The sequence below is a fragment of the Mustela erminea genome, chromosome 9 (assembly GCF_009829155.1).
Source record: "Mustela erminea isolate mMusErm1 chromosome 9, mMusErm1.Pri, whole genome shotgun sequence".
Lineage (NCBI taxonomy): Eukaryota > Metazoa > Chordata > Mammalia > Carnivora > Mustelidae > Mustela > Mustela erminea.
The window spans coordinates 113,978,159-114,096,343 of NC_045622.1; the positions used below are offsets into that span (position 1 = coordinate 113,978,159).

Here is a 118,185-nt window from a genome sequence, read left to right on the forward strand (position 1 = left end):
TGAAGTATAAATTAGGCACCGGGGTGGCTCAATTGGTTAAGTGTCTGACTCTTGATTTCTGCTCACGTCATGATCTCAGGGTTGTGAGATCAAGCCCTGTGTGCGGGTCCACCCTGGGCCTGGAGCCTGCTTGGGATTCCCCTCTCCCTCTGTGCCTTCCTCCCCACTTATGCTCGCGCTTTCAAAGAAAGTGTACTTGATATGCTAAGGGAAGAGAGAAAACAGAAAAATATCCTCAAAACCAGAGAAAAGGCAGAAAAAGAGTGGAAGGAAAAAAGAACAAGAAAGTGAGACAAGGAAACCAAATAACAAATGGTTACAAATAGGATAAACACTCATTCAGCTACATCAACAGTCACGTTAATGGTCGATGACCAATTGAGAGAGAGACTATCAGAGTGGGTTAAGAACGTGGCCCCGCTGTGTGCTGTTCATAAGAAACCCACGTTAAATGTGAAGACACAGATAGGGTACAAGTAGAGGGATGGCTAACACCAATCACAAGAAAACTGGGCGGATGCAGGTGGTCGAACAGTAGAAACTTCCAGTGAGCAGATACATGAGCACTAGGGGTGTGACAGACACCGCGGTGGCTGTGGCTGACGTTGCTGGACGGCACGCGTGGATGAAAATGTTAAGAGAGTAAATTCCTGAGAGTTCTTATCACAGAGAAAAAGAAGGACCCTTTTCTTTCCTTTTTCTTTTGGTATCTATTTGAGATGATGGCTATTAACTAAACTTATCTGGGCCTTATTTCACAGTATATGTAAGTCAAATCATCATTTTAAGGAGAAATAGATGAATCCATTTTTATATTTGGAAACGTCAATACCCCCTCTTAGAAATGAACAGATCCAGCAGGCAGGAGGAGCTCATTAAGGACACCGCTAAACTCAACACCATCAACCAACTGAACATAATGGATAGTCATCCACTACTTCAACCCCACAGAACACACGTTCTTTTCAAGCTCATAAAACATTCACCAAGAGAGACCACATTCTGGGCCATAAAACACACCCTAACAAATGGAAAAGAATAGAAGTCATACAATGTCTGTTGAGGTCACAGTGCAATTAAACCAGCATTCAACAACAGAAAAATATCTAGAAAATCCCCAAATATTTGGAGATTAGACAAAACATTTCCAAATAACACATGATATAATATAAATGTAAATTATAAAATAAAAATGAAAAAATAACTTATCAAAATTTGCAAGATTCATCTAAATCACTGCTTAGAGGAAAATTATAGCATCCCATGCATTTCTATTACAAAAGAAAAGTGCTCTAAAATCAGTAATATAAGCCACTACCCTAAGAAAATAGGCGGAAAAAGGAAAATTAGATCCAAAATAAGCATAAAAAAGGGAATAATAAAAATTATGTCAGAAATCAATGAAACTGAAAGCAGGAAGTTAATAGAAAAAAAATCAAAGAATGAAAAGCTAATTCTTTGAAAAGATCAATAAAATTCATAAGCCTCTAGCAAGACTCGCCAGGAAATAAAGAGATAAGGGGCACCTGGGTGGCACAGTTGGTTAAATGTGCAACTCTTGGTTTCACCTCTGGTCATGATCTCAGGGTCATGGGATCAAGCCCCACATTGGGCTCTGCCCTCAGTGGGGATTCTGCTTAAGATTCTCTCTCCCTCTCCCTCTCCACCTCCTGCCGGTGCTCTTTCTCCCTCTCTCTCTCAAATGAATAAATAACCCTTAAAAAAAACCAGACAAGTTAGAAATTTACAAATTATTAATATCAGAATGAAAAAGGGGCCATCACCATAGATCCCATGTATAAAAGGATAATAAAGGAAGAACTTTATGCTCACAAATCTGACATTTTAGATAAAGTAGATCAATTCCTTGAAAGACACACTATATCAAAACTTGCATAAGGAGAAGTAGATATTATGAGTATGTCTGTATTTACTAAAAAAATCAGGGGCGCCTGGGTGGCTCAGTGAGTTAAGCCTCTGCCTTCGGCTCAGGTCATGATCCCAGGATCCTGGGATCGAGCCTGGCATCAGGCTCTCTGCTCAGCGAGAAGCCTGCTTCCCTTCCTCTCTCTCTGTCTGCCTCTCTGCCTACTTGTGATCTCTGTCTGTCAAATAAATAAATAAAAATCTTTAAAAAAATCAAATCGCAAATTAATAATGTTCCAGAATAGAAAGTACTAGGCACAGATGTATTCACTGGTGAATTCTAAAAAAGAAATAACAGCTCTACTCTCTCTTCCAGAAGAGAGAAGCAGAGGAAACACGTCCTAACTCATATTATAAAGCCAGCATTATCTTAACACCAAGACTTTACCAAAAATAAATTGGACAATATCTCTCATGGACATAGATGCAGAAATATTCAACTGAACATTAGCAAATTGAACCCAACGTGCATAAAATTAATTATATACTGCAACAAGGTGAGATTTATCTCAGGTATGCAAGGCTGGTCTAATTTTCAAAATCCAATTAATGTAATCTATCACATCAACAGGCTAAGGAAGAAAAATCAATCATTGCATCCATAGACGCAGAAGAGATCTGACAACACCCAACACCCATTTGTGAGAAAAACTCTCTGCCAACTAGGAATAGAGGGGAGCTTCCTCAGTTAATAAAAGAGATTGGCTAGAAACCCTCCAGTAACATCATACTTAATGGTGAGAAACTTGAAGCTTTCCTTCTAGGACGGAAACGAGACAAGGAAACTCCCTCTCACCACTTCTAATCAACAACGGGAGTCTTAGCCTATGCAACAAGACCAGAAAACGCAGTAAGGGTCTACAGATTGGGAAGGAAGAAATTTACTTTCCCCCCCATACATGACATGATTGTCTGTGTAGAAAATTCCAAAGAATAAAAAACTCCTGGAACTAGTAAGCAGTTATTGTGAGGTTGCAGGATGCAAGGTCCGTGTACAAGATTGCTGGCTTTCCTGTGTACGAGCAATGAGCAGCTGGAATTTCAGATCAAACAGAGCTTCATTTACATTAGCACCAAAACTGGTAAAATACTCGGGTATAAGTTTAACAAAATATGTACAAGACCTGTACGAAGGAAACTACAAAGCTCTGGTGAAAGATTTAAAAAATATGAATCAATGGAAAAACATTCCATGTTTATGGATGGGAAGAGTCAATATTATTAAGCTGTCAATGTTCTCCAGATTGATCTATAGATTCAGTATAATCCTAATTAAAATCCCAGCGAGTTATTTTGTGACATTGGCAAACTTACTGTGAAGTTTATACAGAGAAGGCAAAGACCCGGAAAAGCTCACACAACAGGGCATTAGAGCAAGTGCTTCAAGACGCACCATAAAGCTGCACTGGTCAGGGCCGTGTGCTGTTGGCCACAGGCTAGAGAAACAGATCAGTGAGTAGAAGAGAGAGCCTGCATATAGACCCACAAAATAGTCAATTTATCACTGACAAAGAAGGAGAAACAACTCAATGGAGAAAGGGTAGTCTTTTTTTTTTCTGGTTAAAAAGTTTATATTTACTTAATTTTATTGGTGTGTAATCGACATGCAATATTATGTTAGTTTCAGATCTACAACAGTGACTCAGCATTTACACACAAATGCTCACTCCGGTAAGTCTGGTTACCATCTGTCGCCACGCAAAGCTGCGCGGCACTACTGTGCTGTGCTTTACATCCTTGGGTGCGGTGTATTTTCTGACTACCTCTTAATCCCCTTCATGTATTTTGCCTAGAAAGGGTTGTTTTGTTCAACAAATGGTACAGGAACAACTGGGTGTCTACGAGAAAGAAAAAAATCTCGGCACAGACTTTAACCTTTCACAGAAACTAACTAAAAATGGAACATAGATGCAAATATTAAATGGAAAACAGTAATGTTTTTAGAAGAGAATATAGGAAGAAATCTAGGTGATCTTGGGTTTGGCAATGGCGTTTTAGATACATCTCCACAGGCATGGTCCATGAAAGAGAAAATGGACACATTTGACCTCATTAAGGTTAAAAATTTCTGTTCTGCAAAAGACATTGTAAAGGGAATGAAAAGACAAGCCACAGGCTGGGAGAAAATATTTGCAAAAGTCTTATCTGATAAAGGAATGTTATTCAGACCATACAAAGAACTGTCAAGACTCCCAAGTAAGACGACCACCTGCTTAAAAAGTGGTCAAAAGATTTGGATGCTTCACCAGAGACAGTATTCAGATGGCTGCTGAGCGGAAGCAAAGATGCCGGGCATCCCACGTCTTCAGGGAGACGCAGCTTTTAGCAACGGTGCAGCACCGCCCGCCCAGTGCAGTGACTACGACCCAGAGCCCCGGCAGCAAATGCCAGCAACAGGAGCTCTCACCCGCCGCAAAGCCACGCAGCCTCTTGGGGAGATAGCTGAGTGGTTTCTTACAAACTCCTACTGTACAACCAGCAATCATGCTTCTCGATATTTAAATTTTAATTTAAAGGATTTTAAACGAGTTGAAAGCTTTTTTTTTTTTTAAAGATTTTTTTATTTATTCACTTGACAGAGATCACAAGTAGGCAGAGAGGCAGGCAGAGAGAGAGGAGGAAGCAGGCTCCCCGAGGAGCAGAGAGCCCGACGCGGGGCTCGATCCCAGGACCCTGAGATCATGACCTGAGCCGAAGGCAGAGGCTTAACCCACTGAGCCACCCAGGCGCCCCTAAATGAGATGAAAGCTTATGTGCGCACAACACCTGCACACAGATGTCTATGGCAGCTTTACTCACGATCGCCGCACTTGGAAGGAGACCTTCTTCCATGTGTTAATGGGTGCGCAAACCTTGAGACTCCACACAATGGAGCATTAACCAGTGATAAAAAGAAACGCGCTAGGAAGCCATGAAAAGACGTGGAGGAACCCTCAGTGCATACTGTTAGGGAAGAAGTCAGTCTGAAAATGCTCTGCATCGTGTGACTCCAACTCTGTGACATTCTGGAAAAGGCAAAACTCTGGAGACAGTAAGATTATCAGTGGTTGCCGGGCTGGGGGAAGGGCGGGCGGATGGTGGAGCTCAGGGAATGTTCATGGCAGTGACACTACTCTATGTGACACTACTGTGGTAGACCCAGGGTGTCATGTATTTGTCCAAACCCCGAGAACGTACAGCCAAGAAAGAGCCCTGATGTAAACCGTGGGCTTTAGTTAATAATAATGTATCAGTCATCAGTTGTAACAAATGTGCCACACCGTTACGTAGTGTTACTGATAAGGGGACACTTATCACGTGTATATTGTAGATATATATATGAATATATATGTGTATAAAAATTATCTATACTTTCTGCCAAGTTTTTCTATAACCCTAAAGTACTCTAACAAATAAAGTCTGTTTAGAAAAACCATAATGTGATACCACTTCGCATGTGATGGGGGTTATAAGCAGAAGCGTGGACGGTAACAAGCGTTGGGAGAACGTTGCTGGCGGGGTTGGAAATTGGTGCAGCCATTTTGGAAAAATCTCGTCAGCTCCGCAAAATGTTAAACATGGTGTTACCACAGAACCTGGCCAAATACCTCCGAGGTATCTTCCCAAGGGAATTGCAAACAACATCCACACAAAACTTCCACACAAACGTGCATAAGCTTTACGGTAGCCAAGAGATGCGAGCGACACAACGTCGGCTGGAGAGTGGATGCACCAAGTGCGGCCCATCGCGGCATGGACGGCCCGGCCCCGAACAGGGGTGGAGTCCCGACACAGGGTACACCGTGGAGGAGCCTGGAGCACACTGTGCTCAGTGAAGGAAGTCAGACCCAGAATGGCAAGTACTGTCTGATTCTACTCATACGAAACGTCCAGAACGGGCAAAGCCACAGAGAAAAAGGGAGATGAGAGGTGGCCAGGGGCTGGGGGAGAATGGGCGCGACTGCTGATGGGCAAGGGGCTCTTTTTGGAGTGATGGAACATTCTGGAACTGACTGTGGTGACAGTTGTACATGTCTATGAATGAGAGTTCTTGGGGCCCATGGATCACGCCCTTTAAGTGGGTGAATTTTATGGTATATAAATTATATCTCACTAAAGATGGTTTTTTAAAAATATTTTGTTTATTTTTTTATTTGAGAGAGAGTGGGTGAGAGAGAGAGAGAGACTGTGAGTAGGGGGAGGGGCAGAGGGAGAAGAGGCTCCCTATTGAGCAGAGAGCCCCATGGGGGAGTCGATCCCAGGACCCTGAGATCATGACCCGAGCCGAAAGCAGATGCTTAAAATGACTGAGCTGCCCAGAAGCGCCTCATTAAAGATATTTCGGAAATATTAATTCCAGTTTTTGACCTCCTGACGGATCTTCTAAGCAGCCTTGGTTTGGGAAGCATACCTGGTGCGGGTGGGCTTGGCTCTGTCTGGGCTCCGGGGGCTGGACCCCGACAGTGCCCTAAACGAGACAGGAAGAATGGGGCCTGAGCAGCGGGTGGCCATGCAGGGTTTCTGGGGCTGCCCCTCCACAGTGGCCCAGAGTGACCATGTCACCACTCGCCTGTGGGAAAAGGGAGGCAGTGGGCACGTTCCCTCCTACCAAGGGCAAGACCAGGACGTGCGCATGTGGCTTCCGCTCACTCCCTTGGCCACGCTGAGCTCTGGGGAGTTTGGGCAGCGCGCCAGGCATAAATCCCACGTCAAAAGACACTCTGTCCTAAGTCCGTTCTCCCAAAAAATTATGATTCCAACCCGCTAGTCCCCTCGACCTGGAGTGCGCTCCGGGGCCTCCGTGGCTGGTGACGCGCATCTGGATCCAGCAGCTGGTTAGGGCTACTTTTCCGAGAACCCCCTAAGAGCCGTGACGTTAATCTCAGCAGCCTCATGACTCAGGACTCACACACACTCCAGAAACAAGCCCCCCCTTCAGCCCTGGAGGCCTCGGAAAACACTGCTCTGTGCTTCAGCTTCCCAGAGGGGCAGCACAGGAGTCATCCCCTCACAGAGCAATGTTTCCCTAGAAGAAGCTCCTTGGGGAGCCCTCCCTGTGCCCAAAGTTCCATGCTCAGGGCAGGGGCTAAAAATCCCCTCTTGCCCTCTTTCCTTTCCTCCCCTGCTCTCCTGGTCCGCAGCCCGGAACAGCTCCCTTGCCAGCCCACTTCCTCACCCTCCCCTCCCTCCAGCGCCCAGCACGCTTCCCTGAGGGCCGGCCGCTCTCCCCTCTCCAGAGGCGAACCCCCACATCACCACACCTTCAACCACGGCTCTCAGCTCTCCTTCCAACACAACCCCCCGCCCCCGGGCCTGCAGGGGTCCCGAATGGAGCAGGATGTGGGGGCCCTGCCAGCTGCTGACTCAAGACCCATTCTGCCCTTCCTTCTTCCTGACGGAGCCCCACTTGCTGCGGGGTCGCTAAGTGCCTTCCTATAAGGCTTGATTTCCCAGAAGGTGACCATGGGGCGCGGTCTTGGTCAATGACAGAGAAGAGGAACCCTGCCGGCTGAGCTCAGGAGAGCCCACCGTGCTCCTGCTGAAGAGGACGGACGGGGTGAGCACAGCCTTCTGCTCTTGGCCTCTCTGTCCTGCACAGATGTGGCCACAAGGCCTGCAGGTCCAGCAACAGTGAACACGTGTGGACGGAGACTACTCACCAAGGGGGAGAAGGAGCTGGCCCCCAGGGTGGCACCACGACCCCAGGCCAGCTCCGAGCCCCGCTCCGCTGCCTCGCTGGGTGGTGAAGACTAACCCTAACCCAAGATAGTCCTAACTGAGGCTGGTGGACTGGGGGCAGAGGCGACTTCTGCCCCATCTCTCAGCCCCATTTCCGATGCCTCCTTGCCCAGCACGGCCCTTCCGTGGCTCCGTCTCCCATAAAAACCAGACCAAGCCCTCCATGCCTTCACCTTTGGGGTTCCTGGGGAAAGCCTTCCCCTTGCCCTCAGGGATCCCGAGAGGAGGCTCCTTCCCCAGGAAGCCTGTGACTCAGACCTTCCTGGTGGGCATCTGGCCTATCAAGAGGTCTGGCAACATAGCCAGAGACAGAAAGGGTTGCACTGTCTTTAAAATAAGACACAGAAATATTACTCAGCCTTAGCAAAGCAGGAGATTCTTGGTACAACATGGATGGACCTGGGGGCCGTGACGCGGAGTGGAACAGGCCGGACACAGGGACAAACACTGCGGGATCCCACCCAGATGGGGTCCCTGGAGTCTCCAGATTCGCAGGGACAGAGAGTGGACGGTGGGCGCCGGGGGCCAGGGGAGGGAGGGGGTCGGTGTCTCAGGGGGACAGAGAGTGGGTGGTGAGCCCCGGGGCGGGGGAGGGACGGGGTCAGTGTCTCAAGGGGATGGAGAGTGGACGGTGGGTGTCAGGGGAGGGAGGGGGTCGGTGTCTCACAGGGACAGAGTCTCCGTTTGGGAAGATGGAAAGTTCTGGAGACGGATGGTGGGGACGGCCGCACAACAGTGTGAATGTGCTTCGTGCCCCTGAGCTGTGGGCTTAGAGACAGGGAAGACGGTATGTTTTATGTCCTGTGTATTTTACCACAATTCTCGTAAAACAATGCAAGTCAATGTTACTATAATCTGATTAATTATTAGCTCAAGTGTTCTCCCCCATAGGCCAGGAACCATGGCCTCTGTTTGCTTAGCGAAGGGCTGTTGGCAAGGCCTTGAGAACAGCAATGCTATCTCCCTCCTTGGGAGAACAGGGCCCATAAAATTTTATCAGGTTTTTCATGCTCCAACCCTTACTACCTCCCAAGGGTGGGAGTCCACGGGGCGCCTGCCCTGGGCCTGCCTTCCTCTCAGAGCCTGGGCTGGCCAGAACCCTGAAGTCCTGTCGGGCTGAATTAATCATCGCCTTGCTGGCAGCTGGTGGGGCTCCAGACCCATGTCCCAGCACCACCCGAAGGGAAGGCAGGGCAGCTTCCCCCTCTGCCTGGCTCCACAGTTCCCATCCTTGCCCTGGGGACGTTGTGGGCAGAGTTTGGTGGAGGATGGAGTGTGACGGCTGCAGTTCTCTTACGAAAGGTGGCCTGGCCCCTCAGCTTCAGGGGACAGAGCCTGCCTTACTGCCCCGTCAGATGGATGAGGGGGGTGTCCGCCTTTGCGGGAGGCCCAGGACCAAGAGGACGGAAGGCCTGGCAGGAGCAAAGAGCCCCTGAAACACAGCTGCGTGAAGCCCTTCCTCGGCGGGTGGGTGCGCCGAGGGTCCCTCTTGTCCTGCAGGTTGGGGGCTTTTCTGCCTGTCGAGGCCATGAAGGGGACCAGACGCAGGAAGTACCTGGGCCCTGGCTGCTGCGCACGGGGAGCCCCTCCCACGGCCCTCTCCTATCTCAGGTCTGTGAAGGGCTCTTGCCTGTCTACCTGAGCCCAGCAGCCCTGCTCCCACCAAGGGCCAGGTCCGCTGGCCTCCTGCCTGCCGGGGCGGGGTGGGGGCTGGCTCAGCCCTCCTCTCCCAAGACAGGACCCACCACAGGTGCACAGAGAGCCAAAGCAGCGACAACACTTCCTACCTCCCCTGCTCAGTCCCCAGAGGGCTCTGATGACCTGCCGAGGCGGAGCAGTCCTCTCCCCCAGCGGCCACCCCAGGCCAGGACCGTCTGGCCCTCTAATGTCGTGGTCCGAACGCTGGGGAGAGAGGACACGAGTAGTTTGAAGAAACGAATTTAACATGTTACTCCGCTCTGCGTAATAGGGTGTGGCTCAGCCTCACGCTTGTGCTTGTGGCGGCGAAAGGATAAGTGCTCTCCTGGGCGTCGTCAGGCTCCCCAGGTGACCCCTGCCATGACAGTGGCGGGGGTTCTTCTCCCCGGACAGGTCTCCCCAACACCCTCAGCACCCACCTCGAGCAAAGCCGGGCCGGTCCGCTGCTCCACACCCGGGGATCTCCCTGCATCTTGAGCATCTCCCACACGGCCCAGCGCTGCACGGGGCCTCAGAGTGGGGCTCCGGCCGCCCGTTTCCAGGGCCCACCAACCCTAGCCCCTCCCCTTCGTTTCTTGGACCTTTTAGCTCCTGGTCCCTGTCTTTGCAAATGCACTTCTGTGTAACTTTGTGATTTCCAAGTCCCCGCAGACCATCTCTCCAACAACTTTTCCTCCAGCAATTCCACCTCTTTCAACGGCCCCATCTTTGGTCCTCAGCCTTCAGGTCCCTGGTAACCCTCAGACCAAACCCACAGCCGCTCCCATGGCCCCTCAGTCCCTCACAGTGCTCCCCCAAGTCCCCACAGCCCTCAGCGTGCCCCCTAGCTCCCACGGCCTCACAGTGGCCCCCCCAACCCCACGGCCCCACAGTGGCCCCCCCACCAGTCCCCATGGCCTCACCATGGCCTGTGCTCCCTGTGCTCCAGCCACAGTGGTCTTCAGTGGTCTTGTGAAAGCCCAGGTGAGGTCACACCCCTTCTTTGTGGTCCCCTGCTTTGCGCAGAATGGAACCCAGGAGCCCACAGGTCCCTCTGCCCGCTCTCCCCTCTCCCCCGGCCACACGCCCCCCCAGCCCCCACCTTGCCCTGCTCCCTTCCTGTCTCTGCTCAGACGCCACCTTCTTGGTGACCAGACCCTGCCTGCTGTCCTGACCAGGTCGCTGGCCACCCCCTGATGTACTCAGCACCTCTGTGCTCCTGGGTTTGGCCATTGATCTGCCCGGCCAGATGCGCGAACTTCGCAAGCGTGGGGACTGTCTCCTCCCCGCGAGTCCTGGGCAGCCGGAGCGCACAGTGCTGGACGCACAGGGGCACAGTCGGTGCCCGTAGGCTGAGTGAGCACGGCAGTGACTTTCGGCCAAGGACGGGGACTGAGGAGACGCAGCCTTTTCGGGTCGGCTTCTCTCCCTTATCCATTTCAGGTTCCTCCAGACCCTTTCATAACCGACAGCCCATTTCTTTGTAGCACTGAGCCGTGTCCCCTTGCGTGGGTTCGCGTTAACGCCACCTTAACCCACAGCCGTCCAGTCACCTGCTGAAGGCGTCTTGGCAGCTTCCAAGCCATGGCGATGACTCACGGGCGGCTGGAAACATCCACGTGCAGGTTCTTGCGCAGGCGCCGGCTGCCATGTCATTTGGGTCCCCAGGAGCCGCGGGGCTGCTGGGTCCCGTGTGTGGGGTCGTTTGCGCTCTCGAGGGTCTGCCTTCCCACCGGCAGGGAACAACAGCTCTGCTGTGCCCAGCGCTCCGCATTCTGTCTGGCCCAGGAGGCGCGCGACTGTCTCTCCGCGCTGCTTCGGAGCTGTGACTCTGTGATGACAGAAGAACATCTCATTCGCTCGTTTGCCTCCCGTACCTCTCCAGTGAGATGCCAGTAGCATCTTGGACCCAGTGTTTTCCTGCCTTGTCGTGGTCTCTTGATAGCTGGGCGTGAGGACTGGGAACTGGGCTGTGGGTGACCTGGTGGGGGGCTGTGTGGCGGGGGGCTGAGGGGCTGCTCGTTCCCCTTCCCTCCGCCAGTGAGGCTCCGAGGAAACCCCCGCGGCCGAGGCTCTCCCTAACCGGTCTGGCTCCCAACCACCCAGAGCTGCTCCTTCTCCCCCCCGCTGCCTGGGACAGGAAGGACGTGTTCTCGAGAGTCACTGTGAAGACGGTCCCTGGGTCCTCTGGAGTTCCTGACCGGCCCTTGTCCCCACGGAGCCTCCGGGGTCTCACCGACTCCGGTTCAGGACCTCGTACCCTGGCACTGCCCCGGCCCCTGGGTTTCTGCTTATGGTTCTCTGCCTGTACCTCCCTGTCTTTCCAGGCCGGGACTTTGGGGTCATAATTTGTCCCGTCATCCCACTTGCTTTATGGCTCTAAGAAGAATTGTTGGTTTTTCAGGTTTTTCCTTGTGAGGGTGCAATGGTGATGTTCAAGATTCTTATGCCGGGCTAAGAACCAAAGTCCATTTGTTATTTTTACAATTTTTTTATGCTATGTGAAATATCTTTGTTTCGCTTTCTAATTGTTTAATGATAGTATGAAAGTGCAATAGACTTTTGACCTCGCATCCAGGGGCCTTGGTAAATGCATCTACTAATTAGAATAGCTTTTTTCCAGATTCTTTCGGGTTTTTGACATCCACAACCATATTGTCTTAAATAATTAGAGTTTCATTTTTCTTCTTCCCTATATTTATAACTTTTACTTCGTTTTCTTGTCTCGTGACTTGTGTAGGGCCCACAGTGTAACGTTGGCTTAAATGGTGATGTGGACATTCTTTTTTAAAAATTTTTTTCATTTTTTAAATTAACATATAATATATTCTTAGCCCCAGGCGTACAGGTCTGTGAATCGCCAGGTTTACACACTACACAGCACTCACCACAGCACACACCCTCCCCAATGTCCAGAACCCAACCACCCTCTCCCTCCCCCCTTCCCCCAGAGATTCAGACATTCTTGACTCATTCAACACCTCACCCTTCACCAATGATGTTAAGTTGTAGAGGCCTCCTTCAGACAGCAGGCTTGAGCAGGGAGGTAAGGGCGCCCTGTGGCCCCGTGCGGAAGCAAACAGGCTCACAGGCCATCGGCCCCTCACTGACCCGTGGCTGCTTACAACCAGGACTGGTCCCTGAGATGACCAGAAAGGAACATCCCACGCATCGCGTCACTACTGCCTCTCACTGCTGCCTCCTGGCAGAGTCTCCCCTCTGCTGTCCTGCCTGTGCCCCCTGCAGTCCATTCTGGAAACTTCCACCTGCTGTGTTCTGTCCTGGGTGAGCCCTCTCACAGCCATGCTGCCAGGCCCCCGCCCAACTGAACACCCCACATTGGAGCCAGTCTTTTTCTTTTCTTTTCTTTTTCATTTAAATTTTATTTAGTTAACACTCTCTCTCTCTCTCTTTTTTTTTTTAACACACTCTCTTTTTAAAAGACAGAGAACACTGGGGCGCCTGGGTGGCTCAGTGGGTAAAGCCTTTGCCTTCAGCTCAGGTCATGATCTCAGGGTCCTGGGATTGAGCCCTGCATTGGGCTCTCTGCTTGGCAGGGAATCTGCTTCCCCCTCTCTCTGCCTACTTGTGATCTCTGTCTTTGTCAAATAAATAAATAAAATCTTAAAAAAAAAAAAAAAGAAAGAAAGATAACAGTAAGGAAATTCTTTCAATGCCTAGGTTGCTACTTAACCAAGTGGTGAATGGATATTGATTTTTACCACATGCTTTATCAGTTTAGGTAACTATGTTTGCTCCTTTTTCTGTTAATGTAAAGAATTGCGTTGCTTAATTTTAAAAAAAAGTAAACAAACCTCTAAACCCAATTTAGTCATAAGGTCATATTCTTTTTATATATTGATGGATTTGAGCATATTTTCTTGAGAATTTTCCTATGTTCATAAGAGAGATTTGCCTGTACTTTTTCTTTTAAATCAATGCCCTTATCAGGTTTTATTAACTAGGATCTGTTTCCCAGGACCCCGGGATCATGACCTGAGCTGAAGGCAGAGGTTTGAACCCACTGAGCCCCCCAGGCGCCCCTGATTGCTTCATTTAAGAAAAAACAACCACAGATGAGACACATTTCCTCCTTCGCCTTTTCTGTTCTCTGGAAGAAACTATTATTTTGTTCCCTGAATTTTGGTGAAATTCACCAGTGGATCTATCTGGGGCTTGAGTTCTCTTTGCGTGGAGGATTAGGTAGAATTCACTGGTGAAATCATCTGAACTTCAAATTTTTCATGGTGGGGAGGCTTTAAATTATAGGTTCAATTCCTTTAGTAGATGTCCAGATATAAAACTATCTAGATTTTCTATTATTTCTCACAACAAAATAATTTTTTAAAGATTTTATTTATTTCTTTGACAGAGAGAGATCACAAGTAGGCAGAGAGGCAGGCAGAGGGCGGGGGAAAAGGCTCCCCGCTGAGCAGAGCCTGATGTGGGGCTCGATCCCAGGACCCTGAGACCATGACCTGAGTCAAAGGCAGAGGCTTTAACCCACTGAGACACCCAGGCGCCCCACAACAAAATAATTTTTTAAACTTGTATTTACTTCTGGGAGTTTGTTGAATTTCATCTATATTTTCATTTTATTACCATAAAGTCCATCATATTCTCTTATTAATTTCTTATTATCTATAAGATCTGTAGTAATACCTCCTTTTCATTCTTTTTATTAAAATTGGGGACTGGGGCACCTGCATGTCAGTCAAGTGTCCAGCTCTTGGTTTCAGCTGAGGTCCTGGTCTCAGGACCCTTAGATCAGGCTCTGTATGGACTCTGTGCTCAGTGGGGAGTCCGCTTGGAGAGTCTCTCCATCTGCCCCTCCCCCCCAATACAAATAAAATCTTAAAAAAAACCTGGGGACTGTCATGGGGAATGAAGGGTTATAGGAGATGCAAGGGAGAAGCTCAACGTCTCTGGAATAACCCTCTTCTCCCCTCACCCCTCCCCCTCCAGGTGGGGACCGAGGCTGACCCTCTTGTCCCCACCTCTTCCCTTGCAGGTGGGGACTGAGGTCCCAAGAGCAAGGGTCCATTTCCTCCTGGGTCCCATTTTTTCATAAAACCAAGCAAGAGGACCAGAAGTAGAGGAGAAAGAGCCACAGATGTGGGAGACGCCGTCCCTCCCCCTTATCCTGTGGATGGGGCAGGATTTCAGTAGTGGATATGTTTGTTAGTGATTTGTTGTAATTGTTGTGGCTTGTTTGTTTGATTGGTTTTTAATGCCCAAATCCAGGCGACAGGGGCGCCTGGGGGGCTCAGTGGGTTAAAGCCTCTGCTTTCATCTCGGGTCATGGTCTCAGGGTCCTGGGATCGAGCCCCGCCTCGGTCTCTCTGCTCAGCGGGAGCCTGTTTCCTCTCTCTCCGCCTGCCTCTCTGCCTACTTGAGATCTCTGTCAAATTAAAAAAAAATCTTTAAAAAGAAAGAATGATACAGTTAAGTGGATTGTAGGGATGGGTTGGGGCTAGGGAAACACTGAGTCATTTTTTAAAAGTTATAATTGACTTAAAACATTACAGTAGTTTCCAGTGTACAACATAATGATTTGTTATTTGTAAATATTGCAGAATGATCATCTCCATAAATCTACCTAATGTCCATCAGCACACATACTTACAGTTTTGTCTTGTGTGAAGAATTTCAGGATCTACTCTCTTAGAAACTTCCAAATACACAGCACTTAACTATAGTCACAAAAATAACTGTCACTATAATGCTGCACATTAAGTCCTCATGACGTCCTTCTTTTATCACTGGGGGTTTGTGCCCTTCGACCTCCTTCAGCCATTTGTCCACCCGCACCCCATCGGTGGCCACCGCCACCTGTTCTCTGCGAGCCTGGTTTGGTCTGCCCGTTTAGATCCCACGTGGGAGTGAGACTGTGGCATTTTTCTTCCTCCGTCTGATTTCTTTTCCTCAGCATAGTGCTCTCAAGGTCCGTCGGTGTTGTTGCAAATGGTAAGGTTTTCTTCTTTTTTGTCCCTTGTGTGTACTTGCCTCTTCCTCTGTATCCGGTCATCCTCATGGGTCGATGAACACTTGCCTTGTTTCCAGGTCTTAGCCTTGTGAGCAGCAGCTGCGAGGAGCGGGGGTGGGGGGCTGGGGGGTTGCAGGGATCTTTCCAAGTTCGTGTTTTCGTTTCCTCTGGGTCAGTACCCAGCAGCAGAATTACTGGATCAGCAGGTAGTTCTGTCTTTAAGTTTTCGAGGAAGCTTTGTACCATTTTCACAGTGGCTGCGTCAGTTTACACTCCCACCAACGGTGCACAAGGTTTTCTTTTCTCTACGTCTCCCCAGCGGTTATGTCTTGTCTTTCCGGCAGCAGCCGTTCTGGCAGGTGAGGGTCATGTCTCGTTGCGGTTTGGATCGGGATTTCCCTGACGAGGAGTCGCGTTGAGCATCTTTTCGTGTACCGATGGCCGTCTGGATGTCTTTTGGGAATAATGTCTGTTCAGATCCTCTGGACTTCTTTTGACCAGACTGTTCGGTTTTTTGCTTTTGAGTTGTGTGAGTTATTTATTTATTTTAGAGAGAGAGAGGGAGGGGCGCCTGGAGGGCTCAGTGAGTTAAAGCCTCTGCCTTCGACTCAGGTCATGATCTTGGGGTCCTGGGATCGAGCCCCGCATCGGGCTCTCTGCTCAACAGGGAGCCTGCGTCCCTCTCTCTCTCTCTGCCTGCCTCTCTGCCTGCTTGTGATCTCTGTCGGTCAAGTGAATAAGTAAAAAATCTTAAAAAAAATAGAGAGAGAGGGAGCACACAAGGTGGGTGGGGAGGGGCAGAGGGAGAGGGAGAGAGGAAACCGACTCCACGCACTGCGGGGAGCCCAACGTGGGGCTCCGAGTCCGAGGCTGGAGATCATCAGCTGAGCTGAAACCAAGAGCTCTGCTGACTGAGTCACCCAGGTAACCCTGGTTATTTATAGATTTTAAATATTAACTCCTTATAATGTGTATGATGTGCAAATATTTGCTCCCGTTCAGTAGGTTTCCTTTTCATTGTCTTGGTGGCTTCCTTGGCTGTGCAGGAGTGTCCTCGGTCCGTGCAGTCCCACATGTTCAGCTTCTGTCGTCTTGGCTTTTGGTACCAAATCCAGCATTGACTGCCACAGCCCGGGCCAAGAGCTTACCACCTGTTTTCTCCCAGGACTTCTATGGTTTTGGGTCCCGTATTCATGACTGTAGTCCGTTTTAAGTTGGTTTTCGTGTGTGGTGGAAGAAAGTGGCCCAGCGCCACCCTCTGTGTCAGCTGCGCCTTGTTCCCAGCACCATCTGTCGGAGAGACTGTCCTGTCCCCTTCTGTGCTGCTGGCTCTTCTGTCGTTAAGTAATTGGCCACATGTGTGTGGGTTTATTATCTGTTCCGTTCCATTGAGCTCTGTTTTATGTCAAACACCATCCTGTTTGGATTATTACAGCTTTGTGATATGGTTTAGAATTAGGGAGCATGGTGCCTCCAGCTTTGTTTTCCTTTGTCAAGATTGCTTTGACTATTCAAGGTCTTTTGTGGTTCCGTACAAATTTTAGGATTGTTTGTTCTATTTGTGTGAAAAGTGCCATCAGAATTTTAAAAGAGATTGCACTGAACCTGTAGACCGCTCTGGGTAGTGTGGACGATTTAGGAAGCCAGGACATGAACACGGATGCCTTTCCATTTAGTTGTGTCATCTTTACTTGCTTTCATCCATGTCTTAGCGTTATCAGGGTACAAGTCTGTCTCTTCCTTGCTTAATTTTATTCTTAGTATTTTCTTTTTGTGCAATTGCAAATGGAATTGTTTCTTTAGTTTGTCTTTCTGATAGTTTGTTATTGGTGTGTATAAGCACGACAGATTTTTTTGAACGTTGATTTTGTATCTTGCATCTTCACTGAATTCACTCATCAGTTCTAACAGCGGTGTGGTGGAGTCTTGGGGGTTTTCTATTATAATATCATGTCATTTGCAAATCGTGACAGTTTTGCTTCTTCCTTTTGATTTGGATGCTTTTTATCTCTTTTTCTTGGCTGATTGCAGTGGCTAGGACTTCCAATACTGCGTTGGATAAAAGTAACTAGAGCGGGCATCCTTGTCTTGTTCCTGATCTTTGAGGAAAAGCCCTCACTGTCGAGTGTGATGTTAGCTGGGGGCTTGTCATATATGGCTTTTCTTATGTAAGGGTGTGTTTCCTACTCACTGTGTGGAGCATTGTTATCACAAATGGGCGTTAACTTTTGTTGAGCGCTTTTTCTGCATCTGTCGAGAGGGTCCTATACTTTTTACCCTTCATTTTGTTAGTGTGCTGCATCCCACTGATGGACTTGTGGTTGTCGAACCACCATGGCATCCCTCACCTAAATCCCGCCTGATTGTGGTATACGACTCTGTTAATGTACTGTTGTTGGATTTGGTTGGTGATGTTTTGTTGAGGATGTTTGCATCTATGTTCGTCTGTTCTCATTGTCGAAATTGGCTATTTGTGTCTTATCTCTGTTTTCTTGGATAGTTGTACCTAGAGTATCTCAATTAATTGATTTTTCACTTTTTGGCTTTGTTAATCCTCTTATGCATTTATTTTCTACTTTTATTTATTTCCTTATCCTTTTTACTTTCTTGGAGTTTAGTTTATTGTTTTTCTACCTAAATTCTCGAGAGGAATTTTGAGATCGTTGGTTTTCAGTTTTTCTTCTTTTGTATACATTTAAATCCATAGGTCTGGGATGCCTGGGTGGCTCAGTTGGTTAAGCGGCTGCCTTCAACTCAGGTCATGATCCCGTTGTTCCGGGATCGAGTCCCACATCAGGCTCCAAGCTCAGCGGGGAGCCTGCTTCTCCCTCTGCCTCTGCCTCTGCCTGCCACTCTGTCTGTCTGTGCTCTCTCTCTCTCTCTCTCTGACAAATAAATAAAAATAAATTAAAAATAAATAAATAAATCCATAGGTTTCCCTTAAGGCATGAATTTAGCTGCATCTCATAAGTTCTCATATGCTGTATTTTCATTATTCTTCATTTTTAAGTGTGTTTTTTCACACAACCATTTAAAAAATGTAAAAAAATGAAAAAGAAAAAGAAAAAACAAAACAAAACAAACCCATTCTTTACTCAGAAGAGATACCAAAACAAGATGTGAGCTGAATTTTCTCATAGGGAATGCCTTGCCAACTCTTGAGACAGCACGCGGTTTACTGAGGCTGCTCTCTTACTCACATACGGCGTGTGACATTCATCCTTGTGGCAACGTGTCTCGGTGGTCTGTGCCTTTCCCTTGCTGAGTAGCATCCCCTTGTGGGGGCATTATATGCTGCTTTGTTCACTTAGAGACAGTATGTTTTGGACGTCTGTCCATGTTGGGTATACAAATGTGTCTCATTCTTATCATTGCAGAGATGAACCAACAGTCATTTAACCAGGGCCCTACCGAGGCAAATTGGATCATTCCTGTTTTCCTGCTCCTATAAAGATTGCTCTAGGAAACAACCTGATGCGTGAGAACGTTTATGGTCACATCAGGGATCACTCATGTCACTGCCACTCAGAATCGTGCGGTCAACCCTCGTAGCAGGAAAGGGTGGGAAATGTGGTCCAGCCATGCGTCCGGGAAGGCATTCGGCTGCATTAACCCCTCGTGTTCTCTGCCTTATGAGCTAGAGTGCCGCACTGTTCAGTTTCTTGGCCTTTGTCTGTACAGACTCCACTCATGTCCCCACTGACCGGGTCAGCAACTTCCCCACTCCCTCCGGCGAGACTGCTCCCTGTGTGTACAAGTGGAGGATTCCCACCCTGGAAGTCCTGGCCCCCGCGATGTGCTGAAGGTTGCACACATTAATGTTCACTCTGTGCAGTGAGGTTCTCCGTGACAAGAGTATGAAGTCATGCCTCCTCCTACTCCCCAGATCTCGGTTTCTAGTGCTTTCGTCAATAAAAGGGACCAGCATCCTTCGCTGATTTTCGGATTGGGGCAGAAGATATGCTAGGTGAGCCTGGGGCATTTTATCCTGCCAGCAAGTAAGACTGTTCAAAACAAACAAATTAAAGAAACAAAGAAAGCCCACGATCATGAAGCTATGTATGCCGATGGGACACAGGAGCCAAAAGAAAGAGCTCTCGAGGCCAAACCGGGGAAAACTTGAGCAACAAAGTAAAGTAGTGTTGAATATAACCCAACATATAAAGCAAATTCCACAAGCTCATGCTGATATAAGTAATTGAATAAATAACAAGTGGATAAAAATAGTAATTAATGATAACTGGGAGACACATACCCTACACAAAAGAATCCCTAGTAATTGGTGCAGAGAAGCTGCCCTCGAGGAGGTGGTGCACAACCACACACTCTAAGTGTGGGCTGTGCAGGGGACCTCCACCCGGAGAGCGCGGGGCGAAAGGGGGGACCTCCGTCCAGAGAGCGCAGGACAGAATGGGGGCACATCCTTCCAAAGAGCTCAGGACGGAAGGGGGGACCGTGAGCAACGGCACAGCAGAGACACCGGACAAGCCCACTGCAGCCGGCAGTCCAGGCAGCATCACGGTGGCAAGTCCTGTCGGTCTCGTGTACCTGACATGACGTGATGACAGTGGCTCTTGGCCTCTGCGCCCATCCCCTCAAAGCCACGACCCCAGCGTAGTGGGGAGAAAAACAGCAGATTCCCAGACGGTGACACCCTACAATATACCCGACTGCTCCTCCTTCAGACTGTGAGGATCATCACAAACAGGAAGTCTGAGAAGCTGTCACAGCCCAGAGGGGCCCCGGGACACATGAGGACCGAATGTCATGTGGGGTCCTGGGTGAGGTCCTGGAGCAGGAAAAGGACATTAGAGGAAACGGAGGAAATCTGAGTAAAGTGTGCGCTCAATCAATAATGATGCATCAGTATTGGCTGATTAGTTGTGGCAAATGTACCGTACTAATCATATTAGTCAGGGTTCTCCAGGAAAACAGAATTAACAGGTTATAGGTGGTTATCGATGTAGATATAGATTTATTATAAGAAATTGGCTCACGGGTGCCTGGGTGGCTCAGTTGGTTAGGCAACTGCCTTTGGCTCAGGTCATGATCCCAGAGTCCCGGGATCGAGTCCCGCATCGGGCTCCCAGCTCCACAGGGAGTCTGCTTCTCCCTCTGACTCTCTCCCCTCTCATGCTCGCTCTCACTGTCTCCCTCTCAAATAAATAAATGGAATGGAAAAAAAAAAAAAAAAGAAAGAAATGGGCTCACATGACTGTGGAGACTGAGAAGTCCTAACATCTGCAGTTGGCAGCTGGAGCCCGGGGAGACCTGATGTGAAGTTCCAGTTTGAGAGTGGTAGGCTTCAAACCCTAAAAGAGCTGAAGTTTCAGTATGTGTCTGAAGGCAGGAAAAGACCCATGTCCCACATGAAACAGGCAGGAGGAGTTCCCTCTTGCTTAGGGAAGGGACAACTTTAAAAACAAAACAAAAAAACCCCAACAAAACCATCCCTTCAACTGATTGGACGAGGCCCACCCACCCTGAGGAGGGTCATCTCTTTCATTCAGTTGGCTGATAGACATGTCAGTCTCACCCAGAAATACCCTCACATACACCCCGGGAAAACTGTTTGAGTTAAAGTCTGGGCAATGTATTGCCCATTCAAGCTGACATACAGATTAACCATCATGTAAGATGTTAATAATAGGGGACTTTGATGTGGGTTGTAGGGGAACTCTGTGCTATCTTCAGAATTTTTCTGTAAATCTAAAACTGTTATAAAAAACATTTTTTAAAATGCCAGAAAGATTTGAAACAAGAAAGATTCTCTTGCTGGCCTTGAAGTAAAAACAGCATGTTGTGAACTCCTTCCTGAGGGAGCCCTATGGTAAGGGTCTGAGGGTGGCCTCCAGGAGCAGAGGACAGTCCCCCGGCGACAGCCAGCCCGAGGTCACGACTTCAGCCCTACCCTCTCAAGGCTCTGAATTCTGCCAACAAGCAGTGCCCTTGGAGGAGGAACCTGAGCCTCAGGTGGGCCCTGTAGTCCTGTGACCCGCGATGTCGGTGAGTGAGACCTGGGCAAAGGAGCAGCAACGCACACCTGGATTGCTGACCCTGGAAACACTGACGTTATGAGCACACTGTTCTGAGCTGCTGGGTCTGTGACAGCTGGTTACACAGCGAGAGGAACGGATGTATCAGGTGACAACGGTGTGATGTGTTTCTGCTGTTAGGAGCAATGACAGGTCTGGGTCACATTAGGCATCATTTAATATGGTATATATTTAAGAAAAGAAAGTGTAATAAAGTTTTGTTTTCATTGCCAAAGGCGAAAGGTCAAAGCAGACAAAGGGCTTCTCTTCTGGACTTTGGTGATTGTATTTGTCAGGGTTCTACCAGAGAATCAGGACCAGCAGGATGTGTGTGTGGGGCTAGATGGGGAGGGGGTTGGGGGTTCCTCTAAGGAATTGGCTCATGTGGTTGTGGAGACCTGGTTGGTCCGAAATGTGCAGGGTGGGCCGGCAGGCTGCGGGCCCAGACAGGAGCCTGTGGGGCTTGAGTCCAAGGGCCATCTGCTGGCAGAATTCCTTCTTGCTTGGGGAAGTCCGAGTTTGTTCTGTTAAGGCCGTGAACTGATTGAATGAGGCCCACCCGTACAGTGGAGGGTAATCTGCTTTACTCCAAGTCCACCCATTTAAATATTAATCTTGTCCAAAAATCACCTTCACAGGAACGTCCAGAATGTTTGACCCAGTATCTGGGCATCATGGCCCAGCTGAGCGGACACAAGAATTAGCCGCCACACCAGAGAATGGGCGGGCTTGTGAATCGCCGACAGTCCAGTGGAACCAGCGTGTCTTGGGCATGTCGCCCACGGGGAGGGCCTGTCTGGGAGCGGGGCTTCAGCGCAGTGGAGTACAGAGGTGGGCTGAGGAAGGGGCAGCTGGCCTCTCCACGTGGTCTTTACCCAGGAGCTCGGAGTTTCCAGTAAATGCTGCCACATAAGAAACACTTAGTGAAAGTCTGTCTTTGTGGATAAAAGGAAGAGGCTGAGTTTTGCAGTCTGGGTGAGAGTTGGATCTTTCTGGAAGTGGGCATTTAGTTTTGAATGATATTGCAGGACGCACCCATTTTTATATGACTTGAAATGGTTCTTAAACTTGTCCGTGTATCATGGTTCCTTTGGATGGCTATTGGGACAGTCGACGGGGACCGCCGCAGCGTTTCTACCTGATTTCTAACGAATTTCCAGGTGATGCTGCTGCTGCTGGTCCAATGTTTCATGTGATGAAATAGATCTGCAATAAAATGGGAATGTTTGGGGCGCCTGGGGGGCTCAGTCAGTGGAGCACTGACTCTGGATTTCAGCTAAGTTCCTGATCTCTGGGAGGTGGGATCCGGCCCCCGTCGGGCTCTGCGCTCGGCAGGGAGTCTGCTTGTCCCTCTCCCACTGCCTTTGTCTCTAAAATAAATACACAAATAAACACAATCTAAAATAAGTGATATCCAAGTGTTTGCATGACTGTGCATTTTTTCAGGGTCCCTGTGCCTTGCGTCAGAGCCTGCTTCATCCAGCAGCTTCTGTGATTCCAAGTATGGACACAGGGTGGTGCCATGCGCCCACGGAGTCACCCTGGACCTTCCGGGTGCCCTGGCAGCTTTGAGTGGGAGGTTGTGTGCAGGTGGCTGGTCTCTCCTACCCCAACCCCCCTGGAGCAGTAAGGTCAGGTCAAGGGCAGAGATAAGAATGAGCTGGGTGTGGGTGAATGGAGATGATGGTGAAGATTCAGGTGACAGGGCTACTTGTGTCTTCCCGAGCCCTTGGGAGCTCTTCCTGGAGCTACTCCTGACCAGGACAGGCTGGAACAGGCCTGGCTTGCCTTGATCCCTGGGCCCTGCTCCCTCTCCTGGTTTCTCCTGCTGTTACAGGGCACTCATCTGACCCTGCACCCTCAGAGCCTGTCACTTTCTTGTTCATTGTGGACCGCCCCGCCACTTGGTCACCACTCTTCTCCGTGGGTCGTCTCATTTTCCTTACAGCTGGAGGAGGAGAGTCATTCAGGGCACAGAGCAGTGCTCTGCGGAGGCTCAGTGTGGCCTCAGAGCAACGAAGGAAGAGGCCAGACCAGGGTCCCCACCCCAGCAGCGTCTGTGTGCTCGAGGCAGCAGGGTCTGTGTAGGGTTTGGTTTGCACAACTGGTTCCGGGGAGCGAAAACCCAGCCAGGTTGAGGTCTGCATCTGCGGGTGAGGGAGCCCCAGGAGCTATGTGAGCACGGAAACAGGTCTGTACTCGGAGAGGCTGGACAGCTGAGGCTGGTGGGAGTGGATGCAAAGGCCTGAAGGTGACGCGGGGGTGGACGGAGCTTGACGGGGAGGCCTGGGACTTTCCTCTCCTTTGGATCACAGTCCCCCGCCCTCCGGTCCTGGCCTTCGCCAGGGCTTCTCCATGGAGTAGCCCCCCAACTCCTTCCACTCCCGCCCCCCCCCCCCCCCCGCAAGGCTGGAGAGCTCGGGCGGAGAAGGCCTTCCTTAGAGCCAGTCCTGGGTGGTTGGGGACAGCAGGATTTCTCTGTGAAAAAAGAAACGCCGTAGGCTGCCTGATTGATGGTCTGACCCACGGTCTTATTCTTGACCGGACCCCAAAGGTATAATTAAAGGTTTAGGCGGAAGGGATTATTCCAGAGGAGGGGCCGAGCCCCCCCGCAGCCTGAGGCTGGCATCTGCGCGTGGGACTCAGCGTTGCCGGAGATAACATTCAGGACACACTCCCTCCTCCAGCTTCCCAGGGCTCACCTCCTCTCTGGAAAACTGAGATAAAGGAAGACGGTGGAAAGCCCAGAAATGAGCCCCACATTTAGACCAAGTGTGGTTTCCAGGGAAGAACACATGCTAAATTACGTTTCCCATGCTGCGTGCTCAGACCAGCAGCTCGCCGTTTCTAACGATCATATCCGTGTTGGGGGTGACCACGGCTGAGTCTGGGCTCAGGTGGCCTCTGCCCCCCAGCTACTGGCCTGTGCCCACGCTGATCAGGTCTGGAGACAGCTGAGGAGTTCGCTCTGGGCTGTGGACTTTATCCCCGTGCATAGTAACCTAGGTCGTTCTGACAGCAGAATGAAACCCTGCCCTATTCCTTCTCATCTGACTCAGCTGTGTGCTCCTCAAGACAGGCCAGTGCTGGCCGTGGAATGGAAACCACATGTGTCCCTCCGACTCCAGCCTGTCCACCGCCCCGACCCAACTCTCCTCGTTTCCCTACCCTAACCAGCCTTCCAACAGTGAAAACCTGCCAGGCGCCCACGGTTCTGTGATGACCATAGCAAAGTCCTTGCCCGCCTGGGGCTTGTATCCCAGCTCTGAAAGCAGACCATCAAGAAGGCACGTCTGAGGAGAGGTCAACAGAACAGGACCTGAAGTGTTTAAAAACACGTGGCGAACGCTCCAGTGTGGGGTGGGAGTGAGGTGTGTCTGGAAGAAGGCAGGAGGCGGGCATTAAGGTATAGGGAGCAGGCGAGGCACGGTCAGACCACTCCGGCCTTGAAGGCCATGGAAGGGAGGCAAGGGGCGCCGGGGTCGGGGAGAGGCTGAACATGGCAGTGGTAGGAGCTGGTTGCTCCCCAGGGGCCGTCCGGGCTATTGGGTGGGGCAGTGTCAGAGGACGCTTTTGGGGCTGGACTGGTGAGGGTGGAGGGTCAGCTTGGTGGGGTGTGGCGTCGTGGGTGACCCGGTGTGCAGTGTGAGCACCGGAGGAAAACGAGGGTGAAGCTCGGACATTCGACCTGAGCACCCGGGAAGGGAAAGGGCAGGGGACAAACCGCAGGGCCTCGGGAGCTCCACCAAAGCTGGGGACAAGAGTCAGCCTCAGTACACCCTAAGTATCATGACTGATGAGCAGCGGGGGTGTCACGGCCGTAGGAGGTCTGGAGAAGGTGGATGGAGAGATTGCACAAATCCTGGGGCTGTCAGCGATCAGGCCGGCTCTGCATGAGTCGGGAGGAAGGCCAGGGGCTCGGCATCCGGCAGCCAAGGGCAGAAGGGCTGGAGAAGCTGCTGGGGACTTGAGCATCAGACTCACCCCAGGGGCTCAGGGCCCCTGTTCTCCTGGAGGACAGTAACTGGGGTTCATAGTGAGCCACATCTGGTCCTTCCACTATCTCAGGGAAATCAGCAGCAGGGTCTCTGATAAGGGTGTATATGTGTGTGTGTGCGTCTGTGTGTGGGGGGTGTTGCTTCAGAGAGAAGGTGTGAAATCGTCTCGCAGAGCAGGAAAACACACTGTGGGTGTTTGCTGTGGGAAGAAGCGAGTAAGTCATTTTCCGCGTAAATCAGGGAGGAGAGGCGGGGAGGCTCCGAGCTCACGCAGGGCAGGCGGGCAGCTCACACACCACTTCCCCCCGGGGCCCGTGGGCACCGGGACCCAGTACATTCGGCCCTGGGAGCCTGTCCCCACAGGTGGGCCCAGAGGCAGGGTCCTAAGTGCCCCCTGACCCCTGAACTCGCACTCGCCAAATGTCTGCTGACCTTCCCACCTCTGTTTGTCCACCGGGCAACTGTGAGGGTCTCCTCCAGGACCAAAGGCTGTCATGTCAGTGAACACAGCATAGAGGCCGCTCAGACCTACCACGTGCTGGGCCTGGGAGGAGCAGGGCTCTGGGAACAGCCAGCGTCCATCAGTTAAGAGTCAGAAGGCTGGGTAGCCCAGCCAGGAATCCCTGAGCTGGAGAATTTTAAAATAGCTCTGCATGGGGAGGTCATCTGACCCTCCAGATACTTAAGGTGCCCTCTTGACTTATGTCACTTTCCCCCTCTTGCATTCTCAAGCTCTTTGACTTCCCTACTCCTGCTTCTATGTTGAGGGTCGTGGTCACCGAGAAATGAAGGCCCTTTGCCGAGTGGGCCAAGCCTGCCTGTGCTGAGAAGAGCTCGAAGACCCTCGGGCGCCCCAGCAGGGGCGGGGCCTGGAGGCTGCCGGACTGAGGCTGGCTCTCACCACTTCCCAGCAGGAGTCCTCTCAGCCAGGCAGCGTGACAGGAGGGGACAGCTGCAGCTCCCCCCTTGAGCTATAAAAAGCCCCAACAGCCAAGTGAGCAGAGGGCACGCCAAGCAGATACACGGAACTTAGCTGGACTCCTGGGGAGCTCGGCTCCACTATGATGCTGAGGTTACCCTGTGCCCCCAGGCTCCTGCGGGCCTCTCTGAGGGCCTGGGTGGTTCCCAAGGCACATGTCTCCACCAAGCCGGCCCGAACACCCACGTCTCCCACGGTAAGTCTTCCGCCGCGGAGGGGTGCTGACCTGAGCGGTGGAGTGGGACGTCCTGCACTGTCTTGGGAGACGAGGTGGGTTTGGGGGCAGGACACAGAAGGCCAGGCTGGTAAAGGGGAGGAGGGATGTGTTCTCAGGCCTGTGGCTTCTAGAGGTGATCCTCGAGCTAGAACACAGTCCTGAGGCTGGGACACCGTTCCGACTCCAGGAAAGAGGTGCTTATCCCTCACCTGGAGGCTAGGCTCCCAAAGCAGCTGGCAGAGTCAGTGAGGGGACGGTGGTCTCTGTTTGCAGGCCCCCACTTGCCTTCTGGCCAATGAGGGTGCTAAGAGCTGAGCTGAAAGGGCACCGGTGTGGACGCCAGCTTCACTGTCCATTGAAGGGGACAGTGGGCTGCTCTGAGGGTCTGTGAGAGCACAGGCGAGAACACAGAGCTCGGTCATCCTTGGGCTCCAGGACAGCAGACAACTACCTCTGGGTTAAGCCTCAATAAAACAAGGTCTAGAAGGTCAACTGTTCAAGGTCATATCACTGGTGAAGCAAAGATCTGAACCCAGCTGAAGGCCCAGTTCTGGGCCAACGTTGTTCTGAATCTGCTGGAAGGTGAAGTCAAGAGGAAGAACTGGTTTCCAACCCAGCATCCGACTCTGTTTGAGGGACCAGGGAGGGATGACAGGGCCCAGGCTCCGTTTCAGGAGGAATCCGAGGGGAAGGGAGGTAGCCAGGTGGGAAGGCCGGTGTGTGTGTGTGTGTGTGAGCGCACACGTGCACACGCGGTGCGGGGAGTCCATCTCCTCCACCCAGCTTCTGAGCGGGACCACCAGCCAGGGAAAAGGCCCTGCCCTTTTCCTGTATGACCGGCACCTCTGCCGTCCCTTCCGCTCCGCACTGCGCCTGACACGCACACGCTGTGCCCAGGCAGGAGTTCAAGGTCGAGGCACAAGTGGCCTGGCCAGGCAGGCTCTCAGGGGCAGGGGTGATGGGAAGAGGTCCCGCGGAGAGACTGGAGCCCAGGGCGGTCAGTCTAGGTCTTTGCAGAGGCCGTGCGCACGGACGACTGCAGTAGTCCCTGCTCGTGTGGACTCTGGGCTGAGCTGAGGGGTCCCCCAGGAGCAGAGGGGGTGGGGCAGGTCTCTCTGGACCACTGCTCTGGTGAGAGAAATCCCACCCTGCAGGGCCAGGGGACCCAGGGGCAGGTGGACAGCCATCCTCAGTGACCCAGGAATGACCTCACGTGTCACACGGACTCACACGTGCTTTCCTTGACCCAGGAGCAAGCCATTGGACTCTCTGTGATGTTCCTCAGCTTCCTGATTCCTGCAGGCTGGGTCTTATCCCACCTGGACAGCTACAAGAAAGGCTCCGCGGCGTGACGGCTCCGCAGCGTGACGGCTCCACAGCTCGGGCTCCAGGCGCACGACGGAGAATTGCATTAAACCCCTCCCCCACCTAGTGCTCCCTTGGTGATCGTGTGATTTGTGTACGAGCGTCCCCGTCTCTGGACACTCAGCACTGGGTGGAGGGCTGCTTGGGACACCTGGGCCCCAGAAGCCCCGGGCTGGGAGGGAGTGGGTCCGACACCTCTGTCCCCTCGTCTGAGCCCCATGAGACAGGACTTGCTTCCTTGGCCCCAGTGCCCTGTATGTGTTGAGCCGCCCTTTTCCCAGGGCAGGAGAGGAGGACGGAGGCCAAACCCCCACCGCGTCCTATCTCCCGTCTCCTGCTCTCTGATCTCCGAGGCCCAGGCTTGACCTGGGAGCTAAGGCTGAGGAAACAGAACCACGAAGAGGACAAAACAAAGGCGTTTATTACATTCTCACATGACACAAGAGGTGTTCCCACAGATGGAGGTAATGGAGATGAGCCTCCAAGTGGTGTCCCCACGCGCTTTCAGGCTACTCCTTCTCATTCCGCGGGGCACACGTACACTCTTGTCTGCCTTGTCACCGGAGACCCGTGACCCCTCCCCACCGTGGGCTATGGGAGACACCCACAAAGGAGGCTTCTCTCTGTGGCCAGGCACCCTGTCAGCGACAGTCCTGCGTTCACAGCAGGGAGAACAGTCCCCACCCCCACCGAGTGCAGATGTTCCTGGTGGCCACAGACGGGGAGGCGGGGGACTAAGTGAGGATGTCGTGGGCCTGGTGCTCCACCAGCATCTCCATGCTCCTCACGTCCGTGCACCAGAACTCCAGGCGGTCCTTCATCCCCTTGATCTGAGGCAGACCAGGACCACACGGGTGTTAGGACACGTGGCAACCCCAGGCATCCATCTCCAGCTAAGTCTTTAGGGCAGGACTAATCAAAAGGACCCCAGAGCTGGGGGAGTGGGCTGTGTGAGAGGGGGAGACCCCCGTCAATTCTTATCACAAGGACATTTTAAAAAACGTGCATGAAAGAAAACAGGCAAGAATAGAGGAAATCCACAGGATTAAATTTCCAGCCAATATGGACAAGACGGATCTGAGCTCAAACCACAGAACTAGGAACGTATTCGATCAGAGTACCAATTTTAAGATTAAAAGGCATCGTCAGCACAACAGCACTGTAATTACGGTAAGCTTTTAAATGCAGGGTTCAAACCCAAGACTTGTATTAAATTAGGTTCCCTGAAAAACCCTCCCTCCCCACAGCAGTAATATATTCCCGAAACCCCGTCAATACTGAGTTCTTCCTCCCGGGCTTCCATCCAAGCGAAACTAAGACAGCAGATACCGTCCCAACCCCCCGCCCTGGGGGTGAACGATGTGTTACCTGCTGCAGATCCAACACGCGGGGCTGCACCCAGGTCATGTGAACCCGCTTATCCACCTCGTCAATGCTGCCTTTCACCAGGCCCACGGAGAGCGCCTTCATCACCAGCAACTCCACCTGTGCAGAGAGCGGCCGACGTGAGTCACCCCAAGCAGTGCTCGTCGGAGCTCCGACCCCCCCTGGGTCCAACAACTGTACCTCGTTCACAGTGATTTTAGCACTTTTGGCAATTTCTTCAAAAGTGAGTTGTCTGTGATTGGCAGGTCGTGTGAAAGTCATCTGAAAAAAAATTTGTTAACTATGTTTCCAAATGAAAACTGTCTGAGAACTGACCGATAAGGATGTTTTTGTCAATACTTGCTCCGAAAGTATTCCTATTCCTATCCCACAAACTGAACTTTTCCTTAACACCAGCCCTGTACGTTTATTGGGAACCGGCTTCACGCAGCTGTCCGCAACGGTTGGTATTCGTGCGCAGAGCAAGCGCTTGGGGCCGCGAGTCAGGGCTGTACGTGAGCTGGAGACCGTGTGGCGGCCCAGAAACGTACGGGCCGTTCCCTCAAGGAGCTCAGATTCTGACAGGAAAGCAGAGGAGCGTGCGGAGAGGTGCGTGCGCTGTGACGTACAACGGGGGGGGGGCTACCTCAGCCCAGACGGTCAGGGAACACCTCCCTGAGGAGGGTCATCTGAGAGGAGACAAGAATGGTCGCAAAAGACAAAAGGAAGGTGGTGGAAAGGGGTGCGGCCGGAGTGCCGCTGCGAGAGGCCTGGAGCCTGCGGGGCCCGGTGGGCTCGGCTGCAGGGTCTGGAATCTCGGTGGTTCCCGCGCGCTCACCTCCATGAGGCACAGCAACTGGATCTTCCTCAGAAGCTGAGCCTCGTTGGCTGCTAAATCAGGCTGAGAAGGAGAAAGACACCAGTTACATAACCTGCACCTTGATTCTTCCTACAGACGGAAGGAAGAGAAACCCCGCACCTCCAAACACGGTATACCGCGGGGTCGCGGAGGCTCACTTTTCTCAGGGCGCCATCAACGGCTGCATCCCCGAAAGCCCGTGCTCCCGCCTAAGGCACGCGCGAGGCGGTGGGTACTAACGCCTCAGACGCCGGGGGCAGGACCTAGGCACAGGCACCACAAGGAGACTTTTGGCACAACAAGGCAAGGACGGACCCGCCCTGAGCAGGTCCCAGGGCACCGCCTGCGCGGTCCGCTCCGTGGAAATGGGGCCTCCCAGGAACACAGCCCCTAAGCTGCAGGGAGGCGCTCCGAGCACAAAGACGGCAGAACTTCGGAAAACGGCACTGCCGCGAGGTCCGGCACAGGCCCGTCCACACGACCCGCACCGCTGCCCCAGGTAGCTCACGGGTTACTGCCGAGCAGAGACCAGAGACAACGGGTTCCCTGCCTCAAGCACGGAGGAACCCCTACGCCGACGCTTCTGCCACAGGGACAGCCGGGTCACTCTTCCGAGGGCCCACTGCCCCCGGACACGGCTCCCGCCACTCAGAGGCTGCTGGCAGCGCACCTCTGAAGCTCCGGCCGGCCGCCCTTCTTCCCAAGGGGCACACGTTCTTCCAGGGACCAACGCACAGACTAGAAGACCGCAGAGAGCGGGGCTTGCTTCCTGCCTCTTCACAGCCCACTCACATCTACTCAGCTCCACTGTGTGTGAATTCTACAAGTTTATTTTCAACTTTGAGAAAACCGAAGTTTCAGAAAAGTACAAAAACAATAATCCCCATCACTACGAACAGCTTCGTAATATTGCCTTCTAATAATTAAAAAAATAAACTCACTACAAAAGCTCAGGTCCTCGTTAACACCTCTTCTCCCTAGTCCGCACCTCCCAGCGGCTCCTCTCCTCGCCCAGTGCCCTCGCCCCTGCTGACCCCTTTCCCTCTACACGGCCCGACCCCACCACCCCCTGCATGGCCCACTCCCGCTCCACACAGATGGCCTTGCCTTCCCAAACCCTGGGCTCTCCCCGGCTCTCCTCACTCACTCACTGTGGCCACAAACCCTTGTCTGTTCAACAAATGCTAAAAGCTGCCACATCCTCTTCACTTGGCTACACTCGGCTTGCCCCTAAGACCAGACACAGAGCATTACTTCTTCTGGGCCCTCTGTGACACCTGTCCGCCAGATGGCACTCCCCTATCACATTCTGTTGGCAGGGCCGTGCACCACCACAGCAACGAGTGACTACCGCGACTGGCCACTTAACCCCCCGCTCGACAGCAAGACTGGCCTGTCTTCGTCTCCTGTCTCCCCAGTGCCTGGGCTGTAGAGGGAGGGCGAATCCCCGGGCAGGTGCGGGCTGAAGGACAGCCAGCGACGCTGCAGGAGTGCTCAGCCGTCCTTCCCACGACTGACCTGCTGGCCCCAGGCGGTCTTCAGCGTCTGGAACCTCTCTACGTTGCCGCTGTTAAAGGCATAAAGGGTGTCGATCAGCCACTGCCGGTCGGTGGTCCTCAGGGACTCCAGCACGGGGTGCATGAGCTGTGAGGAGGACAGGGTTAGCCGGCCGAGAACCGCCAGTCGCCCCCTCGCTAAGAAATCTGTGCCCAGGGTCCACTTACAAGTTCTCCAAAGTTAAAAACTCCCTCGCCAAGAAGTCCTGCTAGTCCCAGCGTGAAAGCTCTCTCCTGCTGCTCAGACACTACGGCAACAGCACACCTCCAGTGACACCCCCGTTAGGAGATCAGTCCTGTTTGGCTTTAAAAATCTCATAAAAAAGTAAAGAAACCATTCCCTGTAATGGTTCTATCACAAAGCCTTAACGTGTTCTTGTAAAAACTTTTATCTCTTTTATTGATTTTATTTTTTAGAGAAGGAAAGTGGGGAGGGGCAGAGGGAAAGCCAATCTCAAGCAGGCTGCATGCCCAGCACGGAGCCTGAAACGGGGCTCGATCCCAGGGCCCCGAGATCATGACCTGAGCCCAAACCAAGAGTCGGACGTTTTCAAAGTTCTGAGCCACCCAGGTGCCCCATTAGTCAACTCTTTTATAGCACTGGCCTAACTCAAGTTATACCTAGGACCACGTACACAGGTTTTGTGGGGACGACATTCATTCGTTTACTTATTTCTACCTCAGTATGTGACTCTACGTGTATTTGCAACTAACCTACTTCCTGGAAGCATCACCTCACGTTTCTCGTTCCGTCACCTCATTAGCCTCTTCGGAACAGCGCGAACGTACTTCCTGTTCCCATACAATTCCCCACTCTCCTGACTGCACTCCTGGCTTTTTCCAGGATGCTTTTCTTGAGATGCAGGAACTAACACTGCAGTACTGTGTTTAAGGAGCTGCTGGTGTCCACAGCAGCTTCCACAGGGAACCGTGAGAAACATCTCAAATGGGCTGCCACAGTCCTTGTACTTTCCCCAAACTTATCATTCAGTTTCTTTCCATTCCTCAGACCCTTGAAGGACTTTTCTAAGGTACGCGCCTGGGTCTGGTTCAGTTTTCGCCACCAGAGCCTCAGGTGCAGGGTCTCACCGCGCCCCTCAGGCTGCAGAGGCCAAGGGAGACTCGAGGAGGACCAGTGAAGGGCGACAGGGCACAGCCTCGTTTTCACCTGCGCTGAACGCCCACGGCAGACCCGGGGAGGAACCGACACTGGCGCGGCTCTCTCCGCCCTCTCCCACCTGGGCCTTCCTCAGCAAGGGACGCACACGCCAGAGCAACTTCTGACAGCTGCTGGCACGCCGCCAGAGCCTGCTCCTTCGACAGCGACTTCCACGGCTCCACGTTACCTGGCAGATCCTTGATGTCGACACAGCCCAGAAACCGCAGGGCATCTTTGTAGTAGGCGGCGTGGTTTCCGACTGTTTGGTAGTATTTACTGGAGAGGTCGTAGAAACGGCTGTGAACGGACGTCACACCAGGGAGGCTGTTGAGCATCTCTTCCACATCCTCAATTGTTTCCTAGGCGCAGAAGCAAGATCGCCCTCCTTTTTAACCGAAAGCACTTTTAAGGCAACATATGACACAAAGACTGACGGGACTATGTTAAAATGGAAAATTCAGTTCATCCAAGACACACACGAAAGAACGAAAACGAGTGACAGACTGGGCAAAGGCATCTACGGCACACGTGACACCGCAGGGGTACGGCCCATGCTCTAGGAGAACTCTTAACAAACCAACAGGAGGAAAGCGACACAGGGAAAAATGGGCCAAAAACAAGACATTAACAGACAATTAACAGAAGTGGAGACCCGAATGGAGTGGTCACGAGAGCCCCAGTGAGACGGCCCTTCACCTCCACCAGACTGGCAGGAATTTAACAGTCTGAAAACACCACGTGTGGCCTTTGGAAGTGCCAGTGCGGCGCCGCCGGGCAGTGCAATGCCGGGGAGTGTGCGCCGTCTTGCGGAAACGCTTGACCACACTTGGTAAAGGCGCACGGCACACACTTCATTACACCTGTGCCCTCACCCGTAGGCACATGTGTTGGTGTGATTCTGCCCGTGTATACACAAGGCACCGGGCACAGAAATGCTGGGAACTAACAGTGCTGTTCGTGACAGGAGGAAACCCTGAATCCCTTCCACAGGAGACTGATGCCCAGGCTGCGAAACAGTCACCACAGTAAAACACCCAACAGCGGCAACAGTGAACGGCCACGCACCAGCACACAGACTCTCCAACCTCACACCGAGCCAGTAACTTAAGACAATGCCACATGTCACCTGACTCACACCCGATCCACAGAGCGTCAGGAGCCCCACAAGCATGAGGACCACCAGACCTGCACACCAGAGCGCTGCTGGGGCAGGAACGTGCTCAGAGGGCCCCACGGCTCCAACCCGGCAGTGCTGCCTTGACAAAATTCTTTCCGTAATATTTTATGGCTTTTAATAGGTCTTAAATATTTCAGAACAAAACGTAGTAAGTATGAACGCAGGACAGGACTGGGAAGCAGTTAAGAAATTCGAAGTGTTCTTTTAGGACAATGAGAATACCAACACCTACCCAGTATTTTCTCAAATACTGTGGATACCAAAAACCCAAACCCAAACTCAAACTCCAAACAAATGCAGGTAGTCCGGTTCAACAAGATGGACTGACCACATATAAGTTGGCCTTACAGCCACCCATTTGGTCCCCCAAATTACACTAAAATGGAAATAAGAAACAGACAGGGATTAGGAGGCAGACAGGGTCGGGAGCAGCCCGTGACCTGTCGTGGTGAGTGGGCTGACCCTGGTCCACGAGGGCCCACACGGACAGTCTGAGGCTGCCTGGACCCTCCTGCTGACAGACGTGCCCAGGGCAGTCCTCTTATGTTAAAGGGGAACAGGTCTCATAGCAGCAACTGATTCTCAGTGGTTGGGGGAAACAAAACCAAAACCAGCATGCACGCCTGCACGCACAGAATGACGGGGCAAAGAACTGTCAGCACTGGGAGTCTCAGAGAGAGGATGTGTGTGAGAGTTCTTGGTGCTGTGTTTGCAACTTTTCTATGCTTTAAAACCACTTGAAAAGGTAGAATGGACAAATAGGATTTTCCCCCTAAAACTCTAAACCATTTTGTAAACCAAAGACAAACCTCTATTATGGCAACCTTACCTTCGTGACCTGTAGGTCCCCGATGTTTAATTTTAGAGCCCCAATCGCAGTTTTACACAGGATCACTGCCTCATCGCTGCTCTTTACCTACAGACGTCAGACACAAGAGGACCTGAGAAGTGTGGGCAGGAGGCGAACAGAACATCTGCACACTGGCTCCACTTGTGTGACCAGAGACACGCTGGTCTCTGTAAGGTACGTGTGCCAAGTGTGGACACAAAACTGTAAGTCACACATGTTCTCAAGATTTGACTCAGACTTCCTATTTACCTTTTCTCGAGTCTTTTCCAGAAAAGTAAGAGCCACATTGGGATCTAGAGAAGGCAGAACAACAATGTCAGAAGAACCACCAATAGAGTATTCTTAGAGATTAGTTCCTACCAACCACAACACAGGCGGGATAATCTTGAGGTTTACATCATAAAATAGAACATAAAACGTATTTTAGAACCCGGTATTTTCTATCAAAATGTAAAAGTTCAATTATCTTGTATTTCAAAATCATTTTAATTGCCATTTGGATCTGCTCCTTTATGACACAAAATGAGACTCACCAGTCATCTGTCTGACTACGTGAAGAATGATTTCTACCAGGGACAAAGGATTCACCCTGAAATAAAAAACACCAGTCTATGATTGTCGTTAAGCTTCCGAGTTTCATGTTTAAAGTCAAAAACTGACAAAGGTGTTTTACCTGTGTTCAAACTCACTGATGAAGTTTTCATAGAGCTGTGGAACCAGAACATGCAGTGTAAGTACAGGATGTCTTTCATTCTGCAAAATCAAACATGACCAGCAGGCCCGCCACATGGCAGGCGCTGCAGAAACGGTGGTGGAATGACTGGAGACCCACACATGGGTTTATTAATCACCAACGCATTACTGAAGAAAGCTATGACTCTTTTCCCTGGTAATTAGACCCCTGACCTTTAAGAATCTCCTAAAACAGATTATCAGTTTGAAAGACTCAGTAACCTTCCGATTTTAGAGGGCTGCAGCCGATATGACCAAATTTATTAGCCATTCAGCAAATACTCGAGTACTTACTCAGACTCTTTGCTAGATACGACAGACACAGGATACGGAAGATGAAAGTCTGGCGTTCAAGGATTCCTGACCTAACAGAGCAGACTTATAAACAAATAAATGACAGGACCATGAGTTTACAATCGAAGGAAAAAACCCCTCGTGGGTGGATCTACCAAAAGGACAGTTTCCAAAGATTATTCCAGAAATGGTGATAACTGAGTTTTAAGAAGGAAGAACATTGGAGAGCTGGACAAATCTGGAGAGGAGGCATGGAGTTGGGAGAACATTCCGGACAGGAACAAACACGTGAAAAGCACTGAAGAAACCCTGGGCTGTGTTTCAGGAGCACTTCTCAAGGGCACAAACAGTGGGAGGTACTGGGGCTTTTCCTTGTCCTGAAGGTAAGCCAGAGTCCGTGGAAACACATGATCACACGTCCACTTTACAAGCATGATGGCAGGCAGGGAGGGTAGGGTAAGGAGGGAACAGACGGAGGGACAGAGACCAGCCGAGGCTACTCATCAAGACAGGAGAGTGAGTGAGTAACAGCAGTGAGGGCAGAGGAAGGGTCCGAGAGGTTCGCTGGTCACAGGGAGGGGAACGGACAACAACCTCTGAGGTGACTGCTGGGTAACTGGGCAAAATGGGAGGAGGAGCATCCAGATAGGGTGAGCTTGGATGAGGAGAGTCTGCGATTCCTCAGCCACGTGTGACGTCCCAGTGAAAGAAAATGTGGTGTCTGTGCACACGGAGCGTGGGATGTTATTTAGCCATAAAAAGACAACATGGATGACATCGAAGAGCGTTCTGCCTAGTGAAGTCAGTCAGACAAAGGAGGACAAATACTGTGTGACTTACTTCCACGTGAAATCTAAAAAAACTGAACTCACAGATACAGAGAACAGACTGGTGGTTGCCAGAGGCAGGGGATGGGGGGGTGCAAGAAATGGCCGCAGGTGGTGAAAAGACACAGATGTCCTGTCATGAGATAATTAAGTCCTAAAGACACGCTACAGCAGTGACTCTAGTGAACCACACCGTGCTGTGCATTTGGAAGTTACCAAGAGAGCAGATCATAAAAGTTGTCATCACAGGAAGGAAGAAAGTCTAACTGGGAGACGGATGTTAGCTAGACTTACTGTGACCATTTTGCACCCCCCGCCCCAATCATCACACTGTACATGTTAGACTAATACAGCATGACACGTCAATTACTTCTCAAAAAAACTTGGGGGGCGGTTAGAAATGCCCCTAAAGCATCAGTTAGTTATTTAAATCTGGCAACCAGCAAGGGACGCTGGGGTGCCTCAGTCGGTTAAGCGTTTGTCTTTGACTCAGGTCACGATCCCAAGGTCCCGGACTGAACCCTGCATCAGGCTCCCTGCAGAATGCAGACCCTGTTTCTCCCTCAACCTCTGCCTGCCACTCCCCCTGCTTGTGCTCTCTCTGTCAAATACATAATCTGGTACCCAGCAGAGAGCCATCTAAATCAAATGGCTTTTTCATTACAAAGGACTATTTCAAATATATCTTTTTCAGTAAGAAAGCATTCTCAACTTTTCTTATTTTTTTTAAAGATTTTATTTATTTATTTGATAGAGATCACAAGCAGGCAGAGAGAGGAGGAAGCAGGCTCCCTGCTGAGCAGACAGCCTAATGTGGGGCTCGATCCCAGGACCCTGAGATCATGACCTGAGCTGAAGGCAAGAGGCTTAATCCACTGAGCCACCCAGGCGCCCCTCTCAACTTTTCTGATACCCGTTATAATTTATGCAAAAACCCCTCCAAAGGTAAAAGAAACTCAAAATTACTACTGGTCACTCCAGATTCATGAACACTATGTACTGGAAGTTCTGTGGGCCGAGTCTCACCAATTTTTCAAGGTTTGCTTGCCCACTGAAACAGTAAACACCAGTCTGCTGACCTGCGTAAATTTTATGTTACATGGGGTTGAGGGGATATTTTCTGGGTAGAAAGTGATTTAAAGACAAAAAAGCAAAGGATAGAGATGAAGAATCACTAATTATTCATTGTTATGACACAGAACCTTAGGGAACAAATATTAAGAAAGCTCTAATTCGTCATTTTCCCACATAATCCAGAAGACAGAATGCCCGGCAAAATCTTTAGGTTTACCGATGAATACAAGTTCCTTTGAAGTACTAAAATGTCAAACTGGCGGGTATAAAACACAAGAAACCCTCAGGACCCCAGGTGTAAGCTTCGCTGCGGGCACGTATAAAGTGGTGTATCCAGGGCGAGTACCTCAAGCCAACAAGAACTAGTGCTGGGCTCCAATGCAGGTGTAAATCTGATTTACTCAGAATCTGAGAGAAAGGCATCAAAGAGTAAGATGTTAAGAAAGACCTTAAAGACGAAGCTACCAGTGATCAAACCTGGGGGGCGGGTCTGTCAGGGACTACGGGGAAGGCTTGGGCAGAGAATTTTGTTTTTCTTCCCTGTTGACAAAATGCTAAAAGTGCTCACTACAGAGGACTCCCCCCTCCAAGCCTCCCCACCGCCAAGGGAAGCACAACAGAAGATCTACCTTCCACACCCCCCAAGACAAAGCATTTGGGCGGGCAAGCAGAAATCAGTGAGTGGAGGAGGGTGATGACGGTCACCTGTAAGACTCCTCCACTATTTCCCACACCCCCCCCACCGACCTGAAGAGCAGTTTCCAAAATGCAGTACTGAAAAAGAAGGTCTACGAGCAGTAAGATACGGGGCATCCTGGGCTAGAAGACCGCGTCTCAGGCAGCGACTTCAGAAGAAGCCACGCTGTATTTGAAGCTACGTGTGCCACCGACTAGCTGTGACCTGCGGCAAGTCACTCCCTCTCCTGGTGTGGGCCTCCACATCACAGGAACAGGGAAACAGCAGGGCCACCTGCCCATGCTGTCGTAAGGGCACAGCACGGACACTGACTGTGAGGAGCTGCAGTGTATTAATGGAACGCTCACCTACTATTTTTAAAACTCCTTTACACTGGTACCACCGGACCTGGTGCGGCACATCATTTACCTTAATGAGGCCATCTCCTTGGGCAAAGCATGGGTCCTGCACAAAGTCAAGCACCTGGAGCGTCAGCTGATGCCACAACCTGAAAGAGATAAGGCTCTCAGACGGGGAAGCTGGTATCCGGGGGCAGACGCCCCGGCCCTGACAGTCCCACGAGCACCCAGCGGTGCGGCCTGGGTAACAGGAAGCCAGCCGGAGCGGGTGCTAACGGGCCTAGCTCTTCTCCCGGAGAACCCTTTCCAGACGACCTCAAGAGCTCCTGTGAGGTGGGCCTGAAAACACGGATTTGGGGTCACACACGTGACGCAGAAATCCTGGCCCTTCTACTCTATCTCGGGGAAGCAGCTTCAAGTGAGCTTGTTGCCTCCACTACACGGGGTGCACGAAGCACGAACCGGGCAGACGCCTGCACCCTCTCGGGAAGCGGCCGTCCGCGGGAAGCCCGAGTCCGCGTTCCAAGCACGGAATGAAGCGCCGACAGCAGGAGGCTGCGGAGCGGCCCCCGACACGCGTCCATCTTGCCGGGCGCCAGGCCGCCGGCAACGCCCGCGCGTTACTCCGCGCGCGTGAAGAGCGGCTGGGGGCCGCAACGCCCCGCTGCCGAACCCCCCTGCGTCTACGGAGGCCCGGCCTCGGCGGCCTCGGGCGCACAAAGCCCGGCATGGGGCGCAGTGGAAGCAGGGACCACGCGAGGGCCGGCGCGGCTGAAACCCAGGGCGCGACCAGCCGCAGAAGCAACAGGGAAACCCAGCGGCTCGGGGCTCCGGCCTCTCCGCGGCTCGGCCGCTGACCCAGACGGCGCAGACCCAGCCGCGCGGCGGCGAGGCCGAGACCGGAACCGGCTGCTCACGACGCGCGGCGGCGCGACCTCGGAAAGCGTGTTTGCTCGTCCGACCGCGGTCGGGAGCCCGCCGCAGCCCCTCGGCCAGGAAGCCAGGGAGGCCTGGCCCCCCGCGCTCCGCCTACGGCTCCGCTCCGCAGTCCCCGCGGGCCGTCGGCCCTCTCCGCCCTCAGGCACCTCCGGCCGGGCCCGCGCCCACTCTCCGCCCTCAGGGCCGAGCACCCTGAGGCCCTCAAGCCCCCCCGCCCCCGGGCCCCGGCGCCCTCTCTGCCCCGCTCTCCCGGCACTGGGCCCCGGGCCCTCGGCGGCGCGCTCACTTCTTCGTGTAGAGCTCCTCCAGACGGTGCCACACGGCAGCCTGGCCGGGGCCGGAGCTCTGGCTCTGCTGCAAGAAACCAGGAACGTCCTTCATGACGGCAGGAAGGCCGGGGCCGCTCGCACCACGGAGACGGTACCCGCGGGGACGGCCGCCGGAAATGCTCACTCACTTCCGGCGCCGCGGCGCGCGAGGCAGGCCGGGAGCGCGCGAGGCAGGCCGGGAGCGCCCGGGCGGCCGCGGCGCGCGCCGGTCGTCAGGGTAACGGCGCCTGCGCCGCGAGAGAAGATCGCTCCGGGGTTTGTGCCCGGCTTCCCGCGCAGACCGCCGAGCCGTTCCGCGGTACGAGGGCCTGGGGCCGGCCCGGCCTCCGACCGGCTTTGCGGCCTCGGCCCTGGTGACGCGCAGGCTCTCATCTCGATGGGGACCGCGGTGACAGCAGCGTCTGAACCGTGGCTCGCGAGGACGGACTGAGAATGCCGTGAGCGGCCGGAGCAAGTGCTCGCAGAGTTCGCCTCCCCGTCCCGGCTGAACCGGGTGGGGAAGTGGGAGAGGCCAGGGCCGGCGCCTGGGCCCGTCTCCGGGGCGAGAGGCGGGACCCCAAGGGGCTGGGACGCCGCCCCCGCCTGGCGTCCCTCCACCTGGGCTGGACTCGCGGCCCTTGAGGACAAGGTCGCGAGCGCGCGGCGGCGGAGCGTGGACATGGCCTGGTGGGCTCGGCCTGCGCTTTCCGCCTCCAGAGCCTGGGGCCCGGCAGGTGAGGGGCCTCTCGGCGCGGCAGGGCGGCCGCAGGGGTGCGTCGGCGCGGGCGGGGCCGGGGGAGGCGAGCGCTCAGGCGCCCGCGCTGCTGGGGCTGAGCAGCGGGCGGGGTTCGGTCGAGGCGGGCGCCGGGGTCCGGTGTTCTCCTTGCGTGGTCGCGGGACTCTGCAGAACCGGGAAACGCGGGCCCCCGTTCACGCAGCTCAGAGGACAGTCCAGAGGTCAGCGGCGCCGCGGGTTCTCGGCTCTCCTCTGCACGTTTCGGGCGGGTGCGGGCGGCACTCGTGGGTCCTGTGGACAGTCGCTGCTGCCACGCAAGTGTCAGAACGTACGTGCCTCCGCGGTCGTCCATGCGGACCTGCAGCATTCCCCTGTTTTCATGCGAACCCCCATCCACCCCAGCAAGCGCCCCCCCGACCCTGCCTCGCCGTCCCGGAAACGGCTCGAGTCGGGGGGAGGGACCTGTCGCCCCGGTCCGGGAGGGGCAGGTCTAGATGCCCCCGGGGCTTCGCGGTGGTTGGCCGTTCGGGCCCGTGCCGCCGCCTGTTTCCGCGGGGCACTGAGGGTCCCCCCGCCGACTTCCAGGTTGGGCGCGAGCTCCAGGATTCCGTTCTACCGATGCTTCCTAAGGTGCGTAATCGATTGCTCTGTCCTGGAGACCCTTTGTGATCCGGTCATGGCCGGTCACGCTGAGGGACGCTGTCCGGACTCACTTGGGGCCAACGCCTGGGTCGAAAGGTGTGTGGGTTTCCATCGCCCTCGACAAAGACGGTGCAGTTCGCACTTCGCTAGCGTGTGTTCCTACCCTTCTCGGCAGTAATTGTACATTTGGGGATCTTTGCTGTTAACTTTAAAAATAAACTTAATTTGCCAAGAAAATGGGTGTGTTCAGGAATAGCAGAAAATGCAACCCAAGACAAGAAAGCTCTGGCAAAACCACAGACCGGTTCCGTAAACAGAAGTGCCCTTAGGAGGAAGGGGAGGGGGGCTTGGAGGGCGGTGGGAAGCGCAACGTCCTTCGGGACGAACTGGGACCTGGAAGTGTGCTGGCTTCTCGTTGGCTGTGCCGCGCTCCCCTCGGCGGGGCTCTGCTCTCATTGGCAGAGCTGTGACTGGCTCTCATTGGCTGGGCTATGGCTGACTCTCCTTGCCTGGACTCGGCTCTCATTGGCTGAGGTGTGCTGTCACTGGCTGGGCTCTGCCCTCATTGGCTGGGCCGTCCGGAGGGACGCCGCGGCTTCTTCCCGCGGGGAAGGCGGAGGGCTGCGAGGAGGACGTGGCGGGCGGGAGAGCGCCCCCTGCCGGCCTCCGCTGCGCGTCGGCGAGGTCGCCCCCACTCCGTCTCCCTGCCCAGGCGTTGGACACGGGACTGTCTCAGGGCCCGCCGTTGTTAAGAAATGAAGTGTCCCTGAGGGATTATAATAACCGACTTGATGCCGCCTCGCACAGGTACTGAGGTGGGGACGGCCCAGGCCCCTGAGACGACCCCGCTGAGACCGCAGTCCGGCTGTGTCCCGCGCTGCTGCCGACCCGCTGACAATCGGGGGTCCCCACAACCCCCTCCTCCGGGTCCATTCATTTGCGCGAGCGGCTCACAGCACGGGGAGACCCGCTGACCGAGTCGATGCCGGGCTTCGTCCGCAGGATGCTCGAGGAACGGAGTGAACCGCCAGACCCAGAGATGCAGGGGGAGGTCGGCAAGGGTCCCTGGTCCCTTGTGCCTCACGGAGCTTGGGGCGCAGGGGCCCGGCGTGTGGTTCACCGACCGGGAGGCCCTCTGAGCACCCCTCCTCTCGAGTTCTCCGGAGACTCCGACCCTCTAATCACAGTCGGTCTGCCCGGCAGCCAGCCCCCACCCTTAGGGCCTTCCCGAGGTCCCCTCATGGACATGACCCAGATGTGGTGGGGAGGGGCTGGTTTCGCGGAACAGGACACCCACTTCACCTTCGTGGCTGTGAGGGGAGTTCGGGAACTGAGGACAGAGACCGACCATGCTAACAAAAGACGTGCCCTTTGCTCTTAGGAATTCCGAGGGTTTGAGGATGAAGAGCAAAAACATAAATCACAGTATCACAACTTCCCTTTAATTCCTTTTGTGTTTCTCATAATGACTTGCACGTAGGAGGAGCTCAGTGAACGTTGGGCGGAGATCGCAGGGGAGGAGTTGCTCTAGGTGCTGAGGGACACCCGGCCGTTCCCCGCTGTGGGGACAGCCCGAGCTTCGCTTCTCTTCCTGACCGTCTGGCCAGTTTTCACTGGAAAACTTCCTTTGGAGACTTACCCCGTCACACTCAGAAGAACTGCTTGACGGGTGCCTTTACACAAGTGTCTGATGCAGCAGAACCCCCTTCAGGGTTGTGGGCATCTCCGCAGGAGTGTGGGGATGAGGGGGAAGCACTGTGCTCCCTGCTGTGTGGGTTTCCTGTGCTTTCTGCTGGGAAGGGTCGTCTTGAGCAAGGCTGTAAGAATCACTTCTTGGTCTGGCGTCAGCTGCTGCGGCTCAGGATGGCAGAGTGACTTGATGAGAGCGACAGTGACCTAGGGCTCTGAGTCTCCTTTGGGGCCGTCGGCCCTGCACATACACCTTCCTTTGTCTTGTTCCTCTTTCTTTTGTACATACCTTTCAGAAATCTCTTCTTTTGAAAAGCCAAGGCGATGCCCATGTGGTGGGAGAGGCAACCACACAAGCAAGTAGGCGGTGAGCAGCAGGCAGGGGCCTGACCCCCGGGTGCGGTGTGCGAGGTGGCGTGCAGGGTCGCTGCAGGGAGGGAGGGGCGGTCAGCCTGCCTAAAAGGAGCAGGGAATCAAACGAGCGCAAAGTGATTGTTCACTGGGGTTCGCCAGTGGCTTCACGAAGGAGGTGGCATCACGAAGTCCTGGCCTTGACTGTGGGAGAGCTGGACATGCCGAGGTGGAGAAAGGTCTTTAAGGCAGAGGAAGCCGGGGTCGGACATACACAAGAGCCAGGCAGTCCTTTTGCTTGGCTGAAAGCAGGGGTATATAAGAGGGCAGGGTGGGGCTTGAAATTGTCACTGGGGTGGGACACGCTGTGCTGGGATGGGGAGCAGAGAGCTTCTGGGGACTCTCACTGCCCGTGTGTCCCGTGGGGGGGTCGGTGCAGAGAGTGGGCAGTGTTGGTTTGGAAGGAGCGAAAGAACGCAGAAGACAGAGTCATCCCTCTAGAAGATTCGTGCTCCCGAGTTGTTCGAATATGTATGACGACGTGCTTTTGGGATGATGCTCATTTCTTGCCTAAACCACAAATGAGTAGAGGAAATGCTCCCCTTCTCCTGTTTTTATGTCTGTATTCATTTTAGATTCATCACTCATGTGAGGAAGGTTCTGACTTCTTTTGTTGAATCTCTTTTCCCGTCAGGGTGGAGGAGTTTCTATACTGAAGTCAGAGACGTCCTGGGGGAGGGTCATCAAGGGCCTTCTCCTGGAAGAACGGACATGGTGGCCACCAGTCTCTGGGGTGTGAGAATGGTGCCCGGCGCAGTGGGGTTGGCGGTTCTGAACCCTGGGTGAGTTGCCAGCATGATGCCAGGAGATGAGGGAGTTGTGCAGCCTGGTTAGATGTTGCACAGGGGCCCTAGCAGCAGATCAGTGAACCTAGGAAGCATTCCCAGGCCCACAGGAGGTGAGGCTCTGTTGCCCTGCCTCCCACGGCTGCGGACTCACTTTCAGGGGATGCTGTGGGCTTCGTGTTACTCGCGCTGCTTTTGTTTCTTCCTGTTGCTTTCCTGGGTGTTGGGTCATTTTCTAAGTCCTGAGGCTCTGCTGAAGCTCGTGACTTGTACGTTGTGTCTCACTTTTTTCCCGATGGAAGATCATCCTGCAACCCTAGCACTCAGCCGTGGGAGTGTCTCGGCTCCTGGCTTCTGGGGGTGACTCGAGAAGCCTTCCAGTGTTTCTCAGAGAGCCTGAGCTGAGTCTACCCACTGCCTTGTCTTTTTTTTTTCTTTTTTAAATTATCTATTTATTTGAGAGAGAGTGAGAAAAAGAGCACAAGCAGGGAGAAGGGCAGAGAGAGAGAAGCAGACTCCTGGCTGAGCAGGGAGTCCCATGTGGCGCCCAATCCCAGGACCCAGAGATAGTGGCATGAACCTCAGGCAGACACCCACTGACTGAGCGCCGCCGAAGGCCCCAGCCCCCAACCCACTACCTTGTCTTGGTTGTGGGATTCCTTCGGCTGCTTCATAGTACCAGCGGTGGCGAACATTGAAGATCAAGTTTCTACAGCAGTGTGGAGCCTTAGCGGTCAGGGCGCGAGTGTTTCTGGAATGGTCTCCAGAACCCGCTTTTTCTCCTGATCGTTTTTGGTGTAAAGTCTGAGACATTTGGCTTTCTTTAAGTGTCACTGCCCGTCTGTCACACCCAGGTGTGCGAAGTGTATGCCTCTGCAGAGAGCACACCCAGAACCCCACACAGCTCCCACACCTCTGGTGCGGACCCTGTTCTCTTCACACTCGCCCTGGACAGCAGAATTAAGAGACCATACATTCCTTGTTTGCCCAGTTCCAACTGACTTCAATTTTTTGCTCCCAAATAAGTTGTGATTTCTGAGTTGAGACTCCTTTCTCTTGTAGCCCAGTAGTCCTCCGTGATGAGAAGGGTGGTCATCTGCGGGGAGGAGAGGGAAGTGTATCATCGGTCTCAGTGGTGGGGGTGGCGGGAGGGCTAGCACGAGCTTACCTGTCCCTAGTCACCCGGCCACTCTCTTCTGTTAGCATTGCAGGTGGAAGAAGACCCATATCTTTTTCCGCTGGTGCCTCGAGCGTCTTTGGAAGAGGAGGCAGCAGTAGGAAGGAGAAGCTTTCTCTGCAGGACATAGCGGAGCTGATCCAAGCCAGAGCCTGCCAGAGGGTGGTGGTCATGGTGGGCGCCGGCATCAGTACGCCCAGCGGCATTCCGGACTTCAGGTGCCCTGCCGCGCCGGCTCTTCCCTGGGCACCTGGGCTGCCTCCTGGCCCCACCCTCCTGCTCTGGGCTCAGAGCTTCTTGCTCCTTTTTGCAGGTCTCCCAGGAGTGGCCTCTACAGTAACCTGCAGCAGTACGACCTCCCATACCCCGAGGCCATTTTCGAGCTCGCTTTCTTCTCTCACAACCCCAAGCCCTTTTTCACTTTGGCCAAGGAGCTGTACCTCAGGAACTACAGGCCCAACATCATACACTACTTCCTCCGACTGCTGCACGACAAGGGCCTCCTTCTGCGGCTCTACACACAGAACATCGATGGGCTGGAGAGAGGTGAGCCCTCCGCCTGTCTCCACGTGGTCACATGCTTCCAGGCAGTGCTTACCCCGTCCTCTGATTTCAAGCCCACTAGTTACGCCTTTGTCCCTGACAAAAAGTCCCCCGTGTGTTTAAGAGTCACTGTGGAGGGACGCCTGGGTGGCTCAGTTCGTTAGGCTGCTGCCTTCGGCTCAGGTCATGATCCTAGCGTCCTGGGATCGAGTCCCACATCGGGCTCCTTGTTCTGTAGGGAGCCTGCTTCTCCCCCTGCCACTCTGTCTGCCTGTGCGCTCGCGCGCGCACTCTCTCTCTCTGACAAAAAAATAAATAAAATCTTTTAAAAAAAAAAAAAAAAAAAATTAAGTCACTGTGGAGATCTCACTAGTGGACCCGATGTCCTGGCCTACTGGCTGGGCTGTGAGTTTTGGAAAGAGTTAAAGTTGACATTGGGAGCTCCTAGTTCAGCTAATCTGATATAATGATTTCTTTTTCAAGAAATTAATTATGAAGTTTTTCGAGCACATACAAGTGGAGGACTGTGGTGAGCCCTCATGCCCTCGACACAGCCGGTCCTTCCTTTGTCTGTGTCTTGCCACCCCCCCACCTCTCTCAGCCCCAGTTATGTTGAAGTGCGTCTGTCCATGATGTCATAAACTTAACCTGTAAACAACCTGTAAGTACTTCACTGGGTATCTGGAGAAGGTAAAGACCTTTAAAACATAACTATGATGTCACGGTCACAAAGAGATGACCACTACTGCCTTAGTGTTATCAGACTGTTTGTATAGCGATGTCCTGCCTGCCCCGGTAGCGGCCCTGACCAGTGACTCACGGATGGTCCTGACGCTGACTGTGCGTCGCGAGAGGCACTGGCTGAGCCTTTCTCTCATGGCAGCGGCGCTGACGGGTGCTGCGAGCCAGCAGCGGCTCGGCTGGGCTGCAGACACCCGGTGGTTTGAAAATCGGAGTGGCCTGGACTGCACTTAGCAGCCACGAACACCCATGGGGATGACCTCTCCTTCTGGAGCTGCGGCAGGACAGGCCTTGTGGGAAGGTGGGAGCGTGTGGCTGTGGGCTTTCGCATGTGGAGATTTAGGACAGTAATGGGGACAGTAGGAAGCCACCGCAGCTGGGGCTGTCTGCCCGTCACAGCTCCAAAGCTGACCGTGGGAACAGGTAACTGTCATAATAAGGTACCTCTGTTTTTCTACAGCTTTTCCCCCTTGTTAGTACAGTATTTATTTGTCTTCCCTCTGTCAAACCCTGAGCCAACCACTTTCCCCAGGCTGCCTGGGGAGGGTTAGGAAAAGGAACATACAGGGCAGACAGGATGTGGGACAAAAACCTATGGGAGGTGGAGGCGGCTCCTTCACACGGCGAAGAGGATGAGAAAGGCCGCTGTCCCTCTGAGAGGGCAAAGCCCAGAACGGTGCGGGAGAAGAGCTGTTGCTTCAGAGGAGGCTTCCTAGCCCAGTCAGGGATGAGGCTTCTGAGAGCCGGAGGCGCCTACCGCGCGGGAGCCTCAGCCAGTGTGCGGAGGTCCCGTGAGACCGTGTGGTTCAGAAGCTGCGGGGGGTCGAAGGGAGGTCAGGGCTGTGGCGCTGCCTCTGAGGCTCTTCTCTGTCAGCGTCCCCGGGGCGTTAGTGCCGACGCAGTCAGCAGTGGGCTCCACAGCTGGCAGGCGCTCCTGGCCAGGAAGAGGCTGGGGACGACCTCGGCATAGGATGAGTGGCTGCGGCAGGAGAGCTGCTCCCGGTGCAGACAGGCCGGGTGGGGTGGGGTGGGTGGTGCTCTACAGGTTTTATATTTTTTTGAAACATACTGTCTTCATTTCGTTCTTTTGTTTTGTTTTGTTTTTAATTTTAAGATTTATTTATTGGAGAGAGAGTGAGAGCCTGCGCACATGTGCCCGTGGGGGGAGGAGCAGAGGGAGAGGGAGAGAGAGCATCTCCAGCAGACCCTCCTCTGAGCGTGGGGCCTGCCTGCCTCGGGGCTCGATCCTAGGACCCTGAGACCAAGACCTGAGCCGAAATCAAGAGTCAGATGCTCAGTGACTGAGCCATCCAGACACCCCTATATAGCTTTTTCACTTTTCCTTAGTGTCTGGAGAGTAGAAAGTGTTTTCCTAGGTATCAGATGTAATCTTATCTGCACTTAGATCAAACCTGTCGACAGGCTTTGTTTAACCATGGTTTGGCTCCACCTGGGAGCCCTCCTCCGTGCGCTTACTCCGCTCAGGGGGACGTTATCTTCAGGCGGTGGAGGCGGCGATCCCAGGCTTGCACTGAGAGCTGGGACTCCGGCAAGGGCCTCCTGGAGCTGGCGGCTCTTAGCTGTGGTTTGAATTTCAGTGTCTGGCATCCCTGCCTCGAAGCTGGTTGAAGCTCATGGATCCTTTGCCTCTGCCACGTGCACCGTCTGCCGAAGGCCCTCTCCGGGGAAGGACATTTGGGTGAGTTATCCTGCAGCCCCTTCTCTCTCTCCTGCACTTCGTGGTGGGAGTGACGGGAAAAGTGGCATTTTATAAGCATCATCTTGGAGGAACAACAGTAATGGTGTGAAACGTTTTTCTTTATTTTTAAATTTTAAATTTACACTTGTAAAACATTAAGAAACGTGGAGGGGAGGGGCGCCTGGGTGGCTCAGTCGGTTAAAGCCTCTGCTTTCGGCTCAGGTCATGATCCCAGGGTCCTGGGATCGAGCCCCGCATTGGCCTCTCTGCTCGGCAGCGAGCCTGCTTCCTCCTCTCTCTCTCTGCTGCCTCTCTGCCTACTTGTGATCTCTGTCTGTCAAATAAATAAATAAAATCTTAAAAAAAAAAAAAGAAAGAAACGTGGAGGGGAAAACGTATCTCTCTTCAACCTCTTCCTATAGCCCACTTGTAACGGTTTGATGTATAAGGCTCCAAGCCTTAAAAAAAAAAAAATGCCAAACATACTTGGCCGTATCAGTGTACCTACACCATAGAGTGACTATACTGTTTTTAGTAATAGGATTACTAAGAATTTTAAAAATTTATTTATTTGAGAGAGAGAAGGAGAGAGCACGAGTGGGTCGGGGTGGCAGAGGGAGAGAGAATCCTAAGCAGACCCGCCCTGAGGGCAGAGCCCAATGTGGGGCTGGATCCCATAACCCTGAGATGATGACCCGAGCTGAAACCTAGAGTCAGAGACTTAACTGACTGAGGCACGCAGGCCCCCCAGTAATAGGATTGTTAAGTTTAATATTCTACAAACTGCTTTTTTTTTTTTTTTTTTAAAGATTTTATTTATTTATTTGACAGAGAGAGATCACAAGTAGACAGAGGCAGGCAGAGAGAGAGAGAGAAGCAGGCTCCCTGCTGAGCAGAGAGCCCGATGCGGGACTCGATCCCAGGACCCTGAGATCATGACCTGAGCCGAAGGCAGCGGCTTAACCCACTGAGCCACCCAGGCGCCCCTACAAACTGCTTTGTTACAGAACAAAATTGTATGGATGTCTTGTGTCAGTAAGTATAGGTCTGCTTGCTGTTTTTAGTGACATATTAAATTTAGCCCTTTACCTACTGTGGAGTATTTTCTGATGTTTGTGATTTTTGCTATTAGGAACAATGCATCCATGACACTTGTGCTTGGATCCTGTGTCTGTCTGGGGGTAGTTCTGTAGGATGGGTTTCTTCAGGCAGAACAGGATAGACTGGAAAATCTTAAATAAAGATGAAACTCTGAAATATTGCTGAGGTATAGGACCCTGTCTCTTATTTTTTAATGAGGTCAGATTCACAGAACTGTCAGATTAGCATCTGACAGTGCAGAGTTTGTTGGCACTTGATACGTTCCCAGCGTTGGGCCACCACTGCCTCTCTCTGATTCCAGAACGTTTTCATCACCGCAGAGGAAAGCTCTGTACTTCCAACCAGTCAACCCTCCCAACAACCCCTGGCGAACACTGGCCCTTCTCCAGAAGTTCCGACCTGGAGTCATATGCGTGCAGCCTTTTCAGGCCCATTTTCTTCGCTGGGTCAGACGCCTTTAAGATGCCTCCATGTCTTTTCGTGGCTTCGCAGACCACTTCTTCTGAGTGCTGAATAATATTCCCTTGTCTGGATGGACGACAGTTATCTGTTCATTTACCGGAGGGCATCTTGGCTGCTTCTGTGTTTTGGCAGTTATGAACAAAGCTGCTGTAAACTTCCCCATGCAGGCTTTTGTGTGGACATGAGTTTTCGGCTCTATTGGGAAATACCAAGTGAGAGCGTGTTTAGTGCCTTCTGACGTGGCTCCCCCACTTTGCATTTCTGCCGGCAGCGAGTGGGAGCAGCGTTTGGTGTTGTCCGTGTTTTAGACTTTGGCCGTGGTGGTAGGTGGATGGGGGTCCTGTTTGCTCTCGTGTACAGTTCCATGAGGACATGCTATGTGGAGAAGCTTTTTAGATGCTTGTTTGCTGTCTGTACATCTTCACTGGTGAGCTGTCTATTCGGGTCTTTGGCCGATTTTTTAATTCAGTTGCTCATTTTCTTATTGTGGAGTTTTAAGAAATTTTTGTATTATGGATAACTGTCCTTTATCAGATGTCTTTCGTAAATATTGTCTTCCCACTTTCTTGCAGTGTCTTTCACAAAGCAGGGTTTTTAATTTTAATGAGGTCTAACATACTGTTCTTCCATGAATTGTGCCTTTGTTGTTACCTCTGAAGAGTCATTGCCACCTCCTGCCTTGGCCCTTTGTAATAGCATCAAGGGCTGGGGGTCGGGGGCTGGTTGTTTAGGGACCGAATTTGCTGGAGGTGAAAATTGAGAGTGGTCGTGGTCTTTCTTTTAGGTGAGTCATCTAGGATGCCCGCGAGCTGGTTTTCCAAGTTAACTAAGTTCGGAGTGGACAAGGTTTCCCATGAGATGATGGTTCGGCTCATTAGTAATTGAGTTAAAGGCTACCTGGGTGGATTTAGCATCAAGAGGAAGAATTTTCTTTGAGGACAATGTGGAGTCGCTCGTGATGGTCATGAACAGGTTCATTGGGCTTCTCTGAGCAAGCCTGAGTCTGTTCCAGTCAGCAGGCTCAGAAAAGGGTCCTGTAATTGCTCGATGTTGCTTGCAGCCCTCTCGGGAGCTCCCCGGTACGATCCCAAATCTGCCCCCCATTGGCGGAGGGCAGGGACAGACTGAGGAGGCGGCCACTCCAGGTTCGTAGGTGTCCGTTCTAGTCATCAAGGGAACTGACATACAGGGCTTGTCCCGGGCAGCAGTGGGACGGATCCCCACATCTGACTCCAAATCTTGAAAAGTTCATGAAGAGGCCGTAAGTGGGCTCAGCCCTGTCTACTCTGCACGTGTTCTCAACACCACACCATATCACCTTCTCAAGGCTGCGTCCTTGGAGCACCCTCTGCGGGGGGTGGGGCGGGGACACACAAAGGGAACCCAGGGTCAGAGGATGCAGGAACGGAGTGAGGAGCTTCCAAGTGCTGGGGTCCAGGTCACAGGTCATACCTCTTTGATGACCTTCCCCAACATCTGGAGATTTCCAGTGAGTGTTCTGGTACTTTGCCCAAACTCAGGCATCTGTTTCTCTAAATCCCTTTCAGGGTGCTCCCATTGGGCTGGTTTTATCCAGCGTTTGGCCTGACCCTCTCCGGCAAGCATATGGACCCATCGACATAAATCTGAGAAATCAGATCAGTAAGTTTGAACGACCGTGTTACGTTCTTCAGCAAATTCCGGGGGTCCTCAGTCACTTTAGGACACTCTTGTAATATGGCTCAAAATTCAGCCTTGGTCCAGGCAACACGAGCAACTTGGTGTTCACCTGGGCCCCAGCAGAGTGAACTTCAGAAGCGGCAGGTGTGAACAGGTTCAGGAGACGGAGGCGGCGGGTGGGGAGAGGTCTGGAGGTAAAGGGAGGCTCAGCAGAGGGTTAGAATGAGCGGTGGGTAGCACGGAGGTGGGGACTGTGCCGAGGGAAGAGGAAAACGGCTCCAGAGGCGGGACCTGAGCGCACGACCTGCCGGAGACAAAGGAGGTGGGGAGGCCGGGCTCAGAGGCGGCGTTGACTTCTTTCAGTTGTTTGCCTCTTTGGAAAATGCTGTTTCTAAGTTAACGAACCAAAGAGGGGAGCAAACTTTGAACCCTGAAGTGTTTGGAAGCCTCAAGGTACCAACTAAAATAACACGGCTGTCTGATTCAGCTGTGAGAAGAGTGAATTTGGGGAGATGGCGCGTTCCCCATCATGGCCATCGAAGTTGTAAATTACTTTTGGTGGAGTCCGTCCATTGAGTTAAGAATGCACGTGAGGAGGGACCACAGTTTTGAAACCTAGAGCAAGCTGGGGCCCCAGAAGTGTGGGAGTGTGGGGGCAGTGGTGCCCTCGAAGCATTTGATCCCCGGGACCCCCTCTCCGAGAGGCTTTTCCCTAGAGGGAAGAGAAAACTTTCCAAACAGTACAGTTCGGGTAGGAGCAGCCTGGCTCTAGGAAGGCGTCAGACCCAAGGTCAAGCGAGGACTCCGAGAAAGGACAATGCCGTCCAAAGGTCTCGGATAACGCCTAGAGAGCTCAAAACACAGCCCAGGAGAGAGCTCACCCTCGACCCCAGGCTCGGTGGGAGAGCTGCGAGCCTGACTGGGTCTGTGGGGCCTGGCACCTGTTCACTCGCGGCCTCGGAACCGCCGGGGCAGCGCCTGCATCCCACTTCTGACACCAAGTCATGTTTTCCTTAAAAGCAAAACTGCCTTCAGCAAAATGGACTATTCGGGAACAGTAGAAAAATGCAGTTTGGGACAAGCAAGCTACAGCAAAACTAGGCAAGTCCAAAAGAAACAAAGGAGAAGAACATTTGATGGAAAGGAGGGAGGGAGTTGGGAGGGGCTGGAGAAGCAGTTCAGGGGAAAGATGGTGTCTTGCTAGCTGTCACTGGGATGGTTGATTTGTTGTAGACGGTGGTACACATCTTCCCCTGTTGGGACCTGCCTTGATGGTTCTTTGCTGTTGAGGGTTCTTCTGTTGGGTCTGTAATTCACAATTCTTCATGTGATTGGTGGTGAGTAGTAGGGTTCCTTCCAGCCTCCTGAATCCAGATTAGCAAGGTCTCCTTTTATTAATTTTCATAACGTCCAGCACCATTTGTTGAAGAGATGAGATTTGTTCCTTTGTCAAAGATCAGTTGACTGTGCAGGTCTACTTTTAGGCTCTCTGTTGTGTCCCACTGGTATTTTCACCTGTTCTTAGAGTCATGCCACAGTCCTGAGTCCTGTAGCTTTTTATACTAAGTCTTTTTTTTTTTTTTTCCAAAGATTGTCAGACAGAGATCCCAAGTAGGCAGAGAAGCAGGCAGAGAGAGAGAGAGGAAAGGAAGCAGGCTCCCTGCTGAGCAGATAGCCTGATGCGGGGCTTGATCCCAGGACCCTGGGATCATGACCTGAGCTCTTCGCAGAGGCTTTAACTCACTGAGTCGCCCAGGTGCCCCTTTATACTAAGTCTTGACGTCTTCTCCGTCATTCTGTGTGTTGGGTATTCTGGTCTTTCCTTATAAACTTAGGATCAGTCTGTCACTGTCTGTTCTTTGCACCTTTGTAACCTCTCCTCTCTGTCTTTGGAGTTTTGCACTTTTACTGTGGTCTATCTCCTTATGGATTTCCTTTTGTTTACTTATTCTGCTGTAAATTTGTAGGGCTTTCTGAATCTGTGGTTTGAGACCTTGCATCATTGCTGGAAAGACCCATTGGCCATTGCCTCTCCCACTCCCTCTCCTTCCTTGTGGAACTTAAACTCCCACGAGACCTTCTCAGGCTCCCACCCGTGACTTTTATGTGTGTTCTGGCTTTCTTCTCTATGCTGTATTGTGAATAATGTCTTTTGATCTGTTTTCCAGTTTATCAACCTTCTATTCTGTTGTTCAGAGTAAAGCTCTTCCATTGAGTGCTAATTCTTATTTCTTTTTGTTTGTTTGTTTGGAAAAGATTTAATGAGATGCAAAACCTCAGTCAGCAGTAATCTCATTTCCAGGTCTGAATTACTGGCCCCATTTTTTTCTTCTAAATTTTTATTTAAAAACTAGTTAGTTAATGTAGTGTAGTAGTGGTTTTAGGGGTACAATTTAGTGATTCATCATCTACCTACAGTACCCAGTGATGATCACAAGTGCCTTCCTAATTTTTGGTACTTTTTATTACTGGAAGTTCTCTTTGGTTCTTTTTCAAATCCACTACATTATTTTTTATAGTTTTCTATCCCCATCAGATGCTTCAAAGCTGTCTTATTTTGTTTTAAAGCACTGAACACAATTTCTCCTTAATCTGTATCTGATAGTATCTGAAGTCTTTGAGTAGACTCTCTTTGGTTGGCTGTCTCTGCTGGTTCTGGCTGGGCTCAGCTTGCTAAGCTGAGGCCAGGAAGTTTTGTCTTAGGAAACTGGAGTCCTCTTTCTTGGGCTGTCTCCTCTGAAACCCAGCCCAGCACATCAACGCAGTCGTCTTAGGGTGTAGTGATGGTTTGTGTCCACCTTCCCATGGCCTGCAGGGAAGTGGTCTGTCGTAATGGTCCTTAGAGCTTCAGCCTGAATGTCTGCCAGGCCTAGGACGATGTCATGATCGCTTTAGCTAAAGCTGGGGACAAATTTTATATCACCTTTCACATTGAATTATGCCTAGTGGCGGTTACATGCCTGTAGAGTACCTCCTGAGGGCTGTGTCATCTACTCAGTATTTCATTGGCATCTGAACGGCTCTAATAACTGCCCCAGGTGCACAGCTTCGTGTGACACTTGCGGCATGTCCTGTGCCTTCAGGACCTGCTCTCAAGTACTCCACCCGGCCCCCAGTTTTAGGGTGCTCTGTGAATCAAAATGGGCAAAATGTCAGTAAATGCCAAAGCTGGGCTCATTATTCAGTTGTTGTGAATGTTTGAAAATTTCTTAGTAAAGGCAATCTTTTTTTTTTTTTTTTTCAGTCTTTACTTAAGTCCTAGTTATGTAACATACACTGTTGTGTTCGTTTCAGGTGTACAGTTGAGTGACTCACACATCCATATGTCCCCCGGTGCTCGTCACCACAGTGCCCTCCTCTGTCCCCATCCCCCAATCAGCCCGTCCTGTGCCCCCTCCCCTCTAGTCGCCAAGAGTTTGTTCTCATATTGTTAGTTAAGAGTGTTTCTTGAGGGGCGCCTGGGTGGCTCAGTGGGTTAAGCCGCTGCCTTCGGCTCAGGTCATGATCTCAGGGTCCTGGGATCGAGTCCCGCATCGGGATCTCTGCTCAGCAGGGAGCCTGCTTCCTCCTCTCTCTCTGCCTGCTTCTCTGCCTACCTGTGATCTCTGTCTGTCAAATAAATAAAATCTTTTAAAAAAGATTTTATTTATTTATTTGACAGAGAGAGAGATCACAGGTAGGCAGAGAGGTAAAGGGGCGGTGGGGGGGAAGCAGGCTCCCTGCTGAGCAGAGAGCCCAGTGCAGGACTCGATCCCAGGACCCTGGGATCATGACCTGAGCCAAAGGCAGACGCTTAACCCACTGAGCCACCCAGGCAACCCGAGAGAGCCAGCTTTTAAAGTGTGTTGTGACATCGTCTTCAGCCCATTTTCTGTGTCTGTCACACAGGCTGACGTGTCCGTGGACAGGATTCCCCGCTGCCCGGTCTGCACTGGCGTTGTGAAACCCGACATCGTGTTCTTTGGGGAGGCACTTCCCCAGAGGTTCCTGCTGCATGTGGTTGATTTCCCTATGGCGGATCTGCTGCTCATCCTTGGGACCTCCTTGGAGGTTTGTCAGCAGGTCCAGAGGTGGACTGAAGTGTGTGTGCGTGTGCGTGCGTGTGTGCGAGGTGGGGGGAGGCTGGAAGGATAGGGCCCGGGGGGTGGGGCAGCTGGGGGTGGCCCCAGGTGCTCTCGGAGCCTTCTGGCACCCTGACTTGGGAAGGTGAGGAAGCAGAGGTGTTCCTGGCCTAGGGAGCGGCAGTCTGGGCGGAATGGGGCGGAGGGAGGACACTCGGCTTTGGGGTTGCTGTCCGCGTGGGTGGGGCACTGTGTGTGAGCAGAAGGGAGGGACGGGGCAGGACAGACTTCCCAGGCCATATCGCAGAGGCCGATTTTGTGCTAGAAGCATTGATGGGCTTGAAGGGGTTGAACTGGGGACATGGCTGGTGCCCTGCAGTGTCCCAGAGACTGTTGGGGGTGGGGCTTGAAGCAAGATGTCCAGGAGGCTGGTGCTCACGAAGTCAGAGCTATGGGCACATTCAGACCACGTGACTATGAGAGAGGGCAAGCAGAAGGACTTGGGGACAGGAGAGGGAGTGGTTTGGCTCTGTCTGTGGGTGCTCAGGCCATTGGTTGGTAAGGAGGTATGTGAGGGGGGTGCCGAACTCAGTTCTGCACGTGTGTGTGAGATGCCTGGGACACACCGTGGACACATTCCAGAAGCTGCTCTCCATCTGGACCTGAAGCTCAGGACTTTGTGAAGGACGTTACAAGAGCAATAAATGAGCCTCTTCACTGAGCTCTGCCTGACTGGATGTTGGCACCACAGGGCACCAGGGCCAGGAAGGCCTGTGCTCAGAGCTCCCGCCAGCCCAGAGGCCTCGAGCCCAGTGCATTTCTTCAGCAGATGTGCCTGCTGTGGGCCAGCCCCGTGCTAGGGCTTTGGACGGACACAGTAGGACGTCGCAAGCAAGGGACGGTGTTAGGTGGCAGTGTGACAGGAGAAATGACAAGTGGGACGGAAGGGTGGGGAGGGTTGTGAACTGCGTGTAATACCAGTGTGGTTGGTTCATGTGGCCGTGTCGGGAAGGTGAGCCTGGAGCTGAGGCCAGAAGGAGACGTGGCCACATGGAGTGAGTGATCGGAAGGCAGTAGGGACAAGGTCCGACCTCCTGACCCCGCGGGTGCTGTGGTGGGCAGAGTTGGCAGAGACCCCACAGGTGGCAGTCCGGGCGGTGATGGCGGCTGGCCAGGGACACTACGGAAGGCGTCAGAGCCCAGGTGTGTGAAGGAATGTGAGTGGGGGAGCGTGGACACCCGCAGGGCTCCAGGGTTGTGACCTGAGTGAGACCGCAAGAACAGAGCTGGTTTCCTGAGAGTGAGAAGCCACATGGGCAGGTTGGGGGAACTTGGCCCCAGACACACTGACTCGAGTGCTGTGTCAGACCTGTGATGCCCATACTGGGCCTGGATGGAAGGGGGGAGCTTTGTGGGGGCAGAGGGCCGGGGGCAGTAGTAGTTAGTGGCGGGTGGTGCGGAGTCTGGCAGCCGCCCTGTGCTGGCCACCAGCAGCGGACACTGGGACCGCCAGTCCTCTGTTTTTTAAGTGAAATGAAAATAGCCTTTTTCTCTGGTTATAAAAGTACCGTATGCTCCCACATTATACAGACATAGGGGTGAAGTAGAGGGTCGCTCCAGGCGGTTTGCTTCTCCTCACAGGCTTCTCTGCTGCCCAGATGTGGGCTCTCAGCAGAGGCAGCGACACTGTGCGCAGAGACCTCCTTGGTCAGGTGCGGGTATGCCGTCCCTGCTGGGACCCCCGAGCAGAGTTCTTGTCTGTGGGCACCAAGGAGTCTGCGGTGTTGCTCAGACTTTATCTCCTGTGCCGTGTGAAAGAAACAGTAACACACTTGATTACAGACCAGCCCTCTGGGTCCCACTGAGGGGGACGCGTGTCAACCATAAGGTGATTTCTGAAATCTGAAATAGTCTGAACTCTGGAACACATCTAGCCCCAAGAGTTTTAAGATGAGGGATGATGGCTGTATAATGATTTATTTAAGGAACGTTCTATCGATGGACAGCAGGAACGAATAGCGTAAGGATTTTATATTCAGAATAAGAGTGTAGTGAGTGGTTGTGTGGACACGTGTTTGCACATGCATGTGAGCGCCTCCGTTAATATTGAGAAGTTACTTTCCAAAAAGATACACTGAGACCAGCCCTGTAGGAGTGGCCATTTCCCACATCCTCAGCAACACCAAACATTAGCTGTCTTGAAGTGTTTTTTTTAAATCTATCTTTAAGTTTTTATCCATCGGATTGGTTAGAAATAAATGTGTGTGTGAGAGAGGAGGAAACAGAGAGAAGGGAGGGCGGGCGGGCTAACCTTTCTGTCGTGAAGAGTGACGTTGGTCTTTTCGTGCCAACCACTGTGTTTTCTTTGGGTTACATATTTATACCTCTTGCTCATTTTTCATTGGGCTGTTTTCTTAGTCTGTTTATAAATTAGCATTTAAAGCCATAAATTATATAAGGTGTTTATAAATTAGTTTAGCAATTAGAAATATAAACTGTCACATGTTGTTAGTATGTTTGCAGTTTATGGTAATGAGGTTTAAAAATTATTTTTCTACATCATATTTTTTTTAAAGATTTTATTTATTTATTTGACACAGACAAGAGATCACAAGTAGGCAGAGCAGCAGGCAGAGAGAGAGGAGGAAGCAGGCTCCCCGCCGAGCAGAGAGCCCGATGCGGGGCTCGATCCCAGGACCCTGAGATCATGACCTGAGCCGAAGGCAGAGGCTTTAACCCACTGAGCCAACCAGGCGCCCCTCTACATCATATTTTTATGTAGATAATAATGTGATACTTGGCATTATCTGACTTATCAGGCCTAAAAAGTTCTCTCCCTTTACTTATGAAACCTAAATTCCCGTGAAGAACTGTTCTGTGTACATTTAAATCACTCATTTGAAATGTTTTCCGCAAAAGCAGGAGTTGAGTATGTCCCCACCAGGTAATGGGCTAGTGTCCACGCCGTCTATCCCATCTGTTTCTTGTGTTATCACTCGTGAGTGGGAATCTCACTTGGGAGCTGGGTGAAGAAGCGCAGAGGTACTGAGTTAGGAGTCCCTGGAGGTCTGGGTGGTGGAGACTGTGGAGAGGTGGGGCGCCCACCCCTGTGGGCCGCCCAGGAGCCCCCTGAGGGCCCAGGCCTTTGCTCCCAGGGAGCGGGAGCGGACGGGTGAGATGCTGCTGGGAAGAGATGGTGTGTGATGGGGCAGGACAGGTAAGAGTGGGTACAGGTGCTGGAGCCCAGATGCACCTGGGCAGGGGGACCTGTGGAGGCCAGAACGTGCGGGAAGCAGAAAGACATGGACCAGGGAGGCACAAGAAGGGAGGAACCCAGGCACTGAGACCGAGCAGACCGCATGACTGGAAGAAGTGGAACAGTGGTGTGTTTTCACTGTGTCCAAGGCCTCACGTCAGTCTGAGCTGCCCTTTCAAAGGCTCAGGCTGTGGCATGCGGCTTGGAGGGTGGGCGCTGTGCTCCTCACATTTGGGCAATTTTTCAGGTAGAACCTTTTGCCAGCTTGTCTGAGGCCGTGCGGAGCTCGGTGCCCCGGCTGCTCATCAACCGGGACTTGGTGGGGCCCTTCGCCTGGCGTCCTCGCGGCACGGATGTGGTCCAGCTGGGGGATGTGGTTCAAGGCGTGGAAAGGCTGGTGGAGCTCCTGGGCTGGACGGAAGAGTTGCAGGAGCTTGTCCAGCAGGAGACGGACAAGGTACAGACTGTCAAGCAGGGTCCTCTGAAGAAGGGCTGTCTTCCTCACTGCCCAGGGGTCTGGGTCCACCTGATTTGGAGTTCTGGCTGGCTGAAAAGGGACAGAAAGAGCGGATATTGGCTATTACTCCTGTCCCGGCCACTGTCTGGGGCCTTCTGTATGCTTATGGATTGGGTGTTGTGACTCAGCATCACTCGGTGGAGTTGAAGACAGTCGCGGAGCTGCGACTTGGTCCAGGCAGCCTAGGTGGCTCTCACTGCAGCCTTTTGTTCCCTGAATAAAGCAGCACCAGGCTCAGGTGCGGTTCTGAGATGAGCTTTGAGGAGCGGAACTTGTGTGCTGGTATGGGACAAAGCCCCACCTCGGGATGCTTTCAGGAGGTGGTCAGCCCGAGGGCTGCTGGCCTGGGACGACCTCCTGAGGGTAGAAAGCCAAAGACCCCTGATGCTCTCGAGGTGTCAAACCTGTTCAAAGTGAAGTTTCCTTTGAGAATCAGTTAAGCATGTGTGGCCCTAGCGTGAGTGCCTGTTTCTAAAGGAGGCAGCATTGAGTACCTCAAGTCCAGTTGTCTCCAAAAGAATCATGTGACGCGGCCCTGGGGCTGAGGTCTTGGCAAAGCCTCGCCCTTCAGCTGCGAGTGCCTCAGGACTCACGGCTGTTGGGTGGGGACTGACCAAAGCCCCCAGCCTCTGGCTGCAGCCTGGTTTCTTACCACGTTGAACCAAAGAAAGAATTTGAGGCTTACTGAGGCCAGGAGGCTTTGTGCTATTTCCACACATCTTAGACATTGTGACCACTGGTTTTTCTGGCCCTCCCTTCCAGAATTTGGCTCTAATGGCTAAGATGTAGGCTGATATCACTCCTTATCTCATTGTAAATGTCAAAGTTCCACGGCTGGGTGGTATTGTGGAAGTAGACAAGGCAGGTAGCACAGAAGCCTGTACTTGGCACATCAAAAGAAGAGGCGGTAAGTGGCTTGGTCAGATCGCCTGGCAGCTTCTTGGATCTGACATCCTTTTTCCATACAAGACGGAGTCATGTGACACCCCCCCCCCCCCCCCCAGGGATTTTTGGAAGCAGTCCTACAGGATTTGACCTGTGTGATTTTACAGTCTTAAGGAAATTTATTTAAGGTGGGTTCTGGTGTTAGGGGTTTACGTATATAATGAAAGAGCTGCTACCCAGAAGTAAATGTTGAGGGAGGAGCTGCAGTTTGTCCTGGGTCACCTTCCCCAATAGTGCCCGTTTCTGAGCATTGAGCTTCAGCACATCTCACCTGGCTGGCCACCTGGATTCACCCTGCTGGCATCGTGTTACTTGGGCTCAACAGCACCATCGGCAGAGGCAGAAATAGTTTGTTTTATGAGATGGTTTGAACCCAGGTCCTGAGGTCTGTGGGTCTGATTCCCTTCCTCCTCTGTTCCAGCTTCATGGACAGGACAGATAGAGTGATGGCGGGTCCCCCTCCCCTTCTGGGACCGGAAATGGTTCCAAGGAGTCCCTGCCCACCTCTGAGCAAAGAGTCTTGGCTGAACCAGAACCTGCTGCCTAAGGAAGAGGGTGAGGCCGACCGGGTCCTGAGCTCCGTGCCAGTGGGTCATGTCGTGCTCCGGCTGTGGGCCACCCCAGTTGCGGGCGCCAAGCTGTCCAGCGCTTTTCTGTGGTTTGACTCTTCAGTCTCCTGAAGCTCTTGATGCTGAAAAAAAGCTTTCTCCTGACAGTGACCCTCTGGAACCCCAGCGGACCAACAGGACGCCCAGACCGGACCTGCTCTGTGTCTGGGTCTCCGTCTGAAAGGCAGGCTCAGCATCTCTCCCCTTAGACTGTCTGGGGCGGAGGGGCCACAGCCATTCCTAAGGTGTGGTCCTGGGTCCCACGTAATAGAATCGAGTCCTGAAGCACGCTGGCCTCCTTAGTAGGGTTATTGTTAGCTGGAGAAACTTTGTGCATTTCTGGCATGAAATAAACTCTTTGGTCTCCTCAAAGGAATGCAGGTGTTAATGATGTGAAGCATGGACATTCCCCACAATGGAATAGCCCAAGGATGGAGAACACGCCCCTGGCTCCACCCTGGAGCGGGGCCGAGTGCTGTTTCCCATGGAGCCCCAGCACCCCTCACCACCACACCCCCTCCACTCTACCCTGATGCCGTTTGCCTCAGCCTCCCCCCCAAGAAACTTTTCTGCTCTGGCAGCTAACCAGCACCCCAGTCCCCAGTCTGCCCCGCCAGACCTTCCCAGTAATGCCCCCAAATTAACCTCTGTGCTGCGGGAAGGCGTTACTCACTCAGAAACCTTGGCTTGCCTCTGGCCTGCCCATACTTCCCGCACAGGCTCCTTCTGCGGGGGTTGCCCCCAGACCCAGCTTGCTGATCCCCGGCTCCTACCTTGTGTGTGGTCCCTTCTAGGCATGGTTTCCCTACCCATGGCACATGTAACAGACACAGAGGGGATCTGGGGGCTCCTCAAGAACAGAGAACAGGACTAATGATCTAGGAAAAGGGCCAAATTCTGAAAAGAATGAAATGAACCCAGTACACACGCTCTTGCTTGAAACTCTTTATTCCAAGATGATGTTTTCTGTGACATCTGTGACATTTTGTGGCAGGTGACAGAAATCCAGACTTAGGGCTTTACAAGGTACACTTCCCTTCATCTATTTATGGTCTACACCAGTGGGAAGGTCAGGAGTCCACTGTCACAACCAGTGAGAGCTTGGGCGCCGTGGACACTACAGTAGACAGCTGAGCAAGGACCACGGATGCGTAAGAGGCTACCAATCCTGAGCTCAGTGGGGACAGGAAGAGCAGAGCGTACCTTGGAAATTTGTTTCTGACATTAGTACACATAGCTCTAGCCAGTTCTTTTCCTGTGAACCGCAGCACTGGCTTGGCTTGGAAGCTCTGGGAAAGCCCGCCAGAGGTGGACATGCTTGCGTGTGCTCACGCCCAGCTCTGTCCCCAGGCAGCAGCCCCTGCACACACAAGACTACTTCAGCTGCAGAAATCAAGGCTGAGTTCCCAGAGTTGCAGCAGGACAAGGCCCTCACAGTCCTACAGATAAGAAATTGGACCAGAAACAAATCATTAACAGAACTTTGGAAGTAAAGAGCAAGGGATCTCCAAGCTAGACAGGGACGTGGCTTCCCCGGGTCACAGTCCCAAGACATCTCTGGAAGCAGCACCAGTTCTGTAGGGAGAACAGACGACTGCTGTCCTCAGTCGGGGTCAGAGTCAGGTTCCGAGGAGAGCTGCCCCTCCATGGTCTCACAGATGGCATCCTGCAGGGATGTCAGCTGACCCCGGGGACTCATCCCCATGGGCTGGATGACTCTGTGCCTGTGAGAAAAGCACAGTGAGGTGGGGAAGGGGCCTGGCAGAGGGCGGTGGAAGTCGTGCTCACCCCGACTACTTCCTAGTGCTCCACTGGGCTGTTCCCATTTACTGGGGAATCCCAACTAGTACCCAGTGGCTTTGGAACCTTAGTCTTAATTTCTCGAGATCTCAATCTTCATCACCTACGAACCACCACCACCCGTCTCAAGTCTAAGCCTTTCCTGGGGCATTTCCTTTGTTTGAAACCTCAGGAACGCAGCCTTGCCGAAGCCCACCTCTGACCCCACCTCTTGGAGCTCACAAGACTGGACACAGGCCTAGGGTTCTGTTCTCCCTTCTCCCAGCCGTGGGCCCCTCCTTGCCTCACCACGTACCTGGAGAGCTTGTCAAACATGTTCACCAGCTTCATGGCCTCATGCTCCTTCTGCTCCTCCGTCATGCCCTCCATGGGGTTGGGCGGCTTTTCCTCCACCCTCCCGGTCACTGGGTTTATGCTGCTTCCCAGGGGAGGGGGTGCAGGGAATGCATTAGTGACTCTCTAGGACAGGAGGCCGCTGCACAGTGGGTGGAGTCCCACACGTTCTGCTTGGGCCCGGACTGGCAAGGAACCCACGCTCCTGGGGGTGGCAGGAAGCCTCCCTCCAGGAGCAGCAGTGGACCAGCTCCTGCCAGCTGGATCTCCTGGTCCCCCAACGGCCCAGCCGCCTTCAGTCCATGTTCTCAACAAAACGTCCTGACATCAGGGCATATCACTTATGGAGTCAGTGCCTAACTCGTAACGTCCTGCCCACCCGCCCGTGGCTCCATCTGGCTGTGGGAACAGGGACCAGGCTGAGTGAGGGAGCCAAGGGTGTAGGGGCACACACCTGGCCTTGGCTTCCTTGTACTCATCCGTATCCGTGTCCTCGTCCTCCGAGTACTGGCCCTCAGGCCGGCCCCCCGCCATGAGGCCCCTGGCAGCCAGGAGGCCGGCGGCATTCCCGTAGCCCGTGTACTTGATGAACCGGGGCACTGAGGGGCAGGGTAGAGGTCAGTGTGCGAAGGTGGCTGGAGGGACAGGCGGGGGGCTGGATCCCAGCACTCACCACTCTCAGAGCACAGGACAAACAGGAACTCGGCGGCCACTCTCTTCACATCGGTGTCCAGGTGTGTCATGAGGCGAACAAGCTTGTTCCGCAACAACTCACCAACCTCGGGCCGGGTCCTCACGTCCCGCAGTGGGGGCAGCACCTGGGGAGGCAGCCTGGGCCTGCAGAGGCTGGGTTCTGTGATCTGGGGGGCCCAGCTCCACCCCCCAGCCCCCCGCCCATACCTGTGCCTTCAGGAACTTCCTGGCGGGCCGGTGAACGCGGGCACACTCCGTCAGCACGCTCAGCACGGGGGCCACGCTCTCCTTCAGCCTGTGCGTCTGCAAAGGAGCCTCTGTCACTAGGGCTGTGCCCCCACCGGACTTGAGGTCGAGATTGGGGTAGTGACTGATACACACACACACACGCACGCACGCACGCACGCACGCACCACTCCCCCCCACCGCCCCCAAGGCCTGGTCCTGGCAGGAGGCATTCAGGAAGAGGCCTTGCCACGGTCAGCCAGCTGAGGGGCCAGGAATGGGCAATGGGGATCCGTGTGAGCTTCAAGAGGACCTCGGTGGGAACTTAACTGAGGAGTGCTCGTGTGTGCTCTGTGACCTGGGCAAATCACTCAGCTACGCTACCCTCCCTCCCTGTACACCGAAGTTGTTCATGGCCATTAGCACCCCAAGGACACACGACCTGTCCTCAAAAAACAGCGCCCAAAACACAACAAAAATCCCTCCTCGGTGGGCTTCACAGACTCAGACAGCGAAGAGCTGCCGGCCTCCCTCAACTTACCTCCCTGGATCACGAGCCTAGCAGCAGTCTCGGTAGGGACCGTCGCAGACATCCCATTCAACGCACGTGACTCAGCTCCCAGCACGCGTGAGCAACATGGATTCCCAAGGGGTCCACCCAGTCTCACTGCAGTGCGGGCTGCAGCCTGCGTGATGTCTGCGAGCTCCCAGAGGAGCTGGTCAGAGGTCTGGCCCCCAATGTCCTGGGTGCAGGAGCCTCTAGCTCAAGATGCCTCTGGGTCCCCTCAGGGATGCCAAGACACAACTGACGCTCGTTGCCAAGAGCTGCTGAATGTTGCAACACCGAGACTCTTAGACCACCAGCAAGAACTCAAAAAACATGCACAAAAAGCTGTAAAACGTTCTTTGACTCAGAAAACTCATCATGATAACCAGAAAAAGCAAAACCCGCAAGAGCGTGTCTGAGTCTGTGTGCCTGAGAGACAGACCGAGTGTGCGCATGCACGCACGCCCCCGTTTCTCAGGGTCTGCCAAGCTGGACCACAGAGCAGCCGCAGAAATCACCCGAATCACCCTGCCAGGCTGATCTCCACTCTGCAATGTGGACTGTTAAAGCATCGACCGTGGCTGCCTGGGAAGGTCAGAGCCACCGGGGAGCCCCCACATCAGGTCCCTCTCCCCACCTGGTGCAGACGCTTCTCCAGGAAGCTGAGGAGAACACGAATCACATCCATGTTGGCTCCCAGAAACTCCAGGGAGCCTTCACGCGGCTCCAGGGTAAGGAGGACATCCAGACACTTAAGGGGCAAGTTCCCCAGGAGGTTCACCGTGTGCCTGAGGACAGACGGGGAGGAGAGCTTGCTGAGTCCGATCCCCAGCGTAGATTCAACCCTTGATGCCCCCGCAGAGGCCACATATGACAGGAACTAATGACTGGGGGCTTGGCGACAGGAACCAGAGGCCAGAGCTGAGGGCAGGACTGACCACGGCAGTGTTTCCACTTGGTGGGGTGAGCTCCTAAGAAAGGGGGCACTGCCTGCAGATGCCCTCCCTGCCATGCCCTTTCTGGGCTGAAGCACCAAAGACACCTCTGGAAAACTAGAACCTGCCTAGGCACAGATCCTGGAGACGGAGAGGAGGAAGCTGCCCTGTGAGCACAGCACCACTTGTCACTACTCCTCTGCTTCCAGAACGACGTTCCCATCCTCAGATCCGTACCCCTCGTCCTGGCCACACGCGGACGTCGGTCCCAGCCAGGGCTGGGAACCGCTTGGCAGACACACCAGCACACCTCCCTTCCACCTAACAGGCGTCCCTCACCCGTGGAACTCCTCCGTGCGGTCTCCAGCAGCAGCGACCATCACACAGTGCCGCAGGATGGTCCCCAAGTGCCGGTAACGGGCAGCATCTTCCTGACCGAAGAGAAAGGGGTTCCCGTGAGGGGAAGCCCCACTCCTGGGTCCTATACACGGACCGCGACTCTCCTCTCCCGCACACCTCACTCCCGTCCTCTTCCACACACCCTGACGACATTTCCTCAGTCCAGTGTAGGTCCTCTCAGGACAAAGTCACGGTGCACTCCAGCCCCATGCTCATGGCCTCCCCGTGCCCCACACGCCCTCCTGCCAGGTTGCAGGAGCCACACAGCCACACACACTCCATCTCTCTTAAAAACGTTCTTCGTTCGGGCCCTCTGCCCAAAATGTGCATCATCTCGCCTCCTCCAGACAGGCTGAGAACTCCACGGTCCTCTCCCCATCAGATCCCCGGACACCGGCAGGGGCCCTCCAGGCAGAGCGAGCCAGGGAGCGCCCACACGGTGAAGCCCTGTGGGTGCAGGTCCGTCCTCACCTCGTCCACCTCTCTCTTGATGGAGTCAAAGGTGATGTTGAACAGCACTTTGAGGATCTCCATGGCCCGCTCGGTCTCCTGGGGAGGAAGGAGCTCGGGCGGGCTCTCCCCCGGGATCAGTCCCAGGGTCAGCTGCAGCGCGTCGGTCAGCAGGCGCACCCCCTGCAGGTCCTGAAACAGCTGCTGCCGCACGTCCGTGCGCAGTGCCGTGAGCAAGAACAGGAGGCGCAAGTCAAAGAACTGGACGTCGTGCGGGAAGCTGGTCTGCGGGCCCAGCCCCACGCGCTCTGCCAGCCTCACCACCAGGCGGGCCTCTGCCGCCAGCACCTGCGCCACCGGGCTGCTGAGCACGAGGTTGCACAGGCACTTGAGGGACTCGAGGACAACGTCCACGTCCAGAGGCTCGGGGACCGGCTCCTCCAAGGCGACGCCGGCATAGCGGGCAAGGGCCTGCAGGCTCCGGCGGCTGGTGAAGGGGTCCAGGCAGCTGCGGTCCCGGGACAGGATGCGGATGCTCTGCAGCCAGGGGACGCGGCGGGAGGGCGGCAGGCCCCGCTCCAGGACCGAGCCCAGCAGCTCCGCCAGCCTCTGCGGGCAGGGAGAGGAGCGGCTCCAGCAGGCCCCTTCCCCGGGCCACCCACGCCTGCCCCTCACCCCGGTCCGCGCCCACCTTCCGGTCCTGCTGCTGGGCGTCCTCAAACGTGAAGCTCTGGGAGTTCTGCGGGGAGACGCGGGCGCTCAGCGGGTGGGGGCGCGAGGCCTCAGGCTCCCCGGGCCGACCGCGCACAGCGGCCTCGGGGACGGCGCCCAGCCTCTCCCCGCAAGTCCTCACGGCGCGGCGCGCGCCCCGCCGCCCGCCCCTGGCCGCGCACACACGCTCCGGGCCGGCCACGACGCGGGCCCCGCCCCGCCCCTCCCTGGCGAGGACCCCGTTCGCGGGCCTCGCTCACCTCCCGGTTGTACGTGCGCAGAGCCTCCATAATCACGTCCTCCTCCCCCGCCTCCACGGCATCCGCCACCACCCGGGGCTCCATGGCGCCCGCGGACTCCCGCGCCGGGCGGGCGGGAGAGGCTTCGCGCACCCGCTCCCGGCGGTGTTCAGCCGCCCCGCCCTGCCCCGGCGCGCGGGGGAAGCCGGGACCGTGCGCGCCGCGCCGCGGGGCGGGGCCAGGGCTGCCCGCGGGGGACGCCGGGACCGTGCGCGCCGCGGGGCGGGGCCAGGGCCGCGCACGGAGGACGCCGGGACCGGGTGCGCCACGCTGCGGGGCGGGGACTGTGCGCGCCGGGCGGCGCCGCGGGGCGGGGCGAGGGCCGCAGGCTCCTTAAGGTGGCGAGCTGGGTCAGCTGACTGGAGCTTGGTCTAGCCGGCGGGTCGGCGGGGTTTTCAAAGGTCTTAGTGGGTGATTGTTCGACCCGGGGCCCAGTCGTCCCTGACCCTCCTAGGGACCCCTGCTTCTTGGGCCGGAGCTGCCCGCAGGCGCCGCGCCGCCCTCCCGCGGCCCCTTTGATGCGCAGAGCCGAGGCGGGAAGGACCCCTCGGCGTGTTCAGCGGGGGCTGGAAGGCCTGCCGAGGGCCAGCTCGCTGCTTTCGCAGGGCTCGTGTCCCGAAAGGATAGACGAGGGAACACGGACATCCGGGACTCGCGGTGGGCCGCACAGGGGTCCGGGTCGAGTCCGCGCCGTCTCTGCGGAGACCGGACGAAAAGAAGTGATCTGGGGGAAGGTCACTCAAAGCAAAAGGAGCGGCCGGTTCCAAGACGGGGATGGCTGCGGTGGGCGAGAGAAACACGTCCCTGCCGCTCCACGAAGGCGGAGAGTGCGGAGGGTCAGGGTGAAGGCAAAGCCTGACCGTGCGCCGCAGCGTCCCGGGTGTGCAGCTCAGAGGCAGGGCGGCCTGGCCTGTGTCCTCTTCCGAAAGGCAGCGATGGACGTCCCGGGGTCCGCGCGCTGTCGGGAGCGCTCCACGGCACGGCGCGTCGGCATGCACCGTGCAACAAGCCCCTGTGGGCCGTCGGCCCCGCGCCAGGCCCACTCCCGGTGCGCCCACTCCCGGTGCCGAGTGCGGCGGCGGGAAGCCCTGGTCCTCCCGTCCCCGCACGCGCACCCCCGTCTGGCTTCGTTTTCCTGCGGAACGCGTCACCCCTGCATCTTCGGCAGCGCTCGCCGGGGCCGGCACTGGTCTCCACCTAGTCCCACAAGCGGCGGCCGCGGCCTCGAAGCGCACCGCAGCCTGGGCGGGGGCGAGCGCCCGCGGCGACCCGTTCCGGCCTCCCTCGCGGCGGAGGGGCCCGGGAGCGCCCGCGGGTAGGACGGGGCTCCGTCTTCCGCGCGATTGGCCGGTAGAGGTGCCTGTCCACGCCTCCACGCGGTCATTGGCAGGGAAGGCACCCGCGGCCCGCCCCCTCCCCAGACCGGACGTGGGCCGGACGCCGGCAGGAAGTCGACGGCCCGAGCGGAAGCGGCGGGGTCGCAGGGTCCTGCCCGGGACTGAGCCACGTCCGCGGGGGCCGTGGCCGCGCGGCTGACGCGGGCCGGGGCCGGGCGCGATGGCGGACTGGGCTCGTGGTGAGCGCGGGGAGCCAGCCGGATGGCGGCGCGGCCGCCCGTCCACGGGCCCCGGCAGCTGGCGCTGGGAGAGGGGCCTTGGCGTCCCGAGAGCCCCTGTTCTCACCCGGGGAGCGGGCCGCCGATGCCCGTGTCGCCGGGCCGGTGGGACTGCGCGGCTGGGCGAGCGCGGAGCGGTTCGTAGGGCGTCAGCGTCCCTTTCTGTGCGGCGCGCCCGCGGCGACTCGTGGGGCTGGGCCGCGGTGGGGTCCGGGCCGCGGGGGAGGTGGTTCTGACCCCCCGAGGGTCAGGAATTGGGACTCCCCGGGCCTCGCACTAGTCCCGTGTCGGGTCTCCGCACGGGCCGTGCTCCGGGTGCCACGTAGGGTGTGGGGTGCAGAGGCGCGCCGACCTCAGCGGACCTCAGCCCGTTCTTGGGTGTCGCGGAGCTCTCCTCCCGGTTGTTCCCCCTCGGTCGCTCGTCGGCTGCTCCGGACCCAGCGCTCAGGTCGGCCCTGCCGGGCCCCTTCTGCGGCGTCCCCCGGGGCCAGAGTTCGTCGTTTTTCGGAGGGCGAGTCCCCTGTATCCTGGTGACGTCTGTGGACGGAGCGGACAGGTTCTGTCTCAGTCTCCGAAAGTGCTGGTGGGCCTGAAGCCTTTGGGGCATCTGCCCGTCGCGGCTTGGCCGTGTTCACAGGCGGTCTGCTCACACGGCAGGTGCCCACACGAGCCTGTCCGCTGAGGTCCTGCGCCCGACCCTGGCTGAGGGTTGGACCTGCGTGACAGCCGGGGGGCCCAGTCCCCTGAGACTTCCAGCTTGTCGAATCGAGCTGGAGTGAGCGCCCTGGAGCCAGGAAGGGCTGATGGGCAGGGGTCCAGGGCGAGGCTCACAGGTAGACGTCCCCCCCACTCAGACTGTCCCTTCCCACAGCTCAGAGTCCCGCCGCTGTGGAGGAGATTCTAGACCGGGAGAATAAGCGGATGGCCGACAGCTTGGCGTCCAAGGTCACCAGGCTCAAATCGGTCAGTGGTGGTGCTGCCTCATCTCCACCTGGCAGGCACTCTGGAGTGGGGACCACAGGGAGGGTCGAGGCTGGGAAGGGTTTCAGGTAGCTCCCATCTTCCTTGTCTGCTCCGCGGCAGCTCTCATCTGTGAGGTCCAGGGGACAGCTGGATCTCCTGAGCTCTGCTGGGGGCACTGTGCCTGGCAGAGTTGTTGGCAGGGTCTGCTGGTCTCCGGGGGGGTCAGGTGCCATCCGGTGTGCCTTCTCTGACCTGACTTTGCCCCCTCTGTGTCCTGACCAGCTGGCCCTGGACATCGATAGGGATGCAGAAGACCAGAACCGGTACCTGGACAGCATGGTAAGGGTCTGCAGCGTGCGCGGGCATTGCGGCCAGCTCTGCCCCATGCTGCCTGCTGTGCCGGCCCCTGGTGTTGCTTGTGGCACCTGCGTGGCCGTCGTGGAGGTGCTGTCCCTGTGTGACCTTGCTGGGATTCCTCCCTCAGGACTCGGATTTCTCAAGCATGACAGGGCTGCTCACGGGGAGCGTGAAGCGCTTTTCCACAATGGCGAGGTCTGGGCGAGACAACCGGAAGCTTCTGTGTGGTGTGGCCGCGGGCCTCATCGTGGCCTTCTTCATCCTCTCCTATCTTCTGTCAAGGGCAAGGACTTGAGCCACGAGGAGCTGACTTCTGTGGGTGCCTGGGGCAACCAGGGCCTTCCCCTGCCTGGTGTCCTAGGCTCCAGAGGACCCACCTACAAAATACTCCTTTGAAATGATGATCGTGGCTTGGGAATTTTCTTCCTGTGTGGCCGGACTTCCCGGCTGCCTCTGACCGAGCGAGCTCATCCTGGCTGGCCCCGTGCCCGTAAGTCTCTCTCTTGCGGAAACCAACGCCCGCCCACCTGTGCTGCTGTGGGTGTGAGAGGGCAGAGCCTGTGGGAATCGAGGACACGGCTACCTGTGGCCAGCAGCCCTTCCCTTATCCCTTGGGGCTTTGACATCTTGGGGCCCTGCCCCATCCACATCTCTGGGTAAGGCCACGTCTGATGCCTGAGGTGCCGACACAGGAAGGGGGGCTTGGCGGTGAAGTTGGAGCACCATCGCCTCAGCTCAGAGATGGCAACTACTGTTGGGGGCTGGACATGGCAGCTCAGCTGGGCTGCTGGGCTGCTGGGCCAGGGCAGGTCAGCCTCGGGGGAGGGCAGGGTGTTGTGGATGTAGAAGTGGACTGCAGCCTGGACTGGAGGCACTGGGTTCTGACTCTTCTGGATCTCACAGTCTTGTATCCGTGGGCAAAAAGTTCCGTTTTCTCAGCATCCACTGTCTGGCCGACACCAAAGATGGATTTCCGGGAGACCAGACATCTAGAAGCAGTTCCCTCTGGCATCTTGGAGTCAGGCAGGGTGTGTGTTGGGGGCAGGCGTTCTGTGACCGGAGGCTTCCCTACAAGGGCTCTCTCCGTAGGATCTGTGGGTCACTTTGAGGGTCAGCGGGCAGCTTCCCCTCCACCACGTGAGGCCCTTCGACAGTGAGCATCCCTTACTGAGGCAACTCTTAGTCCCTCCACCCAGCCTCTGCAGACTGTCCTCCAGGCATGCCTCCCCCGGGCCCTCCCTGCCCGCTTCGCCAGCCCCATTCACACACACAGCAGCACAGGCCCAGCTGGGCCAGCGGCTTCCTACCCTGTGGTGGGGTGTCAGCACCGTCATTGTGCGTAAGCACACGTGAGAAGCGGTCGGTCAGCTGTGCGTTCTTCCCTGTCCTTGCTGCCATCTGCCTGCCCGGTCACTCCCCTGACTCCCAGAGGACTGTGGGCGCTGCCCCGCACTGCCCGCTGTGTGGTCCCCTGTATGGCTCCCACACAGTGACCGCACCTCGGCTCCGGGCACCTCATTTCCTGCCGCCGCTGCCTGCTCTCCCTTCTGCTCTTCCTGTCCCTTGTCCGTTCCGCAAGCCTGGCCTCTCCTCACATGGTCGCCGTAGCTGCTGCTCCATTGTACCTGCTGGGCCACTCAGCCTCCCGTTGGAGGGGAGCCTACTTTCCTCCGCCTGAGTGCCCTGTTCTGAGTTGCCCTGGCTCCTCCGGGTGCTAGTTCTCATGCGGGGAGGTCAGCGTACCTGCCTCCTTGTCTGGGGGGCTATGCTGTTTCCCCTGACACCTTGACATTCCTTCTCAGGCCCCCGTGGTCCTGTCTCCCTCCCCAGTCCCCACGCACTGTGGCTCTGAGTTACCCATCTCGTGTTAAGGCTTGCTGCAGGGGCGTGTCCTCTGGTTGGCCACCAAGCGTACTAGGCCTTTGTAGTGTCTCCATTTTGCACCCACACTCTTGCGTCCCCGCCCAGGCCTGTGCTGCTGACCTCCTCCTGATGACGTGGCTCAGCTGTGGGAGCCGCAGCACGCTATGGGTTCGATGCGGGCTTGATGAGGTTCTGTTTTGGGTAGTCTTGACGGGTGCTTACTGCTGTCCCCTTGATAGCTCAGGCTGCTGTGTTCTCTCCTAAAGCCCCATCTGCCTCCTCACCCCCACTTTCCACAAAATAGCTGGCCCTTCCAGCTATTTTGGGGTCTGGCTTTTAGTTCCTTTCTGGTTTACCTTTTCGTCTCTCATTCTGATTGTATCGGGATGGATTCCACGTTGGGGGTGTGGCAGCTCTGCCGTGGCCTGTGTGGCCTGTGCGGCCTTCCACCCTCCTGCCCTGTCTGCAGCTCTCGCGCTACTGCTGTGCCGTCTGCTGACATTGGTCCCTGAAGCCATTGACAGAAAGAGGACCTCGGGGCCCAGCCTTTGCCAAGTGAGGACACACTGCCAGGCTCTATCCCACAATTCAAGGACAAGACTTTTAACCATAGAAACTTGGAATAAACAGCTTCATGATGAAGCAAACAGTTTTTTGGTGTCCTCATTTTCATGTGTGCTTGGGAGTTTCATCTGGACCTGACCCTGGTCCACAGACTGGCCGGGGACGCTGGTGGTCTGGACCCCACATCCTGCCGTCTCTGGTTCTACCATGTCCCTGCTCTGGTCCTCATATGTTCCTCCCACCCCCACCTAAGGCAGTTGGTCACAGGCTTGTCACTTCCTCTGCTGAGTTTGTGTAACTCACCCCCAAGGGTTAAATGTATAAATGTGAGGAGCTCAGAACGCAGCCTCCTGTGGGGAGGGGCAGCAGAGTGAGGGGGGAGGGGTGGCAGCCATACTGTGCTTTGTTCTGCGGCTGGTGGGCTCGCTGGTGGGCTCACAGGGACGACAGGTGGGGGCGGCCGCCCTGCGGTCTTCACAGTGACCTTTCCGCAGGGCTGCGGTGAAGTCCACACTCCAGTGCTCAATGCCTGGCCTTGTACTCCGGGTAGCCTCTGGAGATGCCTAGCTTTGGCCTCACTCAGATACCCCCTTCCCGGCCCACATCCTTGTGCTTCCTGTGTTGCCTTTGCTCTTAACATCACCTGAAACCTTAGTTGCAAGTGCGGTAATTGGTGTCTTACGGTTAGTGTGGTTGGCATTCGAGACGGGCGTGGTGGGGATGGCCCTCCGCCTAGAACATTAAGGCCTCGCCTGGCAGACGGAGCCTGGGGCTCTTGTCCTCTGAAGGCTTGCTCAGGTGCCTGCAGGCTGAGGGCGGCATGCTGGCTGCCTGGGGGCCGCTGTGGCCTCACCGAGTGCTGAGCTCGCACCCCCACCACGGTGGCTGGTGCTGGAGGTTGCAAAGGGAAGGGGCTGCCTCTGCTCCACAGAAGGGCTTCTCCTTTGTAGGTCCCACAGCCTAGCCTCGGGTCATGCAGTGCTACTTCCTTGAGGGTGGGCACAGATTCTAGTCCGGATTCAAGGGGTGGGGCACAGAGCTCACGGGGACGGGTCTGTCACGCAGGGAGAAGGCCCCATGGAAGGAGACAGGTGCCGGTGTGACCGTCCTAGGAGTGTGGGATGAGATGTGACGTGCAGGGCCGGTGGCAGAACTAGGAGGGCAGGTGTGGCATGGGGTCCAAGGTCCCAAGCCCCCCTCTCTGCTCAGACCCCAGTCCCTGGAAGCCAGGAGAGGACCCAGCCACTGAGGCAGGAGCCCCTTTTCTGGGAAAGCTTGATTCTACAGCCAAGACCAGTTCGTCACTAATGCAATCTGGGATTTATTAAATATCTGGGCACAGCAGGAAACAAGATAAGCAAATGGGAAAGCATAGAAAAAGTAACTGGTCACGACTGTCCAAACGACCTCTGCCCTGCGGGCCGCAGCCCATCTGCCCTGCAGGCCGCAGCCCACCTGGTGGAGGCCGCGTCCCGGGCCCACACCCAGGGCGTCCGGCGGTGGCTGTGCTGTGCAGAGGCTCTGGGCAGCCGGCTCGGGTGGGCCCGGGGCTATTCCACATCCACCACCAGGGGTGTCATGTAGTCGGAATGTTTGATGCCGAAGGTGACGACAGGGGCGCAGGGCTTGGTCACTGTCACCTGGGAGAGGAGAGGCTTTGAGAAGAGTTGGCATTCCTGCCCCGCCTGACAGACTCCGCTGTCCCTGGGGCTTGAGCTGCTGGCAGTAGCTTCACTGTCCCTCCTGAGCCTGGGCCAAGGTGACCGGCAGCAAGTCCACGCCACCGGGTTTAAACACGGAGGCTGGTGCATGGTGAGTGCCCCTGCTTTCTGGGGAGGCAGGACCTGCCCCTGGGGCAGTGGTGTGCCCTGGATGCCTAGCGTGCCAGGCTAGCACGTGCCAGGATGGCCACTGGGACCCCCACTGGCCCTTCCCTGCCACACCCACTCTGGGCATGCTCCCCTGCTGCTCACGTCCTCTTGCCTGTGCCCCGCCAGACCGTACCCCTGCAACCCCCCCCCGGGGTTGTGCCCCCAGTAACCCAACCATTCTGGCCTGTGGTCCCTGCTCCCCAGGCTGTGCCCCTACCCCTCTGGGCCGTGTTCTTCCTGCACCTTCTCAGGACTGTGGGCTCCTGGTCCCCAGGCTGTGCCCCCCCACCACTCTGGGCGGTGCCCCTACGACCCCTCCGCACCGGGTTGTGACCACTACCGTCCCCACTCCCTGCTCACTGTGACCCCCCCACCCCTCACCCCACCCCTCCGGGCCCTGTTCTTCCTGGACCTTCTCAGGGCTGTGAGCTCCCGGTCCCGGCTTGAGGGTCTTGTCCCCCGGGGGTTCCGCTCGGGCTGCCATGGTGTACTGTGGAGCCTTGGGCTTCGTCACCTGCACGTCTGTCTGGCGGTAGGCTGCAGGACCTGGGGTCTAGGAGGTGAAAGAGGCTCAGAGAGCCTCAGCCTGCCCGGGCATGCTACTCCTGGGCATGCTACTCCTGACGGGCGTGGGGGGTGGGGGGCGGGGATCGGTGCCAGCATTGGGCCATGGGCTTCACGCTTGAGCCACTGTATGTCTGTGTGTCAGGGGTCCCTGTTGTCTCCACAGAATAGTCATCCTGTGGGGATGACCTCTTCTGTGTGGGACGTGGCCCTTCCACGGCAGCCTCGCTCTGGAAAAGATACCCTGTGTGTGCCAGTTCCAGGTTGGTTGCTTTGGTGTGTGCCAGAGAGGCCCCTTTCCAGCTGGGACTCTGTCCTGTGGTACTTGATGGCCATGGGATGGGTGGGCAAGGTCAGCAGTGCTGGGATGCCACCTTGGCCTTCTCTCCAGGCTCCTCAAGCTCCTGGGCACATGCCCACCCCAGGGCCTTTGCACTGGCTATTTCTGCAGCTGGAACCCTCCTCCCCCAAATATCTCACAGCTTTTCTTCTTCCCATCTTCCTGCATGCTGCTTTATCAAAGGCTGCTCCTTGTCCTCCCTGTAGCAGAGGCCACTCCCCTGCTCAACCCTCCTCAGCACTATCAGCATCTGTACCCCTGTCCACTGTCTGCTTCTCCTCACCCCTAGACTGGAATCTGGGGTGTGTGTGGGTGGGGGTGCGACAGGGTGTGGCCAGGCATGTGGCAGGGCCCAGAGGATGAAGAGCTGACCAGCTTCAGTCTGGTGGGATCTGGGGGATGGGGCCAGAGGGGCCACCCCTGGGGGATGGACTGTGCTGCGCCCTGGCAGGGGGACTCTTGCCTTGTGCAGGTCGTCACTGAAGCTGCCCAGCTTGCTGCGACCCTTGATGGAGAAGGAGGGCTGGGAGGCCTTGCCGACAGTGTGGGGCCCCATCACCACAGGCAGCATGTAGGCGGCCGGCCCTGCAGGGCGCACGGGCATTGAGTCTCAGGCTGGACAGAAGCCAGCATCCAGACTCTCCACCAGCTCCTTCTTGGGGCCATTCGCCTCCCGGAGAGCGGCCATCAGGCTGCCCTGTCCCCCCTCCCCCCCATCTCCCGGCGCCCCTGCCAGCGTCCCCAGCCCAGCTAGATGTTGGCTGCCAGGGCTGCTGCACACCTGGGGTGCTGTCCACTCGAAAGGTCTTGGTCCGGGCGGAAATGGAGTGGCTGGGCGCTGAGTCAAACACGTGCCTGCTAGATTTCTCTGGAAAGTAGTCACCTGGCTCGGGAAAGGAGTGGAGGGTGTGCTGGGAGGGAAAGGACCGTGCAGACGGGCTGCGGATCTGGCCCAGGGGGTCAAGGAAATCCCCCAACACTGCAGGTGCAGGGCTTCCCGGCCCCCGTACAGATGGTGCCCGAGGTTGGTCAGGGATGTCCGGGGCCGCAGGAATCGGGGGACAGCTGTGGATTTGGAGGGAAAAGGGCAGGCTCTGTTGTGGGCCTGGTGCTGGGATTCAGGCCAAGAAAAGCTCAGGTCAGAATTGGGCTAGAGGGTCCCCTACGCTGCCTCGGGCCTGCTGGTGTCCCTTGTGAGGCAGATGAGGGGATAGGAGGCCCAGGATGCCTGTGTTCCCTTACTGCCCCGCCGTAACAGGACACACGTGGCCGTCGGCAGAGTTGGGCAGGCCTGCGGGGGCCCCAGAGTCCCTTACCAGGGCCAGGGGTCGTGATGGTCTTGGTGCGATAGCGCCCCAGGATGGAGTAGGCGGGGCCGAGGTCCTTGCCTGTCCTCAGTATCTTGGGGTTCACACTGTAGCGGGGCCCTGGGGAGCAGTTCTCTGCCAGGAGCATGGGGGCCCCCCGGAAACTGTAGGCTGGTGCACGCAGCTTGGTGGGTGTGTGCCTCACAAATCCTGTGGGACAGGGGCTCTGAGCAGCCTGGAACCAGACACCATCCTTGTCCCCACCCTATTGGCCCCAGAGGGGTTCATGGGCTGAGAGCCAGGGATGAGCCCTCAGCCCCACCCCACACACCCACCCCTCAGACCCCCAGACCGTCCCTACGCTCTCCCCGGACCTGCACCAGCCTCATCCCAGGCGCTTCCCAGATCGCCCCAAATCCTCCCCAGACCCATTCCAGGCTCCCAGGCACTTACCCGTGGTGGGTGGAATCAGGTACTTGGGCCCTGGGCTGCTGTAGAGGGCCATGATGGGCCCCCGGGGGCGATGGGGCCTCCAGGTGCCCACCCATACTTCCTCTGCCATGGCTGGCTCTGTCCATGGAGGGGAGGGTGACCAGGTGCTGGGAAGACCCGACTCCTAACCCCATCCCTGCTTTGTCCCCACTGATGGGCAGAATTTCAGGCCACAGTCTCCTCAGTGAGGTCTTGAGCTGGGCCCAGACGTACAGAACTTCTGTTTCAAGGTGGGAGGCCTTCTGTGCCCCCCACCAATCCCCGAGAGGAGGCGCGCCAGGCCCTCGTGTACATGCCCAGAAGGACTGTCTCTCGCAGACCACCCCTCCCTGGTTCTAAGGGGCTCTGGGCAGGTTCCTTCTACTCAGAGGACTCTGGGCACTGCTGGGCAAGGAGCGGTAAGCAAAGGTGGGAAGTTCCTGGGTGAGGCTGTGCCATGGGTGGCAGGCGGCTCCAGAAGGGTCCTCACCTCTTTGGTCCAGGAGCTGCTCTCAGAGCAACCTATGGACCAGGCCTCCTCAGAGGCGGTCCTGTCACTCTGGCCTCAGTTCCAGGGAGTTCCCGAGAAAGGGGCATGGAGAGGAAGGCCTCTTCCTCTTTCTCCTCTCCCTGGGGGGCTTGGAGAATTGGGGAGGGGTCCTAGCCCTAAGCTCTAGAATGTGGCTCTGTGGGACGGTGGGTTCTAGATCACCATCTGTGTGATGGAGACAATGGCCTCTGCCCAGAGAACCCCCACCCTCACCAGGCGTGGTTCAGGTTGGGACTTTGCTCCACTCTTCCTTTGTGACGGGAGGGGCAGAGGTTTGGAGGACAGGAAAAGGGACAGCAAGGTTCTGTACTGGACATGAAGGTCATGGGGCCCAGAACTGGAGTGGTGGGGGAGTGAAAGCTGTGAGGGTCAAAGAAGAGCCTAGTCAGCCAGGCCCCCAGTGAGGACCACTGATGGGGAGGGGGGACTGAGCACAGGAAGCCTCCAGCAGTCGGGATCCTGGGATCCAAGGTGAGTGTAGGGTTGGTGCAGGCTGGGGCGTTGGGGTGGGGAGCTGCTGCTCTCCGTCCCATGCCCCTGCTGGCTGTGCCCACCCCTGGGAGCACGGCTGCCCTCAAGAGCAGACGTGCTTTCTTCTTGGCTTTGTCCAAGTTCCTCTTGGGGCTGTGGCCCAGGTCTGCGCTTCTTCCAGGTAGACTCTTTTCTTGGGTGACTTGAGGGAGGCGCTTTCAACCCCTGACCTGTGCCTTGGTGTGTTTGTGCGCATTCATGGTCTTGGAATGACAGCCTTCAGATGCGGAGCAGTCCCAGCTGGGCCTCCCAGTCCTGGCCGGTGTCCTCTGCCTGGGGCCCTTTGCCCGTCCCTGCTCTGGGGCCCTGCGCCTGCATCCCACCGCTGCCTCTGCAGGCCTTTCTGTGTCCACCCACCTGCCTGTCTGTCTGTCTGCTTTGTCCGCACGGGTGTCTGGTGGGTCTGTCCTCTGCGTGGGGCTACTTGTACGTGCATGCTCTGTGGGTGCAACCCTGTGTGTGTGAATTCCCGTGTGCGTGTAGTTGTGTTTCTGAGTGTGGGGAGACACAGGAGCCCGGCGCGGAGCTGCAGGACGCTTTATTGATTGAACAGTATTAAGGTAAATTCACACATGGGGTAGTGGGACGACGTGGCCTTGGCTGTTTGTGTAGCTGGTTCTGTGGCTGCTTGGGGCTGTGACTGGGCTCTGCTAGGCCTCATCTTCGCTGCCCAGCACTTGCACCTGGAAGACAGACTGGTGTGGGCGGACAGGGCTGGGGGTCCCGTCCTCGGTGAGCAGTAACCAGAAAGTGCCATCTCCACTGGGCAGGCAGGCCCAGGTCAGCCCCTGGGGGACAGTAGCCTCTGGCCCATTTCAGCCAGTCCTCTCCTACCTCTCCTAGCAGCTGGGGAAGTGGTGCATGCACCTGCGCGGGTGTGTGTGTGTGCACTTGTGTGCAGGTGTGCCCGTGCATGCGTGTATGTGTAGGGGAGGCTGAGGGGCTCCATGGGGAGTGAGGTCTGGGAGGTCCACTCCCACCTACTGCGGCCGGTCGGGGTGTCTGTAGACGCGTTCGGCTGCATTGGGGGATAATCAGGAGCCGTGGCATTTGGCGGAGGGCCAGTAGGGTGGGGCCGTGGGTCCTGCTGGGGCTGTGGGCATTTAGGGACCTGGGTGCCCCCGCCCCCCAGCCCCGGTACCAGCAGCTTGACCAGCTCCGCTTTGTGCATGGGCTGGAGGTTGTCTATGCAGGACTTGAGCTCAGTCAGGGCGGCCTTGGCATCCGCATTGACGTTGTACTTGCTCAGGGGCCCCTCGTAGAGCTCCTCGGGGGACCCCACCAGCAGCGTTTGCAGGAAGTCCATGAAAAACTCACTGCTGTCCTCCCCGGTGGCCAGCCCTGTGTGGTGAGGGAGGGATGGCACCAGGACAGGAGGTGGCCTTCCCGCCCACGACCCCAGACTTCCCAGAACTCCAGCCTCGGCCTCTAGACCTTCCGCATCCTCCTCACCTCCCCCAGATCTTCCTCCATGCCAGCCCCCACCCCTACCTGCCTGCGGACCCCTCCTCTGCTTCCTCCCTCCACTCTGGGTTCCCCGGCGTCTCTGGGGAAGGACTCCAGCCCCTCATGCAGCTGGGACTTCCCCACCATGTGGGGTTGGCTGACGTGGGGCTTGGAGTGTGGGGGTCAGGCTGGGCTGGGTTGGTGATGCTAGGGCTAGGGGAGAGGATGGAGCTGGGGTGCGCGGGGCTGGGCTCGGCAGGGGCATCAGGGTCGTTGCCCACATCCGTGTTCTGTGATGGAAGCCGATAGGGCCCCTGCCAAGGCTGTCGCCCTCCCTGCGAGGGACCTGGTGCCTGGGTTTTCAGCTGCCTAGGCCCCCCTCCACCCCCCAAACAGGGGCTCTGCTGACAGAAGCACAGACTCACCCCAGGAACAGAGCAGGACGAGGGCTACCAGCAGGAGGGTGCTGCTCCCCTTCATGGCAGACGGCGGTCTCTTGGCAGCTGCCTCGGCTGGCTTTATGCTGCACCTGGGCTGGAGGCGGGACAAGCTGCCTGTCAATACCTGGGCAGCCAGGGGGGCGTGTCCTCACCCGCTCCCCGCTCCCCGGGTGTCAGCAGTGGAAGGCTGGGGGCACCGTGGAGGGGGATGTCAAGTCAGTGGGGGAAGGACAGGAGGGACCAGGACGCCGCAGGCCTCTGGCCAGGCCTGCTTTGTGGCTGAGAGTGGTGGGGTCTGGGGTTGGGCTCAGGTCTTTCTTTTGTGGGTCCCCCTCTGCTTAACATGCCTGAGGGTCTCCCTGGGGCAGGGGTGGGGGCTTCCTGGGCCTGTGGATCTGGGTGGTGGGAGATGGGTCAGGGCCGCAGGAAGCTCAAGTGGACAGTAGGGTCCAGCAGGAGGAGGTGGGCCTCGGAGAGACTGAGGGGCCAAGAGCCAGACCAGCCTGGGGCCTGGTGGGAGTATCCCACCACTGTGGGGGGTTGGGAGGGGGCCTCATACTGAGACATAGCCTCCTTCTGCTCCAAGGCCAGCCCTGGGAGCCTAGGATTGGGGCGGGGGGCGGGGATGGTGCTTAGATGTTCGAATGGAGCTGCGATGTCTATGTTCCCAGCCAGACCTGCCCAGGAGCCGCCATTCCCATCTGGGACTCTGGCCCTCTCCTGTCCCCTGCTGCCACCTGGTGGCTGATGGTGTCTTCGGGTGCCCGAGAGGACTCGGGTTTAGCCCTGGAGCGGCTACTCATTCAGCATCTGGGGACGGTTTCCACCTTCCCCAAAGTGCTCTGGTTTGATTACTCTGGTATGTGTGTCACCCTTGGTCACCCTGTCCCTCACTCGTCTCTAGCTGGGCCTAAATCTGTCACAGACCACAGCCCTTGTCCTGTTGACAAGGTGTATTCTGAATCCTCTTGGCTGCTGCGGAGTAAGACCCAGCGATGGTAATCTACTTACACACAGATTCCAGGAGTATGGAGCAGAGCACATGCACTGAGGTCACCTGTAACAGCCATGTGGCCGCATCAGTGAGACTGTGCTCGAGGCCACGTGGAGCCCCCGTTCCCAGGGGCCCCAGGGATCACGGATTCTGGCCTGGCCATAGCCTCCACCTTTGCTCTGATGGACCCATCACCTTCTTCATTTAATTTCATTAGATTATTGAAGTACAACAGACCCAAGATGTTACATTAGGGTTAGGGTTACAGCTTAGTGACTCCACAGCTCTGGGCATTACTCAGCCCTCCCCACAAGAAGCGTAGCCCCTGTCTGTCCCGAACAAAGTTCCTACCATGCCACTGACTAGTCCCTCTGCTGGGCCCGTCTCCACCCCCCACCCCACCCCGTATTGGTCTCTGGCCGCCTGTTGTCTCACCGGGCAGATGTCTAGCGATGCCAGCCCCGGGCTTCAGCGTCGCCCAGAAGCAGTGTTCCTGGACCTCAGCTGGTCTGAATCCCTGCAGGTGATTCCGACAGTCAGGGCCGGCTCCACTGGAGACCAGCCTGCCCCTCTCTTCTCCTTCTCTGTTTTCCTACCAAGTCTCCAGAGCTTCGTCCCTCCCGGAGGTGCTGGGTGCCCCCTTGGCTGTGTTTGGGTTGTGGCTGTTGTTCTTCTCCACACCACAGCCCCTGAAAGCAGAAGCTGCTGGCGGTTGCCCTGCTGCCCTTCGTGGGCTGCCTGAGACACAGCGTCCAGCCACCTCCCAGCCCAGGAGGATGGAGAGCAGGCCTCCTCCGCTGATGACTCCGATTACCAGCAGTGGGGACTTTGCTTGCACATCTCCAGTCCATCACCCCTCAGCATTTATTCATGCTGTAACACAACCCCACTTCAACCAAACACAGCAGAACACAAGCATCCCCTTGACACTGGCTCCGCAGACTCTCACCAGGCCCCTCTATCTTCCTCAGTGCCCTGGGATGGGAGGCTCCCGGCCTGCTGTTTTCTGGTTCAGTCTGGCTAACAATGGGGGACCAACACGTTCAGCATCCATTAACTTTACAGGGTTGGATCTTTATTTGATCAAAAATCATACTCAAAACATTCTACCCCCAAAGCCCACATTCTGTGGGTTCATAAGGTGTTTGGTACAATTTTCACAGATGTGCAAATACCAAGACAGTACTTGTTAATTATGGTATTCGTCTTCACGACCCGCACAGCCCCTGTTCTTCCAGTGTTTGAATGATTACTTGTGCCTCATGACCTCCTGTATCCTAGTGAGGCTAAGGGGCCGCCTGTTCCTGCACAGAAACGTTAAGCCCATTACATATTGAAGGTGTCAGGTAATTTGTCGGACTGATTCATGGAGTCAATGAGCTGGGGGAGACAAGAGGAGCTTCTCTGTGGCCAGATGTTCTCGGCTGGACCCCTCCCCTCACAGCCACCGTATCCGAAATTCCGTCGGCATCTGCTCATCATGAGCCCCGTACGAAGCACGAGAGAGGGGTCCAACACATGCACTGGTGTGCAAGCCACAGGCTCACTGCCTCTCCAAGCACACCGCTTGGTCAGCTGACGTTCCTCAGGAAAGGCATGACCACTGAGGAAAGTAGGGTGTTGGCTGAGGTCCTGGTGCCTGCTCGACACTCTGGGATGCTCGGAGCCCTGTTCTCGTTGTGGCTGTGCCCTCAGGACACACAACCCCAAACTTGGTCTCTGGACTCTGCCGGTTGGCAGTATAGCTGTGCATGGTTTCATAGGATTCAGAGCTTACAGTTTTGTGGGCAATGAGGCTGAAAAGAAATCTTATTTTGCATCATCACTATATTCGAATCACACATACGCACGTCACCTACAACTGAATATTCTAGCAGTTGCACTAGTTCTGAGTCAGACTTGCGTTTCGGTGCAGGCAGTGGTGTCTGGAAAGCTGTGCCTAGCTAGGGTTTCTCTGTGGCAGACACACCCAGTATTTTCAAGCAATTTATTTGGTTTTGCAATTGTTTCATATGTAAATGCCGCTGGGTTCTGGTAGTTTCAACGCCTCAGCTGCCAGGCTACAACTGCAAACGGGAGTCGGAGCCTTGTTCCGTTAACTAAAACGGAGCCAAGGAAACAGAGTGTTCTTCCAAGTTCAAAGAACATGAACTCTGTCTTCATTTCCTTGTCGTAACAGTGTTTACTGATAATCCTGCCCCATCCGTGAGAGTAGCGGCGACTCTTAACAGTGGAAATGTCAGGCAAGGGTGCTTTCCTGAGTCAGCGTTAGGCTATGAATTAAGAAACGGAGGGCACCTGGATGGCTCTTCAGTGTCTGCCTTCGGCTCCGCTTGGGTCATGATCCCGGAGGCCTGGCAGTTCGCCCCGTGGTGGGCCCTGCTCTGCGAGGGGTGGGCTCCTCCCTCCGCCTCAGTGCTCTTTCACTGTTTCTCTCAAATAAGTACAACCTTAAAAAAAAAAAACAAAACTGATTAGGTCAGGGTTAGGGTTAGGGTTAGGAATTAGGGTTTGGGTTTGTGTTCATGGAGGTGGTGAATGTGCCTTGGTTAGGGTTTTCCTTCCAAATCCTCCTGCTCCAGCCCCATCTCCGTCTTCCAAACGGCAGGGTTTCCTTCTGCATCGCTGACTGAGTCTTCCGGTGTTGGTCAGCATTCCCGAAGCCCCTGTTTTTCAGACCTAGGCTTTGGGGGTGGGTAGTACCAGAGCCATGACTAGGGTTAGGGTTGGGGCCCAGGAGCTTTGTGGGACTTATCTGCTGGCAGTGTGGAGACCTTCCCAGAGGGCTGATTTGGGGGAAGGTTTATGGTGAGGGTGAGGGTTAGGGTTTGTGTTTGGGGGGCGCTGAATTTGTGTGGAAGGGTTAGGGTCTGGGTGCTGAGAGCTGGGAGTGTAGGGACCCGAGGGCCTGGGGCGGTGGGGTGGGGGTGCGGAGGGGTTGGGGACCTGTGTGTGAAGCCGAGGGCAGTGTAGTTGGGGACCTTAGGGGCCAGGGGCGGGGTGTGGGGATGGTCGCCTGGGTCAGTGGACATGCAGAGTCAGGGCCCCTCTGTGCTTCTAGAACCAGGCAGCCTGAGTCAGAGTGGGCCAGGGGGACAAGCCGGTGACCTACAAGGAGGCCCACACATGGCACCACATCGCCTACCACAAGGGCTGGCTCTCGCTTTACACAGGTGTGGGGTCATGGTGCTGGGGGCCTGCGGATGGAATTCTTGGTCGTGGCTGTCACACGGACACCAGGTAAACATGTGCACAAGTCCTGATCCAACTCCAGCTTGTTCAGAGGGCTTCATGCTCAGATTTCACAGTCCCACATCACCGTGGGGCCGGGGCCGAGCAGTGACCCTGCGCACGCCTTCCCCACCGAGGGCTCTGCCTTCTTGTTTCGACTCCTGCTGTAAGCAGGTGTTCTTTTTGAACACCTTTTCGAGGTTCATTAGTGCCCACGTTTGCAGTTTCAGGTTTTCTGTCGGCTTCACTGCTTTAAAATAGCCCTAATGCTGACGTGTGAGGCACAAGAAAGGTGTGACCTACACTGGGGAGAAAATATGGGTGTTAATAAGCTTCCTTCAGGCATGGGTTCTAATGCTGTGTGGGCAGAGATTTGAGGGCTAAGCGTATGTATTAAACAAGGGGTCTGAAAGCAAAAACATGCAGGAAACAAGGTTACGTATTGATGGGACTCAAACCAGGGCATGCAGAAACCTCACCCCGTAGATCCTCTAGGAGTGAGGGTTCATTGCTCATTGCTCATGCTGACTCCGTAGAACATAACTACTGGGACTAATGAGGATCAGCTGTGTTTTGTTCAGTATGAGGCTTCTCAGCTTGGGTGTTTTGAGATCCATCTGTCTAGAAAACTTAAAATACAGATTCCTGTCCCCCACCCTTTCCAGGTTCTGCCTCTAAGATGTGGGGCTGGGTGTGGGGACTCTTCATGCATATGCTATGAGGTGTCGGGGTTTCAGGATCTGGGGATCTGGGGATGGGTGTGGAGGCTCTTCACACGTACTGAACTTTTGAGGTGTAGGAATTTCAGGATCTACTTTGAGAATCCACTGGTTGAAGTCATGGCCCTGGCTGGTGAGAGAGCTCCTGTCCCCAGTCTCAGAAGTAGCTGGTGGCCTCGTCTCTCTGGGCCAAGGGATGGCCAGTGCTTCTATAAATGGTCCAGAAAGAGTGGCAAAGGTCTAGACAGGAAAGGATCATCTGAGTTTCTTGCATTGCTAAGGCCTCCGTCTTTCGTTTGGTAAAACCAGGATAACCAATAATACCTACTTCACAGGCTTTGTTTGTGAATGTGATGAAATCATGTGCTTTGAATTTGCAAGTGCTCTTCTTTTCATTCCACTTGTAGAACAAGAGAGAAGAAGCCAGGCTGGGGGTGACAGGCCTCGGATGTTCCCGCTGGAGTTTGTGCTGGGTCTTCAAGGTGCCCTTCCCCTTTCAGGTCGCCTGGGTGGGGAGGACCATGCTTCAGAGCAAAGAGTGGAGGACGTTTTCCTCCAGAAGTTCATGCTGGGCACCTTCCCAGGGTGCCTGGCCAACCAGCTGGTCCTAAAGCGCCGGGCTAACCAGCTGGAGATCTGTGCCCTGGTCCTGGGCAGCTGCCTGCACACAAGTTCTACTTCCTGGTGGGCTGCAGTGAGACTCTGCTGTCCCACTTTTACAAATGCCCCGCCCGTCTGCACCTCCAGACTGTGCCTTCCAAGGCTGTGTGTAAGTACATCTAAGACAGTCACCTTGTCTGCATCAGGCTCTAGGCTGCGAAGGACAGAGGCGTGTGGGAGAGGAGTGAAGCAGAGACGGGGAAATGCATCTCCTCACTGTCTCGAGGATTCCTTTCCAAAGCTGCTATCGAATAAACAGACCTTCCGTGTTGTCTTTCCCGTTGGCTCGTCTTTCCTCCTCAGAGAAGAGCGCTAGAGCTGGGCTCCTTCAAGGGTCTCCAGGGCTCCGCAAAAGGCTGCCGGTTGTTTGAGGCTTGGGTAATAGCTACAGTGTGGAGTCTCTTGTTACTTTACCAGGAACTTTACCTGGAGCTCTTTGTTTTCTCTCAAAGTGGAAAAATCCATTTTTGGTAATTATAAAATAACCAACGTCAATTTTTTAAAATTTGAAAAATTGTAGCCTCCATTCATGCTATAAAATTCTTAACCAACTATCAATAAACCAATTCTTCCTTACCTTGTAAGGGCCTATTCCGCCAGAGCGGCCCCCATTTTGTTGTAAAACTTAAATTGACTCTGCACCCCCCCCCCCCCCCAGGGGAACTTACTTAAAAACAAGTCCCAGAAACCTGTCCCAGGTAACAAAGTCCAAATACAAGGGTGGGTCAGGCCAGGTGGAGGTATTCAATCAGTGGGGGGCACATACTGTCTCCTAGCTACCAAGGAGTATGGGCCCCGCCCTTTGGGCACCTTTTGGGCGCCAATTCTGAAGTAGGTGATAGGCAGGTTCAAATGTCTGCTAGGGTAAATTGTAATTCAGTTGGTCACCTAGCATGACTGTGTAGCCTTCTCTGTGTGTTACAATTTCATTGGCCACCTGCATGTGGCCAGGCCCAACCATATGGCCTTTGCTCTATTAAAGTTGGTCTGAAAAGCAGGGAGGGGTCACCCTCTCTCTAAGGGGGGGGCCCCGACTGGTCTGTTTGACGGTTGGTCTGATTCTTGATGCTTGGCACGAAATAAAGCTTTACTTGACTTTTGCTTTGTATCAGTCTCACTTCTTTAATCATGGACCCATTATTGGGGGACCCAAGAACCTTGAAAGTAATTTAAACAGTACGGACACGTGTCCAGTCAGCCGTGAAACTTTGTCACTCTTGCACACAGAGAACTGTGAACGGTTCATTTCCAGTTGCGCTTTTCCTCCAGAAATATCTTTACGGACACTCATCACTTGTTAAACAAGCTTCAGTGGAGCGCCTGCGTTGTGCCACACGGTGCGGCAGGGGCTGCTGATCAACTTCGCTGTGACACTGACCTTGGCCCTCACCCTGACCACGACCCTGTTACACTTAACCTCAACCTCACACACCCTAATCCCAACCCTGACCCTGACTCAGTCTTTCATCCTGTAAAGACTTGCTCAATGTTTGCAGATCATTTTATAGATTATTAAAAGTGTGACTTTGTTGAATTTTTTAAAAAACCAAATCAATTATTTTAAACTGTTAAAGGAATAGTATGTTTTTAATTCTCAGAGCTGGCAAGCAGATGAAGGCCCAGGGGGCTGGAAAAAGGCTATTGTTACGGAATCTCTTCAGGTCTACCCAGGAAAGAAGGGCGACTTCTATTCCACCTCTTTTCAGGAAGAATATGGGTCAACTAACAGCACTGAATCCACACAAAATAGCGCAGCTCAGAGGAAAGCAAAAGGACAATCAACAGCCTCCAGAAGCAGAGAAAGAGCCACACCTAGGAACCAAGAGGACAGACCGTGGGAGCTGTGCTCAGGCCAATTTGCAGTCTGCAGATCCTCTGGAACTAGAATGCCCCAGTGCCCCTGGGCGTCGTGGGTCAGGCAGAACGTACACCCTGATGCTGCACTGTTGGAACCCGTGACAAGTCTCCTGGTCCCTTCGTCCAGGAGACACCCCCCCACCCCCTGACTACTCCAGCCTGCCTCTCGGAACCCCTCTTTTTGAGCATTGTTCGTGCCAGTGTTTACTCACTGTTTCCCCCATGTGGCCACTCTCCAGACAGCATGTGGCAGAATGTTTCAACCTGTCAAATTCAAGGGAGAATAAAATAGAATAAGGTTGGTCCCTGTGATGAGGGAGCATGAGGCTGGCTGAAGACAAAGCAAAAGCTGGCGCCTTGCACACCCCTCTCCATCCGCTCCCCCTCAGTCATTTGTGTAGCATTCCTCAGGCAGCCCTGAGTGCCACGAACAATAAGCAAATAGTTAACTTGCAGAGCTCACAATCCTGCTAGACAGGAGTCTCCCTTGGCTTACAAATGTCCTAAATCTCACTAACAAAGACGATTGAGGGGCACCTGGGTGGCTCAGTAGGTTAAAGCCTCTGCCTTCGGCTCGGGTCATGATCCCAGAGTCCTGGGATCGAACCCCACATCAGGCTCTCTGCTCAGCGGGGAGCCTGCTTCCCCCTCCCTCTCTGCCTGCCTCTCTGCCTACTTGTGATCCCTGTCTGTCAAATAAATAAATAAAATCTTTAAAAAAAATAAAGACGATTGATAACAGGATTGTGACATCCCACCAAAAAGTCTCCCAACTATCTTAATGTTAATGGCTGGTCTAAAGACAACATTGATCCAGACACAAAGGCAAGGCCTCCGGTAGGCCTGGGACATCCTGGCACCTTGTAGGCCCTCTTTAGCATATGAAAACTCCATTGAAACCTCCCTTCCCCTCACCTTCCCCCAACCGCATGGTACATAACCTGCCATCCCTCACAACCTGGGGCAGCAGCTCTTCCTGCCTATGGGTCCTGTCCCCGTGCTTTAATAAACCACCATTTTGCACCAAAGATGTCTCAAGAATTCTTTCTTGGTCATCGGCTCTGGACCTCAGCCCACCAAACCTCACCTAGGTTCTAGAATTTCATCACCTGGATCCCCTAGCTCCTAAAAACTATCCTATAATTCATGAGCGATATTCTAAATCGAGTATATCTTAACTAGATATTAGGATTAGGGTCAGGGTCAGTCGCATACATTAATTATGGACAGCTTTTTGTATGTCCATCTTACCTGCCTAAAGTGTTTTTAAAACATAAAATGGAAGAAGCTACAGTCACCAAAGCACTGAGCACACTACCTGTCCCAGGAAATAGGTCACTAAACATAAATACTGTTTCATCTTAGCCGAGGATCAGGAGCTGCTCCTACAGTTACTAGGCAGGTAGCATCGGTGGCCAGCAGGCCACCTCCCCCTGACACCCACACCCAGCTCAGCACATCCCCTGCTCTGCTCAAGGACAGCAAACAGACGGACCAGGGGCCGGTGTGACTCCCTCCTGTCAGGCATGGCTTGCTTCCGACAGGTAGAGAAGTGGGCCCCCTCACAGACACAACATGTTCTTTTGGTTCCTTGCTCCCTGCCTCCCCTTTCTATCACCATGGTCCTGAACATTTAGCTCCTGTGAGAACTTGGGTTTGCAGATTTCTGTTGACATTTAGAAGTGTAGGTCTGTGCTGCCTTTGTTCCCTGTCCTTGGGTCGGAGATGAAGGCAGGAAGTCATCAGACTCTGAAAGCAACAAAAAGAAATGTCAAGTATGCTCTGTCCCTGGCACCTCAGACGTGAAAGAAATGTCAAACTACGGGGACGCCTGCATGGCTGAGTCAGGTAAACCATTGCCTTCGGCTCAGGTCGTGATCCCAGGGCGCTGGGACTACTGGGCTCCTCGCTCAGCAGGGAGCCTGCTTCTCTCTCTGCCTCTGCCTGCCTCCATGCCTGCTTGGGCGCTCTCTCTCACTGACAAATAAATAAATAAAATCTTTTCAAAAATATTAAAAAAAAAGAAATGGCAAACTACGTACTTCATGTTCTACATAATCAGCTTTAGGGACTCACAGATGCATCTGAAATGAAATTGTACTGAAAGAAATGTACTGAACTTTCGCCTCGCAGAAGACAGTTTAGGGACACTGTCCCTCGCCCGCCCTGTCATTTCCTTTCTGGCCAATGCCGGTCACACTGACACATATAGTCACACAATTGTGACATCCTCCTGGAGCACTCTCGGTCCCCACCTCCCAGTCTGGCCGACACTGCACACCCCCAGTCCTCCTGGAGCATTCCTGTGTCTGCATTTCCCTTAATTCTGTATGGTTTCTGATTCATTGTTTCTATTTCTGGAGAAGTCAGGGGATAACTGGGGTCCATTGCAGTTCGAATTTCCAAAATGTACTGGATCCAGCTGGACCCCAGGAGGGACAGGTGCCTCCCCTGAACTGAGTGCACCGCATCCGGCTCTGCCCCCACCGCCGGCAGGGGGCGCCCGAGTCACCGCGCCTCGTCCTGCACCGCCCGCAGGGGGCGCCCCAGCCCCACTCCAGGACCCTTGCTGGGCATGCGCGTTGGGGCCGCCTTCTCCCGCGCGCTGACAGGCGTTCCAAGGCCTCAGGACCGTCTGTGCGGACGCCTGGGCTTCAGGAGGAAGCGAGGCCTCCTCCACGGTCGGGAGCCCGGGCTCCTCAGGACCCATTGTGGGGGATGTGGGTCTGCATACATGCCGACAGGACCGGTGTGGAGGACGTGGGGCCGCGTCCACGCTGACAGGACCCGCTGACAGAACCCGCTGTGGAGGGTGTGGGGCCGCGTCCACGCTGACAGGAGTCCGGCCCCCTCAGGCCCCGTCGTGGGAGAAGGTGAGCAGAAGCCGCCGGGGCTGGCACTGCCGAGGGGGTGCGGGGCTCGCAGGGCCCCGCGGAGGAAGGGCGCGCCGTGTAGACGGTGCGGCTTCCGCGGCTTTGTGGGCGGCGCGGTGGTCCCGCGGGGCTGAGCGCGGGGCTGTGGGGTCCCCCGGTCCGGGCTCGGATGCGCCCCGGGTCGCGGCTGTGTCCGTGCGCGGCGGTCGCGGCTCCTGCGGCTCCTCAGACTCCCCCGTGTGCACGACCCGGACGGGCTTACGGAGCGCAGAGGGTCCCGTCTGAGGGGCATTTCCACAGGGCTGTGTCCCTGGGGCCGTTCCCGGGGTCCACGCGCGTGGTGACAGGCGTCATCCTTCGCGTTCTCACGGCGACTAAACACGACGACACGGCCCGCTTCAGACACGGCGGGTGGCAGTTCGCCGCCCCAGCCGAGGCCACGTGCCGCACGTCGTTCTCCGGAACGTTCTCGCTGTCCCCGAGGGGACTGTGTGCGCGACCCACCAGCTCCCCGGTCCCCTCCCTCGGCCCCGCAGCCGCGTCCGACCGTGTGTCCCGGACGCCGCCCCCGAGTGCGGTCCTGGGGTCTGTCCCTCCGTGGGCACCAGCGTCCGCCCTCGTTCCGGACTCCGAGGGGAGCCGGCGGCCTTCAGACGTGCGCGCGGTGTTCGCCGGAGATTTACGGGAAAATGACCCCTTCTTCCTGCGTTCGTGAGAGGTTGTCTCCGCAGCAGACGTGGATTTGGGTCCGAGCCTTTCCCGCGTCACTTAGACGACCGCGTGGTTTTACTCCCGCACTCATTGCGCTGCGCAACATTGTTTCACTCTGGTGAACAGCGGGAGACGCCTGGGAACAGGCACTGGCTTACGGCGCCCGGCGTGTCCGCGAGCTCTCGGTTTCGCAATATTCCTGACCAGGATCCTCACCTTTGCTTAAAGAAACGTATAGGACTGCATTTCGCTGATTTTGTGATGATTTCATTGGGGTTGGTACTCGTGGTTAGGATGGGGGTTAGGGTTAGGGGTTAGGGTTAGGGTGGCCTTAGGGTTAGGGTCTCCCTGTCCTCGCCGGCACAGAGCCCGTTCTCCTCCAGTAACCAGAGTGATCTTTCTGGGACATAATCTTCGGGCCTCTCTGTGGTTTGCTCCCCTCCTGCCCCCCTCCCAGCCTCACCTCTCCCACGGGGTCCCTCCCTCCGGTGGGCACCCCGGAGTGTGGCTTCCCACAGGTGCCTCAGGCTGGAACCCAAGCCTTTGCCTATGCTGTGCCTCTGCCAGGAGCACCGTTCCCTCCTCCTGCTTCCCGTCCGGCTTGTTTCCCCATTGGCTGAGCCGCGATTTGCCCCCGATGATGGCTCATGCCTGCTGGGTGTATGTGAGCTTTTCCCCCACTTAAATGTTGGGCTGCATAGGTTTCCAGCCTTTTAAGCCTTAGGGTCCCCTTTGTAAGATGGGGTGCTGATGGCCCCCATCTCTGGGAGCAGGAGGCAGGGAGGCCCCATGGGCAGACTCACTCAGGACAGGCTGGGAGAGTGACTGTCGCTTAAAACAGCCCAGAGCCTGCCCCCTTGAAGAAGGTGTACATGTTCACGGCCCCCAGCTCTGGGGTCCTGCTGCCAGCCTCTGGCAGTGAACCTTCTCACGCCCTGTCCCCTGTCCCTATAGCTTCCTGGACCTGTTCTTGCAGACAGTGCAGAAGCCCTCCATGGTGGGACACAGGGTAACCTACTACATTTTCACTGACCAGCTGGCTGCCGGGTCCATATGCCCCTCCAGGAGGACTGAAAGATAGTGGTCTTCATGGTGAGACACAGGGTCACCTGCTACATCTTCACTGACCAACTGGCTGCTGGGTCCATGTGCCCCTCTGGGAGAGCCAGATGTTGGTGGTCCTCATGGTGGCCACAGGGTTACCTACTATGTCTTCGTTGACCAGCCGGCTGCCAGGCCTGTGTGCCTGTCCGGGAGGGCTGAAAGATAGTGGTCTTCATAGTGAGACACAGGGTCACCTGCTACATCTTCACTGACCGGCTCGCTGCCGGGTCCTTGTGTCCCCACCAGGAGGGCTGGAGGGCGGTGGTCCTCCAGGTCTGTGGTGCTCCACACTGGCAGGATGTGTCCATGGAGCACATGGTGATGGTCAGCTGCTTCTGTGAGCAGCACTTTCTCCGCGAGGTGGACGACTTGGTGTGCAGGTGTAGACCTGAAGTTCTGTGACCACATGGGTATGGAGCTCCTGTCCCCCCTCTTTGGCACCCTGTACCCCAGTTCCTACTGGGAGCCTGCAAGGACTTCAGCTATGGATGCCAACTAGAGTCCCAGGCCCATATCCCCAGGGATCAGGGCAACATTTACTACCTGGGGGCCTTTTTTAGGGTATTGGTGGTGGAGGTTCACTGATTGACCTTGGCCTGTCACCACGCAATGGGGGTCGACTTGCCCAATGGGATGGAGGCCATGTAGCATGACAAGAGCCACCTGAGCAGGTACCTGCTCAACCACAAGCTCACCAAGACGCTATCCCCGGAAGACCTGTGGGACCTCCAGTGGCTGCATTGTGCCCTGGAGGACCTGTGGGACCTGTGGCTGCCACGCTGTCCCCTGGAGGACCTGTGGGACCTTCAGATGCTGGGCTGTCCCTGGAGGATCTGTGGGATCCGAAGCTGCTGGGCTACCCCCCACCCCCAATCATGGAGAAGCTGAGATACATGGCTGTGCCCAAGAATCACCTGGACACCAGGAACACATGAGGGGCTGCCCCCCTTTCCATCCCGAGATGCTGCCAGTGGAGCCATCAGAGCAGGTTCCTTTTTCTGTCCCCTTGAGGGAGACTGTGAGGCCCAGATGTCCAGGACCTCTGAACATCTGGGGCTGCACCTGCATATGAGATGTTGATGAAGTTCTAGAACCTAGGTGAGGTTTGGTGGGCTGAGGTCCGGAGCTGATGACCAAGAAAGAACTCTTGAGACATCTTTGGTGCAAAATGGTGGTTTTTGCTTTTGCTTTGTCTTCAGCCAGCCTCTTGCTCCCTTATCAATGTCAGCCTGGAGACACAAGTTTCTCTCTTTGTGGTCACTGCATTTTGATAACTTCTGGGTCCCTGGCAGCTGTGAACGGCTCCAGTTTTATGTCAGACGTTTTTCTGTGTCAATGCTGAGCAATCATCTTTAAAAAGAACAGTCGAGAGAAAAGATTTCCTCCCTGGTTCTAAACAGACACATCTTGGTGGGGCTGGGAGTGGCCCTGCAGCCGCCGTGGAGTCAGAATGGGCCCTGGCTGGGTCTTCCCTCCCAGTCCCATGGGGCTTCAGGGTCGAGGGTGTGCCAAGCCACCTGCCAGACCCCCAGTCCCCTGACTGCCAGAGACCTTGGCTGTGGCTGCTAGCTCAGCCTCCAAGAGAATGGAACCCTCTGGGTTATATGTGGTTCCTGCCTTGGTTTTAAGTGGCTATTTCTGTGCTGGTATTTGTAATGGCTCCGCCGGGATGTGCATCTTGTTGGGACTCCTCAGTGCCCACTGGTGGGTTTGCACTTGTGCCCCCATCTGCCTGCGCTGTGTCTTCGCAAGCATTCACTGAGTGCCTGCTGTGAGCTCAGTCACCAACAAGGGACAGAGCATGAGAGCGAGAACTAAGATACAGGATCCCTGCTCCAGGGCCCTCCTGGGACTCATGATGACCCAGACCTCCCGACTCACTTCTTTCCTACTGTGGTGTAACAGACATGTAACCGACTCTGTTAAGCACATTTCAGGGTCAGTTCAGTGGCAATAAGTACATTCGCTCTTCTGGACCTGCCACCGCCATCCACTGCCATAACTTTGTCCTCACCCCAAACCGAACTCTACTCACCCTCACCCTAACCCTCCATCTCCCCTCCCCCGCCCTGGCACCCACTAGCTCCTTCCACCTCTATGAACCGGTGCTCTCCGTCCCTCACAAGTGGGGCCCTTCAGTATCAGTCCTTTGGGGACTGGCTTATTTCATGTAGCATAATGGCCTCAAGGCCTGTCCCCATGAGCCTGGAGCTGATCCACTTTTCCCCCAAAGGCGTGGCTCAGCCCTTTCCTGTCTACGCCGAGCCTCCTCAGTCCCCTCTGTCCCCCTCATCTTCCTCCTCAGCCTGAAAATGATCCCAACCGATCTGCAGCTTTGAAGACCTGTTCAGTCCAGATGCCAGGAACATCCCCCGGGGGTCTCGGGCCTCACCTACCCCATCTGCCCATGTCAGGCACCTGCACTCCCCACCAGCTGGCGACCTGCTCCTCCCACAGGTGTCCCCAGCTCAGGAGAGGGAAACACCAAGTCCAGACCTTTGGAGTCCTCTGTGACTTCTTGATGGCCACCAACTCTCCCAGTAGTGAGGTGGCTGCCTTCAGATGCTCCTCAGTTACTCCTGTGCCTCTGGTGTCTTCCCAGAACCCTGACCTGGCTGTTCTCAGACAGTTCGTCCAGCGGTACCTGCACTTTCCGGGCAGGGGATTTGCTGGAATCCGCAGTGTGTCCTGCTGCCCCACCTTTTTGAAGGCACATTGTTGGGGCTGTCTGAGGACCCAAGACTGTGGGTCTGTGGCCTGGAGGGATTTAAGCAGAGCTGGTGGGATGCGAGGGCTGCAGGGCACAGAGGCATGTTTCAGAAAGCTTTCCACGGTCCCAGGCATCCTACCGTTTTTGCATCCAAGCCCTGAGATTTTTAAAATGCCAGCAGTGTTACAGTGTGGGCCAGAAAATCACGTCTCTGCACCCAACACCACCTAAACTATTGGCCCTTTCTTGTCACTTGAGCTGAATACAAAAGATTGGGAGTGGGAGCTTGAGGGGAAGTCCTGAGTCAGACTATGTGTTTGGGGCACAAAGGCCATCCAGACAAGCTTGTGCCAAGCCTGAGGAGGGGGTCTGTGTGGAGACCCCAGCTGCAGACACTGCTGTCTCCTGATGCCTCCTCAGCCCACCCCAGTGCACCTGCTGCTGGGAGAGCCCCTGCCCCCTCCTCTCTGCGGAGGGCTCTCCTGCTCTCTCCTGCTCCAGTGGTGCCTCCTCCCCTGCCAGTCACTGCCAGCCTGCAGCATGGGAGGGTAGATACCCCGATGACCTCCAGCCCTGGGGACAGAGCCAGTGCGGGTGGGGTGTGGTCTTCCAGCTGGTTTGAGCGCCAGGCCCCCAAGGTGCTCACTCTCCTGTGGGCTCAGTGGACTACGTCCTCCCTTAGGCTCCTTAGGCCCAAGCCGTCCCCTGCTCAGGGACCATTCTTGGCCCAGGCTCCACACGCTGGGATTGGGAGCAGGTCATCTGGACCTTCTGGTCTCGTGATTCCATGCCCATGACATGGGCATAGGCTGGCCTCACAGATTCGTCAGAGGAGACCCAGTGCAGGAAGATGCAGGCCACTACATGGGAGATGCCAAGTGACCCCAGAGGGAGCACCCAGGGCTTGCACAAAGCACCGGGCTCAAGGGACCCAGTGCAGGACCTGGGCACCAGGCCACAGGGCATGGGGAGTCCTGGTTGGGGAGGCCCTGGCGGGAGTAGGGGTCCATAGAAGTGTCCCAGAAGAGGCAGGAGACAAGGAAGGCAACAGGACCAAGCTTTCCCAGGAGGTCGATGGAAGAGTCAGAGGGCCACAGAGACCTTTGGGTAAACTCAGAGGCCCTGGAGATGTTGGCTGAAATGTTGTTATTTGATCAGAAAAGATGTGTCACAAACCCTCAGTTAACATTGAATGAGTTACTCTTTGTTGCTTCTAGGAATCAGTGTGTATGAGCCAGTAGAACTCACACTGCATGAAGTCTAGGATATATTTACTTTTCATCATTTCTCAGGACTAGATTTTTCTTGAGGAAATGCTAAGCATGTGTCTTTCCAGCATTTTTTGGTGAAATGGGCCTCTGTTTTCAGGAGCGGATTCCTGGTGCTCATCACCGCTGCGAGCCCTGAGGATGACCCCTGTCCCCTCCCACAGTGGATGTGACCCCATGGGTGAGGGGTGCTCACTGATGAAGCCCCAGTGCTCAGTACAGAGCAGGGACCCCAGGTCCTCCGCTGAATGGGGGGGGCATGAGGGAGGAGGGGAGGGGGGGAAAGAGAGAGGGAGGGGGGGAGGGGAGAGAAGGAAGAGGAAAGGGGGGATGGGAGGGAGGAGGAGGATTAGGGGGGAGGGAGGCAGGGAGGGAAGGGAGGGGTAGAGGGGAAGGAGAGAGGGGGCAGTGAGTGATGGACTGAATAAATGAGGGAGGGAGGGAGGGAATGAAACCCCAGAAGTCGGTCCACACATCAGGAGCCATTATTTTGGGTGAGACCTGAGGGAATCACAGCTCAGGCCCCCGAGCCCTGGTGGCTCGGGGCAGGTCCATCTGTCCTCCCAGTGCTGACCTTCCTTGTCCTTGGCCCGCTGTCATCCTGGATCCTCTCCACCTCCTTCTTCAACTATTACGAATGTCCCCAGGAGCAGGGTGGCAGGAGTGGGGTTCAGGAGGGCCTGCCGCGATCCTGTGCCCCAGACCACACTGAGAAAGGAGCCCCAGGACATTGTGTCAGGACGACTGGGATGAGGATCCCCTCCACCTCCTTGGGCATGAGCACTGTTCCATTCCCTGCTGTCTCACCACTGCTGTGCCCAATCCTACTGAAAACACATCCGTGGCCCACCGAGCCAGAGTTTCTGGGGGTGAGTCCCAGGCTGAGCCCTGCTAGGTGACAGGTGGACCTGTGGCCTGGGATGGGTGCCGCTCACGGTTGTCTCAGACAGGGGTGCCTGTCCGCCTTCTCTCCAGGGGCCCTGCATCGGACCTCTGCTTCCTCACGTTCTCCCCAGGGCTGCTGGTCCCCAGACCAGACACCTGCCAGTCTGAGGGGGACCAGCACTGCCTCCCCAGGGTTTCCTTTGCCTGAGTCCTTCCCCGGGAGCTCCTGCATCTCCTGACACATACTCCCTGTGTGCCTCTCCTCCCCCTTGAACTTGCACGTGTCTAGTCTCTGTCCCTGTCTCTGTCCCTGTGGGACCCAGTGACTTGGAGCATGGATTGGAGCAGACCCATGGGAGACCTTTCTCTGGCCTAGGGTTGTGAGCGATGCTTTGGCCCTCCGCGGTGTGTCCTCCAGCTTTCTGCATTTCCCTGGTTTCTGTGTGGGCCACAGGAGGAAACAGCCGTGTCCTGTCTGGGGACCGACTGTGGTGTCCCAGCAGGAACAGGGGCCTTGGCCCCGAGATTGTGCCCAGAATTCCTAAAGGGGTCCCTAGGATGACATCTCCTCTGTAATCCATTGGGCTTCTCAACAACCAAGAAGGGAAATTCTATGTCAAACAGAGAGAAGAAACAAAAACCAAACCTAACCAAAGCAAACCAAACCCCAAACAAGGGCCCTTTGAAAATAGGTGCAGACACAAAGGCACCTATTGAGGGATTCCACTTCCAGAAACCTCCAGACCACGTGCAGGAACAGCTTAGGGCTTGCGAGGGGCCAGGCTGGGGAACAATGGGCAGGAGGGCTTGGGCTCAGGGTCTCGTTTGGGGAAGGAGATTGCCTGCAACGATGTTCTGGGGCGTGGTGGCACAGCGTTGGGGATGCACTTCATGCTCATGACGTGTTCAAGGGAAAACAAGAACTTTTATTTAAAATAAATAATACACAGCATACAGGAGATGGACGGCGACGACAACGGTGACTCCATACAGGAGAGGAAGGACACAAGGGGAGGGGATGAGACATTCTGGGGGGATGTCGAGGTCAGGGGATGGAACTGACGGCATTTTTCTGGGGAGATCTCCCCGCAGAGTTGTGGGCTCTGGATGCGGGTCTGGGAGTCCCGCAGGAGAAGGTGTTGGGGCAGGGGTTGGGCTAGGGGCGGGGACAGGGTCAGCAGTAGTGGCCAGTGCAGGATCCAGAGCAGGAGCTGGGTCAGAGGCAGGAACAGGAGCACAGGCAAGGTCAGGGAAAGGAGCAGGAGCAAATGAGAGGGACTGGGTCTGGGGCGGGAACAGGGGCCCAGGCAGGGTCAGGGAAAGGGGCAGTGGTCCTGGCAGGGCCAGGGGAAGGGATGGCGACAGTTGAAGGCGAAGACACAGGGGCAGGGGCTGGGTCTGGGGCAGGAACAGGGGCGCAGGCAGGGAAAGTGGAGGCCTTCCTGGCAGGGGCAGGGGCAGGGGCAGGGGCAGGAGCAGGGGCAGGGGCAAGACCAGGGTTAGGACCTGGGTCTGGGGCAGGTGTAGGGGCAGGTGCAGGGGCAGGACCTGGGTCTGGGGCAGGTGTAGGGGCAGGTGCAGGGGCAGGACCTGGGTCTGGGGCAGGTGCAGGGGCAGGTGCCGGGGCAGTGGCCCTGGCAGGGAAAGGGGAAGGGATAGGGGCGGGGGAAGGGGCAGGGGCAGGAGCTGGGGTAAGGGCAGGGGTGATGGCCTGGGCGAGGTCAAGGGCAGGAGCTGGGTCTGGGGCAGGAACAGGGGCCCAGGGAGGGGTTGGGGAAGGGGTGGGACCAAGGGAGGACCTGGGTCAAGGGCCAGAACAGGAGCCCAGGCAGGGGCAGGGGAAGTGGGAGTCGCTCTGGCAGGGGCAGGGGCAGGGGGAGCGGCAGGAGCAGGGGTGGGGGCAGGAGCAGGAGCCAGCTCTCCCTGGACAGCATCAGCATCTCCGTGAGCAGGCGCCCGGGCACCTGTGGGCTCCCGGTCTCCCGCCGAAGTGACTCCAGACACCATGTGCCCCTCCGGAGCTGCTGAAGTTGGGAGTGGGTCTAGCTCCTTGGCTGGAGAAGCTGGGAGAGGAGAGAAGGTCACCCGCGGGCCTGCCTCTCCCTGTGGCTTTGCAGAGACAGAGCCCAGCCCAGGACCTCCCGGAGAAGCCGCAGCCACGAAGGAACCCTCCCGGGGACGTCTCCCCGACTGCAGTCCACCCCCTGGGTGCTCCGAGCCAAGTCGTGGCTCCTGGCCCCACACCAGCCTGTGGGGGCTTCTCCCTGTGGGGCCCAGCACCGACCCCTCCCCACACAGCCACAGGCACCCCACCCCAGCCTTCTCACCCTTGGACTTGGCCTCCGTGGGCTCCGTGTCCAGGACCACAATCCAGTGGAGTACCGCGGGCAGTGGTCTGGGATGTAGCGGGGGCCTTCCCAGGACCGGGGACTCCGGGGTCGGGGAGGAGTGCGTGTCTTCCCGCCTCCTTCCTAGTTCATCCGTGGCCTGCCAAGGCAGAGACGGGGAGTGTGCAAGAGGCGTCAGAGCCCTGCCCGGCTGTACCCACCGTGCTCCTGCCCAGTGCCCCTGCTTCTCCCAGATTCCACGCAGACCTGTGCGTGCACAGCCCCGCACCTGGGTCAGTGACCCGTCCCTGCAGGGTCTCAGGATCAACCCTGGGCAGAAGGGTGCAGCCCCCACACTCCGTCCCACCTAGCCAGCCTTAACCTGGGGTGTGAACATGACCTGCCCACCAGGCATCTGACCCCTCATCAGCCTGCTCCTGCTCGGGCCGTCTCCACCCCCCATGAGCTCTCTTTGCACACACACACACACACACACGGGGAGGAGCCCTAGGCCTACACGGGTCGGTCAGAAGGTGTGGGGCTGTCTGACTCTGAGCCTCCCGGTGTCACCTTTTGATTCTTTTTGCCAAAGGGCCAGAGTCGTCGGGGAAGCCTGACACGACCTGCCCAGTGAGGGGACGTGTTTGGCGGGCGAGCTCTCCTCTGCCTGCATCCTCTGGGCTTCGGTAGGCAGCAGCAGAACATGGCGCTTCCTTCAGGATCTGCCCAGAAATGAGCTGGGCAGGGGGGTTTTCTCTGGAATGTGGGTGCCTGGATACGTGGGTTCCAAGTCCGTTGGGCTCTGTCGTCAGGGAAGTGAGGTCACCACTGCCTGGGGGCTCCTTACCCGACTTCCTGCTCCTACCAGAGCTCCCTGAGGGCGCCCCTCCCCCAGCTGCTCAAGGCTCCCCCTCCACCCCGTGCCCTGTCTATCCAGCGACCCCCACACAGCCTCCCCACAGCCCCTGGGAGGCCTGGGTGCAGCTGTTGTCCCCGCTGGGAGGGCCCAGAGCTGGGTTCAGACCGGGCTCCTGCTCCTGCCCAGGACTGTGAGCCCGCACACACCCTGTGGCTCTCAGGGCCTCCCCAGTCTCCCCGTCTGCACACTGGGGGTGTCCTGGCTTCTCCTTCTAGGGATGCCATCAGGGGTAGGACCCCTGCATACGTTCCATCCCCGCTCTCCCAGGAGGCTGGTGCACACACTTGGCCGGGCACGGGTGAGCCAGGGGCTGGGCGGGGGCATGGAACACAGCCCAGAGGGGCCTGGATCTGCTCTGGGATCCAGGCAAAGCCACCGTCCTCCTGCCTGTGTCCCATCCCCCGTGGCAAGGTTGCAGTGCATGGCTTCTGACCTTGGTGACACAGGCTTCCCGGGGCTCCCATTAGGTGGAGGTCCAAGGGCCTCGTCTGCGCCCATGTGCTGGCCAGCCCCCACAGGGGACCCCGGGCATTCCCGAATCCGTCCTCCCAGGGTGGATGGCCCGTGGGACTGAGAAGGGGACACAATGTTTGGCTGCCATTTCCCAGCCGATGGAGGAAAGTCTGGGACTTCTCCTGGTTCCCTCTCTCCTGGGTTCAGTGTCTGTCTCTGTCTCTGTCTTTGTCTCTGTGCCTGCGTCTGTCTCTGTTCGTGGGTGTCTCCCAGGAGCAGGATCTGTGGGCTCCAGGGCTGAGGGGAGAAACCTCCGAAGTCTCCCTTGTCCCTGTTTCCCTCTCCTGGGCTGGTGCTCGGTTCCTTGCTAAGTAAGGCCTTCTCACCCTGAGCAGAGCTCTGACTCTGGAACCTCTTCCCAGTGGGGACCCTGAGGCTGCAACAAGGAGGGTCCTGCCCTGGGTCCCCAGACCAGGGGTCCAGTGCTCTGCCACATTCTGCAAGCCCACAAGGTCAGCCCCTCGAGCCCCCAGGCTGTCTTCTGCTCAGAAGGACCTCGAGGGAGTCCAAAGCATTTTCCCAAGACTGGGAGCACAGTGGGTCAGGGAGAGAGACTCAAGGCCAACAGCCTCTTCTACAAGCCTGTGGGAGACTAGGGACACCCTGTCTCTATGGCCCCACTGATAGAAGAGGAAGGGGAGGCCTTCGGTGTTGTAGCCCTGTCCACACTGGGGGGGTGCCTCTTCCTACTTCCAGTAGTCCAGGGTGGTGATGGACACCAGGCCCCAGACCCTGTCCCCACCCAGTGCCCTGGCAAAGCCCCTGGGCCCCTTGGGGACCCCTTGACCATCAGCCTGTCCTGTCTCCCCTCCCCATGCTTTGGATCTCGGTCCTTGCCAGGAGTCCTGATGTCCCCGACCCCATGGCCCAGCTGTCTCCAACCTCTTTCTTCTTTCCCCCTTGTTACCCACCATTTTCCCAGGGTGTCTCCCCCTCTGACCCCTAGTTGGGCAGAGTGGGGTGTGTGCGTGTTTGTGTGTGTGTGTGTGTGTGTGTGTGTGTGTGTGTGTGTGCACGCACGCTCAAACACATATGCCTCTAGCTGTCTGGGGATGCCCGAGGTCATGTCCCCACATGGGATGGGGTGGGTAGCTCTCCCCAAGCATCTGAGGAGCTCTCACCCTCAAAGCAAACCTCATGGGAGGGTCAGGAATTGCCTAGGACTGGAGGGAAGCTTTGCTCCTTGGACTCTGTACCCGATTTTTGTCCTGGGCCAGTCGCTGCCTCTCTGGAGCCCAGGTTCCCAACTGTCCCTGAGGGTTGGACATGGAAATGCTTGAACCTGGCCGTTGCTCCAGGGGTAGGTGGAGGTGGAGGAAAGGTGCACCAGGCACACAGACGTCCATTCCGAGAGGGCCAGGTGTGCCCAGGAGACCTGCACACGCACCTGTCCCCTGACCCAGCCTTGTGGTGGATGCGGACCCACCATGGCACTGTCCCCGACTGGTCTCCCATGTTCCCTCACCACTGCCAAGTCCTCTGTGGCCCCAAAGTCTGCTGAGCACCGGAACCGTGCCTATCCTGGGAAGCAAGGCTCAGGGTGCAAGGCCAGGCGGGTTGGACATCTGGGGATGCAAAGGTCATCGAGTACCCCCCACCCAGCTGGCCTGGAATTCAGAATCCGTCCCAGGGTCCTGCTCAATGCGGGCTTGAGCCAGAGGACTTGGAGACGTCAGTGGAGGCCAAATCAGGGCAGGGAGATCAGTGGGCCCCTTCTACTTCTCTCTCCCTCTGCTGGGTCTTCCTGGTTGTTCCCTGGGACAGAGGCCCAGCCTGTCCTTGGATAGAGCCCTGGCTTGAGTCGGTGGGTGGGAAGGAGGACAGGGAAGGTTAGGGTTTGAGTTAGGGGTTTGGGTTAGGGTTAGGGATAGGGTTAGGGTCAGGTTCAGGGTCAGGCTCAGGGTCAGGGTTAGGGTAAGTTTTAGGGTTATGGTCAGGGTCAGGGTCAGGGTCAGGGCCAGGGTTAGGGTTAGGGTCAGGGTTAGGTTTAGGGACTGGGTCAAGGTCAGGGTCAGGGTTCAGGTCAGGGCCAGGGTTAGGGTTAGGGTCAAAGTCAGGGTTCAGTTTAGGTGCCAGTTGAGGGTAGGGTCAGGGTTAGGGTTAGGTTCAGGGTCAGGGTAGGGTCAGGCTTAGGGTTTTGCGTTAGGGTTAGGGTAGGGTTGTGGTTAGGATAGGGTTAGACAGGTTTAGGGTCAGGGTTAGGGTAGGAGTTTGGGGTTGGGGTTAGGGTTAGAATCAGGGTTAGGTTTAGGGTCAGTGTCCTTGTTAGGGTCAGGGTCAGGGTTAGGGTTAGGGTCTGGGTAGTGGTCAGTGTTACGGTCAGGGTTAGGGTCAGAGTCAGTGTTATGTTTAGGGTCAGGGCCAGCGTCAGGGTCAGGGTTAGGGTAAGGTTTAGGGTTAGGGGTTAGGGTTAGTGTTAGGGTCAGGGCCAGGGTGGGTTAGGGCACGTTTTAGGGTTAGGGTCAGCGTTAGGGTCAGGGTCAGGGTTAGGACCAGGGTTAGGGTTACGCTCAGGGTTAGGTTTAAGGGACTGGGTCAGGGTCAGGGTCAGTGTTCTGGTCAGGGCCAGGGTTAGGTTTTTGGTCAGAGTCAGGGTTCAGTTCAGGTTCCAGTTTAGGGTCAGGGTCAGGGTCAGGCGTAGGGTCAGGGTTAGGTTTAGGGACTGGGTCAGGGTCAGGGTCAGGGTTCAGGTCACGGCCAGGGTTAGGCTGAGGGCCAGGGTTAGGATTCAGTTTAGGTTCCAGTTTAGGGTCAGGGTCAGGGTTAGGATTAGTTTCAGGGTGAGGGTTAGACTTCGGGGTTAGGGTTAGGGTTAGTGTTAGGGTCGGGGTTAGGGTAAGGTTTGACAGGGTTAGGGTCAGGGTTAGGGTTAGGGACTGGGTCAGGGTCAGGATCAGGGTTCAGGTCACGGCTAGGGTCAGGCTGAGGGCCAGGGTCAGGATTCAGTTTTGGTTCCAGGGTCAGGGTCAGGGTCAGGGTTAGGTTCAGGGTCAGGCTTAGGTTTTGGGGTTAGGGTTGGGTTTAGTGTTAGGGTCAGGGTTAGGGTAGGGTTAGACAGGGTTAGGGTCAGGGACTGGGTCAGGGTTAGGGTTCAGGTCACGGCCAGGTTTAGGCTGAGGGCCAGGGTCAATATACAGTTTAGGTCCCAGTTTAGGGTGAGGGTCAGGGTTAGGGTTAGGTTCCGGGTCAGGCTTAGGTTTTGGGTTTAGGGTTGGGGTTAGTGTTAGGGTCGGGGTTAGGGTAGGGTTAGACAGGGTTAGGGTCAGGGTTAGGGTTAGGTTTGGGGTTAGGGTTAGTCTTAGAATCAGGGTTAGGTGAAGGGACTGGGTCAGGGTCAGGGTCAGGGTTCGGGTCACGTCCAGGGTTAGGCTGAGGGCCAGGGTCAGACTTAGGGTTTGGCATTCGGGTTAGGGTTAGTGTTAGGGTCTGGGTTAGGGTAGGGTTAGACAGGGTTAGAGTCAGGGTTAGGGTTTGGGTTGGGGTTAGGGTTAGACTTAGAATCAGGGTTAGGTTTAGGGTCAGGGTCCGTTTAGGGTCCGGGTTAGGGTTAGGGTTAGTGTTAGGGTCAGCGTTTTGTGTGGGTTAGGGTCAGGGTCAGCATCAGGGTATGGTTAGGGTTAGGCTCAGGCTCACAGTCAGGGTCCGGGTCAGGGTTAGGGTTAGGGTTAGGGTTAGGGTTAGGGTTAGGGTTCGGGTTTGGGTTCAGGTTTAGGATTTGAGGTTAGGGTTTGTGTTTGCGTTGAGGTTCGGTGTTAGGGTTATGGGTTAGGGTTCGGGTTCCGGTTCAGATTCGGCTTAGTATTAGGGCTCTGGTTCGGGTTAAGATTAGGCCCTGAATGGTGGCTCGGGGTGGTCCATCTCTCCTCCCAGTGCTGACCTTCCTTGTCCTTGGCCCTCTGTCATCCTGGATCCTTTCTACGTCCTCCTTAAACTATTATGAATGTCCCCAGGAGTAGGGTGGCAGCAGTGGGGTTCAGGAGGGCCTGCCGCGATCCTGTGCCCCAGCCAACACTGAGAAAGGAGCCCCAGGACATTGTGTCAGGAGGACGGGGATGAGGATCCCCTCCACCTCCTTGGGCATGAACACTGTTCCATTCCCTGCTGTCTCACCACTGCTGTGCCCAATCCTACTGAAAACACATCCGTGGCCCACCGAGCCAGAGTTTCTGGGGGTGAGTCCCAGGCTGAGCCCTGCTAGGTGACAGGTGCACCTGTGGCCTGGGATGGGTGCCGCTCACGGTTGTCTCAGACAGGGGTGCCTGTCCGCCTTCTCTCCAGGGGCCCTGCATCGGACCTCTGCTTCCTCACGTTCTCCCCAGGGCTGCTGGTCCCCAGACCAGACACCTGCCAGTCTGAGGGGGACCAGCACTGCCTCCCCAGGGTTTCCTTTGCCTGAGTCCTTCCCCGGGAGCTCCTGCATCTCCTGACACATACTCCCTGTGTGCCTCTCCTCCCTCTTGAACTTGCACGTGTCTAGTCTCTGTCCCTGTCTCTGTCCCTGTGGGACCCAGTGACTTGGAGCATGGATTGGAGCAGACCCATGGGAGACCTTTCTCTGGCCTAGGGTTGTGAGCGATGCTTTGGCCCTCCGCGGTGTGTCTTCCAGCTTTCTGCATTTCCCTGGTTTCTGTGTGGGCCACAGGAGGAAACAGCCGTGTCCTGTCTGGGGACCGACTGTGGTGTCCCAGCAGGAACAGGGGCCTTGGCCCCGAGATTGTGCCCAGAATTCCTAAAGGGGTCCCTAGGATGACATCTCCTCTGTAATCCATTGGGCTTCTCAACAACCAAGAAGGGAAATTCTATGTCAAACAGAGAGAAGAAACAAAAACCAAACCTAACCAAAGCAAACCAAACCCCAAACAAGGGCCCTTTGAAAATAGGTGCAGACACAAAGGCACCTATTGAGGGATTCCACTTCCAGAAACCTCCAGACCACGTGCAGGAACAGCTTAGGGCTTGCGAGGGGCCAGGCTGGGGGAACAATGGGCAGGAGGGCTTGGGCTCAGGGTCTCGTTTGGGGAAGGAGATAGCCTGCAACGATGTTCTGGGGCGTGTAGGCACAGCGTTGGGGATGCACTTCATGCTCATGACGTGTTCAAGGGAAAACAAGAACTTTTATTTAAAATAAATAATACACGGCATACAGGAGATGGACGGCGACGACAACGGTGACTCCGTACAGGAGAGGAAGGACACAAGGGGAGGGGATGAAACATTCTGGGGGGATGTCGGGGTCAGGGGATGGAACTGACGGCATTTTTCTGGGGAGATCTCCCCGCAGAGTTGTGGGCTCTGGATGCGGGTCTGGGAGTCCCGCAGGAGAAGGTGTTGGGGCAGGGGTTGGGCTAGGGGCGGGGACAGGGTCAGCAGTAGTGGCCAGTGCAGGATCCAGAGCAGGAGCTGGGTCAGAGGCAGGAACAGGAGCACAGGCAAGGTCAGGGAAAGGAGCAGGAGCAAATGAGAGGGACTGGGTCTGGGGCGGGAACAGGGGCCCAGGCAGGGTCAGGGGAAGGGGCAGTGGTCCTGGCAGGGCCAGGGGAAGGGATGGCGACAGTTGAAGGCGAAGACACAGGGGCAGGGGCTGGGTCTGGGGCAGGAACAGGGGCGCAGGCAGGGAAAGTGGAGGCCTTCCTGGCAGGGGCAGGAGCAGGGTCAGGGGCAGGAGCAGGGGCAGGGGCAAGACCAGGGTTAGGACCTGGGTCTGGGGCAGGTGTAGGGGCAGGTGCAGGGGCAGGACCTGGGTCTGGGGCAGGTGTAGGGGCAGGTGCAGGGGCAGGACCTGGGTCTGGGGCAGGTGCAGGGGCAGGTGCCGGGGCAGTGGCCCTGGCAGGGAAAGGGGAAGGGATAGGGGCAGGGGAAGGGGCAGGGGCAGGAGCTGGGGTAAGGGCAGGGGTGATGGCCTGGGCGAGGTCAAGGGCAGGAGCTGGGTCTGGGGCAGGAACAGGGGCCCAGGGAGGGGTTGGGGAAGGGGTGGGACCAAGGGAGGATCTGGGTCAAGGGCCAGAACAGGAGCCCAGGCAGGAGCAGGGGAAGTGGGAGTCGCTCTGGCAGGGGCAGGGGCAGGGGGAGCGGCAGGAGCAGGGGTGGGGGCAGGAGCAGGAGCCAGCTCTCCCTGGACAGCATCAGCATCTCCGTGGGCAGGCGCCCGGGCACCTGTGGGCTCCCGGTCTCCCGCCGAAGTGACTCCAGACACCATGTGCCCCTCCGGAGTTGCTGAAGTTGGGAGTGGGTCTAGCTCCTTGGCTGGAGAAGCTGGGAGAGGAGAGAAGGTCACCCGCGGGCCTGCCTCTCCCTGTGGCTTTGCAGAGACAGAGCACAGCCCAGGACCTCCCGCAGAAGCCGCAGCCACGAAGGAACCCTCCCGGGGACGTCTCCCCGACTGCAGTCCACCCCCTGGGTGCTCCGAGCCAAGTCGTGGCTCCTGGCCCCACACCAGCCTGTGGGGGCTTCTCCCTGTGGGGCCCAGCACCGACCCCTCCCCACACAGCCACAGGCACCCCACCCCAGCCTTCTCACCCTTGGACTTGGCCTCCGTGGGCTCCGTGTCCAGGACCACAATCCAGTGGAGTACCGCGGGCAGTGGTCTGGGATGTAGCGGGGGCCTTCCCAGGACCGGGGACTCCGGGGTCGGGGAGGAGTGCGTGTCTTCCTGCCTCCTTCCTAGTTCGTCCGTGGCCTGCCAAGGCAGAGACGGGGAGTGTGCAAGAGGCGTCAGAGCCCTGCCCGGCTGTACCCACCGTGCTCCTGCCCAGGGCCCCTGCTTCTCCCAGATTCCACGCAGACCTGTGCGTGCACAGCCCCGCACCTGGGTCAGTGACCCGTCCCTGCAGGGTCTCAGGATCAACCCTGGGCAGAGGGGTGCAGCCCCCACACTCCGTCCCACCTAGCCAGCCTTAACCTGGGGTGTGAACATGACCTGCCCACCAGGCATCTGACCCCTCATCAGCCTGCTCCTGCTCGGGCCGTCTCCACCCCCGATGAGCTCTCTTTACACACACACACACATTACACACACACACTCACACACACACACACACACACACACACACACACACACACACACACACGGGGAGGAGACATAGGCCTACACGGGTCGGTCAGAAGGTGTGGGGCTGTCTGACTCTGAGCCTCCCGGTGTCACCTTTTGATTCTTTTTGCCAAAGGGCCAGAGTCGTCGGGGAAGCCTGACACGACCTGCCCAGTGGGGGGACGTGTCTGGCGGGCGAGCTCTCCTCTGCCTGCATCCTCTGGGCTTCGGTAGGCAGCAGCAGAACATGTCGCTTCCTTCAGGATCTGCCCAGAAATGAGCTGGGCAGGGGGGTTTTCTCTGGAATGTGGGTGCCTGGATACGTGGGTTCCAAGTCTGTTGGGCTCTGTCGTCAGGGAAGTGAGGTCACCACTGCCTGGGGGCTCCTTACCGGACTTCCTGCTCCCACCAGAGCTCCCTGAGGGCACCCCTCCCCCAGCTGCTCAAGGCTCACCCTCCACCCCGTGCCCTGTCCATCGAGTGACCCCCACAGCCCCTGGGAGGCCTGGGTGCAGCAGTTGTCCCCGCTGGGAGGGCCCAGAGCTGGGTTCAGACGGGGCTCCTGCTCCCGCCCAGGACTGTGAGCCCGCACACACCCTGTGGCTGTCAGGGCCTCCCCAGTCTCCCCGTCTGCACACTTTGGGTGTCCTGGCTTCTCCTTCTAGGGATGCCATCAGGGGTAGGACCCCTGCATACGTTCCATCCCCGCTCTCCCAGGAGGCTGGTGCACACACTTGGCCGGGCACGGGTGAGCCAGGGGCTGGGCAGGGGCATGGAACACAGCCCAGAGGGGCCTGGATCTGCTCTGGGATCCAGGCAAAGCCACCGTCCTCCTGCCTGTGTCCCATCCCCCGTGGCAAGGTTGCAGTGCATGGCTTCTGACCTTGGTGACACAGGCTTCCCGGGGCTCCCATTAGGTGGAGGTCCAAGGGCCTCGTCTGCGCCCATGTGCTGGCCAGCCCCCACAGGGGACCCCGGGCATTCCCGAATCCGTCCTCCCAGGGTGGATGGCCCGTGGGACTGAGAAGGGGACACAATGTTTGGCTGCCATTTCCCAGCCGATGGAGGAAAGTCTGGGACTTCTCCTGGTTCCCTCTCTCCTGGGTTCAGTGTCTGTCTCTGTCTCTGTCTTTGTCTCTGTGCCTGCGTCTGTCTCTGTTCGTGTGTGTCTCCCAGGAGCAGGATCTGTGGGCTCCAGGGCTGAGGGGAGAAACCTCCGAAGTCTCCCTTGTCCCTGTTTCCCTCTCCTGGGCTGGTGCTCGGTTCCTTGCTAAGTAAGGCCTTCTCACCCTGAGCAGAGCTCTGACTCTGGAACCTCTTCCCAGTGGGGACCCTGAGGCTGCAACAAGGAGGGTCCTGCCCTGGGTCCCCAGACCAGGGGTCCAGTGCTCTGCCACATTCTGCAAGCCCACAAGGTCAGCCCCTCGAGTCCCCAGGCTATCTTCTGCTCAGAAGGACCTCGAGGGAGTCCAAAGCATTTTCCCAAGACTGGGAGCACAGTGGGTCAGGGACAGAGATTCAAGGCCAACAGGCTCTTCTCCAAGCCTGTGGGAGACTAGGGACACCCTGTCTCTATGGCCCCACTGATAGAAGAGTAAGGGGAGGCCTTCGGTGTTGTAGCCCTGTCCACACTGAGGGGGGGGGTGCCTCTTCCTACTTCCAGTAGTCCAGGGTGGTGATGGACACCAGGCCTCAGACCCTGTCCCCACCCAGTGCCCTGGCAAAGCCCCTGGGCCCCTTGGGGACCCCTTGACCATCAGCCTGTCTTGTCTCCCCTCCCCATGCTTTGGATCTCGGCCCTTGCCAGGAGTCCTGATGCCCCCGACCCCATGGCCCAGCTGTCTCCAACCTCTTTCTTCTTTCCCCCTTGTTACCCACCATTTTCCCAGGGTGTCTCCCCCTCTGACCCCTATCTGGGCAGATTGGGGTGCGTGTGTGTATGTGTGTGTGTGTGTGTGTGTGTGTGTGTGTGCGCGCGCACGCTCAAACACATATGCCTCTAGCTGTCTGGGGATGCCCGAGGTCATGTCCCCACGTGGGATGGGGTGGGTAGCTCTCCCCAAGCATCTGAGGAGCTCTCACCCTCAAAGCAAACCTCATGGGAGGGTCAGGAATTGCCTAGGACTGGAGGGAGGCTCTGCTCCTTGGACTCTGTACCCGATTTTTGTCCTGGGCCAGTCGCTGCCTCTCTTGAGCCCAGGTTCCCAACTGACCCTGAGGGTTGGACATGGAAATGCTTGAACCTGGCCGTTGCTCCAGGGGTAGGTGGAGGTGGAGGAAAGGTGCACCAGGCACACAGACCTCCATTCCGAGAGGGCCAGGTGTGCCCAGGAGACCTGCACACGGCACCTGTCCCGTGACCCAGCCTTGTGGTGGATGCGGACCCACCATGGCACTGTCCCCGACTGGTCCCCCATGTTCCCTCACCACTGCCAAGTCCTCTGTGGCCCCAAAGTCTGCTGAGCATTGGAACCGTGCCTATCCTGGGAAGCAAGGCTCAGGGTGCAAGGCCAGGCGGGTTGGACATCTGGGGAGGCAAAGGTCATCGAGTACCCCCCACCCAGCTGGCCTGGAATTCAGAATCCGTCCCAGGGTCCTGCTCAATGCGGGCTTGAGCCAGAGGACTTGGAGACGTCAGTGGAGGCCAAATCAGGACAGGGAGATCAGTGGGCCCCTTCCACTTCTCTCTCCCTCTGCTGGGTCTTCCTGGTTGTTCCCTGGGACCGAAGTCCAGCCTGTCCTTGGATAGAGCCCTGGCTTGAGTCGGTGGGTGGGAAGGAGGACAGGGAAGGTTAGGGTTTGAGTTAGGGGTTTGGGTTAGGGTTAGGGATAGGGTTAGGGTCAGGTTCAGGGTCAGGCTCAGGGTCAGGGTTAGGGTAAGTTTTAGGGTTATGGTCAGGGTCAGGGTCAGGGTCAGGGCCAGGGTTAGGGTTAGGGTCAGGGTTAGGTTTAGGGACTGGGTCAAGGTCAGGGTCAGGGTTCAGGTCAGGGCCAGGGTTAGGGTTAGGGTCAAAGTCAGGGTTCAGTTTAGGTGCCAGTTGAGGGTAGGGTCAGGGTTAGGGTTAGGTTCAGGGTCAGGGTAGGGTCAGGCTTAGGGTTTTGCGTTAGGGTTAGGGTAGGGTTGTGGTTAGGATAGGGTTAGACAGGTTTAGGGTCAGGGTTAGGGTAGGGTTTGGGGTTGGGGTTAGGGTTAGAATCAGGGTTAGGTTTAGGGTCAGGGTCCTTGTTAGGGTCAGGGTCAGGGTTAGGGTTAGGGTCTGGGTCGTGGTCAGTGTTACGGTCTGGGTTAGGGTCACGGTCAGTGTTAGTGTTAGGGTCAGGGCCAGCGTCAGGGTTAGGGTAAGTTTTAGGGTTAGGATTAGGGTTAGGGTTAGGATTAGGGTTAGGGTTAGGGTTAGTGTTAGGGTCAGGTCCAGGGTGCGTTAGGGTACGTTTTAGGGTTAGGGTCAGTGTTAGGGTCAGGGTCAGGGTCAGGGTTAGGACCAGGGTTAGTGTTACGTTCAGGGTTAGGTTTTGGGACTGGGTCAGGGTCAGGGTCAGTGTTCTCGTCAGGGCCAGGGTTAGGTTTTCGGTCAGAGTCAGGGTTCAGTTCAGGTTCCAGTTTAGGGTCAGGGTCAGGGTCAGGTTTAGGGTTAGGGTGAGGGTCCGGCTTAGGGTCAGGGTTAGGTTTAGGGACTGGGCCCGGGTCAGTGTCTGGGTTCAGGTCACGGCCAGGGTTAGGCTGAGGGCCAGGGTCAGGATTCAGTTTAGGTTCCAGTTTAGGGTCAGGGTCAGGGTTAGGGTTAGGGTCAGGGTTAGGTTTAGGGACTGGGTCAGGGTCAGGGTCAGGGCTCAGGTCGCGGCCAGGGTTAAGCTGAGGGCCAGCGTCAGGATTCATTTTAGGCTCCAGTTTAGGGTCAGGGTCAGGGTTAGGGTTAGGTTCAGGGTCAGGCTTAGGGTTTGGGGTTACGGTTAGGGTTAGTGTTAGGGTCTGGGTTAGGGTAGGGTTAGACAGGGTTAGGGTCAGGGTTAGGGTTAGGGTTGGGGATAGGGTTAGGCTGAGAATCAGGGTTAGGTTTAGGGTCAGGGTCCCTGTTATGGTCTGGGTTAGGGTTAGGGTTAGGGTCAGGGTCCTGGTCAATGTTACGGTCAGGGTTAGGGTCAGGGTCAGGGTTAGTGTTCGGTCAGGGCCAGGGTCAGGTTTAGGGTACGTTTTAGGGTTAGGGTCAGGGTTAGGGTTAGGTTTGGGGTTAGGGTTAGTCTTAGAATCAGGGTTAGGTGAAGGGACTGGGTCAGGGTCAGGGTCAGGGTTCGGGTCACGTCCAGGGTTAGGCTGAGGGCCAGGGTCAGACTTAGGGTTTGGCATTCGGGTTAGGGTTAGTGTTAGGGTCTGGGTTAGGGTAGGGTTAGACAGGGTTAGAGTCAGGGTTTGGGTTGGGGTTAGGGTTAGACTTAGAATCAGGATTAGGTTTAGGGTCAGGGTCCGTTTAGGGTCAGGGTCAGGGTCAGGGTCAGTGTTAGGGTCAGCGTTTGTGTCTGGGTTAGGGTCAGGGTCAGCATCAGGGTATGGTTAGGGTTAGGCTCAGGCTCACAGTCAGGGTCCGGGTCAGGGTTAGGGTTAGGGTTAGGGTTAGGGTTAGGGTTAGGGTTCGGGTTTGGGTTCAGGGTTAGGATTTGAGGTTAGGGTTTGGGTTCGCGTTGAGGTTCGGTGTTAGGGTTATGGGTTAGGGTTCGGGTTCCGGTTCACATTCGGCTTAGTATTAGGGTTCTGGTTCGGGTTAAGATTAGGCCCTGAATGGTGGCTCGGGGCTGGTCCATCTGTCCTCCCAGTGCTGACCTTCCTTGTCCTTGGCCCTCTGTCATCCTGGTTCCTCTCTATGTCCTCCTTAAACTATTATGAATGTCCCCAGGAGTAGGGTGGCAGGAGTGGGGTTCAGGAGGGCCTGCCGCGATCCTGTGCCCCAGCCAACACTGGGAAAGGAGCCCCAGGACATTGTGTCATGAGGACTGGGATGAGGATCCCCTCCACCTCCTTGGGCATGAACACTGTTCCATTCCCTGCTGTCTCACCACTGCTGTGCCCAATCCTACTGAAAACACATCCGTGGCCCACCGAGCCAGAGTTTCTGGGGGTGAGTCCCAGGCTGAGCCCTGCTAGGTGACAGGTGCACCTGTGGCCTGGGATGGGTGCCGCTCACGGTTGTCTCAGACAGGGGTGCCTGTCCGCCTTCTCTCCAGGGGACCTGCATCGGACCTCTGCTTCCTCACGTTCTCCCCAGGGCTGCTGGTCCCCAGACCAGACACCTGCCAGTCTGAGGGGGACCAGCACTGCTTCCCCAGGGTTTCCTTTGCCTGAGTCCTTCCCCGGGAGCTCCTGCATCTCCTGACACATACTCCCTGTGTGCCTCTCCTCCCCCTTGAGCTTGCACGTGTCTAGTCTCTGTCCCTGTCTCTGTCCCTGTGGGACCCAGTGACTTGGAGCATGGAGTGGAGCAGACCCATGGGAGACCTTTCTCTGGCCTAGGGTTGTGAGCGATGCTTTTGCCCTCCGCGGTGTGTCTCCCAGCTTTCTGCATTTCCCTGGTTTCTGTGTGGGCCACAGGAGGAAACAGCCGTGTCCTGTCTCGGGACCGACTGTGGTGTCCCAGCAGGAACAGGGGCCTTGGCCCCGAGATTGTGCCCAGAATTCCTAAAGGGGTCCCTAGGATGACATCTACTCTGTAATCCATTGGGCATCTCAACAACCAAGAAGGGAAATTCTATGTCAAACAGAGAGAAGAAACAAAAACCAAACCTAACCAAACCAAACCAAACCAAACCAAACCCCAAACAAGGGCTCTTTGAAAATAGGTGCAGACACAAAGGCACCTATTGAGGGATTCCACTTCCAGGAACCTCCAGAACACGTGCAGGAACAGCTTAGGGCTTGCGAGGGGCCAGGCTGGGGGAACAATGGGCAGGAGGGCTTGGGCTCAGGGTCTCGTTTGGGGAAGGAGATAGCCTGCAACGATGTTCTGGGGCGTGGTGGCACAGCGTTGGGAATGCACTTCATGCTCATGACGTGTTCAAGGGAAAACAAGAACTTTTATTTAAAATAAATAATACACGGCATACAGGAGATGGACGGCGACGACAACGGTGACTCCGTACAGGAGAGGAAGGACACAAGGGGAGGGGATGAAACATTCTGGGGGGATGTCGGGGTCAGGGGATGGAACTGACGGCATTTTTCTGGGGAGATCTCCCCGCAGAGTTGTGGGCTCTGGATGCGGGTCTGGGAGTCCCGCAGGAGAAGGTGTTGGGGCAGGGGTTGGGCTAGGGGCGGGGACAGGGTCAGCAGTAGTGGCCAGTGCAGGATCCAGAGCAGGAGCTGGGTCAGAGGCAGGAACAGGAGCACAGGCAAGGTCAGGGAAAGGAGCAGGAGCAAATGAGAGGGACTGGGTCTGGGGCGGGAACAGGGGCCCAGGCAGGGCCAGGGGAAGGGGCAGTGGTCCTGGCAGGGCCAGGGGAAGGGATGGCGACAGGTGAAGGCGAAGACGCAGGGGCAGGGGCTGGGTCTGGGGCAGGAACAGGGGCGCAGGCAGGGAAAGTGGAGGCCTTCCTGGCAGGGGCAGGAGCAGGGTCAGGGGCAGGAGCAGGGGCAGGGGCAAGACCAGGGTTAGGACCTGGGTCTGGGGCAGGTGTAGGGGCAGGTGCAGGGGCAGGACCTGGGTCTGGGGCAGGTGTAGGGGCAGGTGCAGGGGCAGGACCTGGGTCTGGGGCAGGTGCAGGGGCAGGTGCCGGGGCAGTGGCCCTGGCAGGGAAAGGGGAAGGGATAGGGGCAGGGGAAGGGGCAGGGGCAGGAGCTGGGGTAAGGGCAGGGGTGATGGCCTGGGCGAGGTCAAGGGCAGGAGCTGGGTCTGGGGCAGGAACAGGGGCCCAGGGAGGGGTTGGGGAAGGGGTGGGACCAAGGGAGGACCTGGGTCAAGGGCCAGAACAGGAGCCCAGGCAGGGGCAGGGGAAGTGGGAGTCGCTCTGGCAGGGGCAGGGGCACGGGGAGCGGCAGGAGCAGGGGTGGGGGCAGGAGCAGGAGCCAGCTCTCCCTGGACAGCATCAGCATCTCCGTGAGCAGGCGCCCGGGCACCTGTGGGCTCCCGGTCTCCCGCCGAAGTGACTCCAGACACCATGTGCCCCTCCGGAGCTGCTGAAGTTGGGAGTGGGTCTAGCTCCTTGGCTGGAGAAGCTGGGAGAGGAGAGAAGGTCACCCGCGGGCCTGCCTCTCCCTGTGGCTTTGCAGAGACAGAGCCCAGCCCGGGGCCTCCCGGAGAAGCCGCAGCCACGAAGGAACCCTCCCGGGGACGTCTCCCCAACTGCAGTCCACCCCCTGGGTGCTCCGAGCCAAGTCATGGCTCCTGGCCCCACACCAGCCTGTGGGGGCTTCTCCCTGTGGGGCCCAGCACCGACCCCTCCCCACACAGCCACAGGCACCCCACCCCAGCCTTCTCACCCTTGGACTTGGCCTCCGTGGGCTCCGTGTCCAGGACCACAATCCAGTGGAGTACCGCGGGCAGTGGTCTGGGATGTAGCGGGGGCCTTCCCAGGACCGGGGACTCCGGGGTCGGGGAGGAGTGCGTGTCTTCCCGCCTCCTTCCTAGTTCATCCGTGGCCTGCCAAGGCAGAGACGGGGAGTGTGCAAGAGGCGTCAGAGCCCTGCCCGGCTGTACCCACCGTGCTCCTGCCCAGTGCCCCTGCTTCTCCCAGATTCCACGCAGACCTGTGCGTGCACAGCCCCGCACCTGGGTCAGTGACCCGTCCCTGCAGGGTCTCCGGATCAACCCTGGGCAGAAGGGTGCAGCCCCCACACTCCGTCCCACCTAGCCAGCCTTAACCTGGGGTGTGAACATGACCTGCCCACCAGGCATCTGACCCCTCATCAGCCTGCTCCTGCTCGGGCCGTCTCCACCCCCCATGAGCTCTCTTTACACACACACACACATTACACACACACACTCACACACACACACACACACACACACACACACACACACACGGGGAGGAGCCCTAGGCCTACACGGGTCGGTCAGAAGGTGTGGGGCTGTCTGACTCTGAGCCTCCCGGTGTCACCTTTTGATTCTTTTTGCCAAAGGGCCAGAGTCGTCGGGGAAGCCTGACACGACCTGCCCAGTGAGGGGACGTGTTTGGCGGGCGAGCTCTCCTCTGCCTGCATCCTCTGGGCTTCGGTAGGCAGCAGCAGAACATGGCGCTTCCTTCAGGATCTGCCCAGAAATGAGCTGGGCAGGGGGGTTTTCTCTGGAATGTGGGTGCCTGGATACGTGGGTTCCAAGTCCGTTGGGCTCTGTCGTCAGGGAAGTGAGGTCACCACTGCCTGGGGGCTCCTTACCCGACTTCCTGCTCCTACCAGAGCTCCCTGAGGGCGCCCCTCCCCCAGCTGCTCAAGGCTCCCCCTCCACCCCGTGCCCTGTCTATCCAGCGACCCCCACATTGTCTCCCCACAGCCTCTGGCAGGCCTGGGTACTGCTGTTGTCCCCGCTGGGAGGGCACAGAGCTCGGTTCAGCCCGGGCTCCTGCTCCTGTCCAGGACTGTGAGCCCGCACACACCCTTGCCTCTCAGGGCCTCCCCAGGCTCCCCATCTGCACACTGGGGGTGTCCTGGCTTCTCCTTCTAGGGATGCCATCAGGGGTAGGACATCTCCATACATTCCATCCCCGCTCTCCCAGGAGGCTGGTGCACACACGAGGCAAGGCACCTGTGAGCCAGGGGCTGGGCGGGGGCATGGAACACAGCTCAGTAGGGACTGATCTGCTCTGGGATCCAGGCAAAGCCACCGTCCTCCTGCCTGTGTCCCAGCCCCCGTGGCAAGGTTGCAGTGCATGGCTTCTGACCTTGGTGACACAGGCTTCCCGGGGCTCCCATTAGGTGGAGGTCCAAGGGCCTCGTCTGCGCCCACGTGCTGGCCAGCCCCCACAGGGGACCCTGGGCATTCCCGAATCCGTCCTCTCAGGGTGGATGGCCCGTGGGACTGAGAAGGGGACACAATGTTTGGCTGCCATTTCCCAGCCGATGGAGGAAAGTCTGGGACTTCTCCTGGTTCCCTCTCTCCTGGGTTCAGTGTCTGTCTCTGTCTCTGTCTTTGTCTCTGTGCCTGCGTCTGTCTCTGTTCATGGGTGTCTCCGAGGAGCAGGATCTGTGGGCTCCAGGGCTGAGGGGAGAAACCTCCGAAGTCTCCCTTGTCCCTGTTTCCCTCTCCTGGGCTGGTGCTCGGTTCCTTGCTAAGTAAGGCCTTCTCACCCTGAGCAGAGCTCTGACTCTGGAACCTCTTCCCAGTGGGGACCCTGAGGCTGCAACAAGGAGGGTCCTGCCCTGGGTCCCCAGACCAGGGGTCCAGTGCTCTGCCACATTCTGCAAGCCCACAAGGTCAGCCCCTTGAGCCCCCAGGCTGTCTTCTGCTCAGAAGGACCTCGAGGGAGTCCAAAGCATTTTCCCAAGACTGGGAGCACAGTGGGTCAGGGAGAGAGACTCAAGGCCAACAGCCTCTTCTACAAGCCTGTGGGAGACTAGGGACACCCTGTCTCTATGGCCCCACTGATAGAAGAGGAAGGGGAGGCCTTCGGTGTTGTAGCCCTGTCCACACTGGGGGGGTGCCTCTTCCTACTTCCAGTAGTCCAGGGTGGTGATGGACACCAGGCCCCAGACCCTGTCCCCACCCAGTGCCCTGGCAAAGCCCCTGGGCCCCTTGGGGACCCCTTGACCATCAGCCTGTCCTGTCTCCCCTCCCCATGCTTTGGATCTCGGTCCTTGCCAGGAGTCCTGATGTCCCCGACCCCATGGCCCAGCTGTCTCCAACCTCTTTCTTCTTTCCCCCTTGTTACCCACCATTTTCCCAGGGTGTCTCCCCCTCTGACCCCTATCTGGGCAGATTGGGGTGCGTGTGTGTATGTGTGTGTGTGTGTGTGTGTGTGTGTGTGTGTGTGTGTGTGCGCACGCTCAAACACATATGCCTCTAGCTGTCTGGGGATGCCCTAAGG

General features: G+C 56.1%; 8 protein-coding genes and 1 long non-coding RNA gene across 14 annotated transcripts; 4 read left to right on the plus strand and 5 right to left on the minus strand.

The window, feature by feature from the left end:
• The first annotated feature begins 26,264 nt into the window (after positions 1–26,264).
• Positions 26,265–27,970, plus strand: LOC116598980. Its single transcript, XR_004289212.1, has 2 exons — positions 26,265–26,515; positions 27,787–27,970. It is a non-coding gene; the product is annotated as an uncharacterized LOC116598980 (long non-coding RNA).
• Positions 27,971–28,301: 331 nt separating this feature from the next.
• Positions 28,302–40,242, minus strand: PSMD13 (proteasome 26S subunit, non-ATPase 13). Of its 2 annotated transcripts, none has more exons than XM_032358526.1 (13): positions 40,055–40,242; positions 38,900–38,978; positions 35,541–35,575; positions 35,401–35,456; positions 35,117–35,160; positions 34,847–34,933; positions 33,028–33,199; positions 31,850–31,929; positions 31,644–31,769; positions 30,105–30,167; positions 29,468–29,548; positions 29,270–29,386; positions 28,302–28,731 (listed from the first exon to the last, which is right to left on the minus strand). In XM_032358526.1, the coding sequence occupies exons 1-13, from the start codon at positions 40,147–40,149 to the stop codon at positions 28,636–28,638; spliced, it is 1,131 nt and encodes a 376-aa protein (XP_032214417.1). In that variant the 5' UTR covers positions 40,150–40,242; the 3' UTR covers positions 28,302–28,635. The 2 variants fall into 2 exon arrangements, with proteins under 2 accessions (XP_032214417.1, XP_032214418.1); XM_032358527.1 differs by having other exon boundaries at positions 35,541–35,620.
• Positions 40,243–40,259: 17 nt separating this feature from the next.
• Positions 40,260–61,480, plus strand: SIRT3 (sirtuin 3). 3 transcript variants are annotated; one of them, XM_032358528.1, is made up of 8 exons: positions 40,260–40,810; positions 44,189–44,336; positions 45,543–45,734; positions 45,830–46,062; positions 48,399–48,499; positions 55,610–55,771; positions 59,286–59,495; positions 60,922–61,480. In XM_032358528.1, exons 1-8 carry the CDS (start codon positions 40,756–40,758, stop codon positions 60,940–60,942), a joined length of 1,122 nt encoding a protein of 373 aa, XP_032214419.1. In that variant the 5' UTR covers positions 40,260–40,755; the 3' UTR covers positions 60,943–61,480. The 3 variants fall into 3 exon arrangements, with proteins under 3 accessions (XP_032214419.1, XP_032214421.1, XP_032214420.1); XM_032358530.1 differs by lacking the exon at positions 40,260–40,810 and adding an exon at positions 40,826–41,442; XM_032358529.1 differs by lacking the exon at positions 40,260–40,810 and adding an exon at positions 41,454–42,261.
• A 558-nt stretch (positions 61,481–62,038) lies between these two features.
• Positions 62,039–67,545, minus strand: RIC8A (RIC8 guanine nucleotide exchange factor A). The gene is made up of 10 exons (XM_032358525.1): positions 67,462–67,545; positions 67,182–67,229; positions 66,512–67,099; positions 65,981–66,072; positions 65,344–65,494; positions 64,142–64,237; positions 63,915–64,059; positions 63,696–63,840; positions 63,204–63,323; positions 62,039–62,832 (listed from the first exon to the last, which is right to left on the minus strand). Exons 1-10 carry the CDS (start codon positions 67,543–67,545, stop codon positions 62,712–62,714), a joined length of 1,590 nt encoding a protein of 529 aa, XP_032214416.1. The 3' UTR covers positions 62,039–62,711.
• Positions 67,546–67,783: 238 nt separating this feature from the next.
• Positions 67,784–72,950, plus strand: BET1L (Bet1 golgi vesicular membrane trafficking protein like). 2 transcript variants are annotated; one of them, XM_032358533.1, is made up of 4 exons: positions 68,910–69,076; positions 69,987–70,078; positions 70,361–70,417; positions 70,563–72,950. In XM_032358533.1, the coding sequence occupies exons 1-4, from the start codon at positions 69,058–69,060 to the stop codon at positions 70,728–70,730; spliced, it is 336 nt and encodes a 111-aa protein (XP_032214424.1). In that variant the 5' UTR covers positions 68,910–69,057; the 3' UTR covers positions 70,731–72,950. The 2 variants fall into 2 exon arrangements, with proteins under 2 accessions (XP_032214422.1, XP_032214424.1); XM_032358531.1 differs by lacking the exons at positions 68,910–69,076; positions 70,361–70,417; positions 70,563–72,950 and adding an exon at positions 67,784–68,815.
• A 1,215-nt stretch (positions 72,951–74,165) lies between these two features.
• On the minus strand, positions 74,166–78,063 carry ODF3 (outer dense fiber of sperm tails 3). The gene is made up of 7 exons (XM_032358534.1): positions 77,906–78,063; positions 77,398–77,514; positions 76,954–77,154; positions 76,419–76,520; positions 76,101–76,222; positions 75,146–75,286; positions 74,166–74,502 (listed from the first exon to the last, which is right to left on the minus strand). Exons 2-7 carry the CDS (start codon positions 77,504–77,506, stop codon positions 74,413–74,415), a joined length of 765 nt encoding a protein of 254 aa, XP_032214425.1. The 5' UTR covers positions 77,507–77,514; positions 77,906–78,063; the 3' UTR covers positions 74,166–74,412.
• Positions 78,064–78,072: 9 nt separating this feature from the next.
• On the plus strand, positions 78,073–88,073 carry LOC116598978. 2 transcript variants are annotated; one of them, XM_032358535.1, is made up of 3 exons: positions 84,306–84,616; positions 85,734–86,095; positions 87,693–88,073. In XM_032358535.1, the coding sequence occupies exons 1-3, from the start codon at positions 84,580–84,582 to the stop codon at positions 87,990–87,992; spliced, it is 699 nt and encodes a 232-aa protein (XP_032214426.1). In that variant the 5' UTR covers positions 84,306–84,579; the 3' UTR covers positions 87,993–88,073. The 2 variants fall into 2 exon arrangements, 1 of the variants encoding a protein (XP_032214426.1); XR_004289211.1 differs by lacking the exons at positions 84,306–84,616; positions 87,693–88,073 and adding an exon at positions 78,073–78,436 and having other exon boundaries at positions 85,734–86,606.
• On the minus strand, positions 78,933–88,217 carry SCGB1C1 (secretoglobin family 1C member 1). The gene is made up of 4 exons (XM_032358536.1): positions 88,056–88,217; positions 80,368–80,476; positions 79,638–79,837; positions 78,933–79,179 (listed from the first exon to the last, which is right to left on the minus strand). Exons 1-4 carry the CDS (start codon positions 88,164–88,166, stop codon positions 79,147–79,149), a joined length of 453 nt encoding a protein of 150 aa, XP_032214427.1. The 5' UTR covers positions 88,167–88,217; the 3' UTR covers positions 78,933–79,146.
• Positions 88,218–106,102: 17,885 nt separating this feature from the next.
• Positions 106,103–108,500, minus strand: LOC116599999 (vegetative cell wall protein gp1-like). Its single transcript, XM_032359930.1, has 5 exons — positions 108,295–108,500; positions 107,670–107,829; positions 107,010–107,405; positions 106,298–106,685; positions 106,103–106,124 (listed from the first exon to the last, which is right to left on the minus strand). The coding sequence occupies exons 1-5, from the start codon at positions 108,427–108,429 to the stop codon at positions 106,103–106,105; spliced, it is 1,101 nt and encodes a 366-aa protein (XP_032215821.1). The 5' UTR covers positions 108,430–108,500.
• Positions 108,501–118,185: the final 9,685 nt, after the last annotated feature.

Coding starts and splice junctions, on each gene's coding strand:
- SIRT3 (XM_032358528.1), top strand. CDS start 40,756: ATGGCCTGGTGGGCTCGGCCTGCGCTTTCCGCCTCCAGAGCCTGGGGC. Junction 46,063..48,398: donor CATCGATGGGCTGGAGAGAG/GTGAGCCCTCCG, acceptor TTTGAATTTCAG/TGTCTGGCATCCCTGCCTCG. Junction 59,496..60,921: donor TCCAGCAGGAGACGGACAAG/GTACAGACTGTC, acceptor CCTCTGTTCCAG/CTTCATGGACAGGACAGATA.
- LOC116598978 (XM_032358535.1), top strand. CDS start 84,580: ATGGAATTCTTGGTCGTGGCTGTCACACGGACACCAG. Junction 84,617..85,733: donor GGCTGTCACACGGACACCAG/GTAAACATGTGC, acceptor TTCCACTTGTAG/AACAAGAGAGAAGAAGCCAG. Junction 86,096..87,692: donor TGTGCCTTCCAAGGCTGTGT/GTAAGTACATCT, acceptor ACCTCTTTTCAG/GAAGAATATGGGTCAACTAA.
- ODF3 (XM_032358534.1), bottom strand. CDS start 77,506: ATGGCAGAGGAAGTATGGGTGGGCACCTGGAGGCCCCATCGCCCCCGG. Junction 76,521..76,953: donor CATCACGACCCCTGGCCCTG/GTAAGGGACTCT, acceptor TTCCCGAGCCAG/GTGACTACTTTCCAGAGAAA. Junction 75,287..76,100: donor TCAGTGACGACCTGCACAAG/GCAAGAGTCCCC, acceptor TTCACCTCCTAG/ACCCCAGGTCCTGCAGCCTA.
- PSMD13 (XM_032358527.1), bottom strand. CDS start 40,149: ATGAAGGACGTTCCTGGTTTCTTGCAGCAGAGCCAGAGCTCCGGCCCC. Junction 31,770..31,849: donor TTTTTAACTTTGGAGAACTT/GTAAGTGGACCC, acceptor TCCTCCTCACAG/CTCATGCACCCCGTGCTGGA. Junction 28,732..29,269: donor GCGTGTTGGATCTGCAGCAG/GTAACACATCGT, acceptor GGTCTGCCTCAG/ATCAAGGGGATGAAGGACCG.
- RIC8A (XM_032358525.1), bottom strand. CDS start 67,545: ATGGAGCCCCGGGTGGTGGCGGATGCCGTGGAGGCGGGGGAGGAGGAC. Junction 67,230..67,461: donor TGCGCACGTACAACCGGGAG/GTGAGCGAGGCC, acceptor GTCTCCCCGCAG/AACTCCCAGAGCTTCACGTT. Junction 64,060..64,141: donor GGAAGTTCCTGAAGGCACAG/GTATGGGCGGGG, acceptor CTGCCTCCCCAG/GTGCTGCCCCCACTGCGGGA.
- SCGB1C1 (XM_032358536.1), bottom strand. CDS start 88,166: ATGCTCCCTCATCACAGGGACCAACCTTATTCTATTTTATTCTCCCTT. Junction 80,477..88,055: donor GTGGCCACATGGGGGAAACA/GTGAGTAAACAC, acceptor TCCCGCCTCCAG/CCCAGGTGCAGCATAAAGCC. Junction 79,838..80,367: donor CGTCCTGCTCTGTTCCTGGG/GTGAGTCTGTGC, acceptor CTCACCACACAG/GGCTGGCCACCGGGGAGGAC.
- LOC116599999 (XM_032359930.1), bottom strand. CDS start 108,429: ATGTTCTGCTGCTGCCTACCGAAGCCCAGAGGATGCAGGCAGAGGAGA. Junction 107,830..108,294: donor TTGGCAAAAAGAATCAAAAG/GTGACACCGGGA, acceptor CTGCCTTGGCAG/GCCACGGACGAACTAGGAAG. Junction 107,406..107,669: donor CACGGAGGCCAAGTCCAAGG/GTGAGAAGGCTG, acceptor CTCCTCTCCCAG/CTTCTCCAGCCAAGGAGCTA.
- BET1L (XM_032358531.1), top strand. CDS start 68,019: ATGCGCAGAGCCGAGGCGGGAAGGACCCCTCGGCGTGTTCAGCGGGGG. Junction 68,816..69,986: donor GGGCCCGGGAGCGCCCGCGG/GTAGGACGGGGC, acceptor CCCTTCCCACAG/CTCAGAGTCCCGCCGCTGTG.